The following is a 123832-nucleotide window of genomic DNA, read 5'->3' on the forward strand; positions in this document are numbered from 1 at the left end:
TGCTCACTGAGCATGATGTGCTGACCTCTGAGTTCTCTGGTCCTGTTCTGTAGGTCAGTGCTTGGACACCTGCCCACTTGATTGATTGCCACAGTCTGGAATCTACTTGAAATGGGGGTTGTACACATGGGTGACCGTACACATGTGTACACAGGCATCAGTACACTAGCAGTGACGTAATAGTACAGTACTGGATCCCGTATTCAACTGTGCTAAAGCACACCTGTGTTTTAGCACACTTGTGTTTTAGCACACCTGTGTTTTAGCACACCTGTGTTTTAGCACACCTGTGTTTTAGCACACCTGTGTTTTAGCACACCTGTGTTTTAGCACACCTGTGTTTTAGCACACCTGTGTTACAGCACACCTGTGTTAGAGCACACCTGTGTTTTAGCACACCTGTGTTACAGCACACCTGTGTTAGAGCACACCTGTGTTAAAGCACACCTGTGTTACAGCACACCTGTGTTACAGCACACCTGTGTTACAGTACACGTGTGTTTTAGCACACCTGTGTTAGAGCACACCTGGTGTTGTAACATGTCTACTAGTTCAAACATTTGATGAAGCATGACGGTATTGAAACACATGTTCAATTATTACTGTCCCTATATAGGCTTAATTGTTATACTACATCTAGGGAGCCCGCAATACAAGCCAGTAAATCTAGGGAGCCCGCAATACAAGCCAGTAAATCTAGGGAGCCCGCAATACAAGCCAGTAAATCTAGGGAGCCCGCAATACAAGCCAGTAAATCTAGGGAGCCCGCAATACAAGCCAGTAAATCTAGGGAGCCCGCAATACAAGCCAGTAAATCTAGGGAGCCCGCAATACAAGCCGCTTATATAGAGAGAGCCGGCAATACAAGCCGATAAATACAGGGAGCCCGCAATACAAGTTGGTTAATCAAAGGAGACGGAAATACCATTCGGTGAATCAACGGAGCCGACAATACGAGCCGGTGAATTAATGGAGCCAGCATTACAAGCCGGTGAATCAATGGAGCCGGCATTACGAGCCGGTGAATTAATGGAGCCGGCATTACAAGCCGGTGAATTAATGGAGCCGGCATTACAAGCCGGTGAATCAATGGAGCCGGCATTACGAGCCGGTGAATTAATGGAGCCGGCATTACAAGCCGGTGAATTAATGGAGCCGGCATTACAAGCCGGTGAATCAATGGAGCCAGCATTACAAGCCGGTGAATCAACGGAGCCGGCATTACAAGCCGGTGAATCAAGGCAATTGACAAGGTTTAGCAAATACACCTGTAAACGAACGCATTGTTTTATGATTTTCAGCCTTTTCACCTGTGTCCATAAGGTCAAGGTCAGGGCACTTCTATTTACACACAGCCCGCCCCCCCCCCCCCACTGTCTCCTTAGGACAATGGACGGGGAGGGTCGGGGAGGTGTGGGGGGGGGGGTCTCGGCTCCCCTGACTGGTACTTGCAACACGGTTCACTGAGTATAAGGTTGCTCACAACCAACCTGACTATCGACCAGCGATGGTACCCAGGTAAGATGGTATCCAGGTATGATGGTACCCAGGTAAGATGGTATCCAGGTATCCAGGTATGATGGTATCCAGGTATGATGGTATCCAGGTATGATGGTACCCAGGTAAGATGGTACCCAGGTAAGATGGTACCCAGGTAAGATGGTATCCAGGTATGATGGTACCCAGGTAAGATGGTATCCAGGTATGATGGTACCCAGGTAAGATGGTATCCAGGTATCCAGGTATGATGGTACCCAGGTATGATGGTAGCCAGGTAAGATGGTACCCTGGTAAGATGGTATCCAGGTAAGATGGTACCCTGGTAAGATGGTACCCAGGTAAGATGGTACCCAGGTATGATTGTATCCAGGTAAGATCAATGAGACCTTTAGTATTAGCCGCAGGTGGGTCATGCTGGGGTCATCCACAAGCTGGGTCACGTGACGTGTCTTGTGTTGTCAAAGAAGGACCGGGGGTGAGACCCACCAGACAGACGAGGCCGACACAAAGCTTGTGTGTCCCGAGTGAGGTGCGGGAGATCCTGGCGCCAAGACCTACATTCGCCGGATATTGCAAACACAGCTGATAGAGAGAATTCTGGAACAAAGGTCCACAGAACAAAGATCCCATGATTCTTGAAATTCTCGAGAACAGCTATAATAAACGTGATAACTTTTGTACTTCCGGTACAGCCAATAAACGTTTTTCATAAATCTATATTTAGTTCATGTCATTGATTCATGTTTGACGAAATTACCCGAAGTTAGAAGACATCTTTCAGGCTTGAGCAGATCAAGATGTCGATGTGTGCATTGTCTGCGGTTTTCACTGGTTCATTCGTACTTTTGGCGTCCATGTATTTTTGTACACGATCTCTCTCTCTCTCTCTCTCTCTCTCTCTCTCTCTCTCTCTCTCTCTCTCTCTCTCTCTCTCTCTCTCTCACACACACACACACAGACACACACACACAGACAGACACACACACAGACACACACACAGACTCAGACAGACACACACACACACACAGACACACACACACTACTGGCATAATGACCTAAACATTGAGCAACAGATGATTCACTTTGACGTTTGGGTGAATCACCCTCTAAAGTGCAAGCCGTAAAAAGAAGAGATATCCGCCCCACACATTAAACGTGGCCCACACTACCCCACATTAAATAGCCACACTACCCAAATCAAACGCCCACACAACCCCACATTAAACGTGCCCCAGTGCCAACCTTTGGGCCTTACACAATTCGCGACGGATTAGCGTGTAACGGATTAGCGTGTAACGGATTAGCGTGTATTCGGGACAAGCTGAAGAATTCCCTGCGTAAATCTTTTTCGCTGGAAGAATTTCTCGTCGCATTTCCTGTCTCAGGGGGGATATTGACTCAAGCGAGATGGGCCTGATTCGTCTACTCATGGATTGTTCTAGATCTAGAGAGTTTGGCCTGGTTCGTCTATTGTTCTAGAGAATATGGCCTGGTTCGTCTATTGTTCTAGAGAGTATGGCCTGGTTCGTCTATTGTTCTAGAGAGTTATGCCTGGTTCGTCTATTGTTCTAGAGAGTTATGCCTGGTTCGTCTATTGTTCTAGAGAGTTATGCCTGGTTCGTCTATTGTTCTAGAGAGTTTGGCCTGGTTCGTCTATTGTTCTAGAGAGTATGACCTGGTTCGTCTATTGTTCTAGAGAGTTTGGCCTGGTTCGTCTGATGGTTATGCAAACTAAACTAATTAGGTAAACTCATCTAGAAAAGATTATTTTTGTAGCATTTTGTGAAGGCGATAGGTTCCAGAAAGTAAATGAATAGGTTCTAATTAAGAAACTCCTCGACAATTTGAAACACGCTGCTACTTTAGAACACACTTTGATAAAATAAAATAAAATAAATGGCTGTTTGGTCAGGAAGACGATTTAATAAATTCCCCTTTTGTCACAAAGGCTGGGGCCAGAAACCTACACTATTAAACACGAAAGCCCACATCAAACAGGAAAGCCCATACATTAAAGCCAAAAAGCCATTAAAGCACGAAATCCCATAAAGTAAAGCTTGGAACCCCATAAACAAAGCATAAAAGCCCATAAAATAAAGAGTGAAAGTTCGTAGAATAAAACGTGAGACCATGATATTAAAGCATGAAAGCCCATACAGTAAAGCATGAAAATCATAAAAAGCATAAAAGCCCCAGGATCATCCAGTGTTGCTACCTGTAGAACAGCCCCCCCCCCCATGCACCTGAAAGTCACGTGGGCTATCTAACCCCCTGGAATGTTTTTGCTATTTTTGGTGAATTAGGGCCGGGCTATGGGAGCCAAGTTTTGTCAAAGACAGACACGTTCGTCGGCGTTCTGGAGATTTCCACGAGTTTATTTAAAGGTTGACCCCCTACTCCCTCCCCCGTCGTACTGCACCTGACCCTACATACCAGGCGGAGAATGACACCCCCCCTCCCCCAACGAGATGAAATGAGCTCCCTGAGAAACCAAACAATCCTTGTTAATCAATGGTGTTGTTCTTTTTAGTATTTTAAACACACACACACACTCACACAAACACAAACACACACACAGCATCAAAAGGCAGGCAATCGAATCACCACGAAGGAGAATAAGGGATCTCTGTGTACTGGTGTATTGGTGTACTGGTGTATATTGGTGTATTGGTGTACTGGTGTATTGGTATACTGGTGTATTGGCGTACTGAGAAATTGGAAGGGCTAAGTTTAAAAGGTAATAAACCGGGAGTGATCTCCCCTAAACTTTCTCGAATATTCTTATATAAAATAACAGGGGATGGGAACTCGGGCTATAGACATGATTTTTAATCCATTTTAAATACTTAAAGTTTTAAAAACATAATAAAATCTCTTAGACAAATTAATTGCACACCAAGTGAACGCCAAATAAAAAAAGCGCATAATAGTGCGCAATATTATTAGTACTTTTAAAATTTACATTAGTTTTTTGAGGAATCGGAAGTAGCGTAAATTACTACTCCCGGTCAACGGAAATTACTCAAAATTTAACAGAAGGTAGAGAATTAGATCTTTTACTTACATGTGAAATTTCATTTATCTATCTGAAATAGTACTCAAGTTATAGGCTTTTGAAAAATTCAAAGTAGGAAAAGTACCACTTCCGGTTATCGGAAATCGCTCAAAAGTTGATACGGATCTACGATTTTGATAAAATACTTATATATGAAATTTCATCAACCTAGCTGTAACGGTACTCAAGTTATCGTGTTTACACACGGACAGACAGACAGACACACAGACAGACACACAGACAGACACACAGACATACGGACAAGATTGCAAAATTATGTTTTTCCGTATCAGTGAGGTGTAAAACGTCGAGATTTGTAAAAATCTCGATTTTTTTTTTGCACGATTACAAGACTTTCTCTATACTTCGTATATACGAGAAAGTAAAAATTGTCAAGCGAGAATTGGTAGGGTCAAAAACTGGTTAAAATGAGGCGATGCAATACTAAGGCGACGACCTTAGTGTGTTTTTGTGGTGCCGTATGTTTGACGTGCTGACCAATGGCTACTCTGTTGACGGTTCCAGACCAGCTGCTGGTGTGTGCCGTTAAAACTTTAGGATTAGGATTAGGATTTTGTAGTTCAGAAGTGATGGTGGAGATGTCTGGTAGGCGAACATTGTTAGCAAACCTGTCAATTGGCGAACATTGCTGTCTGGTAGGCGAACATTGCTGTCTGGTAGGCGAACATTGCTGTCTGGTAGGCGAACATTGCTGTCTGGTAGGCGAACATAGATGTCTGGTAGGCGAACATAGATGTCTGGTAGGCGAACATAGCTGTCTAATAGGCGAACATAGCTGTCTGGTAGGCGAACATAGCTGTCTGGTAGGCGAACATAGCTGTCTAATAGGCGAACATAGCTGATAGGCGAACATAGCTGTCTGGTAGGCGAAAATAACTGTCTAATAGGCGAACATAGCTGTCTAATAGGCGAACATAGCTGATAGGCGAACATAGCTGTCTGGTAGGCGAAAATAACTGTCTAATAGGCGAACATAGCTGTCTGGTAGGCGAACATAGCTGTCTAATAGGCGAACATAGCTGGTAGGCGAACATAGCTGTCTGGTAGGCGAAAATAACTGTCTAATAGGCGAACATAGCTGTCTGGTAGGCGGACATAGCTGTCTGGTAGGCGAACATAGCTGTCTAATAGGCGAACATAGCTGGTAGGCGAACATAGCTGTCTGGTAGGCGAACATAGCTGTCTGGTAGGCGAACACAGCTGTCCACGATCTTGTTATGATGGTAGGTGCACTAGCTCTCGTAGACGATAGGCGCACTTTTATTGTGGTCGATTGGTGCACTTGCCTTAGTGGTCGTTAGATGCACTTTTATTGTGGTCGGTCGGTTGGTGCACTTTTGTTGGGGTCGATTCGCGCACTTGCCTTTGGTGGTCGTTCGATGCACTTTTATTGCAGTCGGTTGGTGCACCTTTTTGGTGTCCGTCGGTGCACTTTTTGGGGTCAGTTGGTGCACTTTTATTGGGGTCGGTCAGTGCACTTTTGTTGCGGTAGGTCAGTGCACTTTTTTGTGTCAGTCGGTGCATTTTTATTGTGGTCGGTCGGTGCACTTTTATTGGGGTCAGTCCAATGCTTCACTGAACAATGCTAGCGCTACAACGTTGCTACACTATTGCTACACTCAGAGCCGGCGTTAGGGGGTGGCAAACGGGGCGGTCGCCCCAGGCCCCGCGCTTGAAGGGCCCCCGCGCGTAGCAACGCCAGTGTTGCCTGAATTAGTTTGTAAACTTAAATAATTTTTCTAATTAAATAAAAAAAAAAACCAGCTAAAAAAAAACACGTCAAGTGATACACTATTGTATGCGGACCGTCGAAGACGTTTTTTTTAGTGAGCAGACGGGGGTGTCTGTAGTAAACAGTCAGTGACCTGATGATGGCTTGCAGAGAAGGAGGGGTTGAGAGCGGATGAGGACATGCCCCGGAAATCCAGAGTATTTATCCCTAAAAGCATAATGTATACACTGTATGGGCATCTTTTGAGCTTATTCACCACGATACGTTTGATAGGCATCCATACAGTAATTATGTTCATATTCATTTTATATATTGTCAGGTCATCTTTAAATACATTATACTTGTATTTATTATTATAATTTTTGAAGGGCATTTATACATTAATTATGTCCATTTTCATTTTGGTAAACTTTAACGGTATTCGTAAAGTGATTAAGCACATGTTTATTTTAATTAATTGAAGGGATATTCAGTATAATAGTTAATGCCGTAGTGATCCTTGTTTTAAAATAGTGTAGGCATACTAAACAAATTATAAAGTCTATACCGTTTGATACATCGGGCTGAGACTGTTTTATGGTAAAGTTCTCCTGATTTCTCAAACGTCTAAATTACCGGCAGTCCGAGCATGCCGTCGCGAAACTCATAAATAAGGTTAAGCTGGCTGTCACATGGTTCACTTTCTAATTATAGACACGGACCTTCTCTTGTGAGAACGCGGTCTTAATATGTAATGTAATACGTGGACGCTTTATAAACACGCACCTTCTCTTGAATGGCCGCGGTCAGAGATCCAGTAACGTAGTACCCGAACTGATTTTTTTTAGGGTTTGGCATCCCATAGATTTAAATGTACAGTTATCCTTTACCTCACGACCCCAACTGTCAGCCACCCCAGTGTTCCACCCTACTGAGCGTCCGTGATTACAGAGTCATTTCATTTGGATATCTATAGCCGTAAACAGTGTTTTCACGATTCGAGCTTATTCCGAAATCTATCAACGTTTTGCTATTTTCCCAGGCATCCACACACTTTGAATGCCACTGTTAACACTCGATAAATTTAGAAAATATCGGTACTATCACCCGCCACTCTGGACCGATTTAACGTTGCTTCAAAGTGATTTCACCATTTTTCCTCAACACCATAGCTACAACTACAAGAGACAGAGATAGATTTCGCAAGTATGAATCAGGTGCATCAAATGCGAGGAAACGCAATTTAAGAGAAGAATTTGATAAAACACAAGCAGGCGCGTTGCCCGAAGGTATTAAGTCAGCCAAACAGTGCCTTCAGTACATTTGGAGTATTCGGGATTCCTTTCCCATTACGGCGATCACCTATAGAATCTTGCTAACAGTGGCAAGCGCCGAAAGAAGTTTCTCCAAACTGAAGTTGATCAAGAACTGTTTGAGATCAACGATGTCCCAAGACAGGCTCTGCGGCCTGTCGATTCTGTCAATAGAAAAAGACATAGCCTCCAGTTTGGACTATGATGATATAATCATGGAATTTTCCCCACGAAAGGCAAGAAAAGTAGATCTTCGTTTATGAACGTCCTGGTAAGATTTTCATAAATAAACATTAATGTAAAAAAAATCAGGTTTGAAGCTGACGTTCATCGTCTCTTTAATGCGTGTCTCAAACTTTTATCTGTTTTATTTTTTTTTACTTTTCAAATAAAAGCCTTAACAGAAACAAGCAACGTTTCAAAAGCACTTCTAAGTAAACAAATTATTTGTTAATCAGTGTCTTAATGTTAATACGACATTAATAAGCAGCAAAAAAATACCATATATATCGTTATAAATATTAATTCGCGTTGAGAAGGAAAAAAAACGCCTCACTGTACATGTTTTAATTATACACCAATGAAAAAATATAAGGCCCCGCGCGGATGGTTGGCCATAGGCCCCGCGTACCCCTAACGCCGGCTCTGGCTACACTGACTAGCGACTAGCAGGAATCTGAGGAATAGTTCTAGTGTAGAAAGGTCATGACCTTATGACCCCTATAATCAGCATAACTTGACGGGCAGGTACAGGACTTATCTGATAACTGGTTGGGATGGCTGACCCAGGGGATGACCTAATTACAACACTGGACCTACCAGGTCAAGTGGGTAAGGATTAGACGGATCAAAAATGTAACTTAGACTAGCCGATTAATTAACACAATTCAAGTTTAAAGACACGTAATGAAGAGGGTTCGTGGTTTAAAAATTGCGGGGTTGCCATCCGATTCAAATTATATAAGGAAGATTTTCATTGGTCGTTGTTGTTGCAGAATATCCGCAGCCTCTCTCTCGCGCGGCGAGATGCTGGCCGCACGCTCAAACCGGTTTGTTTTGGTTGATTCGGTGGTTTTTTTTTTTTACACAGCTCGCTTGCCTCGACCTAATTTACCCCTCCCCTCCCTCCCCACGATTTTCTCCCACAAATGTTGTACTCGCATCATGACGTAGGTAGCTGCTCCAGTTTCTATTTTGGAAGCTGAGCTCATGTTGTTGCCAAACAAAGCATACCGAAAGCTCGATGAAACGCCGATTGCCATTGGCTGTTATAGAATCTCTTTCTGCACAAAAAGCAGATTACATTTTGCTTAATCGCAATTTTTTTCTGGCTTTTAAAAATAAAACTTTATTAATTGTCCTTATCATTAGATCATAAAAAAGTAAAAGCATTTGAATGCTGCTGTGCTGTTTATATCTTTAACCAGCTATTCAAGTAGCGAAGAGAATTTAAAAAAAAAAAATCAGTTCATCCGATCGGCTTCTCTTCCGGTATTGAGATTTTTTTTAAACAGTGGTGGTTCAGCGGTCTCCCATAGTCATAGATGCTGTATTTTATTATATATATATATATATATATATATATATATATATATATATATATATATATATATATATATATATATATATAATATATATATATATATACATAATATTGTTTATATTGTATTTTACAAGGTAGGTATACATTTAAAAAAAAAGATTGATTTGACTTCAACGTTTGAAGGGACTTACAAATTTAGTCTCAGATACTTTTCACCGAGAGAAGGGGGGGGGGGGAAGGAAAGGAGGGCGTTTCACTTTTTACTTTTGATGGAGGGGGGCGGTTAAAGTAGAGCCTATATATTTCGTATGTAAATTCTAGTACGTTCGTGGGAGGCGGTAGACACCTTCGGGGGCGGGGATCCACCCTACCCCACACACAAAAAAGAGATGCGTGAATGAAACTCATGACCAAGTGCTTGGAATAATTTTTGGACCTAGTTGTTGGGGGTCAGATATTGAGTGGATGTGATCAATGAATTGACCCTGGCAGCTTCTTTAGGCCTCATTTGCTCAGGTCTTATTTCCCGTATAGATTGATCTGGGCGGTCAAGGCCGTTGACAAGAGAGCGAGGCTGACCTTGAGTTTCTATTTCCGTTGCCTTAGATACAAGTTGTGTTCATGCCCTTACTGTACTCATGTTTTCAACACTTTGCTGTTTCCAACAGCTGTTGACATTTCTAGTCAACACTTTGTGTTCTTACAACTCTAGTCAACATTTGATGTTAAAACAGCTCTAGTCAACACTTGATGTTAAGACAGCTCTAGTCAACATTTGATGTTGAGACAGCTCTAGTCAACATTTGATGTTAAGACAGCTCTAGTCAACATTTGATGTTAAGACAGCTCTAGTCAACATTTGATGTTCTTACAACTCTAGTCAACATTTGATGTTCTTACAACTCTAGTCAACATTTGATGTTAAGACAACTCAAGTCAACATTTGATGGGCCTACAGCTGTAGTCAACAATTGAGATGAGGACAGCTCTATATTTATCAGGTATTGATTTCCCTTAGTCCTACAGAAACAGCACGGCCGTGAGATGGTTATAGGGATTGGTCAAATGCAAGGTCGTCACTTCAGTGTTACATTCGTTTACATTATATGCCATCTGTGTGTTCGTGTGTCGAAAAGAACGTATTTTAACATTGACTAAGATATCGATATGGTATATGTTTTTCTAGTGTCCATTGTCATATAATATACTTTAACATTGACTAGGATATGGGTATGGTATATGTGTTTTCTTGTGCACAATGCCATATAAATATAACATTTTAAATTGAAACATAAATAGGATATGAATATGGTATCTGTGTTTTCTTGTGTTAAATGTCATATAACATTGACTAGGATATTGTATATGTTTTAATATGTCCAATTTCATATAACATACTTTAACATTGACTAGCATATAAATATAGTATATGTGTATCAACATACGATAAATCACATAACCAAAGCTAAAGCGATGCCTATGTAAAGATGAATGCCTATATAAAGCCACGAGTGAGTTCGTTTCTTGTTCCCGCCAAAATCTGAAACCCGCCCGCCGCCATTTTTTAAAAAAACGTCATCAACCCAGCAGATTTCTCGGATAGTGGGTGGAAAATTCGAGAATAATTATATCACTGGAATATTTATGACGTATGTTTAGCACTTCACATGAAACTAAAACAGAACGCGGGCTGGCATCGATTTTTTCCAAATGTAAGCTGAAAATGGCGCGCTTTTCAAGCAGGACTGGGCCTCATGTTGGTGTAACTGTTGGGTGGCCGTCAGCTCCGGAAATAACAGGGCTAGAGTTGAAAGGTTAGGATGGGGAAATTCCCGATATCCTGAAATAAATGCTTAAAATAAACTTTAATTATACGAAAAAAAAAAGAAACAAATTAATTTAAAAAAATGAGGAAAACAAATTAATTTTTGCTCAAATGGAGAAACGTCAAGAGAAATTGCCCAACTTCCGTCTTACTCTGGGATTCAATTATTTTCTCTCGCTACATTATTTTTTTTGTTGAGATTAATGACATTCGACGTATCTTTCTATATTGCTGAAATATGAAGATATCTCTGTATGTATACGGGGTATCAAACCTTCGATTCTATAAGTAGGTATTGAGAAAGTGAGTTAATCGTGTATATAGTTTGAGAATGTTTGAAAATTGGGCAGATCAATAATTTCTTGATACTTTAGTTGGGTCAGTTTGTGGCGGTCGTCAACAAACTCTCGGTGCTGTGATCGTGGGGTGATCGATCGATATCGATCTATGGCCTGTTGTGTTAGCAAAGTACGAACCAGAGGACAGACATTTTGTTATGGGGGGGGGGGGGCAACCATTTTGATATACGGGACAGAATTTTGTTATATGGGGCAGCCATTTTGTTATGTGAGGCAGCCATTTTGTTATGTAGGGTAGCCATTTTGTTATATGGGGCAGCCATTTTGTTATATGGGGCAGCCATTTTGTTATGTGAGACAGCCATTTTGTTATATGGGGCAGCCATTTTGTTATGTGAGACAGCCATTTTGTTATATGGGGCAGCCATTTTGTTATGTGAGACAGCCATTTTGTTATATGGGGCAGCCATTTTGTTATGTAGGGTAGCCATTTTGTTATATGGGGCAGCCATTTTGTTATATGGGGCAGCCATTTTGTTATGTGAGACAGCCATTTTGTTATATGGGGCAGCCATTTTGTTATGTGAGACAGCCATTTTGTTATATGGGGCAGCCATTTTGTTATGTGAGACAGCCATTTTGTTATATGGGGCAGCCATTTTGTTATGTGAGACAGCCATTTTGTTAGAGGCATACACTACTGTATGAATTATTAAGCATATTGGAACAAACTGTGTGACTTCATGGTTTAAACGAATGCTTATCTGTACTGTCTTTGTGCATCATTGGCAAACGTTGGTCTGGCGTAGTCAACATAGTCTGCTACAGATCTACACATTCAGTACACACACAAGTCTGTTTCAGTACACACCAAACTCTGATAGAGACCTCGTATACACCAAAGTCGGATACAGACCTCGTATACACCAGTCTGATACAGAACACACCAAAGTCTGGCTCAGTACTAACCAAAGTCTGTTTCAGTACACACCAAAGTCTGATACAGTACGCACCAAAGTCTGATACAGTACGCACCAAAGTCTGATACAGTACACACCAAAGTCTGATACAGTACACACCAAAGTCTGATACAGACCTAGTACACACCAAAGTCTGATACACTACACACCAAAGTCTGATACACTACACACCAAAGTCTGATACAGTACACACCAAAGTCTGGCTCAGTACACACCAAAGTCTGATACAGTACACACCAAAGTCTGATACAGTACACACCAAAGTCTGATACAGTACACACCAAAGTCTGATACAGTACACACCAAAGTCTGATACAGTACACACCAAAGTCTGGCTCAGTACACACCAAAGTCTGATACAGTACACACCAAAGTCTGATACAGTACACACCAAAGTCTGATACAGTACACACCAAAGTCTGATACAGTACACACCAAAGTCTGATACAGTACACACCAAAGTCTGATACAGTACACACCAAAGTCTGATACAGTACACACCAAAGTCTGATACAGTACACACCAAAGTCTGATACAGTACACACCAAAGTCTGATACAGTACACACCAAAGTCTGATACAGTACACACCAAAGTCTGATACAGTACACACCAAAGTCTGATACAGTACACACCAAAGTCTGATACAGTACACACCAAAGTCTGATACAGTACACACCAAAGTCTGATACAGTACACACACCAGTCTGATAGAGTACACACCAAAGTCTGATACACTACACACACCAGTCTGATAGAGTACACACCAAAGTCTGATACAGTACACACCAAAGTCTGATACACTACACACACCAGTCTGATAGAGTACACACCAAAGTCTGATACAGTACACACCAAAGTCTGATACAGACCTAGTACACACCAAAGTCTGATACACTACACACACCAGTCTGATTGAGTAGGCCTATACACCAATCCACCAGTTCATCTAGTACACTGTGGAGTGCTACACCAGATGGGAACGTACACATACAATGATAAATGAGTGACAAGGCATTTGATTGGCTGTCTGTGATGTCACGTGGCCAGGAACAGCGTGCTGTTGGTCACGCACGCAATCTATCCCATAATTTTTTATGTCATTTAGCGTTTCCCCACAACCGTTAATTTCACCTTTTCAAAAAAAATCATTAACAGGTTGCTATTTTTAGACTAATAGAAGCAACTATTACACTGAGCCATGGGTTCAGTTGTGTAAGGATCGAAAGTGGGAACCCTTTTTGTCGGGGGAATTATTGTCGTGGGTACTAATGGATGGGGCCATCTGTGTCTGCTGGGAAAATATTGGCCGTCAAATAGCTTTATGACAACTTCGGCCATCTGATTAGATGAAAATTGGGGACACTTTTGTCGGAGAGCTTTTGTCGCTGCGGTTTCGGGTTGTAAAAGACAACTATTGATTTTATGCATCCATTAGTAGATTGTGTAAACATACTACAGACTGTACACATCATTTAATTGTATGTACACCCTTTGATTTTACGTATACGTCATTTGATTGAGTGTAACTCCAGTGATTGTGTTCATACAATCATCTAGCTATTCTGTGCCGCCCAATCCTTTCATCTGCTCCCCCCAAAGCTCATTAATCATCCATTTGTTCACTTCCCTGCGCTGGATGAAAACTTGTTCACGTAGTTGAATGTTGATCTAGGGGAGGTAACTCCCCCCACAGACCATCAGTTGTCTCCCTTGCCAGGATTCTCGCCCCTGATTGCTGCTACCACAAGGCGAAATTAAAGATCAATAACTCCTTCTTAGACTGATGTTTGGTCGACACTTAAGGTAACCCAAGTACATCATGGTTAGTGTATGTACCTCACATATATCACACACGTATTACACATACATCATATAAATGAACACATATCACACACCACATACCACGCATGTGCAACACGCTCCACACAAATATCATACATATATCATACATATCATTACACGAAATCCACACATATTCCACACACATACACATAAATATCACAAATATACTACACACTTACCACACATAAACTACAAGTACCGGCACACGTATCAGACATACACCATTCACATATGCCACATAACACATGCCACATACTACAGCACACATGCCACAGTACAGAGCATATCGACCTGCTCTCAGAGCCGTAGCTTCAGTTGACCTGCTCCACTGCTCCAGTGGGTAACTAAACCACCCCAGATATACGATTTACCGCCATATGCCACCAGCTGTTATTTGGTGTCAACAAGTAGTATATGTGTACATACAGTCGTTATCGTTATAAATTGATACTTAGTACACAAAATTGTTATTCGTTACAACCAGTAGATTTGTACACACAATCATTATCGTTATAATAAGTGGTTTGTGTACAAAAATTGTTGCGAAATATAGCTCTCTGCAAAAAAAAAAATGTTGTTCAATGAGTTATGGATAACAGTAGTTTTGCACAAAAATGGCTAGAACCCCACACATTTTATGTTGTTATGCGCGAAAAATGTTTAACGTTTTTTAAAATCTTTTTCAGAGGGTGGGCAAAAGCAGTGGGTTATTCATAAGATGCTGTTGATTGGTGAGGTATGATGAGGTGGTGTGTCATGCTGTTAATTGGTGTGGTATGGTGTAAGTTGGTGTGGTATGCTGTAAGTTGGTGTGGTGTGATGGTGTGCTGTAAGTTGGTGTGGTATGATGGTGTGCTGTAAGTTGGTGTGGTATGATGGTGTGCTGTAGGTGTGGTATGATGGTGTGCTGTAGGTGTGGTATGATGGTGTGCTGTAAGTTGGTGTGGTATGATGGTTTGCTGTAAGTTGGTGTGGTATGATGGTGTGCTGTAGGTGTGGTATGATGGTGTGCTGTAGGTGTGGTATGATGGTGTGCTGTAAGTTGGTGTGGTATGATGGTGTGCTATAAGTTGGTGTGGTATGATGGTGTGCTGTAAGTTGGTGTGGTATGGTGTAAGATGGTGTGGTATGATGGTGTGCTGTAGGTGTGGTATGATGGTGTGCTGTAAGTTGGTGTGGTATGATGGTGTGCTGTAAGTTGGTGTGGTATGGTGTAAGATGGAGCGGTATGATGGTGTGCTGTAGGTGTGGTATGATGGTGTGCTATAAGTTGGTGTGGTGTGATGGTGTGCTGTAAGTTGGTGTGGTATGATGGTGTGCTGTAAGTTGGTGTGGTATGGTGTAAGATGGAGCGGTATGATGGTGTGCTGTAGGTGTGGTATGATGGTGTGCTATAAGTTGGTGTGGTGTGATGGTGTGCTGTAAGTTGGTGTGGTATGGTGTAAGATGGTGTGGTATGATGGTGTGCTGTAAGTTGGTGTGGTATGGTGTAAGATGGTGTGGTATGATGGTGTGCTGTAAGTTGGTGTGGTATGATGGTGTGCTGTAAGTTGGTGTGGTATGATGGTGTGCTGTAAGTTGGTGTGGTATGATGGTGTGCTGTAAGTTGGTGTGGTATGGTGTAAGATGGTGTGGTAGGATGGTGTGCTGTAAGTTGGTGTGGTGTGATGGTGTGCTGTAAGTTGGTGTGGTATGATGGTGTGCTGTAAGTTGGTGTGGTATGATGGTGTGTTGTAAGTTGGTGTGGTATGGTGTAAGATGGTGTGGTATGATGGTGTGCTGTAAGTTGGTGTGGTATGGTGTAAGATGGTGTGGTATGATGGTGTGCTGTAAGTTGGTGTGGTATGATGGTGTGCTGTAATTCGGTGTGTTGTGATGGTGTGTTGTAAGTTGGTGTGGTATGGTGTAAGTTGGTGTGGTATGATGGTGTGCTGTAAGTTGGTGTGGTGTGATGGTGTGCTATAAGTTGGTGTGGTATGATGGTGTGCTATAAGTGGGTGTGGTATGATGGTGTGCTGTTAATTGGTGCGATTTGGTGTAAGTTGGTGGGGTATGATGGTGTGCTGAAAATTGGTGTTGTATGATGGTGGACATGGTGTTAATTAAGGATGAGTGTGCTATGGAAATCCAGAGCTAAATAAAGTCTACGTTGAGCTTCGCTACTCGAGAGGGTCATCTATAACCCAGGACTTCCCTTAGCCTGTAGGACAGAAGATTGTTGAGTTATTAGCCGCTGACTGGTGTCTGATCAAAGCCAGCTTTGACAGATTCGATGTTCGATTAGTGCGTCTTTAATTGACTCGTTTCATCAGCGTAAACATTAGCTGGGTGCTTGTTTATTAGGGCCTCTGGAAACAGGTGTTTAGGAAAATAAATCAGTGAACACTTCACAAGTTTTACTAATAATAAATAACCAACTGGAAAACCCAGAAAAAACAAAACTCACAGAAAAAAAAAGTTATTGAAATTCTCATTGCAGGTAACATGCAAAGAAATCTACAATGTAAAATTGTGTGTTGTGTTATTTTATGAATTAAAAAAAAACAACAAGTCTTGAGCTGTGGGATTAAATAACCTGCGTTTGATCTTCTAAGCCCATCTCACATGTTGTTGGAAGAATTTCTTTAATAAAAATGCCGACGGACAAAAGACCGATACGCCGTAGGCAGAGTTACACTCCCTTAAGACATGGATCAAACGCAGACATACGAAAGTTTGTCTCAAAAAACGATGAATGTAAGCTCTTTTCTACCCGCCAACAAAGCTGGCTAAGTTTTGGCATACATGTGGTAAACAGTTCAAAACGTATGTTATTTATTTCGTACATTTTATGTAAATTTAAAACTGTGATTGACACCCACCCACCTGTTCAATCATCTCAACTATTTGAGTTATGAAGATTGGTGGGTTTTTCTAAACGGTTGCTTGCTACTATTATTGATGCCTTTTTGTAGCCTAGTTTTCATAGATTAAAAAAGGTGTTAGAGTTATCAACCTTTGCCCGAGTGAGTGCTATTTGGCTGGGTGAGAGATGGTGTGAGTTTGCCAGGACCTGCACATAGGCGTGCAGCATAGGACAGGTGGGTCACACAAACACAGGTTTGTAGAACAGGCGGGTCACACAAACACAGGTTTGTAGGACAGGCGGGTCATACAAACACAGGTTTGTCAATAAAACATGATACAACTTCTGGTTTGGCTTTACATACAGGTCTCATAGTCATATATCTGTATATTGGCCAGCTAATGTCTTTATGTCATTGGCCATCTGATGTCTATATGACAACATTGGCCATCTAATGTCTGTATGACAACATTGGCCATCTAATGTCTATATGACAACATTGGCCATCTAATGTCTATATGACAACATTGGCCATCTAATATCTGTATGACAACATTGGCGATCTAATGTCTATATGACAACATTGGCCATCTAATGTCTGTATGACATTGGCCACCCAATTTCTGTACAGCATTGGCCATCTAATGTCTATAAGACAGCATTGGCCATCTAATGTTCATATGACAACATTGGCCACCCAATATCTGTACGGTCACCGCTGGGTCCTCCATGAGGTGACGTCACCAGCGATGACTAGACCTCCTGGTTCCGCTTAAAGTGGTTTGAACTGTTCCCATCTCGCTATCAGGGACACGCCCTGTGTTGCTGCGTTATGATGCCACAGACACCACACGGTTGACACACTACACACGGCAGACTAAATTCACAACACACTACAGACGACTGACACACTGCACAGATCATGCACACTACACATGGGAGACACACAATAAATGACACACTACACAGAGCATACACACTACACACGTCAGACACACGTCAGAATAAATACGAATAAAACACTTAAATCACGTTAAATATATCAACAAGAATCAACACATACACAACACAACATAACTCATATACAACAGCCAGTGAACGAACTGCTTACGTCAAGTGGTGGACCAAACTATTTAAAGTACACGTTAAGTTGTTTACTAAAGTCTGGAACTCAATCATACCCACTTAAGTTGGCACCGAGTTCATATATTGCAAATAAATGACAAAGTACACATTTCCATAAAATGGTATTACGGTACACCATACAACAGCTGATAACCGTGGTACTATTCCCTGTCAAGTGCCCCCCACCCCCCTTCCCCCTCTCCCAAGCTTTGAATGAGTCATGCTTGACACATTTATATTGGAAATGAAATTTCGACCTGGATCGTGCCCAGCGAGAGGGGGGTGGGGGTAGAGAGGGTAGGGGCGGGGCTGCACTAGATCTACAACCGTTGGCAGAGTTCCAGACTGGGATCAGCTGATAGCGGAGTGGTGATCGTGGAGGTAAACAAGCAGCTCCAAGTAGGGGGTGGGGGGTGGGGGGGGGGTGATGCAATGTGGGAACCTAAACCCCGGGGTCTGAACACTTAGTGGGCGTGTCCCTAACGTTTAAAGTCGTGGCATGCAGGTATTTAAATTTTTAAATGTTTAGATTCTAAAAATCAGGCTTCGCATGACTAAACACGATTGTACGCGGGTGAAATATTGGAGTAGTAAAGACACAACAACCCACTCAACAGCCTAGTAAGTGGGTTTTTGTAAACATAGTCAGTTTCCTGGAGCACTCAAGTGCTGAGGGATGTCACGTGGTTTCTCTGTGTCACGTGGTGCCCTGTGTTTACAATATATGCAGATGTAAACACTGGTATAACAACGTCACATGCATTATTTAGTCATAAGTTATACAAATTATATATCGCTACATTTCTTATACATCCATCGTTAAAATTTTTATATTTAGTTACACTAAAAATAAATGTGACGAGATTAGCTAAATAGATAGTGGTGTCTTATAATATATTTAAAAACAAAAATGATTTAATTTTCTTCTTTTCATGTATGTGTTAAAGACTGTCATTATAGATGTTTTAATACAGTATTTTAATAAATCGTTACAGTTAAGAAAGCATATCAGTGAAGTTTATTGAATCTATTTCTTCACATTTTAAAATGCATCGTTCCTTATGATACATATATATATATATATATATATATATATATATATATATATATATATATATATATATATATATATATATATATATATAATGTTTGTAATACGTCGTCACACAATTTATGCTACAGAGATTCTTTAAGGCTTCTCTTCGGGGAAGGGGGTATGTCCGCTACCCTCGGAGCACACACAATATCTAATTTACACATAAACTATATACATTAGCAAATAATCCCCCCCCCCTGAAGTTTTATTTACGCCCCCTCTTCCCCACAAGAAAATAGTCTGAAAGAAACCCTGATTTTAATACTCAACTATGTAATGAACACGATTGTATTTACTTGAACAGAATAATGACAAGTTAGCTGACGGCTTAAAGGAAATAATGAGTTGAACTACTAGAGGAAAATGTTATGCGCATGCGCCGTTGGTCCCAGTTTTCTCTGGTATCGTCTGTAAGTTAGCAAATCATTGATTGACAGCCGGGGAGGGTGGGGGGTGGGTGTTGACATGAGTTGACCTAGAATAAATAACGGCTCCCTACTTGTACTGCTGGGTGGGGGGGGGGGGGGGGGGGGGCTGGGACTAATCAATTGACCCTAGGGCTCGGCTTTACCCGTTTGCTGGGTGGAGGGCTGGGGTGGGAGGGGGGGAGATGGGTGGAAGTGGAAGGGTGGAGGGGGTGGAGGAGTGGAAGAGGTGGAGGGAAAAGATGGGAGGGGGTGGAGGATTGGAAGAGGTGTAGGGAAAAGATGGGAGGAGGTGGAGGAGACGAGATGTAGAAGATGGAGGAACGGGGAGGGGGGGATGGACTAGTTTGAGGAGGGAAGGATTTGGGTGGAGTAAAAGGAGGTGGGGGTTGGGAGGTGGTGGTAAAAGGAGGTGGGGGTTGGGAGGTGGTGGTAAAAGGAGGTGGGGGTTGGGAGGTGGTGGTAAAAGGAGGTGGGGGTTGGGAGGTGGTGGTAAAAGGAGGTGGGGGGTTGGGAGGTGGTGGTAAAAGGAGGTGGGGGTTGGGAGGTGGTGGTAAAAGGAGGTGGGGGTTGGGAGGTGGATGAGACTGAGGAGTTAAAAGAATGCGAAGGGCTATGAGGAAGTGGAGAAGATGGGGAGAGGTAGAGAGTTGGCAGGAGTTGCGGAGAGTTCGATTTGTGGGAGTTGGTACTGCAGCCGTAAATAGCCCACAAATAGCCCAGCAGAGGAGAGTTCGATTTGTGGGAGTTGGTACTGCTGCCGTAAATAGCCCACAAATAGCCCAGCAGAGTTGAGGCGCTAAAATCTCCTCCGTCTTCCTCGCGTCCACGATTAGCGCCCTTGAGCCGCTCACGTTTAAATCGACCAATCACCGTGCGGCGTTCCAAGGTCGCCCGTAAAGAAAACAGTTGACCGTTACTGAATGGCGAATGGATAATTCGGTTATCTTCCCCTGGCCGTCAATCGTACATGACGTCACTTGGCAATGGCCAAACTATGGTGGTGGGGGGGGGGGGGGGGAGGAGTGAAAAGAAAGACTGGGGACTCAAAATCTGACCGTAAATAAAATAAAGAAGCAAACTTTATTTAGAATATTTCGTACAGTTTTGCATAGATTGTGAATTTTAAATAACACGGGAGAATACTCCCGTAAATTTTCGCGAATATTCTTATATAACACTCAGTGGGGGGGGGGGGGGGGGGGCAACTCTATATAGACATGATTTTTAATCAATTTTTATTAAAACGTTTTTCTTAACTCAGCTTCGCGTTTGTTTGTTTGGTTGTTTGGATGTTTGTTGTTAAAATTGACATCGAAAATTAGCCCACTTCTGATTGCTCTACAGATCTGAAATTTGGCATGCATGCTACTTTCGCCTAACAATTTCAGATGCAATCATAAAAACTAGCAATTACAGACCGTAATTAGCTTAATTTAATTACGCCCCAAGGACCATAAAATCGAGGACATGATTTCTAAAGATACCGACAAGACTGGAGGCCTATTGCCACAGTTACTTCGGCCCCAATCGATGTGAGCGCGCTGGCCGTGATCGTATAGCGGTTAGTACTTCGCGTTGTGGCCGCGACAACCCAGGTTCGAATCCTGGTCGCTCAAGATTTTTAGTCAAGTCATACTTAATCAAGTCATTAGATAAAGTAGAAAAGAAACTATATAAAAAACTTTTTTAAAAACCACGTTTTTCATGTGTAGCAACGGACTAAAAAGGAGAAAATAAAATACTTAAAAAAAACTTAAAAAAAAACCACGTTTTTCTTGTGGACTAAAAAGTAGAAAATAAATTTTCATACATTTGATGACAAAAAACGTGGGTCGGGCAGATGGGTCGGGAAATTTGATGGTGAACGTACCCACGTTTTTTGTCATCAAATGTATGAAAATTTATTTTCTACTTTTTAGTCCACAAGAAAAACGTGGTTTTTTTAAAAGTTTTTTTTAAGTATTTTTTAATAACTTCAACTTTTTAAAATATTATAGAATCTTGTAGGAAATAGAATTGCGCACCAAGTGAACAGCAAACAATGTGTGTATAATAGTGCGGAATATTAGTACTTTATACATTCATATGCATTTTTTGAGAAATCGGAAATAGATGAAAGTACTACTTCCGATCACCGGAAAATTTAACAGAAGGAAAATAATTAGATCTTTTACCTGTGTGTGAAATTTCGTCTATCAATTACAAACAGCACTCAAGTTATAGGCTTTTGAAAAACCAAAAGTAGAAGAAGTTCCACTTCCGGTTACCGCAAATCTCTGAAAAGTTGGTACAAATACTGCAAATTTGATGTAATACTTAATTATGAAATTTCATCAAACTAACGGTAACGGCACTCAAGTACACACATACACGCGGACACTATTGCCAAACAGTTTTCGATTTTTGCACGGTTACAATACATCAACACTTCGTATTCAGAGTTTCTTCCAGGCATCTCTTCGGAGGGGGGGGGGGGGGGGGGGCTCGGCCCCCCGAAGAAAATCTACCGCCCCCCCCCCCCCCCGAACGAAATGTATTTTATATAGTAAACATACACTTTTACTAGTGTCCGCCCACCCAAAAAAATGTTGACCCCCCCCCCCCCCCCCCGAAAATTTCAAGTGCCCCCCCCCCCCCCCCCCCCGGAGAAAAAAGTCTGGAAGAAGCTCTGTTCGTATTCGAGAAAGTAAAAGTCTACAAAAACTTCAGTGCGAAAGGTTTGCAAACGACATCTATGACATTTTGCGCTCAATAAAATAGAATTACACGTTTTTTGTAATTTTAAAGCTATTATCGTATCTGTTTTCCTTATTGTATGCTTTCTTTTATGTTGGTCGATTTTTAAAGTCACTATAGCACACTAGTCACGTGACCTTCTATCTCATGTGACGTCACTTGGCCTTCGAATCAGTGTAATTATTTTTAATAAAACGTGACCCTACAATTTAAAAAAAAAACATGACCCTACAATTTTTTTTTTAATAAAACGTGACCCTACACAATTTTAAAAATTTTAACGCTACATCATCTGTTTATTCAATGTGTCGTCATTTTACATTTTATTCTAGGTGGCATCACTTGACGTTTACTTGACGTGACGTCAATTATAATCATGTGGCATGGCTAATTGGCATGGTCTTACCTTTCTGCACTCAGCTTTTTCCAATACACGAACATTTCCCGTCAGCACCCCCCCCCCCCCCCAACCCCCGCCCCCACCCTTCCTTGCCTTGATTTTTCTCGGATTTAGCACTCATTTCACAACACGCAGACTCATGCTATCAAAGGTCCCGTGAACTTGAAATAAGCATTAACGGTATCTAACTGGTCAACATATACTAGAACAGTGAACCCAGTGAACCCACACATACTAGAACAGTGAACCCACACATACTAGAACAGTGAACCCACACATACTAGAACAGTGAACCCACACATACTAGAACAGTGAACCCACAAATACTAGAACAGTGAACCCACACATACTAGAACAGTGAACCTACACATACTAGAACAGTGAACCCACACATACTAGAACAGTGAACCCACACATACTAGAACAGTGAACCCATACTAAAACAGTGAACCCACACATACTAGAACAGTGAACCCACACATACTAGAACAGTGAACCCACACATACTAGAACAGTGAACCCACACATACTAGAACAGTGAACCCACACATACTAGAACAGTGAACCCATACTAGAACAGTGAACCCACACATACTAGAACAGTGAACCCACACATACTAGAACAGTGAACCCATACTAAAACAGTGAACCCACACATACTAGAACAGTGAACCCACACATACTAGAACAGTGAACCCACACATACTAGAACAGTGAACCCACACATACTAGAACAGTGAACCCACACATACTAGAACAGTGAACCCACACATACTAGAACAGTGAACCCACACATACTAGAACATTGACCCCACACATACTAGAACAGTGAACCCACACATACTAGAACAGTGAACCCATACTAAAACAGTGAACCCACACATACTAGAACAGTGAACCCATACTAAAACAGTGAACCCACACATACTAGAACAGTGAACCCACACATACTAGAACAGTGAACCCACACATACTAGAACAGTGAACCCACACATACTAGAACAGTGAACCCACACATACTAGAACAGTGAACCCACACATACTAGAACAGTGAACCCACACATACTAGAACATTGACCCCACACATACTAGAACAGTGAACCCACACATACTAGAACAGTGAACCCACACATACTAGAACAGTGAACCCACACATACTAGAACAGTGAACCCACACATACTAGAACAGTGAACCCACACATACTAGAACAGTGAACCCACACATACCAGAACAGTGAACCCATACATACTAGAACAGTGAACCCACACATACTAGAACAGTGAACCCACACATACTAGAACAGTGAACCCACACATACTAGAACAGTGAACCCATACTAAAACAGTGAACCCACACATACTAGAACAGTGAACCCACACATACTAGAACAGTGAACCCACACATACTAGAACAGTGAACCCACACATACTAGAACAGTGAACCCACACATACTAGAACAGTGAACCCACACATACCAGAACAGTGAACCCACACATACTAGAACAGTGAACCCACACATACTAGAACAGTGAACCCACACATACTAGAACAGTGAACCCACACATACTAGAACAGTGAATCCTAGAACAGTGAACCCACACATACTAGAACAGTGAATCCTAGAACAGTGAACCCACACATACTAGAACAGTGAACCCACACATACTAGAACAGTGAACCCACACATACTAGAACAGTGAACCCACACATACTAGAACAGTGAACCCACACATACTAGATCAGTGAACCCACACATACTAGAACAGTGAACCCACACATACTAGAACAGTGAACCCACACATACTAGAACAGTGAACCCACACCTACTAGAACAGTGAACCCACACATACTAGAACAGTGAACCCACACATACTAGAACAGTGAACCCACACATACTAGAACAGTGAACCCACACATACTAGAACAGTGAACCCACACATACTAGATCAGTGAACCCACACATACTAGAACAGTGAACCCACACATACTAGAACAGTGAACCCACACATACTAGAACAGTGAACCCACACATACTAGAACAGTGAACCCACACATACTAGAACAGTGAACCCACACATACTAGAACAGTGAACCCACACATACTAGAACAGTGAACCCACACATACTAGAACAGTGAACCCACACATACTAGAACATTGACCCCACACATACTAGAACAGTGAACCCACACATACTAGAACAGTGAACCCACACATACTAGAACAGTGAACCCACACATACTAGAACAGTGAACCCACACATACTAGAACAGTGAACCTACACATACCAGAACAGTGAACCCACACATACTAGAACAGTGAACCCACACATACTAGAACAGTGAACCCACACATACTAGAACAGTGAATCCTAGAACAGTGAACCCACAACCCACACATACTAGAACAGTGAACCCACACATACTAGAACATTGACCCCACACATACTAGAACAGTGAACCCACACATACTAGAACAGTGAATCCTAGAACAGTGAACCCACACATACTAGAACAGTGAATCCTAGAACAGTGAACCCACACATACTAGAACAGTGAACCCACACATACTAGATCAGTGAACCCACACATACTAGAACAGTGAACCCACACATACTAGAACAGTGAACCCACACATACTAGAACAGTGAACCCACACATACTAGATCAGTGAACCCACACATACTAGAACAGTGAACCCACACATACTAGAACAGTGAACCCACACATACTAGAACAGTGAACCCACACATACTAGAACAGTGAACCCACACATACTAGATCAGTGAACCCACACATACTAGAACAGTGAACCCACACATACTAGAACAGTGAACCCACACATACTAGAACAGTGAACCCACACATACTAGAACAGTGAACCCACACATACTAGAACAGTGAACCCACACATACTAGAACAGTGAACCCACACATACTAGAACAGTGAACCCACACATACTAGATCAGTGAACCCACACATACTAGAACAGTGAACCCACACATACTAGAACAGTGAACCCACACATACTAGAACAGTGAACCCACACATACTAGAACAGTGAACCCACACATACTAGAACAGTGAACCCACACATACTAGAACAGTGAACCCACACATACTAGAACAGTGAACCCACACATACTAGAACAGTGAACCCACACATACTAGAACAGTGAACCCACACATACTAGAACAGTGAACCCACACATACTAGAACAGTGAACCCACACATACTAGAACAGTGAACCCACACATACTAGAACAGTGAACCCACACATACTAGAACAGTGAACCCACACATACTAGAACAGTGAACCCACACATACAAGAACAGTGAACCCACACATACTAGAACAGTGAACCCACACATACTAGAACAGTGAACCCACACATACTAGAACAGTGAACCCACACAATCATACTAGAACAGTGAACCCACACATACTAGAACAGTGAACCCACACATACTAGAACAGTGAACCCACACATACTAGAACAGTGAACCCACACATACTAGAACAGTGAACCCACACATACTAGAACAGTGAACCCACACATACTAGAACAGTGAACCCACACATACTAGAACAGTGAACCCATACTAGAACAGTGAACCCACACATACTAGAACAGTGAACCCACACATACTAGAACAGTGAACCCACACATACTAGAACAGTGAACCCATACTAGAACAGTGAACCCACACATACTAAAACAGTGAACCCACACCTACTAGAACAGTGAACCCACACATACTAGAACAGTGAACCCACACATACTAGAACAGTGAACCCACACATACTAGAACAGTGAACCCACACATACTAGAACAGTGAACCCACACATACTAGAACAGTGAACCCACACATACTAGATCAGTGAACCCACACATACTAGAACAGTGAACCCACACATACTAGAACAGTGAACCCACACATACTAGAACAGTGAACCCACACATACTAGAACAGTGAACCCACACATACTAGAACAGTGAACCCACACATACTAGAACAGTGAACCCACACATACTAGAACAGTGAACCCACACATACTAGAACAGTGAACCCACACATACTAGAACAGTGAACCCACACATACCAGAACAGTGAACCCACACATACTAGATCAGTGAACCCACACATACTAGAACAGTGAACCCACACATACTAGAACAGTGAACCCACACATACTAGAACAGTGAACCCACACATACTAGAACAGTGAACCCACACATACTAGAACAGTGAACCCACACATACTAGAACAGTGAACCCACACATACTAGAACAGTGAACCCATACTAGAACAGTGAACCCACACATACTAGAACAGTGAACCTACACATACTAGAACAGTGAACCCACACATACTAGAACAGTGAACCCACACATACTAGAACAGTGAACCCACACATACTAGAACAGTGAACCCACACATACTAGATCAGTGAACCCACACATACTAGAACAGTGAACCCACACAATCATACTAGAACAGTGAACCCACACATACTAGAACAGTGAACCCACACATACTAGAACAGTGAACCCACACATACTAGAACAGTGAACCCACACATACTAGAACAGTGAACCCACACATACTAGAACAGTGAACCCACACAATCATACTAGAACAGTGAACCCACACATACTAGAACAGTGAACCCACACATACTAGAACAGTGAACCCACACATACTAGATCAGTGAACCCACACATACTAGAACAGTGAACCCACACAATCATACTAGAACAGTGAACCCACACATACTAGAACAGTGAACCCACACATACTAGAACAGTGAACCCACACATACTAGAACAGTGAACCCACACATACTAGAACAGTGAACCCACACATACTAGAACAGTGAACCCACACAATCATACTAGAACAGTGAACCCACACATACTAGAACAGTGAACCCACACATACTAGAACAGTGAACCCACACATACTAGAACAGTGAACCCACACATACTAGAACAGTGAACCCACACATACTAGAACAGTGAACCCACACATACTAGAACAGTGAACCCACACATACTAGATCAGTGAACCCACACATACTAGAACTGTGAACCCTAGAACAGTGAACCCACACATACTAGAACAGTGAACCCACACATACTAGAACAGTGAACCCACACATACTAGAACAGTGAACCCACACATACTAGAACAGTGAACCCACACATACTAGAACAGTGAACCCACACATACTAGAACAGTGAACCCACACATACTAGAACAGTGAACCCACACATACTAGAACAGTGAACCCACACATACTAGAACATTGACCCCACACATACTAGAACAGTGAACCCACACATACTAGAACAGTGAACCCACACAATCATACTAGAACAGTGAACCCACACATACTAGAACAGTGAACCCACACATACTAGAACAGTGAACCCACACATACTAGAACAGTGAACCCACACATACTAGAACAGTGAACCCACACATACTAGAACAGTGAACCCACACATACTAGAACAGTGAACCCACACATACTAGAACAGTGAACCCACACATACTAGAACATTGAACCCACACATACTAGAACAGTGAACCCACATATACTAGAACAGTGAACCCATACTAGAACAGTGAACCCACATATACTAGAACAGTGAACCCATACTAGAACAGTGAACCCACACATACTAGAACAGTGAACCCACACATACTAGAACAGTGAACCCACACATACTAGAACAGTGAACCCACACATACTAGAACAGTGAACCCACACATACTAGAACAGTGAACCCACACATACTAGAACAGTGAACCCACACATACTAGAACAGTGAACCCACATATACTAGAACAGTGAACCCATACTAGAACAGTGAACCCACATATACTAGAACAGTGAACCCATACTAGAACAGTGAACCCACACATACTAGAACAGTGAACCCACACATACTAGAACAGTGAACCCACACATACTAGAACAGTGAACCCACACATACTAGAACAGTGAACCCATACTAGAACAGTGAACCCACACATACTAGAACAGTGAACCCACACATACTAGAACAGTGAACCCACACATACTAGAACAGTGAACCCACACATACTAGAACAGTGAACCCACACATACTAGAACAGTGAACCCACATATACTAGAACAGTGAACCCATACTAGAACAGTGAACCCACATATACTAGAACAGTGAACCCATACTAGAACAGTGAACCCACACATACTAGAACAGTGAACCCACACATACTAGAACAGTGAACCCATACTAGAACAGTGAACCCACACATACTAGAACAGTGAACCCACACATACTAGATCAGTGAACCCACACATACTAGAACAGTGAACCCACACATACTAGAACAGTGAACCCACACATACTAGAACAGTGAACCCACACATACTAGAACAGTGAACCCACACATACTAGAACAGTGAACCCACACATACTAGAACAGTGAACCCACACATACTAGAACAGTGAACCCACACATACTAGAACAGTGAACCCACACATACTAGAACAGTGAACCCACACATACTAGAACAGTGAACCCACACATACTAGAACAGTGAACCCACACATACTAGAACAGTGAACCCACACATACTAGATCAGTGAACCCACACATACTAGAACAGTAAACCCACACATACTAGAACAGTGAACCCACACATACTAGAACAGTGAACCCATACTAGAACAGTGAACCCACACATACTAGAACAGTGAACCCACACATACTAGAACAGTGAACCCACACATACTAGAACAGTGAACCCACACATACTAGAACAGTGAACCCACACATACTAGAACAGTGAACCCACACATACTAGAACAATGAACCCACACATACTAGAACAGTGAACCCACACATACTAGAACAGTGAACCCACACATACTAGAACAGTGAACCCACACATACTAGAACAGTGAACCCACACATACTAGAACAGTGAACCCACACATACTAGAACAGTGAACCCACACATACTAGAACAGTGAACCCACACATACTAGAACAGTGAACCCACACATACTAGAACAGTGAACCCACACATACTAGAACAGTGAACCCACACATACTAGAACAGTGAACCCATACTAGAACAGTGAACCCACACATACTAGAACAGTGAACCCACACATACTAGAACAGTGAACCCACACATACTAGAACAGTGAACCCACACATACTAGAACAGTGAACCCACACATACTAGAACAGTGAACCCACACATACTAGATCAGTGAACCCACACATACTAGAACAGTGAACCCACACAATCATACTAGAACAGTGAACCCACACATACTAGAACAGTGAACCCACACATACTAGAACAGTGAACCCACACATACTAGAACAGTGAACCCACACATACTAGAACAGTGAACCCACACATACTAGAACAGTGAACCCACACAATCATACTAGAACAGTGAACCCACACATACTAGAACAGTGAACCCACACATACTAGAACAGTGAACCCACACATACTAGATCAGTGAACCCACACATACTAGAACAGTGAACCCACACAATCATACTAGAACAGTGAACCCACACATACTAGAACAGTGAACCCACACATACTAGAACAGTGAACCCACACATACTAGAACAGTGAACCCACACATACTAGAACAGTGAACCCACACATACTAGAACAGTGAACCCACACAATCATACTAGAACAGTGAACCCACACATACTAGAACAGTGAACCCACACATACTAGAACAGTGAACCCACACATACTAGAACAGTGAACCCACACATACTAGAACAGTGAACCCACACATACTAGAACAGTGAACCCACACATACTAGAACAGTGAACCCACACATACTAGATCAGTGAACCCACACATACTAGAACTGTGAACCCTAGAACAGTGAACCCACACATACTAGAACAGTGAACCCACACATACTAGAACAGTGAACCCACACATACTAGAACAGTGAACCCACACATACTAGAACAGTGAACCCACACATACTAGAACAGTGAACCCACACATACTAGAACAGTGAACCCACACATACTAGAACAGTGAACCCACACATACTAGAACAGTGAACCCACACATACTAGAACATTGACCCCACACATACTAGAACAGTGAACCCACACATACTAGAACAGTGAACCCACACAATCATACTAGAACAGTGAACCCACACATACTAGAACAGTGAACCCACACATACTAGAACAGTGAACCCACACATACTAGAACAGTGAACCCACACATACTAGAACAGTGAACCCACACATACTAGAACAGTGAACCCACACATACTAGAACAGTGAACCCACACATACTAGAACAGTGAACCCACACATACTAGAACATTGAACCCACACATACTAGAACAGTGAACCCACATATACTAGAACAGTGAACCCATACTAGAACAGTGAACCCACATATACTAGAACAGTGAACCCATACTAGAACAGTGAACCCACACATACTAGAACAGTGAACCCACACATACTAGAACAGTGAACCCACACATACTAGAACAGTGAACCCACACATACTAGAACAGTGAACCCACACATACTAGAACAGTGAACCCACACATACTAGAACAGTGAACCCACACATACTAGAACAGTGAACCCACATATACTAGAACAGTGAACCCATACTAGAACAGTGAACCCACATATACTAGAACAGTGAACCCATACTAGAACAGTGAACCCACACATACTAGAACAGTGAACCCACACATACTAGAACAGTGAACCCACACATACTAGAACAGTGAACCCACACATACTAGAACAGTGAACCCATACTAGAACAGTGAACCCACACATACTAGAACAGTGAACCCACACATACTAGAACAGTGAACCCACACATACTAGAACAGTGAACCCACACATACTAGAACAGTGAACCCACACATACTAGAACAGTGAACCCACATATACTAGAACAGTGAACCCATACTAGAACAGTGAACCCACATATACTAGAACAGTGAACCCATACTAGAACAGTGAACCCACACATACTAGAACAGTGAACCCACACATACTAGAACAGTGAACCCATACTAGAACAGTGAACCCACACATACTAGAACAGTGAACCCACACATACTAGATCAGTGAACCCACACATACTAGAACAGTGAACCCACACATACTAGAACAGTGAACCCACACATACTAGAACAGTGAACCCACACATACTAGAACAGTGAACCCACACATACTAGAACAGTGAACCCACACATACTAGAACAGTGAACCCACACATACTAGAACAGTGAACCCACACATACTAGAACAGTGAACCCACACATACTAGAACAGTGAACCCACACATACTAGAACAGTGAACCCACACATACTAGAACAGTGAACCCACACATACTAGAACAGTGAACCCACACATACTAGATCAGTGAACCCACACATACTAGAACAGTAAACCCACACATACTAGAACAGTGAACCCACACATACTAGAACAGTGAACCCATACTAGAACAGTGAACCCACACATACTAGAACAGTGAACCCACACATACTAGAACAGTGAACCCACACATACTAGAACAGTGAACCCACACATACTAGAACAGTGAACCCACACATACTAGAACAGTGAACCCACACATACTAGAACAATGAACCCACACATACTAGAACAGTGAACCCACACATACTAGAACAGTGAACCCACACATACTAGAACAGTGAACCCACACATACTAGAACAGTGAACCCACACATACTAGAACAGTGAACCCACACATACTAGAACAGTGAACCCACACATACTAGAACAGTGAACCCACACATACTAGAACAGTGAACCCACACATACTAGAACAGTGAACCCACACATACTAGAACAGTGAACCCACACAATCATACTAGAACAGTGAACCCACACATACTAGAACAGTGAACCCACACATACTAGAACACTGAACCCACACATACTAGATCAGTGAACCCACACATACTAGAACAGTGAACCCACACATACTAGAACAGTGAACCCACACATACTAGAACAGTGAACCCACACATACTAGAACAGTGAACCCACACATACTAGAACAGTGAACCCACACAATCATACTAGAACAGTGAACCCACACATACTAGAACAGTGAACCCACACATACTAGAACAGTGAACCCACACATACTAGAACAGTGAACCCACACATACTAGAACAGTGAACCCACACATACTAGAACAGTGAACCCACACATACTAGAACAGTGAACCCACACATACTAGAACAGTGAACCCACACATACTAGAACAGTGAACCCACACATACTAGAACAGTGAACCCACACATACTAGAACAGTGAACCCACACATACTAGAACAGTGAACCCACACATACTAGAACAGTGAACCCACACATACTAGAACAGTGAACCCACACATACTAGAACAGTGAACCCACACATACTAGATCAGTGAACCCACACATACTAGAACAGTGAACCCACACATACTAGAACAGTGAACCCACACATACTAGAACAGTGAACCCACACATACTAGAACAGTGAACCCACACATACTAGAACAGTGAACCCACACATACTAGAACAGTGAACCCACACCTACTAGTACAGTGACCCCACACATACTAGAACAGTGAACCCACACATACTAGAACAGTGAACCCACACATACTAGAACAGTGAACCCTAGAACAGTGAACCCACACATACTAGATCAGTGAACCCACACATACTAGAACAGTGAACCCACACATACTAGAACAGTGAACCCACACATACTAGAACAGTGAACCCACACATACTAGATCAGTGAACCCACACCTACTAGAACAGTGAACCCACACATACTAGAACAGTGAACCCACACATACTAGAACAGTGAACCCACACATACTAGATCAGTGAACCCACACCTACTAGAACAGTGAACCCACACATACTAGAACAGTGAACCCACACATACTAGAACAGTGAACCCACACATACTAGAACAGTGAACCCACACATACTAGAACAGTGAACCCACACATACTAGAACAGTGAACCCACACATACTAGAACAGTGAACCCACACATACTAGAACAGTGAACCCATACTAAAACAGTGAACCCACACATACTAGAACAGTGAACCCACACATACTAGAACAGTGAACCCAGTGAACCCACACATACTAGAACAGTGAACCCATACTAAAACAGTGAACCCACACATACTAGAACAGTGAACCCACACATACTAGAACAGTGAACCCACACATACTAGAACAGTGAACCCACACATACTAGAACAGTGAACCCAGTGAACCCACACATACTAGAACAGTGAACCCATACTAAAACAGTGAACCCACACATACTAGAACAGTGAACCCACACATACTAGAACAGTGAACCCACACATACTAGAACAGTGAACCCACACATACTAGAACAGTGAACCCACACATACTAGAACAGTGAACCCACACATACTAGAACAGTGAACCCACACATACTAGAACAGTGAACCCACACATACTAGAACAGTGAACCCACACATACTAGAACAGTGAACCCACACATACTAGAACAGTGAACCCACACATACTAGAACAGTGAACCCACACATACTAGAACAGTGAACCCACACATACTAGAACAGTGAACCCACACATACTAGAACAGTGAACCCACACATACTAGAACAGTGAACCCACACATACTAGAACAGTGAACCCACACATACTAGAACAGTGAACCCACACATACTAGAACAGTGAACCCACACATACTAGAACAGTGAACCCACACATACTAGAACAGTGAACCCATACTAGAACAGTGAACCCACATATACTAGAACAGTGAACCCACACATACTAGAACAGTGAACCCACACATACTAGAACAGTGAACCCACACATACTAGAACAGTGAACCCACACATACTAGAACAGTGAACCCACACATACTAGAACAGTGAACCCATACTAGAACAGTGAACCCACACATACTAGAACAGTGAACCCACACATACTAGAACAGTGAACCCATACTAGAACAGTGAACCCACATATACTAGAACAGTGAACCCACACATACTAGAACAGTGAACCCACACATACTAAAACAGTGAACCCACACATACTAGAACATTGAACCCACACATACTAGAACAGTGAACCCACACATACTAGAACAGTGAACCCACACATACTAGAACAGTAAACCCAATCGCCCTGAACAAATTTCACAAACAAAATGTATTGCTGTAGAATGATCAAAATTTTGTTTATACCAATTGGCTACTAAAAGTTTGATGGCGTGGTGATATGGAAGAGCGTGCAAATGCTAACCCGAGAGTCTAGAGTTCGGATCCCGGGCCAAAGTCCGTAGGGCGTGCCTGATATTATGTGGGATAGTGAAAGCGACCTGGCATAGTGCTGACCACACTATACCTTCATATCCCGAGCACACTGAAAAAGGTGAACTCTACTTCACCTTGCGACAAGAGAGTCATCAACGAAAAGTTCCAGTTCTAGCTTTATGTTAATTTATACACCTTGGTAATTGTTGCTGTGATTGGAAGTTGTTGTTAAGGAGTTGGCTCTTTACCGAACAACTCTGATGTCCTGTTTGATTTGCCATCAACTTTGTAGTTTTCTTGTGTTTTTGTTGTTGGTAGTTTTGTTGACTGTTTTTGTTGTTGTCGGTTTTGTGGTCTGTTTTTGTTGTTGTCGGTTTTGTTGACTGTTTTTATTGTTTGCGGTTTTGTTGTCTGCTACCATCACTTGAAGGAATCAATCTTTTAAGTTACGTTACGATGACTTGCTTCTGCTAAAGCAATTTATGAAGATTTGTATAAGGATTGTTGCATGATACGTTATGTATTGAATATGCTAGTTATGGGATAATCTTCATAAATTGCGTCAGTTGTTCTTATGTGGACAGCCTTTTTTTTTTTAAGGTGTGCTAACTCGGTTTTTTTTTTTTTTTTAAATACTTTTATTTGCAATTAAAACAAGTACATCAACATCAAATTTTGTAACATAATTTTGAACACCAAATGAAAACGGAAGGTTTTGCAAATGTACATAATGAATGTTTATATGATGTCATGTATTTGATTATAAAAAAATTGCAAAGGATGACAGTAAAAGGGGTGAAGGTCAAATGAAAGTGTCAGAAGTCTGGGTGGGGAGAGGAAAGGAAATTTTTCAGAGAGGGTCAATGGGTGTTGTAGTGGTCGCATTGAGTTTTCAAAAGGTTGCAGTGTGAAAGATGAGGGGAAAGAGACAAGATTTAGAACTTTAAATAAGTTCTGGATATTGATGTTGCGGTGGGTGGTGGGGTCGTTGGAACAGTTAAAGGGATTGTGGGGTTATCATGTCTGAGGGAAAAGTGGATAGAGGGGGAGAGAGGAGGGGGTAGATTTTTTTATTTCATTTTTATTTTATTAATTTAATTGTTTTAAACATTTAAATCAGTAATAATAATATATTTGATAGATTTACACAGCATCAAAGACATGAACAATGAACATCAATTGCATATATAATAATCAAAGGGAAAAAAATATAATGGCATAAGAACTAGATTAAAATAAGGTGTGCAAACTAGGTTTCTCTTCACTGCTTAGTTTAGTGTGCTGCGGAGTCAAAAGTTCACACTGTAGCCACCCATGGACAGAAATAGAAACGACTGTGGAAGAATTTTTCTTCCAAACATATTTTGGATCTCATTCAATGTCGTCGGATTATTAAAATTTAATATTGGAAATATATTTTAATCAAAATATTAACCGCTAACGTTTCGTGTTTTCAATTACAATAAAAGATATTATTATATTATTATTATGAAAGCAATATCTTTTAATAATACACATAATATTAAATATATTTTATAAGTATTAAATTTATTCCATTAATAAACTAATCAAATTTAATTTTAACATTTTAACTTACATCTTTAGATTTTTTAAACATCATATAGATTTCTTTAATTGTTACTTCCCTTCTATAGTGGGATTTTTTTTTAACATAGGAAATAACGAATGAAAATTGAAAATTTCCATAGCTATTTTATTCCGAAATATTTTTAAAACTAAGCCGCAATATTATATACAGGAGTTAAATGTGAAAAAAATATACTTTTTACAATCTTTTATTACACTCACTTTCTCGTCAGTCTGTCTGTCTAGATCGAAACGCCGGAGCGAAAATTCGGACACTTCTAACTGACAGATACGGTTCGTAATTGGTACGTGGGTCAAGACATGAAGACAATGCATCGTGACATTCAATTTGACTTAATTGGTCGCCTAATTAATTTTTTATGAATTAATTAAAATTTGGACCGAATTAGTAGGCAGTTCTATCAACACGCATTATGACGGCCGTGTTGGGCCGCTATAATAATAAGTAGTTAAACAAGCGGCCCCATCTTTTAATTATAGTGATATAAATAGTAGTGCATTAATATATTTAAAGAAAGTAATTTTTTTTATATATAAAGTAACCGCAGATTTATTATATTTTAAAAAAAATATTTTATATTTCATAAAAATTGTATTATTTTCTTCCTTTTAGTGCATTTATAAAAGCTTGTAATTATACACGTTTTTATGCATTTATTATTTCTATTCTGCTCTGACTAACATACTCTATTCTCGCAGCCAAAGTTCAACCGTTTTGGCTTGAAAACTTGTTATATTCAATGGCTGATTGTGTGTGTTAGTGTGAGTGTTATCATTTGTTTGTGTGTGTTAGTGTGAGTGTTATCGTTCTGATTGTGTGTGTTAGTGTGAGTGTTATCATTCTGATTGTGTGTGTTAGTGTGAGTGTTATCATTCTGATTGTGTGTGTTAGTGTGAGTGTTATCATTCTGATTGTGTGTGTTAGTGTGAGTGTTATCATTCTGATTGTGTGTGTTAGTGTGAGTGTTATCATTCTGATTGTGTGTGTTAGTGTGAGTGTTATCATTCTGATTGTGTGTGTTAGTGTGAGTGTTATCATTCTGATTGTGTGTGTTAGTGTGAGTTTTATCATTCTGATTGTGTGACAACAACGACCCCTGTCTACCAATAACCAGACAACGACCCCTGTCTACCAATTACCTGACAAAGACCCCTGTCTACCAATAACCCGACAACGACCCCTGTCTACCAATAACCCGACAACGACCCCTGTCTACCAATAACCCGACAACGACCCCTGTCTATCAATAACCCGACAACGACCCCTGTCTACCAATAACCCGACAACGACCACTGTCTACCAATAACCAGACAACGACCCCTGTCTACCAATAACCAGACAACGACCCCTGTCTACCAATAACCCGACAACGACCCCTGTCTACCAATAACCCGACAACGACCCCTGTCTACCAGTAACCCGACAACGACCCCTGTCTACCAGTAACCCGACAACGACCCCTGTCTACCAATAACCCGACAACGACCCCTGTCTACCAATAACCCGACAACGACCCCTTATTTGTACAAGTAATACGACAACGACCCCTGATGTGTACAAAGACACACCCCTGATGTGTACAAGTAACCCAACAACGACACACCTCTGATGTGTACAAGTAACCCAACAACGACACACCCCTGATGTGTACAAGTAACCTAACAACGACACGCCCCTGATATGAATCAATCTAAGAACGTTTACCGCTCGACTAAGCGATCAATATTGACGTCACTTCATAGGATGGGGATGTTGTTCCACAAGTCGCCTAACTGCCAACTACGACACTGTGGCCAAACAACATTTGTGCTCCGGGTCGGACAACATCCGACCAACGGTCAATAGCTGCGTTATCCGCGGCCTGCTAGACGCCATCGTGGGATCGGAACTAGCCCGGAACAATGGGCCAGAGCAGACGGCAAACCTGCCGGCAGGGTGTTGTAAACAGTAGGCAAACATTAGGCACACATTAGGAAAACATGTGAAACAACAATAGGCAAACATTAGGCACACAAGTCAAGACTAGTGCCCTACACCATTAGCTTATGATTGAATTTTGCTCAAGTTAATCCCGTATGGTAGACTTCCCTCGCCCCCTCCCCCCCCCCCCCCTTCTGGAAGAAACTCTGTACGAGTGTAAAAAGGTCGTTTCTCATCTGATACAATCCTATGGATTAGATCACATTACATTGCGGCGTGACTAGTGATGCGTGTTATTACGTGAGAAAATAGCTTAAGTCGCCAACAGCTGGTGTTTGTTTATGTGTTCAAATGTCGAACGGAAGTTGGAGCGTAAAATGAATGTTGTAAAGTGAAAGTTGGAGTGTAAAGTGATTGTTGGAGTGAAAAGTGTAGACTGGAGTGTAAAGTGAAGGCTGCAATATCGGAAGGAAGTTTTTTTGTCAATGTGGTCTTTCAAGTTGAACTGTCAAATAGAACTTTCATGGCATACTGTCAAATCAAACTGTCAAATTAAACTGCCAAAGACTGTCAAGTAGGAGTGTCAAGTTGAACTGTCGAGTTAAATTGGCAAGTTGTACTATGAAGTAGAACCACTCCTATACGGTGTCCAAGCGTCCTTTTTTCACGCGTCTTTTCTTTTGGATATCGTGGCATTTGGACAAGACGTGTTTTCACTGTAGGACTTTGAAGTAGGACTGTGAAGTAGGACTGTGAAGTAGGACTGTGAAGTAGGACTTTGAAGTAGGACTGTGAAGTAGGACTTTGAAGTAGGACTGTGAAGTAGGACTGCGAAATAGGACTGTGCAATAGGACTGTGAATTTAGTCTTCCACACTATGTTTACAGCCAACATAACCATCACACAATCATTACTGATACCCACCATTGCTACAATCAGTGCTACCTAGTAGTGCTATCCATCCTTGCTACCATAAGTGCTACCTAACAATAATTTATTTGATAAAATGGAAAAAAATATCATTAAAAATCTGGACAGTTTGTCAGGATTTAAAATGGACCTTGCCAGTTTGTGTCAGGATTTTAAAATGGACCTTGCCAGTTTGTCAGGATCAATGATTTAAAATGGATCAAGTGCTAAAATTATGAGAATCGATTGCGGCTCGGGGTAAGGATTTGGCTGGAGGGGTGTGTGATGGGCGGGGGAAGGGTGAGGGCACGTTTGCGTAAACACGAAACTAGGTCACGTGGATCGATGGCGGGCACCACGTGATTAGCAGAAGATCGTCCAGCTTTCAATCAATCGTGGTAATGGCCAGTCGCTTCACAAGTGGATGACCAAATCTGGTTACTGGTTCGGTAGTTTTATGGCCAAATCTGGTTACTGGTTCGGTAGTTTTGTGGCCAAATCTGGTTACTGGTTCGGTAGTTTTATGGCCAAATCTGGTTACTGGTTCGGTAGTTTTATGGCCAAATCTGGTTACTGGTTCGGTAGTTTTATGGCCAAATCTGGTTACTAGTTCGGTAGTTTTATTGCCAAATCTGGTTACTGGTTCGGTAGTGTTATGGCCAAATCTGGTTACTAGTTCGGTAGTTTATGGCCAAATTTGGTTAATGGTTCGATAGTTTTATGGCAAAATTATTGCCAAATCTTATTACTGGTTCGGTAGTTTTATGGCCAAATCTGGTTACTGGTTCGGTAGTTTTATGGCCAAATCTGGTTACCAAAATGCTACCTGAATGAAAGTCAAAATCTGAAAAAAATCTGGCAAGTCTGGACAATGTGGCAGCTTGGTACCTAGAGTTGGTGACGTATCATAAACTTTCTACAACAAGGTTAGAGTAAGATCAATTTTAAACTTGCTACATCAACAACTGACAAGTGTAATGGATGTGTAATGGATGTTGTTAGTGTGTCATGGATGGTGTTAGTAACTGTGTTATAGATGTTGTTATAATTGTCTCATGTTTTGGACCTGTAGGAGACCACGTGAATATTCCACTACAGTCTTGTATATGTAGCAACAATTTATTGTATATGTAGCAACAATTTATTGTATATGTAGCAACAATTTATTGTATATGTAGCAACTGTTTACTACAAGAATCACACACATTTTGTGTAACTAATTGCTACAAAATTTAAAAAAAAATTACGGAGTAGATATGTTTGATTAACTGGAATAAAAGAAAACTAATTTTTTCCATTGATTTGTCGAGAAGTTCTCTGTGGTTCTAGTAAAACATCTTACGTGTATAAATATACAATAGAATACGGCATACATTACACGCTGGTGTACGTATGGTGTACTTATGGTGTACTTATGACCATAAACCTTGGGGAATTGAGCAATCAGGAAATTCCCCCCACCCCTCCCCCACCAAGTTGTGTACCTAGGAGTTACCTGTATCACCTGACACACACCTTGGGAATACACCTTGACCTTTAAGTGCATGTCCGATGGAATGACGTCAATCGTTTTGTTTTGTCCAAATTGACCTTGAACGCCTTTCTAAAAATAGCTCGTTTGTTTTACGTGGTTGGTTTCTACAGCAGATATGACAGTCGTTTTTTTTTATGGTGACCCAGATCAAAGATCAAGGTCACAGCCAACTGTCATAGCCGACCTTTGTTGTCACTGTCAAAATTGATGTTTGTTGTTGTCGTTTTAAAACTTGATGACTGTCGTTATCATCTATAAACTTGATGATTGTCGTTATCATCTATAAACTTGATGTTTGTTTGTTACGTTCTGGGTTCATTTCAAAGCAATAACAACGCTTTGTGTTTAACTTCACTACTTTTATTCGTCTCAATGCATTCAAGCGTACCAGAACAGCCCTCGTCCTAACCGCTACTAACCCGCTGACTGCCAACTAACCAACTCTGACAACCATTCACTCCAGCTTTTATACCGCATTCGACCTTGGGATAACAATACACAAACACACCGGGGTTAACAATATTCTAGGGTAAACTCAACTCACACACTCACTCTCCCCTAATTCTAGATCATTCTATCCTATTCTAGTCTAACCTACACTGACCCGTAACACTACCCCCCACCCAAGTATTTGTAGTACATACTACAAATACTAACTAAATCCCCAAATCCTAAGTTAACCTAGAGGGCGAAAACAAACAGAGACAAAATAGATAAATAGATAAATAAAATAATTTTAAAAAACAAAAACAAAAAAAAAATAATGATTTGACAGGTATACTACACCAAGAGGAGAGTAAATAAATAATGCATTTATACATCTCTTTGTACATGAATCCAAGACAAACAACCGAGTAAAAACAACCGAAAAAAAAAACAGCAAAAAAAAAAAAAACAAACAAACAAATCTGTGGTTTAAATTACAATTTACATCTCAGACTCCCGATCTAAAATTTCTTGACAAAAAATCAGCTAGAAGATTATCCCTCCCCGGAATGTGTTCTATAGTAAATTTATATTCCTGTAGCAGTAAGGACCAGCGTGTCAGTCTGGCATTATTGAACCTACATTTATGAAGGTATTTTAGAGCACGCTGGTCCGTCTGCAGTACAAAGCTAGCGTTGTATAAATACAACGCTAGTTTGCCTGTGGCCCAGACAATTGCTAGGCACTCTCTTTCTATAGTAGAGTACCGAGTCTCTCTCGGTTGGAGTTTTCTGCTGATGTATTTTACTGGTCTTAGGACCCCATTTCTCATTTGCACCAAGGCTGCCCCGATACCTCGTGACGAGGCGTCGGTCCTGAGAATAAATTGCTCATTAATATTAGGTAAAATAAGAAATGGTTCTGAGTTCAAGTGTTTCTGGACCAGTCTTAAAGCACGGTTACATTCATCTGACCACACGACCTTTTCAGGTTTACCCTTTGCTAACAAGTCTGTCAGTATTGCGTTGGCCTCGCTGAATTCTGGTATAAATTTAGCATAATACCCTATAAGACCCACTAATGATCTTACCTCTTTCTTTGTGGTGGGTATTGCTACGTTTAAGATTTTGTTTACCTTGTTTCTCTCTGGTGTCAGTAGCCCCCTCCCCACTATGTGCCCTAGGAAATTAATTTTTTCAAACCCTAGCTCTAATTTGGCAGGTCTTACTGTCAGGCCCGCGTCCTTCAATCTATTGAACACCGCCTTTATTGCCATAAGGTGTTCCTCCCATGTCTCGCTGTAGATACAGATGTCATCAAAAAATGACACCACATTTTCCAAGTCTTTTAACACGACTCGCATTAATCTGGCGAATGTGGCGGGTGCCGTGCATAGGCCAAAGGGCAGGTAATTAAACTGAAATAGGCCCCAGGGTGTGACAAATGCGGTGAGTTTTTTGCTGTCATTTTGCATGGGGATCTGCCAATACCCTTTTGTGAGGTCGAGTTTAGTAAAATATTTTGCCCTATTTAATTTAGCGAACAGCTCATCTGTATCTGGGATGGGTTCCGCGTCGTAGACTGTGACTGCGTTAAGTCTCTTATAGTCTACACAGAACCGTGTCGACCCATCTTTTTTCTTAACTAGTACTACAGGTGCGCTGAAGTCGGAGTCGGACCTCTCTATTATCCCCAGTCTCTCCATTTCGTCCATCTCTTTCTTCATAAGCTCTCTTCGGGCGTATGGTATGCAGTAGGGTTTCGTTCTTATTGCTCTGGTGTTGGTCAGTTTTATTTTATGTTCTAGTAAACTTGTTTTTCCAGGTAAGTTGCTAATTACAGCTGTGTACTCTTGGATAATTTTGTCTAGATCCGTCCGCTGTGTTTTTGTCAGGGTGTCTCCTATTTTGATATCACTTAACTTAGTTTCCTCCAGTATGTCAGGAGTTTTTATTGTGTCCAATGGAATACCCGGTTCCATGTCCTCCTCATCTGTTAGTGATACTTGGTTTTCTTCTTCTGCCTCCACCACTCCTGACACTGCCGCTAACATGGGGTGTCCCTTGCTGTCGTCTGGTTTTTGTCTGTGATGGTACAGCATCATCCGATTTACATGGACCACCTTAGTGCTGTCCCCTGTTTTAATAACATAGTCCAAGTCTCCGATTTTTTTTAAGACTTCGTAAGGTCCCGCCCACCTTAGCTCAAGTTTGTTTAATAGTTGGGGCTTCAGTATCAGTACATGATCCCCCACTTTGATATCTTTGGTTGTGGCTGATCTATCGTAGTAGCTCTTTGCTTTATCTTTCTCATTTTCTGATTTGCGGGTTGCATAACTGCATGCCGTTTGCAACTGCTGCTTAAGGTCCAGCAGGTAGTCATATGCAGCTCTTGTCTTATATTCCCTTACTTCTCCTGTGAGGATATCCTTTAGGATGCTCATCGGGCCCCTCACTTTCCTGCCGAACATAAGTTCGAATGGCGGGTAACCAGTGCTTTCGTTTGGAACTTCTCTGTAGGCGAAAAGTGCTGCTGGGATGAACACGTCCCAATCGTCATCCTTGTCTATAGCTACTTTCTTTAGCATTTCCTTCAAAGTTCCATTCCATCGTTCTACCGCCCCGTTGGCCATGGCGTGATATGCCGAAGCGTGAATGATTTTAATCCCCAACATTTTAGACACGGTGCAGAAAATTTCCGACGTGAACTGGGTCCCGTTATCTGAGAGTATGACTTCCGGGAATCCCATCCTCGTGAAGATGGAGAGTAGCGCATCTTGGATCTCTGCTGCCGTTACACTTTTCAGCGGTACGGCTTCTGGCCACCGTGTGCATATGTCTACGGCTGTGAGTATGAATCTGTTCTTTTTTTTCGTTTGAGTTAGTGGCCCCACAATATCTACGGCGATTTTCTCAAACGGTTGTCCCACTACCTCAGTTCTACCCAGAGGCGCCTTGCCACCAACATTCTTTTTGCTTTTCTGGCAGACATCACAACTTTCGCAGTAACGCCTGATATCCTCCCCTGCCCCTGGCCAGCTAAATTGTGACAGAATTCTGGCTTTCGTTCTTGCTACACCCATGTGCCCCGCCATAGGTGTGTCGTGTCCTAATTTCAGGATGGTGGGCCTAAGTCCCCTTGGGATTGCTAGTCTAATCTGATCTTCTGTTTTGCTGTGTTTTATGATCTTATATAATAACCCATCTATCGTTTTACATTGTTTGCCCTTTTCCGCGAGCTTCCACCACCTAGCTAATGTTTTGTCTTCGCTCTGTTGCGTTTTAAAATCTTTCGATGTCGTTATTTGGTCTAAAATCTTATGCCCCGGCTCATTTCTCTGGTTGCCCCATGCTCTAAGTTGTCCTCTGGTTTCTACCGCCGCTAATGTTAGCGAATCTTCCCTCGGTAATTTCGCGCCTGCTACATTCCCTATTATAAGTTCAGCGGGTGGATCATCTAAAAGGACGGCAAAGAACTCTCCCGTAAGGTATGGTGTTTCTATGTTGACTACAGCTCCTGGTACTCTTTTCTTATCTCCATCCGCGGTCTTTATGGTTATCCATTCTTTTGTCCATCTATTCCTTGGGACTAGAGCTTTTCGACAAGCTACGACTACAGAGCCCGTATCCCGTAGGACGGTCACCGTCCTCCCATCCAGTTTTCCTGCAACTATAGGAAGTGACCCTCTGTCGCTTATGAATCTCCGATTAGCTCCTATGTTCCCTACAGGGACAGCGCCCTTTACTTGACTTAGGCATTGTCCACAGTCGCCGCACTCCCCGCTGAACTCTGGTACTAGTCATATGTCTTGAATGTCCCTGAAGCCTACCCTTCTCCCTCTGTACTCATGTCCAATTTGTCTACGATTGGACCGGCACCCCGCCGCTATGTGCCCCTCAGCCCCACAGTTAAAGCATGTGATTGGGCTTCTTCTGGGACTAATATTACTACTCGGCCTAGGTTGGACCGGGCTTTGTCCTCTTCTCTCCCGTTGAAGGGTGACTTCATTTCTTGTGACCCATTCCTCTCTAATGGGGCTCTTAGATCTAGGTCTTAGGGTTCGTTTGTCCTTGTCCTCTCTAAAGGGATTCCTAGATCCTGATGCAAGTGCCATGGGGGCAACAAATGCGTCCTCTGTCACGTCGATCGGTTTTAATTTTCTGTCTGGGTAGATGTCAAAGTAGTTGTCACAGGCATTTTCTACGTCTGTTATTGTCCTCGGGTTTTGTCTGAGGATGTGCTGTCTTATGTCTTGTCCGACTGTTCTCACTATTTTGTCTTTTAAGAGTAGGTCAAACAGTCCGTCAAATGTCTTGTCACACTTGCTAGCTTCGACCCATCTTCTCAAGTAGTGTCGTACCCTCCTAATGTAACTCCCTGCTCTGTCTGGTTCTGATGGTTGGGCGCTATTAAACTTATCACTGTATCCTTGCTCCGTCAAACCAAAGTGTTTTAGGACCTCCCTTTTCAGCTTCCCATAATTCTCTTCTGCTCCTAATTCTGTTAACCACGATTCGCAGCCTATATCTAGCAGAACTTTCCTAAACTCGTGGCACCAAAACTTATCTTCTAAACCTATTTCTCGGGCTTCCCTTTCAAAAATGTCAACCACCACCTCCATATCTGTTTGGTCCCTACTGTTTCTCAGTCCAGTCAGCTTAATTCTTGGGGTCTGTGCCCTACCCCTGCCCTTTATGTCTTCCTCCCTGTTCCCCTTCTCCATTGCTAGTTCCAGCTCCTTCAATTTTAGTCTTTCTTCTGATTCAATTTTAGCCCTAGTTAGTGCCCTGTCTGCAGCCCTCTCGTCCCTTTCAGCCTGCTGCCTAGCCTTAGCCTCCGCCTCTAACAATTTAGTCTCAGCCCATTCCAACAGCTCCCTTCCCTCTAGTTTACATCTTTCCCCTAACGCTATAAAATGCTCTAGCGTTAAGCCTTCGCTAGCCATCTCACCTTATCCACTTAGGATTGAATGCCAAAATTGTAATACCCAATATAATGTTAGGCAAGGGTAATCCCCGGTTGTGAGTACCGTGCCCCAGACTAATTCAAAAACACTTACCTCAAATACAAATCTGTTGTAGTAGTCCCTTCCCCTACTTTAGCCCTTCAAAACAATGGTAAATCCTGTAATGGCCGGGTCATGTGAAGACGAAGACCTGGATCGACAAAGACAAAAGTCCTGTGACGGCAAGGCTCTGTGCTGGTAAAATCCCAGGATGGTAGAGTCCAGTGATGGCGACTTTCTGTTCTGATAAAGTCCAAGGATGGTAGAGTCCAGTGATGGCGACTTTCTGTTCTGATAAAGTCCAAGGATGGTAGAGTCCAGTGATGGCGACTTTCTGTTCTGATAAAGTCCAAGGATGGTAGAGTCCAGTGATGGCGACTTTCTGTTCTGATAAAGTCCAAGGATGGTAGAACCCAGTGATGGCGACTTTCTGTTCTGATAAGGTCTCAGGATGGTGACGTCTAGTGGTGGTGACGTCCAGTGGTAATGACGTTCTGATTGCGACTTTCTGTTCAGGTAAGGTCCCAGGATGGTATAGTCCAGTGATGATGACGTCAAGTGATGGTGACGTCTAGCGATGGTGACGTCTAGTGGTGGTGACGTCCAGTGGTAATGACGTTCTGATTGCGACTTTCTGCTCAGGTAAGGTCCCAGGATGGTATAGTCCAGTGATGATGACGTCTAGTGATGGTGACGTCTAGCGATGGTGATGTCTAGTGATGGTGACTCCCAGTGGTACTGACGTTCTGATGGTCCCAGGATGGTATAGTCCAGTGATGATGACGTCTAGTGATGGTGACGTCTAGCGATGGTGACGTCTAGTGATGGTGACTCCCAGTGGTAATGACGTTCTTATGGTCCCAGAATGGTATAGTCCAGTGATGATGACGTCTAGTGATGGTGACGTCTAGCGATGGTGACGTCTAGTGCTGGTGACTCCCAGTGGTACTGACGTTCTGATGGTCCCAGGATGGTATAGTCCAGTGATGATGACGTCTAGTGATGGTGACGTCTAGCGATGGTGACGTCTAGTGATGGTGACATCCAGTGGTAATGACGTTCTGATGATTGCGCTATCTTTACTTTAATACTGGCCACCAGTTGTTACGTTCTGGGTTCATTTCAAAGCAATAACAACGCTTTGTGTTTAACTTCACTACTTTTATTCGTCTCAATGCATTCAAGCGTACCAGAACAGCCCTCGTCCTAACCGCTACTAACCCGCTGACTGCCAACTAACCAACTCTGACAACCATTCACTCCAGCTTTTATACCGCATTCGACCTTGGGATAACAATACACAAACACACCGGGGTTAACAATATTCTAGGGTAAACTCAACTCACACACTCACTCTCCCCTAATTCTAGATCATTCTATCCTATTCTAGTCTAACCTACACTGACCCGTAACATTGTCTATATCCTCTCTAAACTTGATGTTTATTGACCATGTCGACGTTCGTTGCAGTTTACTAAAGTTACAGAGCAACATTTTATACAGAGGTACTGGTGAAGCTATACTGTGACAGCCATACAGCTAAAACCACACAGCTAAAGCCACACAGCTAAAGCCACACAGCTAAAGCCATACATTTAAGTTAAAGCCATACAGCTCAAGCCACACAGCTAAAGCCATACAGCTAAAGCCATACAGTTAAGTTAAAGCCATACAGCTAAAGCCATACAGCTAAAGCCACACAGCTAAAGCCACACAGCTAAAGCCACACAGCTAAAGCCATACAGTTAAGTTAAAGCCATACAGCTAAAGCCACACAGCTAAAGCTACACTGCTAAAGCCATACAGCTAAAGCCATACAGTACAGTTGTACTGAGATGTAATGACTACATGAGTTGTGGGGCGTAGTTCGAGTGAAAGCCATAAGTTGAAAACTGGATTGTCCGTCCCATGATTTAAAAACTTGATTGTACGTCCTATGATGTTTAATTTTGATTGTCCCTTCTAAGGCTACAAGACATGATTGTCCCGTCTAAGGCTATAAGACATGATTGTCTGTCTAAAGCTTCAAGCCATGATTGTCTGTCTAAAGCTTCAAGACATGATTGTCTGTCTAAAGCTTCAAGACATGATTATCTGTCTAAAGCTTCAAGCCATGATTGTCTGTCTAAAGCTTTAAGACATGATTGTCTGTCTAAAGCTTCAAGCCATGATTGTCTGTCTAAAGCTTTAAGACATGATTGTCTGTCTAAAGCTTCAAGCCATGATTGTCTGTCTAAAGCTTCAAGCCATGATTGTCTGTCTAAAGCTTCAAGCCATGATTGTCTGTCTAAAGCTTCAAGCCATGATTGTCTGTCTAAAGCTTCAAGCCATGATTGTCTGTCTAAAGCTTCAAGACATGATTGTCTGTCTAAAGCTTCAAGCCATGATTGTCTGTCTAAAGCTTCAAGCCATGATTGTCTGTCTAAAGCTTCAAGACATGATTGTCTGTCTAAAGCTTCAAGACATGATTGTCACTGTCCCTACGGAAAGGGCGAGGGGTCTGAATGTCCCCTGAATGAACAGTGCCAGCTTTGTGCTCGTTCTGCAGCTTTCTCCCGATCTGTGTTAGGATTAGTGTGGGGATTAGTGTGAGGATTAGTGTGGGGATTAGTGTGAGGATTAGTGTGGGGATTAGTGTGGGGATTAGACTTGATTTAATTTGTGCCTCTAACAAATTGCTTTGTGTTTCCAGACGTCTGGGATCAACTAGAGGTCGAAGCTTTATGTCAGGGTGGGGGTGATGGGGAGGGGTGGTCGTAATGGTGTGCAGGGCTGTACATGTCTGCTGTTTGGCTGTTGCACCTACAGCTGTATCAAACGTCTTTGACCCTCACCAGTTTTACATACACATCCGGTCTCCTTGAACTGAATTTATTAAAGTCTTCTTTAATTCCAAATTTTGTAACGACTTTCAGTATAGAGACAAGAAACATCCTCACGATATTTCTCTGATCAAATTGTCGAGTTATTCAATTTTCTATTCTTCAGACATCCCATTTAATGTTGATATCAAGAAGGTGATCGATATTTAAATGGCATAAGTCCTAATGGATCAAGTCTTTAATGTTCCTAATGTTGCCAAAGGTCAATATGCTTACTCTTTAGCATACATCCGAAAGCTTATAGCATACAGCAGACAGCCTATAGCATACAATCGACAGCCCATAGCATAAAATTGACAGCCTATAGCATACAATAGACAGCTTATAGCATGCAGACAGCAAGTTGTATACATCTGACAGCATATAGCATACATCTGTTAGCCTTCAGCATACATCTGACAGTATACATCATACATCTGACAGCATATAGCATACAACATCTGACAGCATACATCATACATCTGACTATCTGACAGCATATAGCATACATCTGACAGCCCATCCATCACTAGACATCAGCTGCTCGTGAAGCTTGCTGCACCTTCTTGCCAACTACCAGTATAACTCCTAGATAAGACGACGACAGTCAGAAATATTTAGACAGACAAATACAATTCTGGTAGATGAAAACAGACAAAATGTCTGTTACTCCAATGTCTATCGTGACTTACACATAAACACCGCCATCTTTTTAATTTTTTACCTGTTTTTCTCCTCCCGTTTTACTCTCCTCTAATTCTCCCACCCCCCCTCCTCCCACACAAGCCCACCCTCCTCCTCCCACACAAGCCCCCCCCCTTCCCTCCTCCTCCCACACAAGCCCACCCTCCTCCTCCCACACAAGCCCCCCCCCCTTCCCTCCTCCTCCCACACAAGCCCACCCTCCTCCTCCCACACAAGCCCCCCCCCCTTCCCTCCTCCTCCCACACAAGCCCCCCCCCTTCCCTCCTCCTCCCACACAAGCCCACCCTCCTCCTCCCACACAAGCCCCCCCCCCCTTCCCTCCTCCTCCCACACAAGCCCCCCCCCCTTCCCTCCTCCTCCCACACAAGCCCACCCTCCTCCTCCCACACAAGCCCACCCTCCTCCTCCCACACAAGCCCACCCTCCTCCTCCCACACAAGCCCACCCCTCCCAGACCCCAAACATCTAACCCGAGTTGTCGTTCCAGCTTTACAGGTAACTTGTTCCACATGACTGACTTCCAGAAATAACAACAACAAGAGCTGCTGGTTTGATCAGCTGAGGTGGCGCACACAGGTAAACTCTGGTGGGCGGTGTTGGGTTGGTGGATGTTGTGGTCTGTTGGTGGATGTTGTGTGTTGGTGGATGTTGTGGTCTGTTGGTGGATGTTGTTGTCTGTTGGTGGATGTTGTTGTCTGTTGGTGGATGTTGTTGTCTACATGTGGATGTTGTGTGGATGTTGTTGTCTACATGTGGATGTTGTGGTCTGTTGGTGGATGTTGTGGTCTGTTGGTGGATGTTGTGGTCTGTTGGTGGATGTTGTGGTCTGTTGGTGGATGTTGTGGTCTGTTGGTGGATGTTGTGGTCTGTTGGTGGATGTTGTGGTCTGTTGGTGGATGTTGTGGTCTGTTGGTGGATGTTGTGTGTTGGTGGATGTTGTGTGTTGGTGGATGTTGTGGTCTGTTGGTGGATGTTGTGTGTTGGTGGATGTTGTGTGTTGGTGGATGTTGTGGTCTGTTGGTGGATGTTGTGTGTTGGTGGATGTTGTTGTCTGTTGGTGGATGTTGTGGTCTGTTGGTGGATGTTGTGTGTTGGTGGATGTTGTTGTCTGTTGGTGGATGTTGTGGTCTGTTGGTGGATGTTGTGTGTTGGTGGATGTTGTTGTCTGTTGGTGGATGTTGTGGTCTGTTGGTGGATGTTGTGTGTTGGTGGATGTTGTGTGTTGGTGGATGTTGTGTGTTGGTGGATGTTGTGTGTTGGTGGATGTTGTGTGTTGGTGGATGTTGTGTGTTGGTGGATGTTGTGTGTTGGTGGATGTTGTGTGTTGGTGGATGTTGTTGTCTGTTGGTGGATGTTGTGGTCTGTTGGTGGATGTTGTGGTCTGTTGGTGGATGTTGTTGTCTGTTGGTGGATGTTGTGGTCTGTTGGTGGATGTTGTGGTCTGTTGGTGGATGTTGTCTGTTGGTGGATGTTGTGTGTTGGTGGATGTTGTGGTCTGTTGGTGGATGTTGTGGTCTGTTGGTGGATGTTGTGGTCTGTTGGTGGATGTTGTGGTCTGTTGGTGGATGTTGTGGTCTGTTGGTGGATGTTGTGGTCTGTTGGTGGATGTTGTGGTCTGTTGGTGGATGCTGTGTGTTGGTGGATGTTGTGGTCTGTTGGTGGATGTTGTGGTCTGTTGGTGGATGCTGTGTGTTGGTGGATGTTGTGTGTTGGTGGATGTTATGGTCTGTTGGTGGATGTTGTGGTCTGTTGGTGGATGTTGTGGTCTGTTGGTGGATGTTGTGGTCTGTTGGTGGATGTTGTGGTCTGTTGGTGGATGTTGTGGTCTGCATATGGATGTCGGGCAGCGTGTAGCTAAATTGTACTGAGTAGCGCCATCAGTGTCGGGGTGGGGAGGGGTGTGGGGATGTGGGGATGTGAACTCAATCACGTGACACAAACTCAGGACGTGGTACACACACGTTTTAAAGAAACTGGATCAACAAAACAAACCCTGTCCAGCCTACACACTTTCTATTAAACTTGTGTGCACCATTTAGTGTAGATTGAAATCATATTGGGTGGAGGTGAGAAGGGGGGGGGGGTTGTGATAGGAGCGTGTGTGTGTTTTGGGTGAAGGTGTTGTATTTGTGAGTCATAAAGAGTATTAAAGACGACAAATGTTATGTCAAAGAAAAGACAGTTTTCTCCAACTAGATTGATAAATAATAATTTAGACTGTGCAATGTCTAAATAAGACACGCCCAACACCTCACCACCTCACCACCCCACCACTTCACCGTCACACCACCTCACACCACAGCACCTCACCATCATAATACCTCACACTCCCCACCTCCCCTCACAAACCTATCCCCTACACCTAATTCCCGCCACACCCCATATCCCCACGTCTAACCTCCACACCTCTGTTTTGAGTGTGAGTACTTGCTTGATGGGATGCACATGAGCCCTACTCAGGCTAATCCACACACCACACAATTCCGTTAGATCGGCCTTCTGCAGCATACTCTACTCACCTAGAATAAAAGTACCAAACAATGCCAGACCCTCCCCCAACTCGATCAAATTGACACAAACAAAATCGAGAATATTCTCGTTTCCTCACCAATACTTTTTTTCTACTCGATATGTTCAATCATCCTATTGGCCCTCCTCACATCACCCCCCCTCCCGCCCCACATCAACCGTCCCACATTCCCCATGCTCTACCACCCCTCCCCACCCGCCCTATTAACCGACTTTATTTTGGATCACGTGACCTACTTTGTTTACATGATGTGTTTACACGTGCCAGTTGGGCAACACATGGGTGTCACACACACACACACACGCACACACACACACACACACACACGCACGCACACACACACACTCACACATCATCAGGTGGTGGCTGTCGTACATGCTGGATGTCAGTCATACATACTGGATGTCAGTCTTACATACTGGTTGTTAAAAGGGTGGCAATCATACATGTTGAATGTCAGTCATAGATGGTATATGTAAACCATAAGAGGCGGATGTCAGTCATACATGCTGGATGTCACTAACAGATGTAATAGATATTATACATGCAGCATAAGTCGTATTTCCTTTCCTTAATGCTCATGTGCTTCATATATGGATTCTAGGCCTACATTGTAATGCGGTGAGGGGAAGGAGGAGAGGGGGTTAAAGTGGCCTGTATCAGTCACAATCAGTGTGTGTGTGTGGGGGGGGGGGGGGGTGTTAAAGTGGCCCTTGTGTGGACATTGATGTGGCAGAAATGACACATCTTGTGCTTGCCCGCTCTCACACTTTCTACGTCTACAGAGCAAGCCATGACGTAGTACACAATAACCCATCACGTAATACACAATAACCTATGACGTAGAACACAATAAGCCATGAAGTAGTACCCAACTTTACCCAACAGTGTTAGGAGATGCCCTCACGGATATTAACTGCCATCCATGTTATAAATATCCTACCCCCTCCCCACATATAATTAGTCGTGATTACTGTAGAAGAGTGGGACACGAATGATTGATGTCACCAATTTATAGACAAAGCTTACCCAGCCACCAGCTGGTGGTAATTTATAACGTGTACAACTACAACCACACTATGAAGTACGACAGGACACGTGTACTTGACTAGTGGGATAACTGCTACAGTTTGATGAACAGTTTTAGATCCCTTTACCATATTCACTGTCAATTACAGCGTAGTAACATGTAGCACCCACGTTAGGCGTTTCAAGCTAAAAAACTAAACACAGGAATACATATGTTGTTGTATGTGTTGCTGTGTGTTCTAGGCAGTGGCGTAGGCAGGGGGGTTAGGGGGGGTTAGGGACCCCTCGGTATATATATAAAGTATGAGGGGGGGGGGGTGCAAATGGAAAGTCTGAGGGGGGGGGTGCAAATCGGAAGTTTGTCCCCGGGCAAAAATTGGAATCACCCCCCCCCTTGAGACGACCCTGGTTACGCCACTGGTTCTAGGTGTACATACTCCTCCCCTCCCCCCCCCCCCCATAGAGAACAGGGGTCCTGCTCTCTCTAAAACTATTGTCGAGACTTGACTGAGTGGTATGAGTCACGTGACGTAAACGATCTGTAATACCGTCTGACGCGCTGTGTCTTTGGGTCATAAATCGTACAGATATAACAATTTATTAGTTTGTTAGATTCTGCCATTAGTTAGTAAGTAGGCTTACATGTATGTAAGATGCAGTCTTCATATAGTAAGTAGGCTTACATGTATGTAAGATGCAGTCTTCATATAGTAAGTAGGCTTACATGTATGTAAGATGCAGTCTTCATATAGTAAGTAGGCTTACATGTATGTAAGATGCAGTCTTCATATAGTAAGTAGGCTTACATGTATGTAAGATGCAGTCTTCATATAGTAAGTAGGCTTACATGTATGTAAGATGCAGTCTTCATATAGTAAGTAGGCTTACATGTATGTAAGATGCAGTCTTCATATAGTAAGTAGGCTTACATGTATGTAAGATGCAGTCTTCATATAGTAAGTAGGCTTACATGTATGTAAGATGCAGTCTTCATATAGTAAGTAGGCTTACATGTATGTAAGATGCAGTCTTCATATAGTAAGTAGGCTTACATGTATGTAAGATGCAGTCTTCATATAGTAAGTAGGCTTACATGTATGTAAGATGCAGTCTTCATATAGTAAGTAGGCTTACATGTATGTAAAATGCAGTCTTCATATAGTCAGTAGGCTTACATGTATGTAAGATGCAGTCTTCATAAAGTAAGTAGGCTTACATGTATGTAAGATGCAGTCTTCATATAGTAAGTAGGCTTACATGTATGTAAGATGCAGTCTTCATATAGTAAGTAGGCTTACATGTATGTAAGATGCAGTCTTCATATAGTCAGTAGGCTTACATGTATGTAAGATGCAGTCTTCATAAAGTAAGTAGGTTTACATGTATGTAAGATGTAGCCATTAGAGGCTTACATGTAAGATGTAGTCATTAGTTTCCTAGGTAGGCTTACATGTATGTAAGTGCAGTTATGTCCATATTTAAATACTTACATTATTGCATGTTTAAAAAGGCGTGCATGTTTGTTGCAGTGTAAGGTCAGGTCACTGTATGAATTGTATGTACACGGCACATACTAGATCTATATGGGGTAAGGGGGTGAAACGTACAGAGGTCTCCCCACATAGTATGGACTGGATGTGGCACTTGTACATAGGTGTAACACACGCACACATATATACATATATAGACCTATATATATATATATATATATATATATATATATATATATATATATATATATATATATATATATATTCATAGGCCTATATATGTATAAGGAAAAGGCTATTTATGTTTAGTTTAAACTGGATGTAGAGCGACCCGCCCTACCCCCAAATCCCGTCCTTAATTTGCCACTGTGTAGAGTGGGCTTCAAGTTATCAACACATGTTATTACGGCTTGGGGAGGGAGGGGGGGGGGGGGGTAAGGTCGGTTGTTTACTGGATGAAAAACTTTGAACCAACTTTTATGGTTGTCCTATTTATGTTCCTCAAAGTTTTTATTAGAGACCCAGGGCCCGCAACCCAGTACCCCCCACTTGACTTGAGATTGCAAGAGTAGTGGCCCATTAACTCGAAATTCAACCAACCACCGCCTTCGTTACAAAAGTAAATACGTGCATTTAAAAAAAGAATGACCTTCCACTGCAAGATCACAACAAACAGCCGCCATCTTTGTTTCAGTGCGGGTCACGGTGACCTAGCGTGACCCCGTCAGAATGTATTAACCTTAATTATTTCTCGTTATTGTAACACAACTTAAACTAGCAATGCAGGCGTGTGTAAGTGTTGTAGTACTTGGTGTGTAGTCCGTAGAGGGAGAAAGGGAGGGAACGTTGGCTGCACAACTGACGAGTGGTCGATACGGGTCGTGGGGAATGGAGGAGTTATGGGCCGTGGGGAATGGAGGAGTTATGGGCCGTGGGGAAGGGAGGAGTTATGGGCCGTGACTCACTGAAATATTTTACTAACATATTGTTGGCAGCATTCGTATTAGGTATCAACTGCATACTCGTAGAAGATAAATAGCCACGTGATCTTATGGAAGGAAATAGAGTTTAATAGACTTTCAATGTAGCCGAAGTCGTATACATGGTGCAATCTGTGTTGTTGGCTATGTGCATCGTGTGTTGGTGTGTTAGACACAGCTTTTGGTGTGTATCTGGTACGTAGCTTAGCCATTCCAGTGTGTTTGTAAACTCAACAGATCCTAGATTAAGAACTTAATTGGAAATAAAGATGGCCGCTGATAGGCATTCCACGATAATGTGAAAGTTCAAGGTCACTGCTAGAGGTTTATCTAGGTCACAGATTCTCTTTTTGGACGCGAGGAGTCTGATCCTATGAAAACATCCAAAATAAGTTGAGAGTTTAGTTTCGACAAGATTCAAGTATCGTTGAGATAAGACAATTTGTGTTGACAAGGACCAAAAGCTGATAACTACCCGAAGTTACTTTCTAAATCCCACTAAATCAGGACTTAATGCAAGGGAAATTACTCAAATAAAAACATTCCTCTAATGTTACAGAGTTGCGTATGCTTGACGGTCTCCAACTTTAAAAAAAACTGTTTTGTGTTACACTAGGTTTTTTTCCATTCTGACCAGCTGGTATTTGATCCTGAACCAGACCATATATATATATTCAGCATTATAGGTGTCATGTTTGGCGAGTTTTGCTCTGATATATTGCCTTTCTTTTACAGGGAAACAAATATTGTCCAATTTCAGCCTTCATCTAGGTCTTGGGCAGGTGATCACCAGCAATACAGGCTATAGAGGCCAAAGGTGATATGCATTTAACAGGCAGGTGCATAGGCAACACGCAGGTAAACAGACAGGTAAACACGCAGGTAAGCAGTCAGGTAAGCAGGCAGAGGGTGAGATGCAAGTATAACAGGTAACGCCTTAGATTGACATTGTCATTATTTTAATCAATTTTCACACCTTCACATTAAAAATAAAATTGTAATAAATTTTCACACCTTCACATAAAAAATAAAATTGTAATCAATTTTCACACCTTGACTACACAAATAAAATGAGAATGATAAACATTGCGACAACTCATTTCTTTTAACAAGTAACTTTTATGGAGCACTGATCAACCCCAAACACCCCTGGACTGGCCCCTTATTAAACACCACCCAAGCCAACACCACCCCAGCCAACACCACCCCAGCCAACACCACCCCAGCCAACACCACTCCACTGAGAAAAAAAAAAAAACTAGAACTCCAGAAATGTATTGTCGTTTAAAAAGTCTAAAGGCAATCGTATACACATGTTGACGTCATGCATGTAACACGGGATGAAGAAATGGTCTAATCGATGACCGATGGTCGAGTTGATTGTCTGATCGATAGCCGATGATCTAATCGACGGTCGAATCAATGGTCTCCATGGTCTAGTCAATGGTCTCCATGGTCTACTAGTCAATGGTCTAGTCAATGGTCTAGTCAATGGTCTCCATGGTCTAGTCAATGGTCTAGTCAATGGTCTAGTCAATGGTCTAGTCAATGGTCTAGTCAATGGTCTAGTCAATGGTCTAGTCAATGGTCTAGACAATGGTCTAGTCAATGGTCTCCATGGTCTAGTCAATGGTCAAGTCAATGGTCTAGTCAATGGTCTCCATGGTCTAGTCCATGGTCTAGTCAATGGTCTCCATAATCTAGTCAATGGTCTCCATGGTCTAGTCAATGGTCTCCATGGTCTAGTCAATGGTCTCCATGGTCTAGTCCATGGTCTAGTCAATGGTCTCCATGGTCTAGTCAATGGTCTCCATGGTCTAGTCAATGGTCTAGTCAATGGTCTCCATGGTCTAGTCAATGGTCTAGTCAATGGTCTCCATGGTCTAGTCAATGGTCTCCATGGTCTAGTCAATGGTCTCCATGGTCTAGTCAATGGTCTAGTCAATGGTCTCCATGGTCTAGTCAATGGTCTCCATGGTCTATTCAATGGTCTCCATGGTCTAGTCAATGGTTTCCATGGTCTAGTCAATGGTCTCCATGGTCTAGTCAATGGTCTCCATGGTCTAGTCAATGGTCTCCATGGTCTAGTCAATGGTCTCCACTAGTCAATGGTCTCCATGGTCTATTCAATGGTCTCCATGGTCTAGTCAATGGTCTCCATGGTCTAGTCAATGGTCTCCATGGTCTAGTCAATGGTCTCCATGGTGTAGGCAAACGATCCCGTCCCTGTGTTCAAGCTGCCCTGGTCAATGCACGTGGTGACTGTTGACCCTGAGCTGATGTGCACCTGACTCCACGTGCGGACTCTGGAAGCGTCAGGACGATCAGACCTTTTGTGGATGCACACGGCTGGCTTGCCTGGGAGATCAAAGAACCAGGTCACAGGTGCAGCTAGGGTCATTTACCTGGTCAAGGGTGACGTCAGCGAGCTCGGTCACAGTGTGAGACACGGGGCATGCACACAATTCACGACACAGTACACGACACACTTAGTGACACAGTACACGACACACTGAGTGACACAGTACACGACACACTTAGTGACACAGTACACGACACACTTAGTGACACAGTACACGACACACTGAGTGAAACAGTACACAACACACTGAGTGAAACAGTACATAACACAGTGAGTGACACAGTACACGACACAGTGAGTGACACAGTACACGACACAGTGAGTGACACAGTACACAATACACTGAGTGAAACAGTACATAACACAGTGAGTGAACCAGTACTCGACACACTGAGTAACACAGTACACGACACAGTGAGTGACACAGTACACGACACACTTAGTGACACAGTACACGACTCAGTGAGTGACACAGTACACGACACACTGAGTGACACAGTACACGACACACTGAGTGACACAGTACACGACACAGTGAGTGACACAGTACACAACACAGTGAGTGACACAGTACACAACACAGTGTATGACACAATGCATGACACAGTTTACGACACAATCACAACACAGTATACGACACAACGCACAACACACAAAACACTACAAATGAGCAAACTAAAACAGAAAATTAGTCAACCATAAATTAAACAAAGTGTACGCTGATTAAGGTGGTCCTATGACCCATGTGAATTCGCCATGTCAGCTAAAAGCCGCCTACTTTTTTCTGCACGTCATCGAAATACCTTCAACATGTCATCTGTATGTCACCTACATGTCACCCAATTCTGCGCATGTCATCTACCAGTTATCTGCCTGTCATCTACGTGTTCCCAATGACGTCATGCAGGTCATACCTACCCTCTCGACCACGGCCGTTACTCTGAAGAAAAAAAAAGTTGTTTAAATCAAACATCTTCGTCTAAAAATGTTGATTTAGTGATGTAAGACCTCTTTATATAACGGAAGGAAAGGGGTGTGTGTTCGAATGTATGAATTAAGAAAGGGGGAGGAGGTGTGTTCGAATGTATGGCATTAGGAAGGGGTGTTCAAGTGCATGGCATAAGGGAAGTGGAAATTGAGAGTTAAGAAAGTAATTTTTAAAAATTTAAATTTTGCAGTTTTTTCAAATTTTAATAATTTGATGAAAACTGTCATAAATATTACACAAATCCCAAGTATTGATCAGATTTTCTTTAATTTTCAGCACTAAAAGATGAATGTTTTCGTAAAAGTCAACGCAGCCAGCAAACAGTTAATCAAAGCTGTTGTAGTTCTATTCTTTCAATACATATGCGGTCTAAGGTAACAATGATTTTTTAAACTAACGGGACGTAATCCAATATATTTGAAATTTTTTTTTTAAATGAAATTTGTATTTGGGGTATGGTGGGGGTGGGGATGGGGGGGGGGGTGTCAGTCATTTAGTGATCTTGTGTGACGTAGAAGTTGGAGCAAGTTAAAACAGGTAAAGAGAAGCGTGACTTAATATATTGACAACCAAAATGATTATTATTAATGACAAGTTAAGTCATCAAGTTAAACTTTCATAAATAATGACAAGATGAGTCATGAACTTAAACTTACATTGGTTATTTCCACGCGGCTAGAAGATGAAGAAAAAAAAGTTGAATTATTTGACAATGTTATCTAATTATCTGTAGTCACAAATTCTGATAATTTTTGTTGGTTAAAAAATCCAGGTAAGTTTTGGAGGTTTAAACACACATGTAAGTTGTGGAGGTGAAAGTTACAAGCAGCGGAAGCTACACCTTAGCATCGGGATGTTGCATGGATGTAGACTTATGTTAACATTTTGTTTTCACAAAGTCCAAACAACAAACACCAAAGTTTTGAAAACTTTTCTGTAGTTTCACACACTAGACCTATACTCTACCCCTAGTTCTCCCAGAAAATCCTACCCTAACAACCGGTCACATTTTTTTTTTTACATACGCAATTACCAAATTCAAGGGTAGTGTTATAATAAGATGGAGCTTAACTAAGTCACAAACTTACTAAACCAGGGGTTTTAAAATATTAAAGTAACCCTAAACAATCAACATACTCTGATAACAAAGGGAAGTAACAAGACTATGGACTTAATGTTAAAACAAAGGGTAGTAACAAGGCTCTTATAACTAAGGGAAGTAGAAAAACTGTACACTTTCTCTAAGGGAAATAACAAGGCTCTAATAACTAAGGGAAGTAGAAAAACTGTACACTTTCTCTAAGGGAAGTAACAAGGCTCTAATAACTAAGGGAAGTAGAAAAGCTGTACACTTTCTCTAAGGGAAGTAACAAGGCTCTAATAACTAAGGGAAGTAGAAAAGCTGTACACTTTCTCTAAGGGAAGTAACAAGGCTCTAATAACTAAGGGAAGTAGAAAAGCTGTACACTTTCTCTAAGGGAAGTAACAAGGCTCTTATAACTTAGGGAAGTAGAAAAGCTGTACACTTTCTACAAGGGAAGTAACAAGGCTCTGGACTTAATCTTATAACTAAATTACCATTAGCTAAATCTGAGTGAAGTCTCACCGTCGTATGTCGTTCAGCGCTGGATCGGGTCTGTTGTTCCTGTAAGGCACCGGGTTGTTCCTGTTGTAGCCGTTGTAACAGTTGACCCCATTACAGTCATGGTTGTCAGGCCCTCGTGTCTTCTCTCTCAGCTTAGGAGGGATGACCTCGACTATGGGGGCGGGGAGGTTACACTTGTGGCACAGGCTCTTGGTCATACCCATCACCCCCACACCGCTGTGTTGGAATGATTGTATATATATATATATATATATATATATATATATATATATATATATATATATATATACATTGTATGCATGTATGTAATTTTATGTTGTACATATATGTATAAATGTAAATGCGTGATACAATCAGGAATGAACAATCATCCATTATTTTTTGCAAATGTTTGGATGCGCTGCATAAGAAGAGCCGCGTCTTATGGTTCACGGAGATTGTGCGATACAAATCTAGCCAGATGTAGAAAACAGGGAAGTAAAGTATTCATTAATATTGTCTTTTTTCTTGTACACAGTGACACACATCTTGAGTTGAGTCACGGGAGTCACGTGCAGTGGCGTAGCCAGGATCGTCTCATCGGGGGGGGGGGGAGGGTTTAAATTTTCTCTATCATTATATATATATATATATATATATATATATATATATATATATATATATATATATATATATATATATATATATATATATATATATATATATATATATATATGAACGACAAAAAAAACCAGTGTGAACTTACTAAAAGACATTCCGGCAGTGAATATTCTGGCACTCAAACCTTCCCCAGCCCCACTCCTTGTCCCGGGGGATGGCCTCCAGTTTCCTGTCACACCCACGGCATGTGGACACCTGGTGCATGACAGGTCAGAACATTACTGGCGAGTTTAGAACATTACTGGCGAGTTTAGAACATTACTGGCGAGTTTAGAACATTACTGGCGAGTTTAGAACATTACAGGCGAGTTTAGAACATTACTGGCGAGTTTAGAACATTACTGGCGAGTTTAGAACATTACTGGCGAGTAAGAACATTACTGGCGAGTTTAGAACATTACTGGCGAGTAAGAACATTACTGGCGAGTTTAGAACATTACTGGCGAGTTTAGAACATTATTGGCGAGTAAGAACATTACTGGCGAGTTTAGAACATTACTGGCGAGTTTAGAACATTACTGGCGAGTTTAGAACATTACTGGCGAGTAAGAACATTACTGGCGAGTTTAGAACATTACTGGCGAGTTTAGAACATTATTGGCGAGTAAGAACATTACTGGCGAGTTTAGAACATTACTGGCGAGTTTAGAACATTATTGGCGAGTAAGAACATTACTGGCGAGTTTAGAACATTACTGGCGAGTTTAGAACATTACTGGCGAGTTTAGAACATTACTGGCGAGTTTAGAACATTACTAGGCCTATTTCTTTATGGTGCTTTAATTCTTAGTTCCCTTTTTGAACTGGATGGTTCACCTGTTTTTGAGATCTCGGCATACGAAAGGATAGTATGGTCAGCATTATGCCTAGCCACCCTTACTTTCTCTAACGTGAGTTAGGAACTCATTAGAGCTGGGTGGACTCAGGGACGTTCTACTGTCTTGAACCCGGATTAGAACTCGAGATAGGCCGCGTCTTTTACTGCTTAAGTTGTGATGTTGGTTTGGATCGTCTTAATGTGTATTATTAAATTGTATTATTTTGTCTTGTTAATTTGTCTTATTGTGTCTTGTTAATGTGTCTTATAGTGTCTTGCTAATTTGTCTGAATGTGTCTTGTTTATACGTCATAACGTGTCTTATCAGGACGTCGGATCGTCTATGTCAGCAGCGACTCACCATCTTCCTACGTCAGACCGTCAGCAGTGACTCACAATCTATACAGACCGTCTATGTCAGTAGTGACTCACCATCTTCCTACGTCAGACCGTCAGCAGTGACTCACCATCTTCCTACGTCAGATGTGACTCACCATCTTCCTACGTCAGACCGTCTATGTCAGCAGTGACTCACCATCTTCCTACGTCATACCGTCAGCAGTGACTCACCATCTTCCTACGTCAGACCGTCTATGTCAGCAGTGACTCACCATCTTCCTACGTCAGACCGTCTATGTCAGCTGTGACTCACCATCTTCCTACGTCAGACCGTCAGCAGTGACTCACCATCTTCCTACGTCAGACCGTCAGCAGTGACTCACCATCTTCCTACGTCAGCAGTGACTCACCATCTTCCTACGTCAGACCGTCAGCAGTGACTCACCATCTTCCTACGTCAGACCGTCAGCAGTGACTCACCATCTTCCTACGTCAGACCGTCAGCAGTGACTCACCATCTTCCTACGTCAGACCGTCAGCAGTGACTCACCATCTTCCTACGTCAGACCGTCTATGTCAGCAGTGACTCACCATCTTCCTACGTCAGACCGTCAGCAGTGACTCACCATCTTCCTACGTCAGACCGTCAGCAGTGACTCACCATCTTCCTACGTCAGATGTGACTCACCATCTTCCTACGTCAGACCGTCTATGTCAGCAGTGACTCACCATCTTCCTACGTCATACCGTCAGCAGTGACTCACCATCTTCCTACGTCAGACCGTCTATGTCAGCAGTGACTCACCATCTTCCTACGTCAGACCGTCTATGTCAGCTGTGACTCACCATCTTCCTACGTCAGACCGTCAGCAGTGACTCACCATCTTCCTACGTCAGACCGTCAGCAGTGACTCACCATCTTCCTACGTCAGACCGTCAGCAGTGACTCACCATCTTCCTACGTCAGACCGTCTATGTCAGCAGTGACTCACCATCTTCCTGTTTGGCACCTTCTTCCACCAACTCCTGACGCAGTGTCTGCAGGCAAACAGCCGGTCACTGGTGCCTTGCTGCAGGTCGGAGTCCAGTATGGACATGACGCTGTCGGCATCGTCCATCAGGTGGGCCTGGTAGTCTTGGTCCTGGCAGAGAGAGGTCTATTTTTAGCTCGACTGACATCTGCACTGTCGTCTGACACCGGTGTGCCATCTGCAATGTATTCTGCCACCTGCACTCATGTGCGACACACCTGGAGTGTAGTGTGACACCTGTGTGCCACCTGCACTTATGTGCGACACATCTGGAGTGTAGTGTGACACGTGTGTGACACATGTAGTGTCGTATTCCAATCTCTAACACTCATTTTCTGCAGGGTTCCGTAAAGGGATTTTTTTTCAAGAGGAGGGGGGCAGTGTTTCTGCAAGACTTATTTCTCCGGGGGGGGGGGGGGGGCTTAAAATTTTCGGGAGGTTGGGGGACGGACACAGTTAAAAGTATATATTTTCTATATAAATTCTATTTCGTTCGGGGGGGGGGGGGGGATATCTCATTACTGTCCCCAACTAGTCTGGCGCCCACGACCACGGTCAAGTATGATCCGTTTTATGAACCCTAGCCAGATGGTCAAGTATGGTCCGTTTTATGAACCCTAGCCAGGTAACTGCGAAGGTGAGTTTTAGGGTGTCAGGCTCTATCTATACATGACAATAGTCTCTATCTATACATGACAATAGTCTCTATCTATGCATGACAATAGTCTCTATCTAAACATGACAATAGTCTCTATCTAAACAGGACAATATATCTAAACACGATAATAGTCTCTATCTATACATGAGAATAGTCTCTATCTATACATGACAATAGTCTCTATCTAAACATGACAATAGTCTCTATCTATACATGAGAATAGTCTCTATCTATACATGACAATAGTCTCTATCTAAACATGACAATAGTCTCTATCTAAACATGACAATATATCTAAACATGACAATAGTCTCTATCTAAACATGACAATAGTCTCTATCTAAACATGACAATAGTCTCTATCTAAACATGACAATATATCTAAACACGATAATAGTCTCTATCTATACATGAGAATAGTCTCTATCTATACATGACAATAGTCTCTATCTAAACATGACAATAGTCTCTATCTATACATGACAATAGTCTCTATCTATACATGACACTAGTCTCTATCTAAACATGACAATAGTCTCTATCTATACATGACAATAGTCTCTATCTAAACATGACAATAGTCTCTATCTAAACATGACAATAGTCTCTATCTAAACATGACAATAGTCTCTATCTAAACATGACAATAGTCTCTATCTATACATGACAATAGTCTCTATCTAAACATGACAATAGTCTCTATCTAAACATGACAATAGTCTCTATCTATACATGACAATAGTCTCTATCTAAACATGACAATAGTCTCTATCTAAACATGACAATAGTCTCTAAACATGACAATAGTCTCTATCTAAACATGACAATAGTCTCTATCTATACATGACAATAGTCTCTATCTAAACATGACAATAGTCTCTATCTAAACATGACAATAGTCTCTATCTATACATGACAATAGTCTCTAAACATGACAATAGTCTCTATCTAAACATGACAATAGTCTATATCTAAACATGACAATAGTCTCTATCTAAACATGACAATAGTCTCTATCTATACATGACAATAGTCTCTAAACATGACAATAGTCTCTATCTAAACATGACAATAGTCTATATCTAAACATGACAATAGTCTCTATCTAAACATGACAATAGTCTCTATCTAAACATGACAATAGTCTCTATCTATACATGACAATAGTCTCTAAACATGACAATAGTCTCTATCTAAACATGACAATAGTCTATATCTAAACATGACAATAGTCTCTATCTAAACATGACAATAGTCTCTATCTATACATGACAATAGTCTCTAAACATGACAATAGTCTCTATCTAAACATGACAATAGTCTATATCTAAACATGACAATAGTCTCTATCTAAACATGACAATAGTCTCTATCTAAACATGACAATAGTCTCTATCTATACATGACAATAGTCTCTATCTATACATGACAATATATCTAAACATGACACTAGTCTCTATCTAAACATGAGAATAGTCTCTATCTAAACATGACAATAGTCTCTATCTAAACATGACAATAGTCTCTATCTAAACATGACAATAGTCTCTATCTAAACATGACAATAGTCTCTATCTATACATGACAATAGTCTCTAAACATGACAATAGTCTCTATCTATACATGACAATAGTCTCTATCTATACATGACAATAGTCTCTATCTATACATGACAATAGTCTCTATCTAAACATGACAATAGTCTCTATCTAAACATGACAATAGTCTCTATCTAAACATGACAATAGTCTCTATCTAAACATGACAATAGTCTCTATCTATACATGACAATAGTCTCTATCTAAACATTACAATAGTCTCTATCTATACATGACAATAGTCTCTATCTAAACATTACAATAGTCTCTATCTATACATGACAATAGTCTCTATCTATACATGACAATAGTCTCTATCTATACATGACAATATATCTAAACATGACACTAGTCTCTATCTAAACATGACAATAGTCTCTATCTAAACATGACAATAGTCTCTATCTATACATGACAATAGTCTCTATCTATACATGACAATATATCTAAACACGATAAAAGTCTCTATCTATACATGAGAATAATCTCTATCTATACATGAGAATAGTCTCTATCTATACATGACAATAGTCTCTATCTAAACATGACAATAGTCTCTATCTATACATGACAATAGTCTATATCTATACATGACAATAGTCTCTATCTAAACATGACAATATATCTAAACATGACAATAGTCTCTATCTAAACATGACAATAGTCTCTATCTAAACATTACAATAGTCTCTATCTATACATGACAATAGTCTCTATCTAAACATTACAATAGTCTCTATCTAAACATGACAATAGTCTATATCTAAACATGACAATAGTCTCTATACATGACAATAGTCTCTATCTAAACATGACAATAGTCTCTATCTATACATGACAATACTCTCTATCTAAACATTACAATAGTCTCTATCTAAACATGACAATAGTCTCTATCTATACATGACAATAGTCTCTAAACATGACAATAGTCTCTATCTAAACATTACAATAGTCTCTATCTATACATGACAATAGTCTCTATCTATACATGACAATAGTCTCTATCTATACATGACAATATATCTAAACATGACACTAGTCTCTATCTAAACATGACAATAGTCTCTATCTAAACATGACAATAGTCTCTATCTAAACATGACAATAGTCTCTATCTATACATGACAATAGTCTCTATCTATACATGACAATAGTCCCTATCTAAACATGACAATAGTCTCCATCTAAACATGACAATAGTCTCTATCTATACATGACAATAGTCTCTATCTATACATGACAATAGTCTCTATCTATACATGACAATATATCTAAACACGATAAAAGTCTCTATCTATACATGAGAATAATCTCTATCTATACATGAGAATAGTCTCTATCTATACATGACACTAGTCTCTATCTAAACATGACAATAGTCTCTATCTATACATGACAATAGTCTCTATCTAAACATGACAATAGTCTCTATCTATACATGACAATAGTCTCTATCTATACATGACAATAGTCTCTATCTATACATGACAATAGTCTCTATCTAAACATGACAATATATCTAAACATGACAATAGTCTCTATCTATACATGACAATAGTCTCTATCTATACATGACAATAGTCTCTATCTAAACATTACAATAGTCTCTATCTAAACATGACAATAGTCTCTATCTAAACATGACAATAGTCTCTATCTAAACATGACAATAGTCTCTAAACATGACAATAGTCTCTAAACATGACAATAGTCTCTATCTATACATGACAATAGTCTCTATCTATACATGACAATAGTCTCTATCTAAACATGACAATAGTCTCTATCTATACATGACAATAGTCTCTATCTATACATGACAATAGTCTCTATCTAAACATGACAATAGTCTCTATCTATACATGACAATAGTCTCTATCTAAACATGACAATAGTCTCTATCTATACATGGCAATAGTCTCTATCTAAACATGACAATAGTCTCTATCTATACATGACAATAGTCTCTATCTATACATGACAATAGTCTCTATCTATACATGACAATAGTCTCTATCTAAACATGACAATAGCCTCTATCTGAACATGACAATAGTCTCTATCTAAACATGACAATAGTCTCTATCTGAACATGACAATAGTCTCTATCTAAACATGACAATAGTCTCTATCTAAACATGACAATAGTCTCTATCTATACATGACAATAGTCTCTATCTATACATGACAATAGTCTCTATCTATACATGACAATAGTCTCTATCTAAACATGACAATAGTCTCTATCTAAACATGACAATAGTCTCTATCAAAATATGACGACAGACTCTTTCTAAACATGACAATAGTCTCTATCTAAACATGACAATAGTCTCTATCTATACATGACAATAGTCTCTATCTATACATGACAATAGTCTCTATCTATACATGACAATAGTCTCTATCTATACATGACAATAGTCTCTATCTAAACATGACAATAGTCTCTATCTATACATGACAATAGTCTCTATCTATACATGACAATAGTCTCTATCTAAACATGACAATAGTCTCTATCTAAACATGACAATAGTCTCTATCTATACATGACAATAGTCTCTATCTATACATGACAATAGTCTCTATCTATACATGACAATAGTCTCTATCTAAACATGACAATAGTCTCTATCTATACATGACAATAGTCTCTATCTAAACATGACAATAGTCTCTATCTAAACAGGACAATAGTCTCTATCAAAATATGACGACAGACTCTTTCTAAACATGACAATAGTCTCTATCTAAACATGACAATAGTCTCTATCTATACATGACAATAGTCTCTATCTATACATGACAATAGTCTCTATCTATACATGACAATAGTCTCTATCTATACATGACAATAGTCTCTATCTAAACATGACAATAGTCTCTATCTATACATGACAATAGTCTCTATCTATACATGACAATAGTCTCTATCTAAACATGACAATAGTCTCTATCTAAACATGACAATAGTCTCTATCTATACATGACAATAGTCTCTATCTATACATGACAATAGTCTCTATCTATACATGACAATAGTCTCTATCTAAACATGACAATAGTCTCTATCTATACATGACAATAGTCTCTATCTAAACATGACAATAGTCTCTATCTAAACATGACAATAGTCTCTATCTAAACATGACAATAGTCTCTATCTATACATGACAATAGTCTCTATCTATACATGACAATAGTCTCTATCTATACATGACAATAGTCTCTATCTAAACATGACAATAGTCTCTATCTAAACATGACAATAGTCTCTATCTAAACATGATAATAGTCTCTATCTAAACATGACAATAGTCTCTATCTAAACATGACAATAGTCTATATCTATACATGACAATAGTCTATATCTATACATGACAATAGTCTCTATCTAAACATGACAATAGTCTATATCTATACATGACAATAGTCTCTATCTAAACATGACAATAGTCTCTATCTATACATGACAATATATCTGAACATGACAATAGTCTCTAAACATGACAATAGTCTATATCTGAACATGACAAGCTGTACCTGGCCAAGAAATTCTCTCACTTGTTCAGGTGAAGCTGAAATTAAAATAAAACCCTTTTTAAAATTAATTGTTTGAATAAATCGTGTGTAAATTAATTGTTAAAATAAATATATTCAAATTAATTATTTGAATAAGACAGGTATTTAAATTTAAACTTTGAATAAAATATATTAAAAATGTTTGTTTGAATAACGCGTGTTTAAAATGTTTGAATAAAACATGTTTTAATGTGTTTAAAATAATGTAAATATAAAAGATCGATATTTAGACAACGATATTTTCTTTTAATTCGGCAAGTAAGCTAGCGATATAATTTTTCGTGTTAGTATTCTCTACCTAAAAGATATACTGAACGCGCTTTTGCACCTTAAATAAGCGCTAATCTCATCTCTAAATGTAAAAAAAAAATCGATAGCAAATATCAGCTCACTTGACTGATCTGTGACCACTACTTTCTACTTTTTTCGACCTTAGTTATTACATTTTTTAAAACTATTTTTAATAGCTAATAAACCATCTAACTAGGTTGAAGGACGATACACTCTTGGGGCGTTTCTTCCAGGCATCTCTTCAAGGGGAGGGGAAGGGGGGGCGGCTAAAAAAAGTCTTCCGCCTCCCCCCCCCCCCCCTTCGAACGAAATGGAAATTATATAGAAAATATATACTCCCAAAAAATATCTACCCCCCCCCCCCCCCCCGAAAATATCAATATCATAGATATTGTCTTAAACTAAAGCTAGAAAAAAACATTTTCGGTTTTAAGATGTCTGTGGGTTATATATTCTCGTTCCTACCAAAGCTTCAGCGCAATCAACCAATCAATTTTTAAAGTGTTTCTCGTGTTTAGTAGTATGTGTTAGAAAGTAGTGTTTTTCATGTTTAGGCTATGTGTTAGAAAGTAGTGTGTTTTCATGTTTAGGGTATGTGTTAGAAAGTAGTGTGTTTTCATGTTTAGGGTATGTTTTAGAAAGTAAAAATAGTGTTTTACATATTTAGCCTATGTGTTAGAAAGTTGTGTTTTCATGTTTAGGGTACGTGTTAGAAAGTAGCGTTTTACATATTTAGCCTATGTGTTAGAAAGTTGTGTTTTCATGTTTAGGGTAGTTTATGTGTTAGAAAGTAGTATTTTCATGTTTAGGGTATGTGTTAGAAAGTAGTGTTTTCATGTTTAGGGTATGTGTTAGAAAGTAGTGTTTTTCATGTTTAAAGTGTGTGTTAGAAAGTAGTGTTTTTCATGTTTAGGGTATGTGTTAGAAAGTAAAAACTGTGTTTTTCATGTTTAGGGTGTGTGTTAGAAAGTATGAACTCATTTTTTAAAGTTTTTCATGTTTAGGGTGTGTGTTAGAATGTAGTGTTTTCATGTTTAGAGTGTGTGTTAGAATGTAGTGTTTTCATGTTTAGAGTGTGTGTTACAAAGTAAAAACTGTGTTTTTCATGTTTAGGGTGCGTGTTAGAAAGTATGAATGGGGTCACCAGTGAGGAAGAAAATGACGGCGTCCCTCAGATCCTCAAAGCCCCTGACAATCCTCACAGCGTCCTCCTGGGTGAAGCGGCCACGGAACAGTTCTCTGAACCTGCGAGCCTGGGGGTAGGGAAGGGGCGTTGTTAGGTGGGTTAGCGTTAGGTGGGTCACAGGCAAGGAGGTAACATGTGGGTCATTTTTAAGCGAGTTTTTGGGTCACAGGTAAGTCGGCTTAATGTGGATCACTGGTGCGTCATGCCAAGTGTTAAGATGATTGACCGATTTTCAAACGACGTGAGCCATGTCCCTCGTATATAGGCCATGTCCCCCGTATTTGGGCCATGTACCTAGTATTTGGGCCATGCCCCCAATATTTGGACCATGCCCCCAATATTTGGGCCGTGTCTTCAGTGTTTGGGCCATGTCTTCAGTGTTTGGGCCATGTCCGGGCCATGTCGCCAGTATTTGGGCCATGTCCCCAGTGTTTGGGCCATGTCCGGGCCATGTCCCCAGTATTTGGGCCATGTCCCCAGTGTTTGGGCCACGTCCATCGTATTTGGGCCATGTCCCCAGTATTTGGGCCATGTCCCCAGTATTTGGGCCATGTCCATCATGTTTGGGCCATGTCCATTGTATTTGGGCCACGTCCCCAGTATTCGGGCCATGTCCATTGTGTTTGGGCCATGTCCCCAGTATTTGGGCCATGTCCCCAGTCTTTGGGCCATGTCCATCATGTTTGGGCCATGTCCATCGTATTTGGGCCATGTCCCCAGTATTCGGGTAATGTCCATCATGTTTGGGCGATGTCCATCGTGTTTTGGCCATGTCCCCAGTATTTGGGCCATGTCCCCAGTATTTGGGCCATGTCCCTAGTATTTGGGCCATGTCCATAGTGTTTGGGCCATGTTTCCAATATTTGGGCCATGTCCCCAGTCTTTGGGCCATGTCCCCAGTCTTTGGGCCATGTCCACAATATTTGGGCCATGTCCATCATGTTTGGGCCATGTCCATCGTGTTTGGGCCATGTCCCCAATATTTGGGCCATGTCCATCGTGTTTGGGCCATGTCCATTGTATTTTTGCCATGTCCCCAGTATTTGGGCCATGTTCCCAATATTTGGGCCATGTCCCTAGTATTTGGGCCATGTCCCTAGTATTTGGGCCATGTCCCCAGTATTTGGGCCATGTGCCCAGTATTTGGGCCATGTCCCCAGTGTTTGGGCCATGTCCGGGCCATGTGCCCCAGTATTTGGGCCATGTCCATTGTGTTTGGGCCATGTCCATCGTGTTTTGGCCATGTCCAAAGTCTTTGGGCCATGTCCCCAGTCTTTGGGCCATGTCCCTAGTATTTGGGCCATGTCCAAAGTCTTTGGGCCATGTCCCCAGTCTTTGGGCCATGTCCCTAGTATTTGGGCCATGTCCACAGTCTTTGGGCCATGTCCACAATATTTGGGCCATGTCCACAGTCTTTGGGCCATGTCCCCAGTATTTGGGCCATGTCCCTAGTATTTGGGCCATGTCCACAGTCTTTGGGCCATGTCCACAATATTTTAGCCATGTCCATCGTGTTTGGGCCATGTCCATTGTATTTTTGCCATGTCCCCAGTATTTGGGCCATGTTCCCAATATTTGGGCCATATCCCCAGTATTTGGGCCATGTCCCTAGTATTTGGGCCATGTCCATAGTGTTTGGGCCATGTTTCCAATATTTGGGCCATGTCCCCAGTCTTTGGGCCATGTCCCTAGTATTTGGGCCATGTCCACAGTCTTTGGGCCATGTCCCCAGTATTTGGGCCATGTCCATCGTATTTGGGCCATGTCCATTGTATTTTTGCCATGTCCCCAGTATTTGGGCCATGTTCCCAATATTTGGGCCATGTCTCCAGAATTTGGGCCATGTCCCTAGTATTTGGGCCATGTCCGTAGTATTTGGGCCATGTCCTCAGTATTTGGGCCATGTCCCCAGTATTTGGGCCATGTCCCCAATATTTGGGCCATGTCCCCAGTGTTTGGGCCATGTCCCCAGTATTTGGGCCATGTCCGGGCCATGTCCCCAGTGTTTGGGCCATGTCCGGGCCATGTCCCCAGTATTTGGGCCATGTCCCAAGTATTTGGGCCATGTCCCCAGTATTTGGGCCATGTCCCCAGTATTTGGGCCATGTCCCCAATATTTGGGCCATGTCCATTGTATTTTGGCCATGTCAGGGCCATGTCCCTAGTATTTGGGCCATGTCCCTAGTATTTGGGCCATGTCCCTAGTATTTGGGCCATGTCCCTATAATTTGCGTGTCAACAACAGTTGAACCACTAGATGGTAAAGATTAGCCCCACAGAACCAGTCAAGCGTGACGTGTTTTGTTACAAGCTCGTATTGTTTATACACAACCTTCGCTCTCACCCATACCCTTGGCGGAGAGTCGTGTATGTCGGTCTGTGTGTCTGTACATATGTCTGCCCACGTGTGTCTATCCATGAGTCTATGTATATGTATAGTGTCAGTGTCTATATGTTTATCCATGATGTGTCTGTGCTGATGTGTCTCTCTGCCAATCAACAATGATCCCAACTATGGGGTCGGCTATACCTTCTTTTATGACTATATGTAACAGGGGACGCGTTAAGTGTGTGTGTGGGGGGGGGGGATGTGACGATGTTTGAAGGTCGGGGAGGGTATGGGAAGTAAAATCGGTTATGACCTCAATTCCAAATTTTAATATAGCAGTAAAAAAAGTGTGACGTAGTGCTGTCTTAGTTCTACCCTATCCGATGTTGCGCTTTGACTTTTATTACAGGGTGATACCCCTAGCCGGACCCCCACCCTCCTCTGATGTTTCAGTCAACAAACGTGCAATAAAAAATGCCAAAAATAGAGTAAGGGGCAATCACTCGGCAGCTAACGGGTTATTGTGTTTATGTTTAGATTACCAGAATGTCCCCCTCCCCTCACTGGGTCACTAGTCACGTGGTCAAAGTGTCACGTGGTTGTATACGCATAGCCTTACTCAGTCTCACACAGTCCAAAGTGAAGAGTGGAGACCAATACTCGATTCATTCAATGATCAGACATTGAATGTGCATAGTATGAGGTGTAGGGGGTTTGTTTGATGAGGTGTAGGGTTGTTTGATGAGGTGTAGGGTTGTTGTTTGATGAGGTGTAGGGTTGTTGGTTGAGGTGTAGGGTTGTTGTTTGATGAGGTGTAGGGTTGTTTGATGAGGTGTAGGGTTGTTGTTTGATGAGGTGTAGGGTTGTTGTTTGATGAGGTGTAGGGTTGTTGTTTGATGAGGTGTAGGGTTGTTGTTTGATGAGGTGTAGGGTTGTTTGGTGAGGTTTAGGGTTGTTTGATGAGGTGTAGGGTTGTTGTTTGATGAGGTGTAGGGTTGATTGGTGAGGTGTAGGGTTGTTTGATGAGGTGTAGGGTTGTTGTTTGATGAGGTGTAGGGTTGTTGATTGAAGAGGTGTATGGTTGTTTGATCAGGTGTAGGGTTGTTTGATGAGGTGTAGGGTTGTTGTATGATGAGGTGTAGGGTTATTGTTTGATGAGTGTAGGCTTGTTGTTTGATGAGGTGTAGGGTTGTTTGTTGAGGTGTAGGGTTGTTGTTTAATGAGGTGTAGGGTTGTTGTTTGATGAGGTGTAGGGTTGTTTGATGAGGTGTAGGGTTGTTGTTTGATGAGGTGTAGGGTTGTTGTTTGATGAGGTGTAGGGTTGTTGTTTGATGAGGTGTAGGGTTGTTTGATGAGGTGTAGGGTTGTTGTTTGATGAGGTGTAGGATTGTTTGGTGAGGTGTAGGGTTGTTGTTTGATGAGGTGTAGGGTTGTTTGGTGAGGTGTAGGGTTGTTTGATGAGGTGTAGGGTTGTTTGATGAGGTGTAGGGCTGTTGTTTGATGAGGTGTAGTTACCTTAAGTCAGACCTAGAGAATGTACCTTAAGTCAGGTTTAGAGAATGTACTTTAAGTCAGACCTAGAGAATGTACATATATATCTTAAGTCAGGTCTAGAGAATGTACCTAAAATCAGGTCTAGAGAATGTACCTTAAGTCAGACCTAGAGAATGTACATATATACCTTAAGTCAGGTCTAGAGAATGTACCTAAAATCAGGTCTAGAGAATGTACCTTAAGTCAGACCTAGAGAATGTACCTTAAGTCAGACCTAGAGAATGTACTTTAACTCATGTCTAGAGAATGTTCCTAAAGTCAGACCTAGAGAATGTAACTTAAGTCAAGTCTAGAGAATGTACCTTAACTCATGTCTAGAGAATGTTCCTAAAGTCAGACCTAGAGAATGTAACTTAAGTCAAGTCTAGAGAATGTACCTTAACTCATGTCTAGAGAATGTACTTTAATCTATGTCTAGAGAAAGTGCCTTAAGTCAAACCTAGAGAATGTACTTTAATCTATGTCTAGAGAATGTGCCTTAAGTCAGACCTAGAGAATGTACTTTAATCTATGTCTAGAGAATGTACCTAAAGCATGCTGGACAGAAGCAAGAGATCAATTCACCTGTGAATAGAATCACACGACAGGTATGTTTACACCTGCCAACACCAACAAGCACATATAATAACACCAGAGGTAACAAATCAATACACGAGCGAGATGATTTGATTGGCTAATCCAAGTCACGAGAATAAACAAATTGGAAGCGGGTGACCTCTGACCCTAATAACCAAAAACAATTAAAGGTGACGCACTAAACGTCAACACTGTCATGGAACACGTGTAAACGGACGTGTTAGACGTCAACAATCTAATCCAACAGGACGTCAACAACCTATAAGCGAATATGACGTATTAAATGGAACAATGTAAAAGGCCGTCAACAGTTACTACATTGTTGTAGACCCAAACAGGCAATAAAAGTCGTCAAAATAACACCAGATAGAATCTATATAAATCTAGATATCAATCATTGGAACATTAGAATTAAACTCTGTTACACACTTAACAGATCTACATTTAATCTGCCAGATAATGACAAATACATTACAGATAATACTGAATATATGTAAGATAAGATAATTATGTAATGTAAATAAACCTTGAATACTTACATTATTTTCGCTGTTATCATTCCCGTCCTCCTCGTCGGCCATAGTAAGGCCAGCAAGATCACGAGTCTAGAGTCTGTTGATGCACTGGTCCTGTTGCCGTCTGCTGATGCACTAGAGTTGTTGCCCCTGCTACTGCTGGCCAGACGGATGTGCATGCCGTGTGTCGTGTAACAGACGTGGTGCAGACGACACAGGAGCGACAAATCTCTCTCTCGCTTGGCGCGTGCTGATCATTATATCCACACAATATGTTAATGATTGGTAAAGTTATAATGATCCCGATTTTAACATTATATCCACACAATATGTTAATGATTGGTAAAGTCATAATGATCCCGATTTCAACACATCACAGTGCAGATGTAACATCTCTGCTTCATTAGAATTGGTGGGATCATTGTTTCAAGTTGATCAGAAATGTACGACTGGGGTGTGTGTTGACTGGGGTGTGTGTTGACTGGGGTGTGTGTGTTTAGTGGGGTGTCTTTGTTTAGTGGGGTGTCTGTGTTTAGTGGGATCTTTAGCGAGTGTGTTTACTTGGGGAGTGTGTTTACTTGGGGAGTGTGTTTACTTTGGGGAGTGTGTTTACTTTGGGGAGTGTGTTTACTTTGGGGAGTGTGTTTACTTTGGGGAGTGTGTTTACTTTGGGGAGTGTGTTGACTTTGGGGAGTGTGTTTACTTTGGGGAGTTTGTGTACTTGGGGGAGTGTGTTCACCAGATTTGTCTTGAACTCTAACAATGATAAAACTAAGGACATGGCAGGTTGAATTATTTCCCTGTCCCCCCCCCCCCCACCATTCAACTTGAAATCACTTCCGGGTGTCTTGTCTATTGTACATGTATGGTGTGGGCCGTCTATAGCTGTGTACATGTATGGTGTGGGCCGTCTATTGCTGTGTACATGTATGGTGTGTGCCGTCTATTGCTGTGTACATGTATGGTGTGGGTCGTCTATTGTAGTGTACATGTATGGTGTGGGCCGTCTATAGCTGTGTACATGTATGGTGTGTGCTGTCTATTGCTGTGTACATGTATGGTGTGTGCTGTCTATTGCTGTGTACATGTATGGTGTGGGCCGTCTATTGTACATGTATGGTGTGGGCCGTCTATTGCTGTGTACATGTATGGTGTGTGCCGTCTATTGCTGTGTACATGTATGGTGTGTGCCGTCTATAGCTGTGTACATGTATGGTGTGTGCTGTCTATTGCTGTGTACATGTATGGTGTGGGCCGTCTATTGCTGTGTACATGTATGGTGTGTGCCGTCTATTTATGTGTACATGTATGGTGTGGGCCGTCTATTGCTGTGAACATGTATGGTGTGGGCCGTCTATTGCTGTGTACATGTATGGTGTGTGCCGTCTATTTATGTGTACATGTATGGTGTGTGCCGTCTATTGCTGTGTACATGTATGGTGTGTGTCGTCTATTGTAGTGTACATGTATGGTGTGGGCCGTCTATTGCTGTGTACATGTATGGTGTGTGCCGTCTATTTATGTGTACATGTATGGTGTGTGCCGTCTATTGCTGTGTACATGTATGGTGTGTGTCGTCTATTGTAGTGTACATGTATGGTGTGGGCCGTCTATTGCTGTGTACATGTATGGGTGTGCCGTCTATTGCTGTGTACATGTATGGTGTGGGCCGTCTATTGTACATGTATGGTGTGTGCCGTCTATTGTACATGTATGGTGTGGGCCGTCTATTGCTGTGTATATGTATGGTGTGTGTCGTCTATTGTACATGTATGGTGTGGGCCGTCTATTGCTGTGTATATGTATGGTGTGTGCCGTCTATAGCTGTGTACATGTATGGTGTGGGCCGTCTATTGCTGTGTACATGTATGGTGTGTGCCGTCTATTTATGTGTACATGTATGGTGTGGGCCGTCTATTGCTGTGTACATGTATGGTGTGTGTCGTCTATTGTACATGTATGGTGTGTGCCGTCTATTGCTGTGTACATGTATGGTGTGTGCCGTCTATTGTACATGTATGGTGTGGGCCGTCTATTTATGTGTACATGTATGGTGTGTGCCGTCTATTGTAGTGTACATGTATGGTGTGTACTGTCTATTGCTGTATGTGCCGTCTAATTATTTTATTGGTTTAACAACTGTATAGCAATTATGTTATCGGTTTAACAACATTTGTAGTTCTGAAATAGCCAGCTTTAGCCGGAAGTTTAAATCTTATCAGAAGACTTGGTCTAACGTTTACAGATAAGGTTATCAAGAAGAGAATCGATCTCGAACTAATCCGTTCACTTGTCGATAAGCTACCTGTAAATCAAGCATTTTCTAAAGCCATTTCTAACACACAAGGTCATCAAATATTTACACAAAGACCACGGTAATTGTCAACTGACCGCGATATATTAAACATGTTGGCCGATGTATTTACACAAAGACCACAGTAATTGTCAACTGACCGCGATATATTAAACATGTTGGCCGATGTATTTACACAAAGACCACAGTAATTGTTTATTGACCGCGATATATTAAACATGTTGGCCGATGTATTTACACAAAGACCACGGTAATTGTCAACTGACCGCGATATATTAAACATGTTGGCCGATGTATTTACACAAAGACCACAGTAATTGTTTATTGACCGCGATATATTAAACATGTTGGCCGATGTATTTACACAAAGACCACAGTAATTGTTTATTGACCGCGATATATTAAACATGTTGGCCGATGTATTTACACAAAGACCACAGTAATTGTTTATTGACCGCGATATATTAAACATGTTGGCCGATGTATTTACACAAAGACCACAGTAATTGTTTATTGACCGCGATATATTAAACATGTTGGCCGATGTATTTACACAAAGACCACAGTAATTGTTTATTGACCGCGATATATTAAACATGTTGGCCGATGTATTTACACAAAGACCACAGTAATTGTTTATTGACCGCGATATATTAAACATGTTGGCCGATGTATTTACACAAAGACCACAGTAATTGTTTATTGACCGCGATATATTAAACATGTTGGCCGATGTATTTACACAAAGACCACAGTAATTGTTTATTGACCGCGATATATTAAACATGTTGGCCGATGTATTTACACAAAGACCACAGTAATTGTTTATTGACCGCGATATATTAAACATGTTGGCCGATGTATTTACACAAAGACCACAGTAATTGTTTATCGACGTATTAAACCTTTTGCCCAATGTAATTACACATAAAACTTCTCGAACCATACGGTCCATGGGGCAAGTGAAGTAGAGTTCACCTGTTTCTGTTACCTTGGCCTATCGAGGGAATCGTATTGACGGGAACCGTTTCGTCGGCTACCTATATAACGGGACCCATTTGTCGTTGGTCCTTTTGACGTGGACGCTTTGCCACTGTACTTTTTTTTTACTATTTAAATCAGGATTTGACACAAGGGGAATAATTCAAATACTTTTTTTTTTAAAAGTTACTGAATTACGTTTGCTTGGCTTATATTCTTTGTCTTAATTTTAAATTTAAGAGGGGAATTTCCTCCAAAATAATTAAATATTACTAATTGTCAACATGTTAAGCGCCATATGTCCAGACTTCAGCCTGCTTTTCTTCATTGATTTGCTGTCTTATCCTCTGACCATCCAAATAGAGTCTAAGACATTTTTATTTTATGGTTACAATCATCCATGTGCAATCACATGGTTGCCTGGTTGTAACCAGCCAGTGTTTGAGTATACACCAGACTCAGTTCATCTTTGGCTGTGCAGCCTGCCTCAGTTTTAAAGCTGCTTAAAATGTCTCACTCCTGCCTAGGAAACAAATATTGTCTGGTAATTTAGTTTATAGCACATTTAGTATACATACTGAAATACACATACAGCATACATGTACACAAGCAATACGATAGATTGATTATAATTAATTTAATTAGAACATTTTAACATGACCTCCATGGTTTTTATAACACAGGGAAAAGGTGAAAATATTTGCATAACGCATACTGTAAAACTTGTATAGGACACAGAAACCTCAGCACAAAATCTACAGTCAACGTTCCATCGTCCACCACTGCTGCTATTTGATTTGATAACTACAATGACGCAAAAACCTTAATTTAAAAAAAAAGTAGGGAGGTGTAAAACGGAAAAGCTGTCAAAATTTCATGACATTTTTGTGCACGATTACGAAACTCCCACTATGCACAGTATACGAGACAGTAAAAATCTGAGTCCATAGTGCCACACACACGATCCTACGTTAATACCATTCGTATTGTCATCCCCATACAAGTAACACTGATGATTAGTGAGCAGATGTTCACGTTGTTTTTTGAGTCGATGGTCTAATTTATCGTCTAATACAGGGGTTCTCAACCTTTTTTTTTTTACTCTAGAGCACATTCTAAAATATCGGTAGGGTGGCGGGCACCACCTATTTTAAATCGACAAACCCCTTCCATAACTTGTCATTTTCCCATAATTTATTTTCTTATTTTCTTATTTTCTAATAGTCTAATGTATTAATAAATAATAAACAAAAATGTTTCAAAATAATAAAATTATTTGGCATTTTTTTCAAATTGCATACACACAACACACAGAGAAATGTATTTACAAAACGTATAGAAAGTAAACAAAACACATAAATACAAAGGAAGCATCTAATTAAAAAATATAATAAAATCAATGCGATCTTTGGCATTGGATTTCATTGGCCAGAGCTTCATGATTAGGAGCGTATCAAAAATTAAAACTGTAACAAATGAATAAAAATAAATCATATTTTAAAATAATGTTTATGAAAAAAATTCTGTCTCTCTCGAATAGTGAGAGGCGGGCACATAAGAATCGTTCAGCCATGGCGCCCGCGGGCACAGGGTTGGGAACCCCTGATCTAATAGATTGTGTATATATGGTGTAGAAGATGGTCTAGTTTATCGTCTAATATATGATGTGTACATGGTGGTGTAGGTGATGGTCTAGCTTATTGTGTACTAGATGAAGTGAACATGGTGGTGTAGGCGATGGTCTAGTTTATCGTGTACTAGATGATGTGTACATGGTGTAGGCGATGGTCTAGTTTATTGTCTAATAGATGATGTGTACATGGTGTAGGCAAACGATCCCGTCCCTGTGTTCAAGCTGCCCTGGTCAATGCACGTGGTGACCGTTGACCCTGAGCTGATGTGCACCTCACTCCACGTGCGGACTCTGGAACTTGCTGGACGAGGTGAAAACTTGTGAATGCACACGGCTGGTTTACCTGTACAGAGGAAGGACCCAGGTAAACTGTGCCATTACGGAAGGTAAGCGCTCTAGTTTGGTGAGTGAATACTATTGTCAACATACCCAATCACCCGAGATTTTTCGAACACTCTAAATAAAATATTTTTAACGAGCCGGCCCGCGGCATAACATACGCCGCTATTTAGTTGTTGTTTTTTCTACTTTTCAGTTATTCCTAATTTGTGAATTCGACAGTACCAACGCTGCCACTGAAAATATTTCTTTAAAACACTATAAGTAGCTCGTTTTAAGGACCATACCCCCCCCGTTCCTCCCCCCTTCCCCCCTACGTTTAAAATCGTTGGCTCTGCTTGTAAACATTTAGAGTGAACACAGCTCACTAAAATCATGTAGGGGTGGGGAGGTAGGGAGCGCGTTTACAGCTTGTTTTCTAGGCGCGTTTGCAGCTTGTTTTTTAGCGGCTCCCAGAAGAGAATTATATATATATAGATTGTGTAACACATATGGATACCAGCCAAGGGGGATAAAAATATGAAGTTTTTATTCATTGGGTTGCGGCCCCTGTGGGACTGCAACTGAACTGTTGACGTTGTTTTTTTATGCTTTTGTGAGCGATGTTACCTGTGTTCCATGTCATGTGACATGGGACTGTGGGTAGTTTCATGCCTAGCCGTGTCGCACACGTAAGGCTGCTGTCTGTGGACCAAGATGTAGACCTAATGAAGGTAGTTATATAAATTATGTTTGTTAAAATACTTAGTTGTGTATTCCTGCTAGTGCTGCATGTGCACACTAGTTAGGGTGAGTATTAATATAAGTATTTATTTGAAGTACTACGTATTGGTACTTGTTGGCAGTACTGTGTACTGGCCAAAACATATTTTATTGTTACCCGTGTATATTGTAGCCTACACATGGTGTTGTCAGGAATGTAACTTTTTTTTATTTACATTTGTTTTAGGGCTACAGCTTTTGGTCTTTTGGTTTTGGATTTGGTTTTGGTTTTTCTTCTTGGCTAGTTTGTTTTGTACTACTGTGTTGCATCGCCGTCATGGCTCGATGCTGTAAATAAAGCGAGTAATTGACAACATCTGTCGGTGTCAGTGTGTACTTAATCTCAGGGTCAGCCCGTCTTAACCACAACACCTCAGTGGGTAAAAGCATCCCCACTGAGTGAGGGTTACAAATGGAAAAATGAATCAAATTTATATTTTGACTTCTACTTAATATCTTGATATTTCTTGATAATTTGAGGCAGATGGGATGGGCTGATGTGTGTGTGTGTGTTTTTGTGCGGGGGGGGGGGGGAGTTGTTCAGGGGGTTTATGTCGCGGGGGGGGGGGGGTTGTCCAGGGCGTTTATGTCGGGGGTATATATCCAGGGGTTTTTTGTCCAGGTTTTTTTTTTGCCGGACACAAATTTTTCGCATTCGGGCAAGCGTCCATTCGGGAAATCGACCGTCGGGTAAACGGCATTCGAGCAAGTGTCTTTCGGCAATATGTCGTGGACCCAAAGATTTGAGCTTTTCAAAACGTAACCCCATTCAATCTAGATCCACCGATTCACATGCTAATTTTGTATGTCGTCTACATACTTTATCTATGCTACGTGTCATTTGTGTATCGCATAAAGGCTACTGGGCACACGGTCATCTACGCAATGTGGCGTTTCTATGCCATTTAGACATGACATCATCTGTATTTGACCACAGGTCATCAAAGGGTCACCTGAATATAGAAATCATACCTACCCTCACGACCAGTGCGGTGAGGCTGAAAAAAAAATCAATTGTAACAAGTTATTGTAAGACAAATGTAAGAAACTATAAAACAAGTTTACAATAGCGTTGGTGTAGACATTTTATAAGAAAGTAAACTCACATTGTTTGGTTGGACACGGCTAGAAGATAGAATAAAAAAACATTAGTTAATTTCTATATCTATTGTTAGACAAATGTTAGAATACAAAATTTGTTTTCTTGTGAGTTATTTTAGAGGACAACAGGTGAGGTTTGGAGGACAACAGGTGAGGTTTGGAGGACAACAGGTGAGGTTTGGAGGACAACAGGTGAGGTTTGGAGAACAACACGTGAGGTTTGGAGGACAACAGGTGAGGTTTGGAGGACGAGAGGTGAGGTTTGGAGGACGAGAGGTGAGGTTTGGAGGACGAGAGGTGAGGTTTGGAGGACGAGAGGTGAGGTTTGGAGGACAACAGGTGAGGTTTGGAGGACGAGAGGTGAGGTTTGGAGGACGAGAGGTGAGGTTTGGAGGACGAGAGGTGAGGTTTGGAGGACAACAGGTGAGGTTTGGAGGACAACAGGTGAGGTTTGGAGGACGAGAGGTGAGGTTTGGAGGACGAGAGGTGAGGTTTGGAGGACAACAGGTGAGGTTTGGAGGACAACAGGTGAGGTTTGGAGGACAACAGGTGAGGCTTGGAGGACAACAGGTGAGGTTTGGAGGACAACAGGTGAGGTTTACAGGACGAGAAGTGAGGTTTAGAGGACGAGAGGTGGTTAGATAACAAGCGGCGAGGTTTAGAAGTGATAAAATTTCAACAAATATCTCACAGCTCAATATCGTTTCTATAAGGCCTTGGGTTGACCGTGTTATAACCGTTGTAGCAGTTGATTCCGTTGCAGTTATGGTTATTCCTGGTCTTCCGCATTTCCTTCTTTATTCTAGGGGGGATGATCTCTTTGATGTCAGTTTCGTTATCACAATCGTAGCATTTACTTTTGGTCATTCCCATAGTACCTACTCCGCTGAAATAATACACAAAGTTATATTTCAATCAAATAAATGTATATATATTGTGACTGGAACAGTGAGCATAAAAAGGTTGGGTATTTAGTAGTGGTATGGAGAAGTGGGGTAAACTTCGTGCGCTAAATGTTTAGGGTACACTTAGTGCATCAGATAGACGGTTTTACCAAGGACAGCTGGGTAGTATATTTTATTTAAAAAATTGATAGAATTTTTGCTGTTTTTGTCATGGTTTTACATATACTCTAAGGAGATGTTACATAACACGAAGTTGGTAAGCAAGTCTTTTTATGTGTTAGGCAGTATAGCTCTAAATGTAACCCGTACTTACATTGCAAAACACTGTTTCATATGCTTGAGTTTTAAGAAAAATACATAGTTTGAAAATATTCATGTAGCTATTTTGTTTAAGAACTTACTAAAATTTGTTATCGCAGTCTTCACAATGGAACCTTCCCCACCCCCACTGATTCTCCTTAGGGATGGCCTTCAGTTTCTGCTTACAACGATTGCACGTTGATACCTGGTCAGGTGGAATAAAAAATGTTACCGTTTAAAAAAAGTGCCACCATTAAATTTGGTCATTCTTATAAGCGAACAGTTGAAGGTGGGTCTATTATATTTTGCATCCTGTTTGTGTCGTGACATAAATGAATCAATGAATACAATATGATCTAAGCACAAGAATAAAAGTTGTTGGTGATCTTTTTTAGCTTTATATAAGCTGAAATGTTTTGTTCAGAAGGCTTTACTATTTATAACTTGTTAAGATGCAGTCTAATCTATGTGTAGCATGCAAATAATTCCGTGGACACAGTCTCACCATCTTTCTGTTCGGAACCTTCTTCCACCAACTTTTGTCACAACGTTGGCAGGCGAACTGTTGCTCGCTAGCGTCCTGCTGGAGGTCTGATGCCAGTCTGGCCATCACGTGGTCAGCATCGGCCTGCAAGTTGGCCTGGTAGACTTGGTCCTGGCAGAGAGAGTGTTCTGTTTGTAGTTCAACCTAATGCATTGTGTGCGTGGTTGTGTGTGTGTGTGTGGGGGGGGGGGGGGGTAATACATAATGCGATACTTACAGCATTATGTTTGCGTGAGTGTGTGTGCGTGAGTGTGTGTGTGTGTGTGGGTGTGGGGGGTTAATACCTAATGCGGTACTTACAGCATTATGTGTGTATGAGTGTGTGTGTGTGTGGGTGTGGGGCGGTTAATACCTAATGCGGTACTTACAGCATAATGTGTGCGTGAGTGTGTGTCTGAGGTGGGGTGTCATTAGCAATCATTTTGGGACTGTCTTTATGTCAATCAATCTTAATAAATTAGAAGTCACTGTCTTTTATTCATCCGTAATGCTACACCCCCAAATAAACAATTGAACAATTAGGCCCTACCTCTCCAAGAAACTCGCTGACTTGTTCGGAGGAAGCTGAAATTTAAATAAAGAATAGCAATCTACGTTTCGAACATGTTTGACCTGTGAAGAGTTTTACACCGGGTTCGCTAAGTTGCTTAGTAACATAAAGCTACATCAAGCTGTTCAGTTTGGTGATTTTTCACGAAATTAGTTACAAAAATTAGTTTGAAAGCTAATTGTTACATCAATTATTCTTCAAAGTTAATAGTTATATCATAATATTATTATATCAATTAGTTTTCAAAGGATATCTTTAAATCAAATATTGCAGGTTAACTTGTTGGTAAAATTATGTTTAATAGATTTTTCGACCAACAGTAAATATTTAATTTAATTTGCGGTCGTCTACAAATGACAACACCTGCTTGTAAAAAAAGGGGGGTGGGGGGGGGGGGGGTCAAACGCTTTGAAGATGTACTACGTTTGTAAGAGGGAGGAGGGTTTATCTAGTAAATTGTCACATTTTATCATTTGAGATGAGGACAAAATAAATGTTCATATTTTGTAGAGATGCACATTTCAGAGGTTGAATGGAAATATGAATTCAGTTTATGGAGGAAGCGAGGGGAAGGGACTCTTGGAATTCAATGAGTATAGCATAATGATTACAGGTGATAATTCGAATGAATTCATTTATAGTCTGACCCATAAATCATTTATTTTAATCTTAGCAAACTTGCGCGAATATAGTTCTATTACTTAACTATGTACTTTAATTAAAACAACTAATATTTCTTCGTAATACGCACTCATGTTATTTGTAACAACATGTATTCTTTGTTGTTGTGGGTTTCATACAGGAACACGAGCAACAGTGGCAACTTGAAATGACAACTTTATTTACACTATGTACAGATAAATCCGTGGTACATCCATATTTGAAGATCAACTGATATAGGTACAAATAATAATCACGACTCCAAGTCATGGAGACATCTTGCATTCCCTGCCATCGTTCCAGTCCCAAATCCTAGCACACAACACCCGTTCACCTTTTGCTCTCCCTTTTATTCACTCCTTTCTCTCCCCTTACGTACATGAGCGATCTCACCCAAAAACATGGAAAAACACATGACGATCGCTCAAACAGTCCTTCCGCTAGCCAGGTACTCTTCATTCATGCAACTTCATGTAAAACACAATAATATAAACATACCTAATTATACAGTCTGTGACACGTCCCCCCTTCAAATAAAATTTTGTGTAACAAAATTTATAAATACAATATTGGTAGGGCAGGACCATGTGCCAGACAACAAAAATTTTTATACATCTCAAAAAACATGGAAAATACATTCTTTGTAGATTAATGCACAAGCATTATGTGTAATATATTCAAATATGAGAAGGAAAAACATTTCAATTACCCAGTAATTGTAGTATAAACAAGATCAATGAGTTTAGTAAATTACCAAACTATAATACATAGTTGAAATTATCAAAGACTTGATTCAACTCATAATTTAAATAACTATATCCTATGTGGTAAAAAAACTTCCTTATCATCAAGGTATGTTATTACCACGCATGAGTAATATACTTTGTTGTCTCCCCTATTTGACCCATTTCAGACACATATAGGTCACAACACAACCACATTCTTGCCTTTCACAGGTATCGACTGATACAATTCATCATTGAGACTTCCGTCTTATTGTTATGCGGAATAAATAGTCTCTAACTTTTACTTGATTTACTTTATTCACTGTTAATTAATAGTATAGAATAGGTTTAACATAATACAGTTTACAATCTTTTGAAATAGTACACAATTTATATTATTGATACAAATTGTTTGATATCCATATTTTACAGTTACAGACTGTATAATATTAATAAACTGTAAATTGATAATTTAATCTTAGCATCCTCTATAGCATGAGTAATCGTTCTCGTGCAGTTGACGTTGACCTGTATGCCATCTCTCCCTCAAATTGTAGCTTTTAGCTGTGCTACCATAATCATTTCCTAGATTTCGTGTAACTTGTGTTACTTCATTTGTTTTAATATTCTCCTCTGGTTTCTGAACAACGTCAGTAGTTATCTTGCTTTGTGTACGTTCGTTTGGTTCATCAACCAACTCAATATAAATATTATGGCATTGCTTTGGCCTCTCATAATATGTGTTGCGTCGGTAACTTCCATTAGTATACCTATTCACACTTTTGTTATTCTGATTTGAACTTGATACATTATTTCTTAAATTACTGTATTTCTCACATGACTTTCTGTGTACACAATTGTTTCTTCTCTGATTTGCCAACCTATGCCAACATTGATTTTGGTAATGACCTGTTTTTCCGCAGTAAAAACATCTAGATTTTGGCTTCTTATAAACATGGTGACTGTATTCATAGTTTGCTAAATTTCTTTTTCTTTCATTCTGTGCATTAATGACACTAATGACATTCTTATTAACATGTTGACTATATTCATAGTTTGCTAAATTTCTTTTACTTTCATTCTGTGCACCAATGACATTGTAGTTTCTAGTTACTGTTTCATCTTTCTTAACTTCCTTGTGCTTCTTTATTGATTCTAGTTCACACATAAATTTATGTGTTAATTTCTCCATTTCTTTGTTAAATTTATTCTTGAGTTCTAGTATATCTTCTTTATAGTTTGACTCCAATTTTCGAAGTAAATCTTCAATAGGTACGTTCTCTTCATTGTGGCTTATTAAGTTCACTGATTCATTAATCATCATTAGTTTATCATGATTCCTGCCATTCTCCGATGGACTTATTAAATCATCACTGCCATTCACTGATGGGCTTATTAAATCATTTTGACTGCCATTCTCTGATGGACTTGTGATACAACTTTCAATAATATTCTCGTGTACCTGCGTATCATTTAATAAAGAGTCAATCTTAAGACATTCTAATGTATCTGTCACCTTTAAATCATTATTAAGTTCACCCTCTGTTTTATCCTTGGGTTTCAATTCTTCCTGGACTATGTTACTTAGTTCTTCATTCCAAATGTTGCTAATATTTACTTCTTCAAGTTCTGCTTTAAATTCTGTCTGTTCACTTTCTAATTTTGGTTCATTTGTGTCTGTTATAGCTTTCATTTCTAATAGTTCTTGTTTATATTCTAGTTCATGTAGGCCAACTTGTTTTTCCAAAGTTTCAGCCCTTTTATCTGCTCTCTGTTTTCTGTTTCTTTTTTTTCGCTTTCCTTTTAGTTGTACAGTCTCTTCTACTTTATCTCCATCTGACATTTCTTCTTCTTTTTGCATGTCTGTAATAGCTGTTGATCTATTACGCACTATTTCTGTCTCACCATCTAATTCTCTTATTACTTTTCCATGAGCTAGTCTGGGTTGTTCATTTTCTTCGTCCCATGCTTCTAATGCTTTTTCTATGTCTCTGTCAAATCGAGTGTTTGCCCAGGCTATCTGCTTCTTCATCTTCTTAATGCCTTGCGCCCTCGCTAGTGCTAGATATTCTTCAAAACATAACATTTTGATATATTTTCTATTTATGACATAAAATATAAATTCATTAGTTGACAATAGATAAATGTTAATTAATTTACAATACCCTTTCTTGGTTTCTCGCTTGTTTTAGTTCATAGTACATATATACGTCCAAAATAGTTCACTTTGTTGATTCCAAAAAGTTGAAAAAATTCAAAATAGTTCTAGTAGCCTGTTACAGAGTAGAAATTTGTCCAGTTTTAGATAAGACATCTTTAGGAACAGTTTAGGAACAGTTACAAAAATAAACTTGATCTGCTAAATCCAAACAGTAGAAAAACTTGAACAGCTAATCCATATAGAAAAAACTTGAACAGCTAAATCCAAACAGTAGAAAAGAAACACTAAGACTTGATCGGCTAAATCCAAACAGAAAAAACACACAGACGATATTTACTCGACATTGGTGAGACAATATCGAAATAAGGTGATAAAAATTATCACGTTGATGACTTGACTTGAACAAAACGTCTGACTTGACTACAGCAACCCTTCTGACTTGAGTGTAGATAGATGACTTTCAAGAACTTGACGTACTTGGTAAACAGTGGAAGACCACAGACTGTAATATCTCCATTTCTGACATATGTAGCACCAATTCTTCAACCACTTGTGACATCATAAGTAACAGTAATACAATGTAGCAACATCACTTTATTGCCTCCACTTCTGACACCATATGTAACAACATGTATTCTTTGTTGTTGTGGGTTTCATACAGGAACACGAGCAACAGTGGCAACTTGAAATGACAACTTTATTTACACTATGTACAGATAAATCCGTGGTACATCCATATTTGAAGATCAACTGATATAGGTACAAATAATAATCACGACTCCAAGTCATGGAGACATCTTACATTCCCTGCCATCGTTCCAGTCCCAAATCCTAGCACACAACACCCGTTCACCTTTTGCTCTCCCTTTTATTCACTACTTTCTCTCCCCTTACGTACATGAGCGATCTCACCCAAAAACATGGAAAAACACATGACGATCGCTCAAACAGTCCTTCCGCTAGCCAGGTACTCTTCATTCATGCAACTTCATGTAAAACACAATAATATAAACATACCTAATTATACAGTCTGTGACATTATTATTACAACAGCAGCAAGAAGCTAAATGTGTATAACTTTTGTGTTTGTTATGCTAAAGTAAAATTGTAATTACCAGTTAGGAAGAACTGCACGGCGTCCCCCAAACCCTGGAACTCTTTGACGATCCTCACAGCGTCCCCCTGGGTGAATCGGCCACGGAACAGTTCTCTGAATTTGCGAGCCTGGGGGTAGGGAAGGGGCGGTTTAGGGGGGTCATCGCTAGGTGGGTCACAGGTGGGTCATTGTTAGGTGGGTCACAGGTGGGTCATTGTTAGGTGGGTCACACTTGGGTCATTGTTAGGTGGGTCACACGTGGGTCATTGTAAAGTGGGTCTATGTTAGAAGGATCTGTTTTAGGTGGGTCTGTGTTAGGTGGGTCTGTGTTAGGTGGGTCTGTGTTAGGTGGGTCTGTGTTAGGTGGGTCACAGGTGGGTCTGTGTTAGGTGGGTCTGTGTTAGGTGGGTCTGTGTTAGGTGGGTCACAGGTGGGTCTGTGTTAGGTGGGTCTGTGTTAGGTGGGTCTGTGTTAGGTGGGTCACAGGTGGGTCTGTGTTAGGTGGGTCTGTGTTAGGTGGGTCTGTGTTAGGTGGGTCACAGGTGGGTCTGTGTTAGGTGGGTCTGTGTTAGGTGGGTCTGTGTTAGGTGGGTCACAGGTGGGTCTGTGTTAGGTGGGTCACAGGTGGGTCTGTGTTAGGTGGGTCACAGGTGGGTCTGTGTTAGGTGGGTCACAGGTGGGTCTGTGTTAGGTGGGTCTGTGTTAGGTGGGTCTGTGTTAGGTGGGTCTGTGTTAGGTGGGTCTGTGTTAGGTGGGTCTGTGTTAGGTGGGTCTGTGTTAGGTGGGTCTGTGTTAGGTGGGTCTGTGTTAGGTGGGTCTGTGTTAGGTGGGTCTGTGTTAGGTGGGTCTGTGTTAGGTGGGTCATTGTTAGGTGGCTCTGTGTTAGGTGGGTCACAGGTGGGTCTGTGTTAGGTGGGTCACAGGTGGGTCTGTCTTAGGTGGGTCACAGGTGGGTCTGTGTTAGGTGGGTCTGTGTTAGGTGGGTCTGTGTTAGGTGGGTCTGTGTTAGGTGGGTCTGTGTTAGGTGGGTCTGTGTTAGGTGGGTCTGTGTTAGGTGGGTCTGTGTTAGGTGGGTCTGTGTTAGGTGGGTCTGTGTTAGGTGGGTCTGTGTTAGGTGGGTCTGTGTTAGGTGGGTCTGTGTTAGGTGGGTCTGTGTTAGGTGGGTCTGTGTTAGGTGGGTCACAGGTGGGTCTGTGTTAGGTGGGTCACAGGTGGGTCTGTGTTAGGTGGGTCTGTGTTAGGTGGGTCTGTGTTAGGTGGGTCTGTGTTAGGTGGGTCTGTGTTAGGTGGGTCTGTGTTAGGTGGGTCTGTGTTAGGTGGGTCACAGGTGGGTCTGTGTTAGGTGGGTCTGTGTTAGGTGGGTCTGTGTTAGGTGGGTCTGTGTTAGGTGGGTCTGTGTTAGGTGGGTCTGTGTTAGGTGGGTCTGTGTTAGGTGGGTCTGTGTTAGGTGGGTCTGTGTTAGGTGGGTCACAGGTGGGTCTGTGTTAGGTGGGTCTGTGTTAGGTGGGTCTGTGTTAGGTGGGTCACAGGTGGGTCTGTGTTAGGTGGGTCACAGGTGGGTCTGTGTTAGGTGGGTCACAGGTGGGTCTGTGTTAGGTGGGTCACAGGTGGGTCTGTGTTAGGTGGGTCACAGGTGGGTCTGTGTTAGGTGGGTCACAGGTGGGTCTGTGTTAGGTGGGTCACAGGTGGGTCTGTGTTAGGTGGGTCTGTTTTAGGTGGGTCTGTGTTAGGTGGGTCTGTGTTAGGTGGGTCTGTGTTAGGTGGGTCTGTGTTTTGGTTGGCAATGGTTGGGTACGGGGGTCATTGTTAAGTGGGTCATGTCTCCAATATTTGAGCAAGGCCACGATAATTTGTAACATGTGCCTGTTAACAACAGCTCAACTACTAGATGGTAAAGATTAGCCCCACAGAACCAGCCAAGCATGTCGTGTTTTGTCACAAGCTTAGATTGTTGGTACACAACATTCGCGGCCGTCCAGTAGGTGTATACAGCGAAAACATCTTGTGTTCAGTATGTGTCTATCTCTAACATGACTAACAAAAACCACATCGTCTGAATAAGTACTTCACCTGTCTTAGTTGTTTTAAATATCTATCTATCTATCTATCTATCTATATATATATATATATATATATATATATATTATGTATGAAAAAATAATAATTCAGCTTAGCGTTTGCTTTAGCTTCCGTTTTATACAGATAAAGAGATATAAATGCAGATTCGGAATTTTATCTTATCGCTTAAGCTAAATCTAAATATTTTGTTTACTAAGTATTTAAAGGTACAAGTTAAGGCATTGCCGTATCTAGTTGGTTTCATCAAATAACTTCAACTGCTCAACAGTTTTTGACCATCCAAAGTTAACTGAGTTGTGTCAATCGAGATAGTAACGGTCAGTCTGGTGAGCGGCTGTTTTGTGATTAATCAGATGATCAGGTCTAGAGAATGTACTAGACAGAAGGGAGAAATCGATACCTCATAGATTCACACAACCGTGTGTCACAGGTGATAACACCAAAGGTAAACAAATCAACACACGAGGTAGGTGTTTTTTTTGGCTAATCTTGGTCACGTGAACAAACAAATTGTAACCTCTGACCCAGGATAACGGAAATAATTTAAGGTGACGTGATGCGATGTAATTAAAACATTATTAAAAAAGCAATCAAACACTAACACAACTAACTGCATACATCCAATGACTTCTGTTAAACACTTAGTGTCAGGAAGGCCTACAACTTATTTTGACATGTCTTAAACTGTTACTTTCAATCCAGAATACATACATTTAATCTTGCATGCATTTTAATTAGTTTAAAAATCGAATTATGTCGTATAAAATTACATTTAATCCTGATTACATTTTAATCGGCAGGATACGCCTAAAATTATACTAATACTTTTTCTTTATGCATGAATGATTGTATTCAATATATTTAAATCTGATTTCCATTTAATCTGTCAAATAATCTAATTCTTTTAGACTATGTAACAGTTAATTGTATAATCAAGAATGATTTGATTTAGTCTGACGATTTATCTAATTCTGTCACATTATATAATCTAATTACACCTGGAATACTTACATTTTTTTCAATGTTTTCATTTTCGTCTTCTTCATAATCCATAGTGCAAAGGGCAGCAGAATCTAAACTCTCGAATCTGTTGATGCACTAGTCTTGTTGCCGTCTGCTGATGCACCACAGTTGTTGCCCCTGCTACTTCTGGCCAGACGGATGTGCAGGCTGTGTGTCTCCCTCGTGTGGCGCGTGATGTTCATTATACCCATTATTATACCCGCACAATATGTTAATGATTGGTAACGTCATAATGATCCCGATTTCAGTTAATGATTGGTAACGTCATAATGATCCCGATTTCAGTTAATGATTGGTAACGTCATAATGATCCCGATTTCAACACAACAGACGATTCTTCTCTGCTTCATTTGAATTGGGATAGGTGGGAACTTTGTTTCAGGTTGATCAGAAATTAAATACAGGGGTGTCTAGGTTTACTGGGGTGTCTATGTTTATTGGAGTGTCTATGTTTACTGGGGTATCTTTGTTTATTGGGGTGTCTATGTTTACTGGGGTGTCTATGTTTACTGGGGTGTCTATGTTTACTGGGGTGTCTATGTTTATTGGAGTGTCTATGTTTACTGGGGTATCTTTGTTTATTGGGGTGTCTATGTTTATTGGAGTGTCTATGTTTAAAGGGGTATCTATGTTTATTGGGGTGTTTATGTTTACTGGTGTGTCTATGTTTATTGGAGTGTCTATGTTTACTGGAGTATCTTTGTTTATTGGGGTGTCTATGTTTATTGGAGTGTCTATGTTTAAAGGGGTATCTATGTTTATTGGGGTGTCTATGTTTACCGGGGTGTCAGTGTTTAAAGGGGTATCTATGTATACTATACTAGCATCTCTAAGTCAACCGGAGTGTCTAGTAGTGTCTAAAAGCCTAACTAATAACAAAAGGCCATCAATTATCCACACAGAGACCAGTGTATTTGCCAATCAACCTCCACATTTTAATTCTAGTGGCGGGCCTATCCGAGTCATTAGTTTGACTTCTCAAAATCAGACAATAAATCCCATTTTTTTCCTCGTTAAGTAGAATTAGGAAAAATAAACACACCTTTCCAAATTTTATCACAAAAAATTACAAATTAAATTATCAAGTTTAAATCTGACATTAAATAGAAAAATATACACAGTAGCCTACATGTTTTTGAGAATAAAATACCACCTTTTACCCTTCTACAAGTCAAGAGTTTAAAATATCACCTTTTACCCTTCTACAAGTCAAGAGTTTAAAATACCACCTTTTACCCTTCTACAAGTCAAGAGTTTAAAATACCACCTTTTACCCTTCTACAAGTCAAGAGTTTAAAATACCACCTTTTACCCTTCTACGCGTCAAGAGTTTAAAATACCACCTTTTACCCTTCTACAAGTCAAGAGTTTAAAATACCACCCTTTATCCTTCTACAAGTCAAGAGTTTAAAATACCACCTTTTACCCTTCTACACGTCAAGAGTTTAAAATACCACCTTTTACCCTTCTACAAGTCAAGTTTAAAATACCACCTTTTACCCTTCTACAAGTCAAGAGTTTAAAATACCACCTTTTACCCTTCTACAAGTCAAGAGTTTAAAACACCAACATGTTGCCATTTTGACTGAATTTAAAATACCACCTTTCTCTCCTCGGTCAGTCATAATAAAATTCCACCTTTTCACTCTTTTGATATCAGAGTTGAAATACCACCGTTTAAAAATCCCACCCCAGCTGTTTACTATACATTGATACAGCAACACCAACATTATTTAACCCACCCGTCTGATACATGCAGCACACCAGTATCAGTTTTACATCTATACATATCTTAGTTAATTACACTGATAGTATCAGTGATTAATTAACCATGCCAATTATCGAAAAATGATTACAGTTGATAAAATTTAAAAAACAACAAGGCACACACAATTACAAGACACAGGCACTTGGAACAAAACTCACCACCATTATTACTAAATCGCTACCACAAAAATGTAGTCACTGCTATATAATGCCACAACCACCACCAAACATCATCACCACAAAACTACCACCATCAAAACACTATGTAAAATAATCCATAAGAAACGAAATCTAAAAATGTTAAGTAGATTCAAATATATATATATATCAATTTTATTTAGCTTTGTCTCTATCCACCAATTAAGACGATAAAATGTTTTTGGATTACTTTCTAAAGTCCTTTTAAGCTCCAACTTACAGAACCAATTGTAGGAAAAAAAGTCACACGAAAAAAGTCAGAAATGTGTATATTTGCAAACAATTTGTTAATAATTTTATGTTTCCAGAAAGTGCAAATAAGCACACGATTAATCAAATGTAATGTTACCATTTTAGATGTATGTACGCATGTTGTATTTGTATGATAATATTTATTACATTAATATTTAGTCTGAGCTAGGCCTATGTATGTCATTGACGCAATCGTCAACAATACACAATTTGGACAGACAAGGCCGACCGTAGGAATGCCTATAGGGGAAAACACACAAAACACGATAATATGCCTACATTTCTCTATATATATTCTCTTTATGGGGACCATACGAGACACCTTGCAGCTTAGCAACCACCCTCATCCCCACCTGTCAGGTGAGCTATGGTTCACCCCGAATGTTTACAATAGTAGAGCCGGTTCGATTAAGTGAAGACTATTAGGGGCAGATAACTTAGTTTTTAAACGATTTGAAACTAAGGGGAGATAATAAGTTCTGTAAACGGCTGCTTTCACTGGGTGGGGTGGGGGAGTGGGGGGGATAGTGTCGAATTCACAAATTGTGAATTGTTGATAAGTAGAAAATAAAACAACTAGATAGCTGCGTAAGCTACGTCGCGGTTCAGTCCGTCTTTTATAAAAAAAAATTTCTACCGGTGTTGGAAAAAATATGTAACACATTTAATATTATTTGTACTGATTGTGAAGATCAAAGGCGGATTATTATTAAGGAGCATAATGCTTTTACGGGTTAAAAACACCACCCATATTTATAAACGCCTAAAATTCTACAATTCTCAGTAATAAATCAAAATATTTCTTAATACAGATTTGTGACCATTCTCTGTGACTTTATTTCTGTGACTTTTTTCCTATAAAGTTTTGCCTTTTTTCTATGACTTCTTTTCCTGTGACGTTTTTTTCCACTCACCTTACTTTACCTTAGTTTACCTTAGTTTACCTTAGTTTACCTTACTCAGACCTGTTCATGTAGGCCTACATTGATTTATTTAAACTAGCCCTGAAAGGACTCCTCTTCGTTTGTTTTTCTAAATAGGAAAGTCAAATCTTAGTGTGTTATGGTTTTATTTAGTTCAAATGAATTCAACCAATCAAACATGGCAAGGTAATCAAACAAAAGATAATGACGTCCAACCATTGTGAATGAGGGACACTTATTATAGTTGGCATGGGCTAAACAAACTGGACTTCTAATTAGCATAATGCTTTATTTTGTAATGAGCCTGTAGAGTACACAATGTAAAAAAAAATGTTGCATTGAAATAATAGAATGTCATAAATTCATAAGACAACAAACTTGAAGTTTTGCCAGACTATCACTGACATTATGCTATCATTGACATTAGGCTACAACTTGCATTATGATACTACTGACGTTAACTGATCATAAAAATGGGGAAATACTAACCTTTGGCTATCCTTGACATTAACTGATAATAACATTTGTAAGACTAACTATGATTGGCTATTGAATCAGGAACACTAATTTCGTAATCTTTTGATTCGTAACATTTTAAAGAATTAATCTTTTAATGCATCTAGCCTATTGGAGTTATTTCCCATACTAAAATTTAAAAACATGAATGCGCATACTTGGTAGTTTTTATTTGTATCTTTATTTTATTTTTCTCGACTCATGTTGAAGAAGTGAGAGAAACATTCTTGAAATATTTCCTCACTACTTCAGTGGCTATTATCACAAGAAACATGGAATTTGTTAAACACAATCAATCCATTGATGTAAGGACACAGCGTATTTTTGAAGTTTCAAGTCCCTTTCAAGAGCCTTTTATCATCCAAAGACTTGATGCCATATGCCATCCACAGATTTGATGCCATATATCACAACTAGTCTGATGACATATCACATCTACTAGGTTGATGCCATATGCCATTCGTTTTCACACAAAGCATCGCTCATTTTTTAACACCATAAATTAAGTCATGGAATTTTTTCTACACCGGTCGTCAGTATTTGTATATACACATGTGTGATCTGAAATAAAAATTTAAAAAGTTGAAATTTGGGTCAAAGGAAGCTAATGCATGCTGGGTTCGTAAGGTTTGTGTGTGTGCATGTGTGAGATAGGGTGTGGGTGTAAGCATATATGTAATAACATGGGCAAGTAAATATTTAAATGGTTCATTTACATATCTTCAGTGCTATTGGCCACCTTGTCATAGCTTTAAAAGTTGTCACTAGCAAGTTTACCTACAGACTAGCCTAGCAAGCTTACCTACAGACTAGCCTAGCAAGTTTACCTACAGACTAGCCTAGCAAGTTTACCTACAGACTAGCCTAGCAAGTTTACCTACAGACTAGCCTAGCAAGCTTATAGCAGACTGACCTGTAGACTAGTCTGATTCGACTATGGCGTCAAGCGAGCCGAACTGACTGACGGTCATGTTGTCTAGACTGCCCTGACTTAGGAAGGTTGTCACCGTGGAGCCGGTACTCCGATGTCTCTCGCTGAATGTCCGGATCTGGTTGCCGGCCTTAGGGTGGACACACACCGGCTGCACATCTGGGGGGGGGGGGGGGAGGTGGATATGGTTGGAGTTAGGCGTGTCTCGAGATCCATTGAAATCATTATTTAAGGGACGCACCCAGCTCTAATGTATGTCTATGGGTCTAACCCCTCCTCTGATGTATAAGGTCCATGGGCCCACCCACCTCATCTGATGTATAAGGTCCATGGGCCCACCCACCTCATCTGATGTATAAGGTCCATGGGCCCACCCACCTCATCTGATGTATAAGGTCCATGGGCCCACGCGCCTCATCTTATGTACAAGGTCCATGAGACAACCCGGGACAACCCAGTCCTGATGTATTAAGCCCATAGGCCCATTTAGCCCTCATGATTTACATTGGCCCGCCCATTAATTCTATCAGCAAACCTGACCTCTTTTAACGAATAAACTTAATACAAAAGTAATTAAAGTAATTATCTCACTTCCTGCGGCTAGTCCACGTCTGGAACCTGGTGACCCTGCATATGACCCTGACCCTCCATATGACCCTGGCCCACCACAAGGCGCTGATCCACCAGGCACTCCTCCGGGAGAGTTACCTCCCCATCTACCATAGCCAGCAGCTCCCTGTAAGGACAAATGGTGGTTTTAATACACGGTCAAGGGGAGGTCACTGGAGTTTAATACACGGTCAAGGGGAGGTCACTGGAGTTTAATACACGGTCAAGGGAGGTCAGTGGAACATTAAAATCTATCACTCACGGGATCCTGGATTTGCATCCTGCCAAAGTTCGTCACAAGCGCCACGTCATCAGCATCATGGGCGTGTCTAGACATAGAAAACTACATTAGAAGATGTATAACAGACGTTCTGTCACAATTGTGTAATAGCCAATCAAAATAAACCGGTAGTGATCTCCCCTAAACTTTCTCGAATATTCTTATATAAAACAACAGGGGATGGTAACTGGGGATATAGTTATGATTTTTAATCCATTTTAAATACTTAAACTTTTAAAAAATTCATAAAAAACGTTTTAATAACAAGCTTTTATGTACTTATGCACTAAAAAGTAGAAAATAAATTATACACTACTATTTAAATTACTATAAAGAAAAGCGTGGGTCACTTTAGTACTTTACTACCTATTGGATACCTTTACTAATATTTGAGAAGAGACCCACGCTTTTCTTTATAGTAATTTAAATAGTAGTGTATAATTTATTTTCTACTTTTTAGTGCATAAGTACATAAAAGCTTGTTATTAAAACGTTTTTTATGAATTTTTTTTCAGTACTTTACATGTTTTATTCACAATAGAGTTACATGACTAAAAACCATTGCGCCTATTGAACGTGATGGCGCGCCTACTGAACTTGAAGGCGCAGCTATGGAACGTGATGACGCGTGTGGTGCGGTCGGCATAGACATGCCTATTGATTCGGTCCAAATTTTAATTAATTAATAAAAAATTAATTAGGCATCCAATTAAGTCAAATTTAGTTTCAGATTGCATTGTCTTCATGTCTTGACCCACGTGCCAACTGTGAATCGTATCGGTCAAGTAGAACTGTCCGAATTTTCACTCCTGCGTTTCTATCTAGACTGACGACAGACAGAATGACGAGGAAGTGAGTTAAATAAAAGCTTGTAAAAAAAATTCATAAAAAACGTTTTAATAACAAGCTTTTATGTAATGATGCACTAAAAAGTAGAAAATAAATTATAGACTACTATTTAAATAACTATAAAGAAAAGCGTGGGTCACTTTAGTATCTATTGGATACCTTTACTAATGTTAAGGAAGACACCCACGCTTTTCTTTATAGTTATTTAAATAGTAGTCTATAATTTATTTTCTACTTTTTAGTGCATCATTACATAAAAGCTTGTTATTAAAACGTTTTTTATGAATTTTTTTTTCAGTACTTTACATGTTTTATCTACAATAGAGTTACATGACTAAAAACCATTGCGCGCCTACTGAATATCACGTTCAGTAGGCGCGCAATGGTTTTTGAACGCAGCCATTACGTGGTCGTGATGGCGCAGCTATTGATGACGCGTGTGGTGTGGTTGGCTAGACATGCCTACTAATTCGGTCCAAATTTTAATTAATTCATAAAAAATCAATTAGGCATCCAATTAAGTCAAATTTAGTTTCAGATTGCATTGTCTTCATGTCTTGACCCACGTGCCAACTGTGAATCGTGTCGGTCAAGTAGAACTGTCCGAATTTTCACTCCTGCGTTTCCGTCTAGACTGACGACAGACAGAGGAAGTGAGTTAAATAAAAGCTTGTAAAAAAAAATTCATAAAAAACGTTTTAATAACAAGCTTTTATGTAATGATGCACTAAAAAGTAGAAAATAAATTATAGACTACTATTTAAATAACTATAAAGAAAAGCGTGGGTCACTTTAGTATCTATTGGATACCTTTACTAATGTTAAGGAAGACACCCACGCTTTTCTTTATAGTTATTTAAATAGTAGTCTATAATTTATTTTCTACTTTTTAGTGCATCATTACATAAAAGCTTGTTATTAAAACGTTTTTTATGAATTTTTTTTCCAGTACTTTACATGTTTTATCTACAATAGAGTTACATGACTAAAAACCATTGCGCGCCTACTGAATATCACGTTCAGTAGGCGCGCAATGGTTTTTGAACGCAGCCATTACGTGGTCGTGATGGCGCAGCTATTGATGACGCGTGTGGTGTGGTTGGCTAGACATGCCTACTAATTCGGTCCAAATTTTAATTAATTCATAAAAAATCAATTAGGCATCCAATTAAGTCAAATTTAGTTTCAGATTGCATTGTCTTCATGTCTTGACCCACGTGCCAACTGTGAATCGTGTCGGTCAAGTAGAACTGTCCGAATTTTCACTCCTGCGTTTCCGTCTAGACTGACGACAGACTGTCGACTGACGACTTACGACAGAGGAAGTGAGTTAAATAAAAGCTTGTAAAAATAGAACAGAATCTCATAAAAAAAACATTGCGCACCAAGCAAACGCCGAATAAAAACGCGTATAATAGTGCGCAATATTATTAGTACTTTAAAAATTTACATTAGTTTTTTGAGAAATCGGAAGTAGCGTAAATTACAACTTCCAGTCAACGGAAATTACTCAAAATTTAACAAAAGGTAGAGAATTAGATTTTTTACTTACATGTGAAATTTCATTTATCTATCTGAAATAGTACTCAAGTTATAGGCTTTTGAAAAATTCAAAGTAGGAAAAGTACCACTTCCGGTTATCGGAAATCGCTCAAAAGTTGATACGGATCTACGATTTTGATAAAATACTTATATATGAAATTTCATCAACCTAGCTGTAACGGTACTCAAGTTATCGTGTTTACACACGGACAGACACACACACAGACAGACACACACACACACACAGACATACGGACAAGATTGCAAAATTATGTTTTTCCGTATCAGTGAGGTGTAAAACGTCGAGATTTGTAAAAATCTCGATTTTTTTTTTGCACGATTACAATACTTTCTCTATACTACGTATATACGAGAAAGTAATGATATAGAACAGTATGCTAAATAAACCGGTAGTGATCTCCCCTAAACTTTCTCGAATATTCTTATATAAAACAACAGGGGATGGTAACTGGGGATATAGTTATGATTTTTAATCCATTTTAAATACTTAAACTTTTAAAAATAGAATAGAATCTCATAAAAAAAAACATTGCGCACCAAGCAAACGCCGAATAAAAACGCGTATAATAGTGCGCAATATTATTAGTACTTTAAAAATTTACATTAGTTTTTTGAGAAATCGGAAGTAGCGTAAATTACTACTTCCAGTCAACGGAAATTACTCAAAATTTAACAGAAGGTAGAGAATTAGATCTTTTACTTACATGTGAAATTTCATTTATCTATCTGAAATAGTACTCAAGTTATAGGCTTTTGAAAAATTCAAAGTAGAAAAAGTACCACTTCCGGTTATCCGAAATCGCTCAAAAGTTGATACGGATCTACGATTTTGATAAAATACTTGTATATGAAATTTCATCAATCTAGCTGTAACGGTACTCAAGTTATCGTGTTTACACACGGACACACACACACACAGACACACACACAGACACACAGACATACGGACAAGATTGCAAAATTATGTTTTTCCGTATCAGTGAGATGTAAAACGTCGAGATTTGCAAAAATCTCGATTTTTTTTTTTTGCACGATTACAAGACTTTCTCTATACTTCGTATATACGAGAAAGTAAAAAGTTATGTGGTTTACATATTGGTGTGTTTAGGTGTTTGTTGTTGGCCCTGTGTTTAGGTGTTTGTTGTTGGCCCTGTGTTTAGGTGTTTGTTGTTGGCCCTGTGTTTAGGTGTTTGTTGTTGGCCCTGTGTGTAGGTGTTTGTTGTTGGTCCTGTGTTTAGGTGTTTGTTGTTGGTGCTGTGTTTATGTGTTTGTGGTTGGCCCTGTTGTTGGCCCTGTGTTTAGGTGTTTGTTGTTGGTCCTGTGTTTAGGTGTTTGTTGTTGGCCCTGTTTTTGGCCCTGTGTTTAGGTGTTTGTTGTTGGCCCTGTTGTTGGCCCTGTGTTTAGGTGTTTGTTGTTGGCCCTGTTGTTGGCCCTGTGTTTAGGTGTTTGTTGTTGGCCCTGTATTTAGGTGTTTGTTGTTGGCCCTGTGTTTAGGTGTTTGTTGTTGGCCCTGTTGTTGGCCCTGTGTTTATGTGTTTGTTGTTGGCCCTGTGTTTAGGTGTTTGTTGTTGGCCCTGTTGTTGGCCCTGTGTTTAGGTGTTTGTTGTTGGCCCTGTGTTTAGGTGTTTGTTGTTGGCCCTGTGTTTAGGTGTTTCTTGTTGGCCCTGTGTTTAGGTGTTTGTTGTTGATACTGTGTTTAGGTGTTTGTTGTTGGCCATGTGTTTAGGTGTTTGTTGTTGGCCCTGTGTTTAGGTGTTTGTTGTTGGCCCTGTGTTTAGGTGTTTCTTGTTGGCCCTGTGTTTAGGTGTTTGTTGTTGATACTGTGTTTAGGTGTTTGTTGTTGGCCATGTGTTTAGGTGTTTGTTGTTGGCCCTGTGTTTAGGTGTTTGTTGTTGGCCCTGTGTTTAGGTGTTTGTTGTTGATACTGTGTTTAGGTGTTTGTTGTTGGCCCTGTGTTTAGGTGTTTGTTGTTGGCCCTGTGTTTAGGTGTTTGTTGTTGGCCCTGTGTTTAGGTGTTTGTTGTTGATACTGTGTTTAGGTGTTTGTTGTTGGCCATGTGTTTAGGTGTTTGTTGTTGATACTGTGTTTAGGTGTTTGTTGTTGGCCATGTGTTTAGGTGTTTGTTGTTGGCCCTGTGTTTAGGTGTTTGTTGTGTGCTCATGTCAAATTAAAGTGAAAGATGGGGGTAAGTTTGTCGTGAATTTTGGAGTTTTAATCCATTGTGTTCTAGGTTTTTTTTGGAAATAGCCCTATTTTAAGTGCCTTTTAGAATATTTAAGAGTTTGTATTATTTTTATTTTGATATTAACTAGTACTTTGCGTAATTTTTCATTCATTTTTACTTTATGTCAAAAGAGAATTGGTGAAAATATTGTAAACATGCAAGAAAATCCGAATTGACAAAGCTCGACACTATAAAACTTCCTCAATCGGGAAAACCCAGCATTCCCTTTTTTGTCCTCATGTGTGTAGCCTATGTAATTTATGAGTGTGTGTGTTAACTCTGTCTGTGTGTGTGTGTGTGTGTGTGTGCACGATAACCAAAATGTCATAAACACGTAGGTTACTAAAATCTTTGGAGCGTTGTCCAGAAATTGTAAGTGCTACTCTAATCTACTTCAGGTTTTTCAAATACTGACACGTCTATAACAACACGGATACGTCTATAACAACACTGACACGTCTATAACAATACGGATACGTCTATAACAACACGGATACGTCTATAACAACAACACTGACACGTCTATAAGAACAACACGGACACGCCTATAATAAAAATGATACGTTTATAACAACACGGATACGTCTATAACAACACTGACACGTCTATAACAACACGGATACGTCTATAACAACACGGACACGTCTATAACAACACGGACACGTCTATAACAACACGGATACGTCTATAACAACAACACTGACACGTCTATAAGAACAACACGGACACGCCTATAATACAAATGATACGTTTATAACAACACGGATACGTCTATAGCAACACTGGCACGTTTATAACAACACGGATACGTCTATAACAACACTGACACGTCTATAAATAGACTGACACTTCTATAACGTCAACACAGACCCGTCGATAAATAAACGGACTCGTCTATAACTTCTCTGGTGCATGTTGACATGTTTCCATGTTGACATGCCCCTTGTGAACCTACCCTGGACAGTTGACGCCATTACAGGAATGGGGCAGCCTGGTCTTGCGGGGTCTGTCCTTCCTAGGGGGCAGCATGTGGTCCACGGGCACCATCTGCCCGCATTTGTAACATTTACTGGACGTAACATTCATCTCGCCAAATCCTCTGGATGGTGAAAGTTATCATAGGTGGAGAGTTAAATGATTATCATAGAGGGGAGAGACTTTAAAAGTTATCATAGAGGGGAAGGGACAGGTAGAGTAGAGTGTATGACTTTACTGCGAACAGCGTATCTCCTACAACAGCTAGCCGCCATATTCCCCCAATATACAGAGATTTTAAAAAAAAACTTACGTGAATTCATTCCCACACTCACACAAGAACTTCCCGATGCCGAACTCCTTGTCCCGGGGGATGGGGTCGTACTTGACCTTACACCTGTTGCACTTGGACACCTGGGGATACCGGAAGTTGGCGTGAGGTAAGGAAACATCATTCGCCCCCCCCCCCCCCCCCAAGATATCGATCATGTTCGCCCCCAACTCCCATAAGTCGACCATGTTAGCTCCCCAACCACACCCCCCTATAATGATTGCCCCCCCCCCCATGTTTGCGCCCTCCCCCCATGTTCCCTGCCTCATGTTCGCCCCCCTCCCCCCATGTTCACCCTCCTGTTTGCCCCCCCCCCCCCGACCATGTTCGCCCCCCAACACCCATAAGCCGACCATGTTAGCTCCCCAACCCCACCCCCCTATAATGATTGTCCCCCCCCATGTTTGCGCCCTCCCCCCATGTTCCCCGCCTCCCCCCATGTTCACCCTCCTGTTTGCCCCCCCCCTCCCCCCATGTTCAACACCGATGTTTGCCCCCCATGCCCCAAGTTTGCCCCCCCTATGTTCCTCCCCCCCCCCTTTTTGCCCCCCCCCATGTTTGCCTTCTTCCACCAGGATTTGTTGCAGCCCCCCCCCCCCATATTTGCTCCACCCTCATGTTCCCCCCCCCCCCCCCCCCCCCATGTCCCCCACATGTTTTCTCACCTCCTTACGAGCCGGCACCTTGTTTCCCCCCCCCATGTCCCCACCCCCCGATGTTTGCCCGCCCCCCATGTTTGCCCCCCCCCCCGCATGTTTGCCCCCCCCCCCCCTATTTACTCACCTCCTTACGAGCCGGCACCTTCTTCCACCAAGACTTGTTGCAGGCCCTACACGCGAACTGCCGGACCGTGGCATCAAGGCCGTTCTCTAGCAGACTGGCCACTCGCTGGCCGTCTCGCCTCAACTCACGGATGTAGTCGGGATCCTGTGGGAAAAACACACCTGTAGCATTGGTTTAACACCTGTAGCATTGGTTTAACACCTGTAGCATTGGTTTAACACACCTGTAACATTGGTTTAACACCTGTAGCATTGGTTTAACACACCTGTAGCATTGGTTTAACACACCTCTAGCATTGGTTTAACACACATGTGTCATTGGTTTAACATGTGTAGCATTGGTTTAACATGTGTAGCCTTGGTTTAACATGTGTAGCATTGGTTTAACATGTGTAGCATTGGTTTAACACCTGTAGCATTGGTTTAACACACCTGTAGCATTGGTTTAACACACCTGTAGCACTGGTTTAACACACCTGTAGCATTGGTTTAACACCTGTAGCATTGGTTTAACACACCTGTAGCATTGGTTTAACACACCCGTAGCATTGGTTTAACACACCTGTAGCATTGGTTTAACACACCTGTAGCATTGGTTTAACACACCAGTAGCATTGGTTTAACACACCAGTAGCATTGGTTTAACACACCAGTAGCATTGGTTTAACACACCTGTAGCATTGGTTTAACACACCTGTAGCATTGGTTTAACACACCTGTAGCATTGGTTTAACACACCAGTAGCATTGGTTTAACACAGCTGTAGCACTGGTTTAACACACCTGTAGCATTGGTTTAACACACCTGTAGCATTGGTTTAACACAGCTGTAGCATTGGTTTAACACATGTAGCATTGGTTTAACACACCTGTAGCATTGGTTTAACACAAATGATTTTACTCACAATGGAGCTTTGTTCAACTCACCTTCTACCTATTTTTACACACATGTAACATATTGTAATGCCACCTGTAGCTATGTAAACTAACTTGGTTTATTTAGGTTGGTCTGTCGATTAACTCATATTTAAGCTACAGCCATACCATGGCATATAGGCCAGTTACTTGAAAGTCATTACCCAAAATGAAAAAATACTTTTAAAAAAATGTTCTTAAAAAAAGCAAGCAGCAAATTGTTTTTTAAAATTGTTTTGTCATCAACGATAAATACAAAATTACACAACTAGTGTAATAGAAACATTAGTAAAGCTGTTTAAAAATGAGCAGATGAACCTATACAAGACCCCCCCCTCCCGCCCTCACCTCCCCCCAGACTAGTGCATACAACTCAAGACTAATAAGCGACTGTACATGGAACTTACCTACGATTTGAGTTTTAAAAAAAGAAAGATAGAAATAAAGTAAGAAATAAGGTAAGAAATATGGTAAGATTGTCGGAAGAATTTTTACCTTGTTCAGATAGTCTCTGACAGCATCTTCGTCACCTGCAGAGTAACACATGTCATTAGGGTAGGACATGACATTAGGGTAGGACATGTCATTAGGGTAACACATGTCATTAGGGTAGGACATGACATTAGGGTAACACATGTCATTAGGGTAACACATGTCATTAGGGTAGGACATGACATTAGGGTAACACATGTCATTAGGGTAGGACATGTCATTAGGGTAACACATGTCATTAGGGCAGAAAATGACATTAGGGTAAAACATGTCATTAGGGTAGGACATGACATTAGGGTAACATATGTCATTAGGGTAGGACATGCCATTAGAGTAACACGTGTCATTATGGTAGGACATGACATTAGGGTAACACATGTCATTAGGGTAGGACATGATATTAGGGTAACAGTAACACATGTCATTAGGGTACGTCATATCATTAGGGTAACACATGTCATTAGGGTAGGACATGACATTAGGGTAACACATGTCATTAGGGTAACACATGTCATTAGGGTAGGACATGACATTAGGGTAACACATGTCATTAGGGTAGGACATGTCATTAGGGTAACACATGTCATTAGGGTAGGACATGACATTAGGGTAACACATGTCATTCGGGTAGGACATGTCATTCGGGTAGGACATGTCATTAGGGTAGGACATGTCATTAGGGTAACAAATCTCATAAGGTTAACACGTGTCATAATAGTAGTACATGTCATTAAGGTAGGACATGTCATAATATGTCATTGGGTTACAAATGTCACAAGGGTAACATTATAAGTTAGACTTATAAATCTAATTAAATCTAATTAAATTAACATACATAACTAACGCATCTAATTTTAGTCATTTTAGAAACACCATATGACACCACTAGAAACTTAGCAACATTACAAACCACCATTAAGCAAGTTTGGAACATACAATACTTACACAATTATTACACCACAACACTGTACTTATACAATCACACTATTATCACACAATAATTACATACAACAGCGCACCGTTTAATTTACGCACCACAGCGCACCATTTGAATTACGCACCATAGCACACCGTTGAAATTACGCACCACAGCGCACCGTTTAAATAACGCACCACAGCGCACCAGAACGCACCGTTTAAAATGAAATCCAAAGCTCCGCTCTCACTGCCGTAGTCCTGGATAAGTCTGCAAGCTGTTTCCTGCTGAGTTATCTTCCCACGAAGTACCTCCCTCAGACGTCGGGCCTGGAATAAAAGAGTGTTCAAAAGTTATTGTAGGGATAAAATAACCTTTCATAGGATTATTAGGATGATTTAGGGATAAAATAACCTTTCATACGGTGATTTAGGGATTAAATAACATTTCATTAGATGATTTAGGGATAAAATAACATTTCATTAGATGATTTAGGGATAAAATAACCTTTCATATGATGATTTTGGGATAAAATAACATTTCATACGATGATTTAGGGATAAAATAACATTTCATACGATGATTTAGGGATAAAAAAGCCTTTCATAACATGATTTATGGTGTAAACAAGTGAGCAAAATATTTCGACCACTTGTGCCTGACCGATTGCTTTCAAACTTTCAACATAGGTTAAGACTCGATGACAATGCATTGTGACACAAAATGTGACTTTAAAAAATGTATCAAGATTTTATTCATAAAGTACTAAATTACCGCTTTATTGTACACAGATTGTTTGCCTTCGTTTGGTGCGCAGTTCTTTTTTTCTAAGCAATTCTAATTAATTTAAAAATTTAAGAATTAAAATAATAATCAACAGTCCCATAGCCCAATAGCACTGGAAGTACCCTTCCCTTTACTCTTATAGTAGAATATACAAGAAAGTTTAGCGGAGATAACCCCCGCTTTTAAATATTTTTATAAGTTGTTTTAGAGATCAAATCTACTTTTATAAATGGTTTTGAATATCAAATTGACTTGATATAAAAGGTTTTGAACATAAGTTTGATATACGGTTTTAAAAGATCTAATTATAATTGATATTTTAGCTAATGAAAATAAAAAAAAATAAAATCGAATCGACTTTTTTAAAGTTCATATCAGTAACATTGACTTCGTATTAGTTGTTTTAACTTCTTCTTATTCTTCGTTCTTAATTCTAGTGTTGGAAGGGATTCCTCTCAACAGAATTAAGGATACGTGTCAACTGGTTATGCGCCATTTGGGCCGTTGACTCCGATTACAGCCTGCTTTTCTTTTTGGATTTGCTTCCATATCCTTTGTCCAACCAAGAACAAACCACAAGGCAGCAGTTGTTTGATTTTGGAATTGTCTCTCCTAGAAGAGTGGCTGTCCCCAGCTATCGAGCCTTGTCACAAGGATTTTTTTCAAAGGTTTTTTTTTAAATCTTTTTTTTTACAGACCTAATCAACTGTATGTACGTCGAATTTAATCAATTGATTTGAGTGGATTTCATAGATTTAACTCAGGCGTTTGAATGGCCCACTGTAGGTAGTTTGTAAATGGGCCACTGCAGGTTGTTTGTGAATGGCCCACTGCAGGTAGTTCGTGAATGGCCCACTGCAGGTAGTTTGTGAATGGGCCACTGCAGGTAGTTTGTGAATGGTCCACTGCAGGTAGTTTGTGTATGGCCCACTGCAGGTAGTTTGTGTATGGGCCACTGCAGGTAGTTTGTGTATGGCCCACTGCAGGTAGTTTGTGTATGGCCAGGTAGTTTGTGTATGGACCACTGAAGGTAGTTTGTGTATGGGTGTGAGGGTGGGGATTTTTACGAAGGCGGTAACGAATGAATCCAACAACACGCAGTTCAAGTTCAACTATAATTGTTCTTTATTAAAATGATATATATGCTCAAGTTTCTACCTAACTGATCTACACTGTACTATTTACTTCTACTACTGACTGTTCACTATACTACTAACTCCCACGACCAATCCTAACACTATCTACATTCTACAACCTAACACCTTCTCTACTCTTCGCTATCTAATCATGATCTCCTAACTATCTACATTCTCGGCCGTCTCTGACCGCTACCTAACACCGTCCTCGCCTATCGCTCTCCTGCCCACGCCTCAGTGGTCAGCTGACCGTCCCACGTGACCGGTCAGCCCTGTGCGCCCATTGGCCTCTCTACCCAACCAACTAGGCCTATCGTCTGTTTCTGCTAACCTATATCTGCTAAACATGTCTGACGTAATCTTGCGTCATCACATATCTCCCTCCCTTTCTGTAGCTGACAAATTATATTTTTCAGCGTCTGCTACTAATCTAATACATCAACAACTATCTATCTTACTACTCTATTCTATCCCTAACATCAATCATATAAATCAAATACAAAATGGGACAGCACAGTTTACAAAAACATAAATCTTGTGTCTGTGTTCCTGAAAAAAAAATGTCATTGTTCTAGTTCTCGTGCAAGTATCCTGACGTCTGTGGTGTCTCTGCTTGATAATGTATGTCTATGTTTCATGGTATGTGTGAATCCAATCATGTGCAACTCAGTTCTGGCTAGGTTGTCGTGTACTGGCCTTGAGTGAATGTAGTGGTAATGTGTAACTGGTTGAACGGGCTCTGCGAGCAGTGTAAGTGTGTGTGTGTGTAAGTGTTATGTAATTATTGGCGTTCATCTGTGGTGGGTGGGTTGTGGCGTTGGTCTACGTAAGTTCCCGTGAGGCGGGTGTAGGCGTAACTTTCGTTGGTCAATGTGATGACGCAACAAACTCAACGCTGGTTGAGACGTCCACGTAGAGTGGTTATACGATGAACTGGAGCTGTCTGATGCGCTGGTGAACAATGACGTAACATTCCGACGCTGGGAACTTGGACGATGGGTCTTCTACCCTTTGTATGTGCCGACGTAGGTGTACGTAGCTGGCGGTCTGTTCAACTCCAGTGCGGGGGCGAAGCGGTGGCGATGCGTCCGCTATCTTGACCATGGCATTGGCAATTCTCCGTTCGGCAGGGCTGTTCGCTGTCCAGGTAATTCAACGTAATCAGGGCTTCAGGTGGCGGCATTCTTTGAAGTGTCTGCTTCATCTCGTCTCATTCTGAATGAACGTAGTGGGTCTGAAAATTGTATTACGAGACCATGAGCAATGGTTTTACGTGACCAATTTAGTGCCCGCGCAGACAAGTATTCAGACAGAGGTACCTTCCATTTAAAAAAAACCTCAATCCCAAATTTAAACGTGCTGAACATTTGTCTGGCGGCATAAAACCCATAAAAAAATAACATTACAACATATAACCAAATAAAAAAAATCAGTACACTCTAATCTAACAACAATCTGTAAAGCCTAATAAACTCAATAGACGTAAACACTACTAGAGCTTAGAAATAGCTTCACAAAAGAATAGACATGTGAGTGTATATAATAATCGTGCCGTTTCAAATAACATTTGAACACGTAATCATATAGTGGAGCAGCTCTCACTATCTGACTTCTGACAAAAACTGGCTGGCTTGACTTAATGACTGACTTCACTTTTGACTTCAGTAACTTGACTTATTTCACTTTAACTGACTTCAGTAACTTCACTGACTTCAATTTACGACTTATTTCCCATTCACGATTAACTTTACTTCGACGATTCCATTTGCCGACTAACTTGACCTAGACGACAGATTTCACTGACTGACTTCAATTCAACTTAAAAGGCTTCACTGACTGACTTAAACTTCGACGACTTAAACGTCTTCACTTTGATTTCAATGACTTTTCCTTGACTTCAACGACTTCAATATGACTTCAAATACTTCACTTTGACTTCAACAACTTCAATATGACTTCAAAGACTTTTCTTTGACTGCAACATGACTTCAACAACGTCACTATGACCTCAACGACTTTAACAACATTGACTTGACTGACTTCAAATAACTTCTTTGACTTCACGCCGATTTCTCGGCGACTTAGATTAACAGAAAAAAAAAACTCGACTTGACTTTAGTCCGTTGTTCAAAAACATTCGTGGGGGCGTTCCGGGTCAAATTCTATCCAGGCCTTAATATACCACACTAGGACCGATAGGCGGGGCTCGGTGTGGACAATTGTGTCGCAAGCTTTCACATGGTCTGCGATTACTATACTTGTGTTTGTGTAGGTGTGTTGATGGGGTCATCTGGTTTAAGGCTGACCAGGAGTAACCGTGTTCTCTGTCTGCTATCAAATTCCTTGTTACATATTCCTCTGATTCCTTGTTTACTGATTTCTCTAGTCTCAACAATCTATTACTGACTGTGTCGTTCTGCAGTCTTAAGTTAAGAACAGCTGCACCAATCTCGGTAGTCTTTATAGAATGATCCTCAATAACCTCGTTAACTTTTTCTATCAACTTTTCCGTTTTGAATTGCACCTCGTCTACTTTTGTGTCTACTTTTTCGTTGTCTCGAAAACTGGGCTGCTTGTTTACTTGTTGCTTGTGGCTCATAAATTCTACATTAAATTGCTTCACTCCTGTAATGTTGCCTAATATCATATCGTATGGCCCGTTTTTGAAAACAGCTGCTTCAACTGTTTTACACGCTGAGGGTGTGGCTATGGTGACTATGGCTGTTGGCCAAACATATGTGCTGCCTCTTGAGCTGTGGACAAGTTGTGTTCTGCCTGTGTATTGGTGATGTTGTACGAATGTGTTACGTACTGCCACTGTGGAGCATAGTGTATCCCTAATTGCTGTGGCGTATCTGTTATTAATTTTTGACGTAAATGTGTCTGTTCTTTTACTGGCTTCTGTAAACGATGACATAAATGCTATTCTATTAATCTGTCTATATTTTGGTCTGTTGCGTTGTGTATCTTGTTGGCGTATATCATAATATCGTATTCTGCAATTTATTTGTTTGTGGCCTGTTCTATTACAATAGTAGCATCTGACACTGTAATTGTGTTTTTGTTGACTGTAGTTAATCTGAATGTTGTGATTTGCCGTATTATGTTTTTGGAGTGTATGTTGTGTTTCACTTTTTGTTGTAGGTATTTCGCTTGCTTCACTGAACGTGTCATCTGAATCTGAATCGTAGGAATAGTAAAATGTTGTTTCGGCTGTCTGGTTGTTATTATTCGTATCTAAACTTTGCACCGTTTCTTGTTTGGCTTGGCAAAGTTCTCTCAATTTTTCTCTTTCTTTACGAATTCTTTCTGTTTCTTCTTTAAGTCCGGCAATATATGTTTCTGCTTCTCTTTGTTTCTCTGCTAACTCGGCATCTATCTTTGCATCATATTCTTCTTCAGTCAACAAGGAATCTGGATCTCCGAATACCTTGTAATCTACAATTCTATTGATCAAATCTTCCATAGCATCTGGATCATCTAGAGTTTTTACGTCAAATTCTTTAACAGTTAATAACCAGTCTCGATTTTCTGTTGTCGTGTATTGTCCAAGCCTAATAATCAATTCATCCAGAATATCTGGATCCTCAATAGTTCTTGAATTGCTTTTCACTTTGACTGTATTCTGAACATTTATATCTAGTAACGAGTTATCAATTCTACCCGACTCTTCTAGGCCTGACTTAAGCTCAGTTTTAGTGCCCACTTCGTACAATGGAGGCATTTTTAAGGGTAGTGTGGTTGAAGAAACAGATAAGAAAGAGGCAGAAAAACCGCTGGCACCAAATATCCAGCACAAGTCTAAACCCAAACGTTTAAAAAATTTTTGGAAGGTACTTATCTTTTTGGACATGTTGACTGTTTCCTTGTGTTGTTAATCCAAACTCGTTCCGGTTGAAGAAACCCGCTGTTGTGTTGAGTTGAAGAAAGCCGTACACCAGTCGTACTCCGTCATGAATAGCTGATATACGTTCTTTCCCTCACTCGACCCGCGCTCCACCAATTGTGAGGGTGGGGATTTTTAGAAGAGATGTAACGAATGAATCCAACAACACGCAGTTCAAGTTCAACTATAATTGTTCTTTATTAAAATGATATATATGCTCAAGTTTCTACCTAACTGATCTACACTGTACTATTTACTTCTACTACTGACTGTTCACTATACTACTAACTCCCACGACCAATCCTAACACTATCTACATTCTACAACCTAACACCTTCTCTACTCTTCGCTATCTAATCATGATCTCCTAACTATCTACATTCTCGGCCGTCTCTGACCGCTACCTAACACCGTCCTCGCCTATCGCTCTCCTGCCCACGCCTCAGTGGTCAGCTGACCGTCCCACGTGACCGGTCAGCCCTGTGCGCCCATTGGCCTCTCTACCCAACCAACTAGGCCTATCGTCTGTTTCTGCTAACCTATATCTGCTAAACATGTCTGACGTAATCTTGCGTCATCACAATGGGCCACTGCAGGTAGTTTGTGTATGGGCCACTGCAGGTAGTTTGTGTATGGCCAGGTAGTTTGTGTATGGGCCACTGAAGGTAGTTTGTGTATGGGCCACTGTAGGTAGTTTGTGTATGGGCCACTGCAGGTAGTTTGTGTATGGGCCACTGCAGGTAGTTTGTGTATGGCCCACTGCTGGTAGTTTGTGTATGGGCCACTGCAGGTAGTTTGTGTATGGCTCACTGCAGGTAGTTTGTGTATTGGCCACTGCAGGTAGTTTGTGAATGGCCCACTGCAGGTAGTTTGTGTATGGCTCACTGCAGGTAGTTTGTGTATGGCTCACTGCAGGTAGTTTGTGAATGGCCCACTGCATGTAGTTTGTGTATGGGCCACTGCAGGTAGTTTGTGTATGGGCCACTGCAGGTAGTTTGTGTATGGGCCACTGCAGGTAGTTTGTGTATGGGCCACTGCAGGTAGTTTGTGAATGGGCCACTGCAGGTAGTTTGTGTATGGGCCACTGCAGGTAGTTTGTGAATGGGCCACTGCAGGTAAATTGTGTATGGGCCACAGCAGGTAGTTTGTGTATGGCCCACTGCAGGTAGTTTGTGAATGGGCCACTGCAGGTAGTTTGTGTATGGGCCACTGCAGGTAGTTTGTGAATGGGCCACTGCAGGTAGTTTGTGTATGGGCCACAGCAGGTAGTTTGTGTATGGCCCACTGCAGGTAGTTTGTGAATGGGCCACTGCAGGTAGTTTGTGTATGGCTCACTGCAGGTAGTTTGTGTATGGCTCACTGCAGGTAGTTTGTGTATGGCCAGGTAGTTTGTGTATGGGCCACTGCAGGTAGTTTGTGTATGGCTAACTGCAGGTAGTTTGTGTATGGCTCACTGCAGGTAGTTTGTGTATGGCCCACTGCAGGTAGTTTGTGAATGGCCAGGTAGTTTGTTTATGGGCCACTGCAGGTAGTTTGTGTATGGGCCACTGCAGGTAGTTTGTGTATGGTCCACTGTAGGTAGTTTGTGTATGGGCCACTGCAGGTAGTTTGTGTATGGCCAGGTAGTTTGGGAATGGCCAGGTAGTTTGGGAATGGCCAGGTAGTTTGGGAATGGTCCACTGTAGGTAGTTTGTGTTAATATAGCGGTACGGAATCTGCTAAACTGCCGTATGTTGTCAATATTCTGTGTAATGTGTCCACTTATAATGTGTCTGTGTAAGCTGTCTGTCGGTTCATGTGTATCTGTTAGTGTTATACTGTGTCAGACAAAGATGTCTGTCCGAGTATATGTTGTCTGTCCTAGTATATGTTGTCTGTCTGATTATATATTGTCTGTCTGAGTATATGTTGTCTGTCTGAGTATATGTTGTCTGTCTGATTATATATTGTCTGTCTGAGTATATGTTGTCCGTCTGAGTATATGTTGCCTGTCCGAGTATATGTTGTCTGTCTGAGTATATGTTGTCTGTCTGAGTATATGTTGACTGTCTGCGTATATATGTATAATTTGTGTCAATACATATGTTAAAGAAACAAAAATGATCTGATGCTACAATAGAAATTACTTCAAAAACACTTCAGAAATAAAAGTCATCGTGGTCTCAAGCAATCAGTCAAACGCTACAGGTCATAGAGAAAAGGGTCATTGCTAGGCGGATCATGGCTAAACGTGTCAGTTAAACGGGTCATAATTAAACGGGTTATAGCTAAACGGATCGTAATTAAAAGGGTCATAGAGAAACGGGTCATAGATAAACGGATCGTAATTAAAAAGGTCATAGTTTAACGGGTCTTTGTTAAACGGGTCATAAAGAAACGGGTCATAGATAAACGGATCATGGCTAAACGTGTCAGTTAAACGGGTCATAATTAAACGGGTTATAGCTAAACGGATCGTAATTAAAAGGGTCATAGAGAAACGGGTCATAGATAAACGGATCGTAATTAAAAAGGTCATAGTTTAACGGGTCTTTGTTAAACGGGTCATAAAGAAACGGGTCATAGATAAACGGATCATGGCTAAACGTGTTAGTTAAACGGGTCATAATTAAAAGGATCATAGTTGTACGGGTTATAGTTAAGGGGGTTTATGGTAAAATGTTGTTCTGCCTACAAAGTAATTAGTCTAACACAGTTTCTAATTAAGATTGTTTTCTGCATTCATATATCAATGTCTGCCTTGGAAGTCTGTTTTCTGCCTTTCGATTTTCTGCAAGCACAGCCACATACGACAGCACAATCAATCTCTGATTATAGGGCCAAGGTTCGGGTGGCCAACTATTGAAGGCCATAAACTCGACTAGTGTGGGACCCCAATAAACGCACGGCGTGTCCAAGTACTTACGTATAATAATGTGCTGTCACATTCATGGCACAGTGTCACAATAATGTGCTGTCATATTCATGGCACAGTGTCACATTAATGTGTTGTCACATTCATGACACAGTGTCACAATAATGTGCTGTCACATTTGCGGCAAAGTGTCACATTAATGTGCTGTCACATTCATAACACCGTGTCACAATAATGTTTTGTCACATTCATGGCACAGTGTCACAATAATGTGTTACGTTCATACAACAATTATGTGCTGTGTCACATTTATAACACAGTGTCACAATATTGTGTTACGTCCCTTTCATAGCAACCATCTAATTTTATCTCAGTGTTTCTATGACGGGTGTGTTCAATTGATGGTAAGAGATGAACACTGTTACAACATATCTGACCGGTGTGTTGAGGATCGCCGTGTCATGTTGAGCTGTGTGTTGCAATGAGTAAGTGTGTAACAAGTCAACTATGCGATGACAAGTGTGCTAGCACGAAGAATGTGTTGTTGAAGACTGTGTTTGTCAAATATTTTCCGACTACCTTGTTCTTCTAACTAGAATTCTTTGGGATTCAAATTTTTATTAACCCCCATCCCGCCGATATCACTAATTATCCAGTGTCAGTTAAGGTATTTATTCCTAACTACTAAAGTATCATCAGTGACAAAGGTCTCATTTGATTAATGTCACCACTGACAACTATGTCACCACTGACAGATGTGTCACGACTGACCGATATGTCATGACAAGTCAAACATCATCCACCACGATGTATCGCAACAATCCAAAGAACTTGCTAGAAAAACAATGCCAATTACTGAGTTGAACCAAACTCATCCAGCAATTAGGGGAGATTATTCTAAATGTTAATGGTCCATAGAATTCTAACCATTTCTTCAGTTAACCTGTAGGTTTAGCCTGTCATTGTGTGTATATATTTAGCCTATCAGTCAGTGTTTACGTTTAGAATTTAGTTATTCGTGTATATTTATTATTTAGCCTGTTGTTTAGCTGTGTATTTATCCTGTGGGTATATTTTGCCTGTCTGCGTGTATACTAAGCGTGTTGACACATTGAAAACAAAAGCCTACACAGTCAATCTCGCTCGGTTGTGTAATGTAGGCGTGTGACACAGGAGTTGGCGACACACTGCCAACTACCGCCAGTACCGCTGTACTAATTTAACACAGCAACAACCAATCAGTTATTGAGACAACACACACGGATGTAAGTAGGTCAGTACTTACCTGAGATTCAATCTTAGGATTCTGCATCTTTTAAAGGTAACACTCGACGTCAACATGAGTTGGATCCAGGTAAATTAGAAACAAATTTTACATGATCAATATTGTAGCTAGCACACAGTCTCCCCGGTTCGTGGAAAAACGATCTATATTTAGATTCTTAGTGCCTGTTTCAGTTTGAAGGTTAAAGGTCAGCAGGGGAAACTACTCAATAATATATTAGAAATTAATTGCAAGCTACAAACCCCTGAGAAATCAATTAACATTAAAAATAATTTTACTAAACAATTATTGGTTATATTTTGATCTCGAAAAATTCCAAAAATGTATATCGAAACATTTTAAAAAAAAATATCTTAAAGCTGGTTTTTGTTTTGTGTTAAGTTTTAGGCTGAGGCGAATGCTTAAGTTTTAGGTTAGGATTAAGGTAATTTAAGTTAGAGTTAGGATTATAACTTGAGGGGGGTGGGGGGGTGGGGGAATAGTTGACCGGGGGTAATTTTCCCGGGAGGTAAATACGGAAGGGGGGGGGGTGTTCGGAGGGTAATTGACGGGCTGGTAATGTCCTTTTGCATAAATTCATTACCTCTATATCCAGAATCTAAAAAATGGGAGATAACTGTACTAAGGTATATTTTATTAATAACAACATCAAATCAAGAATCAGACACATGTGGTTGTGTAATAGGTGTTTTTTTTTAAATGATAATGAGTATGATGGTGTAGAATTATAGTCATACATTGGCGTGGAGCGCAATAATTGTATTTTGTCTGTCGGCATAGTGACTAGTTTATCTTGATATTTCAAATGTAGTTTGACCACATTAGAGGTCGATTTCAACAGAGACAACAATGTTAGAATTTTGGAAGTTAGTAATAATTTAGGATACATAAATAATGGGTAATAGTATTTGCCAAATGGATTGTTATTGTTACATACTGTGTTATCCAGTATCGCTCAGCAAACATAATGTCACAATAACAAGACGAATGAACAGTTGGTTGGTAGGCAAGAATACGTTAGGAAGCTTTAGTTTTAGTTAGTCGTTAAATGAGCATAGCATTTAGCGGTGTTCTAGGTTACCATATAGTATATTTATTTATTTAAATATTAAATTATTGCCTGCAATGCGTTTACTAGACGCAAAGAATATTTCTAATAACTGCCCTCATCACGTGAATAAATATATGGAGATCGGCTACCTGCAAAGTTATTTTTAAAGGATTTTATTTAGCTTGCTCACTTTGTGCGTGTGTGCGTGTGTGTATGTTTGTGTGTGCAAAAGCAAAATGATCATTTGAAAAATAATGAATACAATGTGGAAGAAATATACATTAAGGGATTTAAATCTGGCGCCTCGGTTTTCATCGGTATTTGATTTGATGACTTCCCTTTGCATTTGTTGCAAAATAGTTTATCATTTTTAGAGGGGGCGGGTTTGGGTGGCAACCGTAGTGATCAAGAAATACAATGTTTCTATATACGCAAGAAATCAATAAGGACTACGAAAAACAAACAAAAGTGTCCTGCGATTGTATTTATTTGGTTTTTCCCCTTTAAGAAAGGCATTGTAACAGTAATATAGGCAGTTAAAGCCGCTAATGAAACAGTTAAAAAATTTCATAAAAAAACTTTTAATAACAAGCGTTTATGTAATAGTGCACTAAAAAATAGAAAATAAATTATAGACTACTATTTAAATAACTATAAAGAAAAGCTTGGGTCACTTTAGTATCTATAATCTATCGGATACCTTCACTAATGTTTAGGAAGAGACCAACGCTTTTCTTTATAGTTATTTAAATAGTAGTCTATAATTTATTTTCTTCTTTTTACAAGCTTTTATTTAACTCACTTCCTCGTCAGTCAGTCGCCAGTCTAGATCGAAACGCTCGAGCGAAAATTCGGACAGTTCTAACTGACATTGTGCCATTAAATTTGACTTAATTGGATGCCTAATTAATTTTTTTATGAATTAATTAAAATTTTGACCAAATTAGTAGGCAGTTCTATCCAACCACACCACACCGTCATCACGTTCAATAGCACGTCATCACGTTCAATAGGCGCGCAATGGTTTTTAGTCATGAAATTCTATTGTAAATAAAAACATGTAAAGTATAATTTTTTTTTTCATAAAAAACGTTTTTTGAGCGATATACTCGTTTTTATGGCCGGTGGATAGAAGATTTGGGCGGTGAACGCTTCACTAAGGAAATACTCGTCTTTTCGAGACAAATAAAAAAGATTTTTTTTTTGACCAATCAAGTTTGGTAAAAACAATCATAAGTTTTTCTCCGTTAAGAAACTTGTCGATTTTAACTATTTGACGATTACAAAAAAACGTCTCTTTTATTGAAAATAATCTATTTCATGAATTTGAAATCGGCGTATTAATCGTTAATCCGTAATCTATCGTTTTAGGTGCGTAAAATCGGTCGAGGCTAGTAATGTGCGAACAAGTTGCCTCATTGTTCATGCTGTAATAGAAGTATATTGTGATACATTTGTGTCAAATATTATAGATAAATGAATAATAAACCAAAATCAATAGCTATTTAAATTATAAAGATCTGAATACATGTGTTCATAATGCATGTGGTCGTTGACGGGTTCTATTTGGACGCGGACAGTGGCGTAGGCAAAGGGGGGAGGGTGGTTAGGACAGGATTGTATACATATTGAAAAATGTTTGAACCCCTCCCATGACCAATTTCTGGCTACGCTACTGGTCGCGGATGAACGGGGAAAAGATGAGGAGGAAAATCTAGGCGGACTACTGAGAAGGCATAGGCTCAAATTTTTTTACATAGTTTAATTTTCGTGAATATCCCTATCCACACCACCTGACAAAAAAGCAAAATAAACGCGAAAAATGTGCGTATAGGCTACTTGCGTTTAGTAGCAGCAATAGTAAGCACATGCACTTAAAAATTAGAAATAAAAACAATTAGCTTTTACTTTTAATTAGTTTTACTGCTTTTTTTTTTTTTTTTTACTGATGTACCGTTCCGAAATAATAACCGACCCTATATCGCAAGATAACCCGCAAGCGTCTGCAATTTTTATTTCTGTGTATTTAAAAAACCCATTAATTACTACTTTCGACTTTATTATTAATATTTAGACTAGAACTATTAATTGCTGCTAATTTTCTGTCATTCAAACTTAAAATTAAGAAGTTAAAACATTAATTTTATACACTCGACTATGTTTATATTTCAGCTGTCAAATAAACTATGGTTTATAGTAACGAATTTTTACAAAACTAAAAAAAAACATTACCGGATAATTTCCGACGCTAGATGGTGAGATATCCTATTTGTGACATTAGAACTGGGCTTAGTAAAATAAAACGATTAGATATAATAAAGTAGAAAGGACTAGAGCAATGTTTAGTAGCATCAGTTAGCACACACACTGAAAAAAAAATAGAAATACAAAATAATTATCAAAATTGTATGTTAAATGCAACTAAAACATGTATTTAAATAAACCGGGAGTGATCTCCCCTAAACTTTCTCGAATATTCTTATATAAAATAACAGGGGATGGGAACTCGGGCTATAGACATGATTTTTAATCCATTTTAAATACTTAAAGTTTTAAAAATAGAATAAAATCTCGTAGACAGATTTATTGCACACCAAGTGAACGCCAAATAAAAACGCGTATAATAGTGCGCAATATTATTAGTACTTTAAAAATTTACATTAGTTTTTTGAGAAATCGGAAGTAGCGTAAATTACTACTTCCAGTCAACGGAAATTACTCAAAATTTAACAGAAGGTAGAGAATTAGATCTTTTACTTACATGTGAAATTTCATTCATCTATCTGAAATAGTACTCAAGTTATAGGATTTTGAAAAATTCAAAGTAGGAAAAGTACCACTTCCGGTTATCGGAAATCGCTCAAAAGTTGATACGGATCTACGATTTTGATAAAATACTTATATATGAAATTTCATCAACCTAGCTGTAACGGTACTCAAGTTATCGTGTTTACACACGGACAGACAGACAGACAGACACACACACAGACACACAGACATACGGACAAGATTGCAAAATTATGTTTTTCCGTATCAGTGAGGTGTAACACGTCGAGATTTATAAAAATCTCGATTTTTTTTTTTGCACGATTACAAGACTTTCTCTATACTTCGTATATACGAGAAAGTAAAAATATGACGCCAAATAAAATATGGCTTACGGTACTTCCGGAACGGCTTTGTAGAATACGCCATGGTTTTACTTTTTTTTTCTACTGTACCATTCCGGAATAATAACCGACTATGTATCATGAGATTACCAAAGTCTGTCATTGGATCCGCCCCACGTATCAAGTTTCAAAGAACATGGTCCGTTTAACGCCGTCGAAATTTTGCTTGGTGGCTTCGCTCCTTGAGAAAGCACAAAAAAACAACAACAGATAATGCAGGTATATCTAGATCTAACAGCAAATTAAAAGAGGATGTGAAAAAAATACGTCCTGGAAGTTAAATAACTATATATATAAGGGGGAGGAGGGGGGGGGAGAGAAGAGAGGATAGTGTCGAATTCACAAATTATGAATTACTGAAAAGTAGCAAATAAAACAACTAATTAGCGGCGTATGCTTACGGCGCGGGTCAGCTCGTGGAATATAAAGTACAAGCTGAAACTGTTTTCACGAAGGTTCGCTCTATCAGGCCAATTCGATCAAATGAGTCCCGCTGGTTGAGGGAACTCGCATGGTTACTGCTTGGTTATCCGGGTTATAAATTTTAAAACCCTTGCCCATTTCAACTGGTTCCCGAAATTTTTTGCGATTGTCAAGGGTTTATTTATTGAAGAACTCTGACCGACAAGCAGAGAATAACCTACCGAGTACCTCGACTTTAGAACATGACGGCCAAGATGCAGAAGCTTCTTTATTATTCAATATAAAGGGACTTGGACGGCTAGTCGTGACACATGTCTTGCCATATGCCAGTTTCAGTCGGCCTGACAAGCTTTCTGCGATTGTCAGGGGCAGGAAGGTTGCACGCACGACCCCCGTCCAACCTGGAATAATATTGAATGCTGAACTCAAAGGCCTGATTTACTTTAGGCTAGTACAAGGCAAGAAGTAAATTTAGGTATAGGACTATAATTATGTAGCTAGGAATAGAGGTAAAAGTAGTGCTAGTTCTTAGGTTGTAGTCGGGGCAGGTGTATTATATATAGGTGTATTGCTAGAGGTAGAATAGAACATGACGGCCACGATGCAGACGCCTTCTTTATTATTCAGTGCAGGGGGACCTGGACGGCTATCGGATCTGGGTCTATCATGTGAGCTTATGCCAGTTGCAGTCGGCTTGCAAGCTTTCTGCGATTGTCAGAGGCAACGGTTTAGATTCTGGATCGTCGTACAGGTAACTCGAATAATATTGAATGCAGAACTCTAAGGCCTGATTTACTTTAGGCTAGTACAAGGCAAGAAGTAAATTTAGGTATAGGACTATATGTAGCTAGGAATAGAGGTAAAAGTAGTGCTAGAGCTTAAGTTGTAGTCGGGGCAGGTGTATTATATATAGGTGTAGGGTTAGATGTAAACTTGAATAGCTTAGAAGGGGTTAGATTCCGAAGAGCCTGGTTTGTCGGACTCCCAATTGCCCTACATTATAGCGTGGGGTGAGGTGAGGTGCAAGACTGCCGGGAACCAAAAGGGGTCTACTCTCGACCCTAACCAGATACTTTGACTTTAAGCTGCGGCCTTCACGTGGCTTCGGAAGAGTGCCACTAGTCGGACCAAGCTCATGACCCCCTAATGGGTGCGGAATGGCTAGTGGTAGCCAACAGCAGCTAAAGGCTTTTGATCTGGCCGAACGCCCCCCCCCCCCCCCCCCCCCACGATCAAGCTGGGTACCAGACGGTAGGACGACGTCCCGCGGCTGGTGGGTGGGGAAGGAAAGCCCGGTGAGAGCCGACGGAGAAGCGACCGACGT

At 40.7% G+C, this 123832-nt stretch overlaps 3 protein-coding genes across 3 annotated transcripts; all 3 read right to left on the reverse strand.

Moving 5' to 3' along the window:
- Positions 1 to 57066: 57066 nt before the first annotated feature.
- LOC131954551 (shiftless antiviral inhibitor of ribosomal frameshifting protein homolog) lies at positions 57067 to 76467 on the reverse strand. Its single transcript, XM_059318316.1, has 9 exons — positions 76247 to 76467; positions 71207 to 71315; positions 69733 to 69767; positions 63889 to 64038; positions 61826 to 61935; positions 61081 to 61296; positions 60131 to 60149; positions 59405 to 59426; positions 57067 to 58482 (listed from the first exon to the last, which is right to left on the reverse strand). Exons 1-9 carry the CDS (start codon positions 76286 to 76288, stop codon positions 58310 to 58312), a joined length of 876 nt encoding a protein of 291 aa, XP_059174299.1. The 5' UTR covers positions 76289 to 76467; the 3' UTR covers positions 57067 to 58309.
- A 4758-nt stretch (positions 76468 to 81225) lies between these two features.
- On the reverse strand, positions 81226 to 93425 carry LOC131954552 (shiftless antiviral inhibitor of ribosomal frameshifting protein homolog). The gene is made up of 9 exons (XM_059318317.1): positions 93384 to 93425; positions 90313 to 90421; positions 85631 to 85665; positions 85063 to 85212; positions 84659 to 84762; positions 84044 to 84238; positions 83358 to 83376; positions 83228 to 83249; positions 81226 to 81493 (listed from the first exon to the last, which is right to left on the reverse strand). The coding sequence occupies exons 1-9, from the start codon at positions 93423 to 93425 to the stop codon at positions 81312 to 81314; spliced, it is 858 nt and encodes a 285-aa protein (XP_059174300.1). The 3' UTR covers positions 81226 to 81311.
- A 3239-nt stretch (positions 93426 to 96664) lies between these two features.
- LOC131954557 (shiftless antiviral inhibitor of ribosomal frameshifting protein homolog) lies at positions 96665 to 118018 on the reverse strand. Its single transcript, XM_059318321.1, has 10 exons — positions 117865 to 118018; positions 108135 to 108246; positions 107005 to 107039; positions 105597 to 105740; positions 104796 to 104896; positions 104463 to 104606; positions 98854 to 98920; positions 98574 to 98718; positions 97965 to 98141; positions 96665 to 97612 (listed from the first exon to the last, which is right to left on the reverse strand). The coding sequence occupies exons 1-9, from the start codon at positions 117889 to 117891 to the stop codon at positions 97972 to 97974; spliced, it is 945 nt and encodes a 314-aa protein (XP_059174304.1). The 5' UTR covers positions 117892 to 118018; the 3' UTR covers positions 96665 to 97612; positions 97965 to 97971.
- Positions 118019 to 123832: the final 5814 nt, after the last annotated feature.

Source organism: Physella acuta, unplaced genomic scaffold (assembly GCF_028476545.2).
Source record: "Physella acuta isolate Inbredline_101_S28 unplaced genomic scaffold, ASM2847654v3 ptg001011l, whole genome shotgun sequence".
NCBI lineage: Eukaryota > Metazoa > Mollusca > Gastropoda > Physidae > Physella > Physella acuta.

What these genes read in the sequence shown, in the direction of transcription:
- LOC131954551 (XM_059318316.1), bottom strand. Translation starts at nt 76,288, where the DNA reads ATGGCCGACGAGGAGGACGGGAATGATAACAGCGAAAATAAT. An exon ending in AGGTGCCAAACAGGAAGATG is followed by an intron (nt 61,936 to 63,888) that starts GTGAGTCACTGC and finishes GTCATGCACCAG; the next exon opens with GTGTCCACATGCCGTGGGTG. An exon ending in CACTGCCGGAATGTCTTTTA is followed by an intron (nt 61,297 to 61,825) that starts GTAAGTTCACAC and finishes ATTCCAACACAG; the next exon opens with CGGTGTGGGGGTGATGGGTA.
- LOC131954557 (XM_059318321.1), bottom strand. Translation starts at nt 117,891, where the DNA reads ATGCAGAATCCTAAGATTGAATCTCAG. An exon ending in GGATGCAAATCCAGGATCCC is followed by an intron (nt 98,719 to 98,853) that starts GTGAGTGATAGA and finishes TTGTCCTTACAG; the next exon opens with GGAGCTGCTGGCTATGGTAG. An exon ending in ACGTGGACTAGCCGCAGGAA is followed by an intron (nt 98,142 to 98,573) that starts GTGAGATAATTA and finishes CCCCCCCCCCAG; the next exon opens with ATGTGCAGCCGGTGTGTGTC.
- LOC131954552 (XM_059318317.1), bottom strand. Translation starts at nt 93,425, where the DNA reads ATGGATTATGAAGAAGACGAAAATGAAAACATTGAAAAAAAT. An exon ending in ATGAAAACATTGAAAAAAAT is followed by an intron (nt 90,422 to 93,383) that starts GTAAGTATTCCA and finishes CCCTACCCCCAG; the next exon opens with GCTCGCAAATTCAGAGAACT. An exon ending in TCACCGCACTGGTCGTGAGG is followed by an intron (nt 81,494 to 83,227) that starts GTAGGTATGATT and finishes TCCTCTGTACAG; the next exon opens with GTAAACCAGCCGTGTGCATT.